Below are 129,448 nucleotides of genomic sequence, written 5' to 3' on the forward strand. Positions count from 1 at the left end.
CTCCTTTGTTCTCATCCACCTAGATCTATCCGCTGCCTTCCACACCATGAACCATCAGATCCTCTCTATGTCACCTGGTAGGAGCGGTCTGCCAGGTAGGATGAAATCCAAGAGTGTGCAGAGCCTGAGACGCCCAGCCCTGAGGGTGGAGAGGAGGATCTGATGGTTCACAGTGTTGAAGGCAGAAGATAGATCAAGGAGGATGAGAAGGTATGTGTGTGCACGTGTGTTGAACCGATGAAGGTTCTTTCCACACTTGAGCTCCACCGATTCTTGTCATTGAATGGCATTTTTATCAGCCTCAAGCTGATAAACCAAATGAAAACCCAAATGAAAAAAAGAACACTTATTAACAATAATAATGTCTACTAATAATAATGATAAAATAAAAATACATACATTATACATTAACAACACACATGTTGTACTACTAATAATAGGACTACAACTAATAAACTAATGTTACAACTATTAAAACTACCTATAATACAAACATCTATATTTACAAATATCTTCACGTGGTGATGTTTCTATTAGTTATTATGTAGTAAAATACATCTGAGTCTGTGCTGCTTTTCCGTCCTGACTGTGTTAGTGTAATTAAAAAAAGAAGCCACACAAAGAGCATTGGACAGATCAAACCAGACTTAGGGATAAACTAAGCACTGTACTGGTTGCTAGGTTCTTCTGTATGTTGTTCTTGGTCTCATGGCAATGAAGTCGGCCATTAAGAGGAAAAGGTATGCAGCTTGGAGATAAGCAGGCTCGTCCTTTGTCAGGTTTAGGTTTTATGCTATTTATTTATAGCTAATCAATGTGGGAGGAAACATATGGCCAGTTAGAGAACCTCATGTAGTTAAATAGATTCGGACGCTTCAGAAACGATGTGTTTGCATCCAGATGGGAAGATTAGCAAGGTACACGACAGACTGGTGTGACCACTTTGTTGTTTGAGTACCGTCGATAAGTCAGTCAACGCTAAAAGCAGAAATATATTACGTAAGTAAATACAGGGTTTTAGAAAGAAAGAAGTGACAAAAGTTCTGTTCAATGAGACTTTACAGATACGGGCTATGATGTCACCCTGCTAATTGTGTGTTGATGATTGAGTGAAGTGAAGGGGTGTATGTTCAGTGTTGTCATCGCCTGCATCCAAAATGGCACCCTATTCTCTATATAGTGCACTACTTTTGACCAGAGCCCTATTGGCCCTGGTCCCTATAGGTCCTAGTCAAAAGTAGCGTACTATACAGAGAATGGGGTATATGTTCTGTGCCATCATATTGCTCACCACCTGTTGAGATAGATGGTCAGTCTCACACTGGGGCCAGCGGTGTGTTTGTTCAGCTCCTCAGTGCTCTGTCTGTTCTCTGGCTGCTCTCTAACAGGGGTTTACGTCCTGCTGTACGAGGCCCACCAGTCTGAATCATGGTCTTCACATCTTTAAGCCTGGAGGTGGTGGTGTTATCAGTTTGTCTTTCTGGGGACACAGACTCTTTCACCGAGTCTTTAGTCTTTCCTCTGAGCAACACAGTCTTATTTTGAAATATCAGCCTGCAAAAACAAACAACAAGCAATGGCATATTTATGAGGACAGCAGTTAGTGGATATCTCAGGATATTTTAAGCGTTATTAGTCGTATGTACGGGATACGCATGGTATTTAACCTTACATCATCCAACCATACGTCATCCAACCAAATGCTTACTTGCAGGTTTCTTCTCGACAATGCAACAACAATAAGAAATAACAAAGACAAGAATACAAACAAAGTAAACAGCTCAGTAGAGGTTTTTTTGTGCATAAGTATAATACAGGTAGGCACAATTTATATATATTTACACCTGTATTGGGGAAGTTTATAAACTGAGTAGTATAATAAGAGTCTGGTAGCAGCAGCTGTGATGTGTGTGGGTAGCATGAATGTATGTGGGTTTATCTGTGTGGGTGTGTGAGTACATGCATTCTAAGCTAGGGCGAATCAGAGCAGGTTGTCAGTCCAGTTCAACTGCTCGGCAGTCTGATGACTTGTACACAGAAACCGGATAGTCATTGGTCAATAATGGTCATCGTCTTCAGCTAAAACTCTCACATACACAAAGAAAATGAATTCAGATGCAATAGAGGCAGAACCAACTAATAGACACCAGTGTTTTTATCCAGCTGGAGGCACTGTCCAACACAGCGTCCCAAATTGTACCTTATTCCCTTAATAGTGCACTACATTTGACCAGGGCACATAGAGCTCTGGTCAAAATAAATGCATTATTTAGGGAATAGAGTGCAATTTGGGAAGCAAAACATGGCTTTAATTGGAACAAATGTGTTCAGATTCAGCAGATTAATTATAGATATTTGGACTTGAGGACCTGAAAGCCTGGGGACATGCAGTTGATCACGTTGCTGCAAAGTCTCCCGTTAAATAAATGGCACAGCCTCTACTTGGTATGAGCATTACTCTTTTTATACCATGATAAAATTGTGAACCTCTCTCTGCTGCAAAGCCCATAAAAAGGGAGGCTGAACTCAGTCCCTCCAGGCTTTTATGGCTGAGATATTTACTATCAAACAGCACAGAGCATCCAAACCAAATTGCATGGAATCTTTAGATCTCTCAGAGGACTGAAAATATGTTAAAATACTTTACTTTAAAAATCTGTTACACTGGATCACATACAACTCTGGCATATTACTAACAGTAATGTCAATAGAATGTAATATCTTATGGGTTGTCGGGTTGTCATAGGACGCTATGATCTAGCATTATTATATTGGACATAAATGTCACATACTATATGCTAATCCAACAGGACAAAACAAAACGGCAGTTGGAACAAACCAACTGAAATGACTCAAGGTGACCTTTTGACCGACTCACCTGGATATCCTTACTCAGGGCGTTGATCCATGCATCCACTGTTTTCTTAATTCTGACTTCCTCTGTGGTTTCCCTGTAACAGAGGAACACATGGAAGCTTTTGCATGCCGGAGCTGCAGCCAACCTCCCTACTTACCAACAGAATGTACACATCTCCCTTCCACACCACATAAAATAAATCACACATACATGCTCTTCCCAGGACACTCAATCACATCAACGTCAACTCATATGACACAGTACTTTAGATCTTCCCATATGAGTTAACAGGAAACAAGACTATTAAGTATGTTTCATTATAACAGTTTACTCAACTAATAGCTATATCCAAGACTAGAGCAGTGTCTGTCTATCCATATGAACACATACTTGGTAAGATAATCTAGTACCATAAGAAACCATAATACAGTGGCAAGAAAAAGTATGTGAACCCTTTAGAATTACCTGGATTTCTGCATAAATTGGTCATGAAATGTGATCTGATCTTCATTTAAGTTACAACAAGAGACAACCACATTCTGCTCAAACTAATAACACAAACAATTATAATTGTTCATGTCTTTATTGAACACACCGTGTAAACATTCACAGTGCAGGTTGGAAAAAGTATGTGAAACCTTGGATTTAATAACAGGTTGACCCTCCTTTGGCAGGGTAGCCTAGTGGTTAGAGCGTTGGACTAGTAACCAAAAGGTTGCAAGTTCATATCCCTGCGCTGACAAGGTACAAATCTGTCGTTCTGCATTTAACCCACTGTTCCTAGGCCGTAATTGAAAATAAGAATTTGTTCTTAACTGACTTGCCTAGTTAAATATAGTTTAAAAATTTAATTAAATAAAAAATAAAAACCAAACATTTTCTGTAGTAGCGTATTAGACCTGCACAACGGTCAGGAGGAATTTTGGACCATTCTTCTCAACAAAATTGTTTCAGTTTAGCAATATTCTTGGGATGTCTGGTGTGAACCACTTTCTTGAGGTCATGCCACAGCATCTCAATCGGGTTGAGGTCAGGACTCTGAATGGGCCACTCCAGAAGGCGTATTTTCGTCTGTTGAAGCCATTCTGTTGTTGATTTACTTCTGTGTTTTGGTTCGTTGTCCTGTTGCATCACCCAACTTTTGCTGAGCTTCAATGGCGGACAGATAGCCTTATATTCTCCTACAAAATGTCTTGATAAACTTGGGAATTCATTTTTCCGTTGATGATAGTAAGCTGTCCAGGCCTTGAGGCAGCAAAGCAGCACCAAACAATGATGCTCCCTCCACCATACTTTATAGTTGGGATGAGGTTTTGATGTCAGTGTGCTGTGCCATTTTTTCTCCACCCATAGTGTTGTGTGTTACTTCCTTCCAAACAACTCAATTTTAGTTTCATATGTCCACAGAATATTTTGCCAGTAGCGCTGTGGAACATCCAGGTGCTCTTTTGCGAACTTCAGACGTGCAGCAATGTTTTTTTTTGCACAGCAGTGACTTCTTCCGTGGTGTTCTCCCATGAACACCATTCTTGTTTTGTCTTTTACATATTGTATACTTGTCAACAGAGATGTTAGCATGTTCCATAGATTTCTGTAAGTCGTTAGCTGACACTAGGATTGATTCTTCATAACCTCATTGAACATTCTGCTCTGTGCTCTTGCAGTCATCTTTGCAGGACGGCCACTCCTAGGGAGAGTAGCAACAGCACTGAACTTTCACCATTTATAGACCATTTGTCTTACCGTGGACTGATGGACATCAAGGCTTTCAGAGATACTTCTGTAACCCTCCCCAGCTTTGTGCAAGTCAACACTTCTTCATCTTAGAGTCTTCTGAGATCTCTTTTGTTCGAGGCATGGTTCAAATCAGGCAATGCTTCTGCTTCTGAATAGCAAACTCGAATTTTGTGAGTTTTTGTCATAGGGCAGGGCAGCTCTAACCAACATCTCCAATCTGGTCTCATTGATTGGACTCCAGGTTAGCTGACTCCTGACTCCAATTAGCTTTTGGAGAAGTCATTAGCCTACTGGTTCACATACTTCTTCCAACCTACACTGTGAATGTTTAAATTATGTACTCAATAGAGTCAAGAAAAATACAATAATGTTTATTAGTTTAAGCACACTGTGTTTGTCTATTGTTGTGACAACTTTTATGCAGAAATCCAGGTAATTACAAAAGGTCCACATCCTTTTTCATGCCACTGTACATCCCTAATAATACTGTCTGTTACAAATCTATCCATAAGTCATCGACACAACCATTTTCTAGACTTTAGCACCTATGGAAATGAAAGCACCAGAGTCATACAATCAGAGGGTATACTACCTTACACAGATCCCTCTACTCTCCTCTCTCCACATTTTGTTGTGTTACAAAGCGGGATTAAAGTGTATTCAATTGTAATTTTTTTGTCAACGATCTACACAAAATACTTTAATATCAAACCAGAAGAAAAATGTGAACATTTGTATAAAAAAGTGAATATCTTGATTAGATAAATATTCAACCCCCTGTGTCAATACATGTTAGATTCACCTTTGGCAGCGATTACAGCTGTGAGTCTTTCTCGGTAAGTCTAAGGGCGTTGCACACCTGGGTTGTACAATATTTGCACATTATTATTCTTTTTTAATTCTTCAAGCTCTGTCAAGTTGGTTGATGATGATCATAGCTAGACAGCCATGTTCAAGTCTGTAACTCGGCCACTCAGGAACATTCAAAGTCGTTTTGGTAAGCAATGCTAGTGTATATTTGGTCTTGTGTTTATAAGGTTATTGTTTTGTCTGTTGGAAAGCAGACAAACAGATTCTCATCTAGGATTTACTTTTAGTGCCTTGTTGCAAACAGGACTCATGTTTTAGAATATTTTGTTATTTTCACTCTGTTAATTAGGTCAGTATTGTGGAGTAACTACAATATGCTTGATCCATTCTCAGTTTTCTCTTATCACAGCCATGAAACTCTGTAACTGTTTTAAAGTCACCATTGGCTTCATGGTGAAATCCCTGAGTGGTTTCCTTCCTCTCCAGTAACTGAGTTAGGTTGACGCCTGTAACTTTGTAGTGACTGTGTGTATTGACACCCCATCCAAAGTATAATCAATAACTTGTGTGGGGTACAGAGATGAGGTAGTCATAACAAAATCATGTTATGCACTCTTATTGGACACAGTGTCCATGGAGCTTATTATGTGACTTTACTCCTGAACTTATTTAGGCTTTTACCATAAAAAAACTCAAGACTCAAGACATTTAAGCTTTTCATGTTTTATTAATTTGTAGAAATATCAAAAAATATAATTCCACTTTGACATTATGGGGTATTGTGTGTAGGCCAGTGACAATTTAAAATTCAGGCTGTAACACAACAAAATGTGAAAAAGGTCAAGGGGTGTGAAGACTTTCTGAACTGAAGCATGTCAAAAGCACAGCCAGCTATCCAGACAGAATAAGAGAAAGTGGCTACTGAGGCTTGACAGATGTGTCCCAGCTCAGTGAGGAAAGTCCACCAGGGCTGCTGTATGTGTGTGTGTGCCAGGTAGCTCCTCATTTGGATACTGAAGGGAGAGTCTCTGTCTCTGGGCAGAGAAATGCCGTCTCCATTTCCCTCTCAGATCCTGTGGAGTGAGAGATCTGGTTTCTGCTGTGAGGTGAGCAGCTGGATGGAGTGGGAGTGTAGAGGAGGGGAGATGAGAAGAGATCAGAGGGAGGGTAGAGGAGAGGAAGGGTAAAGGATAGGGAGGGAGGGAGTGTAAAGGAGAGGAAGGGTAAAGGGGAGGGAGGGTAAAGGATAGGGAGGGAGGGTAAAGAATAGGGAGGAAGGGAGGGAAAAGGAGAGGAACGGAGGGAGGGTAAAGGAGAGGAAGGGTAAAGGGGAGGGAGGGTAAAGGATAGGGAGGGAGGGTAAAGGAGAGGAAGGGTAAAGGGGAGGGAGGGTAAAGGATAGGGAGGGAGGGAGGGTAAAGGATAGGGAGGGAGGGTAAAGGAGAGGAAGGAAGGGAGGGAGGGTAAAGGAGAGGAAGGGAGGGAGGGTAAAGGAGAGGAAGGGAGGGAGGGAGGGTAAAGGAGAGGAAGGGAGGGTAAAGGAGAGGAAGGGAGGGAGGGTAGAGGAGAGGAAGGGAGGGAGGGTAGAGGAGAGGAAGGGAGGGAGGGTAGAGGAGAGGAAGGGAGGGAGGGTAAAGGAGAGGAAGGGAGGGAGGGTAAAGGATAGGAAGGGAGAGAGGGTAAAGGAGAGGAAGGGAGGGTAAAGGAGAGGAAGGGAGGGAGGGTAAAGGAGAGGAAGGGAGGGAGGGTAAAGGAGAGGAAGGAAAGGAGGGAGGGTAAAGGAGAGGAAGGGAGGGAGGGTAAAGGAGAGGAAGGGAGGAAGGGTAAAGGAGAGGAAGGGAGGGAGGGTAGAGGAGAGGAAGGGAGGGATGGTAAAGGAGAGGAAGGGAGGGAGGGTAAAGGAGAGGAAGGGAGGGAGGGTAGAGGAGAGGAAGGGAGGGAGGGTAGAGGAGAGGAAGGGAGGGAGGGTAGAGGATAGGAAGGGAGAGAGGGTAAAGGAGAGGAAGGGAGGGTAAAGGAGAGGAAGGGAGGGAGGGTAAAGGAGAGGAAGGAAAGGAGGGAGGGTAAAGGAGAGGGAGGGAGGGAGGGTAAAGGAGAGGAAGGAAGGGAGGGAGGGTAAAGGAGAGGAAGGGTAAAGGAGAGGAAGGGAGGAAGGGTAAAGGAGAGGAAGGGAGGGAGGGTAGAGGAGAGGAAGGGAGGGAGGGTAAAGGAGAGGAAGGGAGGGAGGGTAAAGGAGAGGAAGGGAGGGAGGGTAAAGGAGAGGAAGGGAGGAAGGGTAAAGGAGAGGGAGGGAGGGAGGGAGGATAGAGGGAGAGGAAGGGAGGGAGGGTAAATGAGAGGAAGGGAGGAAGGGTAAAGGAGAGGGAGGGAGGGAGGATAGAGGAGAGGAAGGGAGGGAGGGTAAAGGAGAGGAAGGGAGGGAGGGTAAAGGAGAGGAAGGGAGGAAGGGTAAATGAGAGGGAGGGAGGGAGGATAGAGGAGAGGAAGGGAGGAAGGGTTAAGGAGAGGAAGGGAGGGAGGGTAGAGGAGAGGAAGGGAGGAAGGGTAAAGGAGAGGAAGGGGGAGGGTAGAGGAGAGGAAGGGAGGGAGGGTAAAGGAGAGGAAGGGAGGGAGGGTAAAGGAGAGGAAGGGAGGGAGGGTAAAGGAGAGGAAGGGAGGAAGGGTAAAGGAGAGGGAGGGAGGGAGGGAGGATAGAGGAGAGGAAGGGAGGGAGGGTAAATGAGAGGAAGGGAGGAAGGGTAAAGGAGAGGAAGGGAGGGAGGGTAGAGGAGAGGAAGGGAGGGAGGGTAAAGGAGAGGAAGGGAGGGAGGGTAAAGGAGAGGAAGGGAGGAAGGGTAAATGAGAGGGAGGGAGGGAGGGAGGATAGAGGAGAGGAAGGGAGGAAGGGTTAAGGAGAGGAAGGGAGGGAGGGTAGAGGAGACGAAGGGAGGAAGGGTAAAGGAGAGGAAGGGGGAGGGTAGAGGAGAGGAAGGGAGGAAGGGTAAATGAGAGGAAGGGAGGAAGGGTAATGGAGAGGGAGGGAGGGAGAATAGAGGAGAGGAAGGGAGGGAGGGTAAAGGAGAGGAAGGGAGGAAGGGTAAAGGAGAGGAAGGGAGGAAGGGTAAAGGAGAGGGAGGGAGGGAGGATAGAGGAGAGGAAGGGAGGGAGTGTAAATGAGAGGAAGGAAGGGAGGGAGGGTAAAGGAGAGGAAGGGAGGGAGGGTAACGGAGAGGAAGGAAGGGAGGGAGGGTAAAGGAGAGGAAGGGAGGGAGGGTATAGGAGAGGAAGGTGGGAGGGTAAAGGATAGGAAGGGAGGGTGGGTAAAGGAGAGGAAGGAAGGGAGGAAGGGTAAAGGAGAGGAAGGGAGGGAGGGTAGAGGAGAGGAAGGGAGGGAGGGTAGAGGAGAGGAAGGGAGGGAGGGTAGAGGATAGGAAGGGAGAGAGGGTAAAGGAGAGGAAGGGAGGGTAAAGGAGAGGAAGGGAGGGAGGGTAAAGGAGAGGAAGGAAAGGAGGGAGGGTAAAGGAGAGGGAGGGAGGGAGGGTAAAGGAGAGGAAGGAAGGGAGGGAGGGTAAAGGAGAGGAAGGGTAAAGGAGAGGAAGGGAGGAAGGGTAAAGGAGAGGAAGGGAGGGAGGGTAGAGGAGAGGAAGGGAGGGAGGGTAAAGGAGAGGAAGGGAGGGAGGGTAAAGGAGAGGAAGGGAGGGAGGGTAAAGGAGAGGAAGGGAGGAAGGGTAAAGGAGAGGGAGGGAGGGAGGGAGGATAGAGGAGAGGAAGGGAGGGAGGGTAAATGAGAGGAAGGGAGGAAGGGTAAAGGAGAGGGAGGGAGGGAGGATAGAGGAGAGGAAGGGAGGGAGGGTAAAGGAGAGGAAGGGAGGGAGGGTAAAGGAGAGGAAGGGAGGAAGGGTAAATGAGAGGGAGGGAGGGAGGGAGGATAGAGGAGAGGAAGGGAGGAAGGGTTAAGGAGAGGAAGGGAGGGAGGGTAGAGGAGAGGAAGGGAGGAAGGGTAAAGGAGAGGAAGGGGGAGGGTAGAGGAGAGGAAGGGAGGGAGGGTAAAGGAGAGGAAGGGAGGGAGGGTAAAGGAGAGGAAGGGAGGGAGGGTAAAGGAGAGGAAGGGAGGAAGGGTAAAGGAGAGGGAGGGAGGGAGGGAGGATAGAGGAGAGGAAGGGAGGGAGGGTAAATGAGAGGAAGGGAGGAAGGGTAAAGGAGAGGAAGGGAGGGAGGGTAGAGGAGAGGAAGGGAGGGAGGGTAAAGGAGAGGAAGGGAGGGAGGGTAAAGGAGAGGAAGGGAGGAAGGGTAAATGAGAGGGAGGGAGGGAGGGAGGATAGAGGAGAGGAAGGGAGGAAGGGTTAAGGAGAGGAAGGGAGGGAGGGTAGAGGAGAGGAAGGGAGGAAGGGTAAAGGAGAGGAAGGGGGGAGGGTAGAGGAGAGGAAGGGAGGAAGGGTAAATGAGAGGAAGGGAGGAAGGGTAATGGAGAGGGAGGGAGGGAGAAGAGAGGAGAGGAAGGGAGGGAGGGTAAAGGAGAGGAAGGGAGGAAGGGTAAAGGAGAGGAAGGGAGGAAGGGTAAAGGAGAGGGAGGGAGGGAGGATAGAGGAGAGGAAGGGAGGGAGTGTAAATGAGAGGAAGGAAGGGAGGGAGGGTAAAGGAGAGGAAGGGAGGGAGGGTAACGGAGAGGAAGGAAGGGAGGGAGGGTAAAGGAGAGGAAGGGAGGGAGGGTATAGGAGAGGAAGGTGGGAGGGTAAAGGATAGGAAGGGAGGGTGGGTAAAGGAGAGGAAGGAAGGGAGGAAGGGTAAAGGAGAGGAAGGGAGGGAGGGTAGAGGAGAGGAAGGGAGGGAGGGTAGAGGAGAGGAAGGTAGGGAGGGTAGAGGATAGGAAGGGAGGGAGGGTAAAGGAGAGGAAGGGAGGGTAAAGGAGAGGAAGGGAGGGTAAAGGAGAGAGAGGGAGGCGAGAGGGAGGGGGAGGAAGGGTAGAGGAAAGGAGAGGAGAGGAAGGGGAGCTTAGCGTCACACACACAGACAGATGAAAACCTCATTGCAGATGAAGCTGCCCTCCATGACTGTGTTAGCTCCAAGCCCTGGTGTCTCTTTGATTCTGTGTCAGTCTGTGATCTGGGATTGATCTGCCTAATCAGGTGCTGCTTCCAGACACTTCAGTGTCATCAGTGCAGCATGTGACCTTCAATAAACTACTTGCTGCAAAAAACAGGTATTATTATTCTAGAATGTTGAAAGCCTCCCATATAGTGGCATAACAACACCTTGAATATAGTTTTGTTGTGATAGGCTTGTCCATGATCGCAAACCTATCTACTGCTGCTATAATAGGCGTCTCCACAATATGAAATGTAAAACAAATGTAAATGATAGCTGAAAGTGAAGGCCTGGGAATCATACAGTCAATATGCAACGATTCCTACAGATCGTAGGAAATTTCAAGAGCTAATGATAGTTATTCTGCAGGCATAATATCCCCATTGGAACAGCGTCAGGAAATTCTCTGCAATATGAAAAACAGAAACCGTGTGTCACTGCCTATGGAGGTCTAACAGGGAGAGCACATACTATTCAACTCAACACAGAAACTAAAACAGACAAGGCTGCCTGAACCCCTGCCTGGACATTATTTCCTTGAAAAATTCAAACAACTGTCTGTGCCAAGTGCCAAGGGTTGTGGACAACTGACTGTCTGCTTCCAATTTACAGACAGGGGCTATCAGGATTAGTCTTTAAGCCAGGACAACATTTGTCCAGCAGCAAAATATTGAAGAAGCCAAACAAAAGAAATCAGAGGAATGTGAAGAGAATAAATCGAATAGAAAATTGTTTTCGAAGAAGAACAAAAGAGCCGTGGAATGGTGAAAGTAGACTGCTAACTGTAGGAACAGAGATACTGCAGACAGACATTTACATTTTAGTCATTTAGTTCTTATCCAGAGTGACTTACATGAGAAATTAGGGTTAAGTGACTTGCTCAAGGGTACAAGGACATTTTTGACTTAGTCGGTTCAGGGATTCAACCGGCGACCTTTTGGGTTACTGGCCCAAAGCTTTTAAGCACTAGGCTAACTGCTGCCCAAGACCCCAGACAGACAAGCCCCAGACTGGTGTGGACCAGGGCCAGGACGCCCATCCAAGTGTGCTCAATGCAGGGATTGAGCACATTTTTGTTTGCAAATGCTTCATTAATATGTTTCAATATTAATATGTAAAAATTTGTCACAACAATAGACAAACACAGTGTGCTTAAAGTAATAAACAAGCCTCTAATTGTTGCCGCTTGCTATAGACCACCCTCTGCCCCCAGCTGTGCCCTCGACACCATATGTGACTTGATTGCCCCCCCATCTATCTTCCGAGCTCGTGCTACTAGGTGACCTAAACTGGGACATGCTTAACATCCCGGCCATCCTACAATCTAAGCTTGATGCCCTCAATCTCACAAAAATGATCAATGAACCTACCAGGTACAACCCCAAATTTGTAAACATGGGGCACCCTCATAGATGTCATCCTAACTAACTCACCCTCCAAATACACCTCTGCTGTTTTCCATCACGATCTCAGCGATCACTGCATCATTGCCTGCATCTGTAATGGGTCGGCGACCAAACAACCACCGCTCATCACTGTCAAACACTCCCTAAAACACTTCAGCGAGCAGGCCTTTCTAATCGACCTGGCCGGGGTATCCTGGAATGACATTGACCTCATCCCGTCAGTAGAGGATGCCTGGTTATTCTTTAAAAGTGTCTTCCTCACCATCTTAAATAAGCATGCCCCATTCAAAAAAATGTAGAACTAGGAATAGATATAGTCCTTGGTTCACTCCAGACCTGTCTGCCATTGACCAGCACAAAAATATCCTGTGGCGTTCTGCATTAGCATCGAATAGCCCCCGTGATATGCATCTTTTCAGCGAAGTTAGGAACAAATATACACAGGCTGTTAGGAAAGCTTTTTCAAACAGAAATTTGCATCCTGTAGTACAAACTCAAAAAAGTTATCGGACACTGTAAAGTCCATGGAGAATAAGAGCACCTCCTCCCAGCTGCCCACTGCTCTGAGGCTAGGAAACACTGTTACCACCGATAAAACCACTATAATTGAGAATTTCAATAAGAATTTCTCTACGGCTGGCCATGCTTCCCACCTGGCTATCCCTACCCCGGTCAACTGCAAGAGATGCAAAATCTGGATCCCTACAAATCAGCTGGGATAGACAATCTGGGCCCTCTCTTTCTAAAATGATCTGCCGAAATTGTTGCAACCCCTATTACTAGCCTGTTCAACCTCTTTCGTATCGTCTGAGATTCCCAAAGATTGGAAGGCATCTTCCGAAGGCATCGGCAGCTTTCCAATCTTTGGGAATCTCAGACGATACAAAAGAGATTAAACAGGCTAGTAATAGGGGGTGACACCCCTTTCAAAGGGGGTGACACTCTAGACCCAAACTGCTCTCCTACCCTGTCTTTCTAAGGTCTTCGAAAGCCAAGTTAACAAAGAGATTACCGACCATTTCGAATCCCACCGTACCTTCTCCGCTATGCAATCTGGTTTCAGAGCTGGTCATGGGTGCACCTCAGCCACGCTCAATGTCCTAGACGACAACATAACCACCATCGATAAGAGACATTACTGTGCAGCCATATTCATCGACCTGGACAAGGCTTTCGACTCTATCAATCACCACATTCTTATTGGCAGACTCGACAGCCTTGGTTTCTCAAATGATTACCTCGCCTTGGTTTACCAACTCCTTCTCAGACAGAGTTCAGTGTGTCAAATTGGATGGCCTGTTGTCCGGACCGCTGGCAGTCTCTATAGGGGTGCCACAGGGTTCAATTCTCGGGCCGACTCTCTTCTCTGTTTAAATCAATGATGTCGCTCTTGCTGCTGGTGATTCTCTGATCCACCTCTACGCAGACAACACCATTTTGGACCCTCTTTGGACACTGTGTTAACTAACCTCCAGACGAGCTTCAATGCCATACAACTCTCCTTCCGTGGCCTCCAACTGCTCTTAAATGCAAGTAAAACTAAATGCATGCTATTCAATCGATCACTGCCCGCCCGTCCATCATCACTACTCTGGATGTCTCTGACTTAGAATACGTGGACAACTACAAATACCTAGGTGTCTGGTTAGACTGTAAACTCTCCTTCCAGACTCACATGAAGCATCTCCAATCCAAAATTAAATCTAGAATCGGCTTCCTATATAGCAACAAAGCATCCTTCACTCATGCTGCCAAACATACCCTTGTAAAACTGACCATCCTACCGATCCTCAACTTTGGCGATGTCATCTATAAAATAGCCTCCAACACTTTACTCAACAAATTGGATGCAGTCTATCACAGTGCCATCCGTTTTGTCACCAAAGAACCATACATTACCCCCCACTGCGACCTGTACGCTGGTCACCCCCAAAGCCAATTCCTCCTTTGGTCGCCTTTCCTTCCAGTTCTCTGCTGCCAATGGCTGGAACGAACTGCAAAAATCACTGAAGCTGGAGACTCACATATCACTGCACCTGTGCATAGCCCATCTGTAAACAGCCCATCTATCTACCTCATCCCCATACTGTATTTATTTATTTATCTTGCTCCTTTGCACCCCAGTTTCTCTATTTGCACATTCCTCTTCTGCACATCTACCATTCCAGTGTTTAATTGCTATATTGTAATTACTTCACCACCATGGCCTATTTATTACCTTAACTCCCTTATCTTACCTCATTTTCACTCACTGTATATAGACTTTTTGTTTTCTTTTTTTCTACTGTATTATTGACTGTATGTTTTGTTAATTCCATGTGTAACTCTGTGTTGTTGTATGTGTCGAATTGCTATGCTTTATCTTGGCCAGGTCACAGTTGGAAATGAGAACTTGTTCTCAACTAGCCTGCCTGGTTAAATAAAGGTGAAATAAATTAAATTAAATTATATGTTGTGTGGAAATGGGCGGCACACATTAAATCACACCCCTGCCTCGTTTTGCATTGTCATGCCATACAAATGACTGAATCCATCAACCAACCAAACATCGGATCCCATTTGAGGGTGATGTCAGCATCAAGCAATCCACTACCGTTCCCTTCTTCTTACCTGAGCATCTGGCAGCCCATCCCCGTCCCATGACCTTTTCAATGAAGGAAAATATCAAAGCTATTATGATGTGGGGGGGTGGAGGCAGCTGCATCAATCAGTGTGTTTGTGTTTTCATGCTCAGAGCTGATTGCGGCCAGCTGCAATTTTGGAGATAATTAGCAAATAAGCTGACATTTGAGGTGAGGGGAGTCGTGTCCCACTGAGTCGACATAAAAACCAGCAAAGCATCATACCGTAGTAAAGTGTGTTGTGTGATTGGAATGTGATGATACTATCTTAATAACCTGTTCACTGTGCTTTGCTTTATGTTGGAATTCTATGGTTGATTTCTTTGCCTGTTCTCTGGACAGACTTATCTTTCACACCATGTATAACCCATAGAATTAGAATACCATGTCAGGTCGTATTGAATGGACCCATGCGGCTCAGTCAAGTCAAATGCTGTGGTCTGAGGAGCTTTGTCCCCTCAAGTAAGGATATTTCTCTGGTGTAATGCAGTTTCTTCAGTACGGGAGGGAATTAAGTCCTATTTTAAAACTCATTATGAGGGGCTCTAAAGAGTTAACCTTTCATCCAAAGAGAGAATTTGTATTGTTATGCTGCAGACTACTCTTCTGAAGCACCCAGAGAGCATGTGAGAGAGAGAGACAGAGAGAGAGAGAGAGCTAGAGAGAGAGAGAGAGAGCACGTGAGAGAGAGAGCTAGATAGAGAGAGAGAGCTAGATAGAGAGAGAGCACGTGAGAGAGAGAGCTAGATAGAGAGAGAGCACGTGAGAGAGAGAGCTAGAGAGAGAGAGAGAACGTGAGAGAGAGAGCTAGAGAGAGAGAGAGAGAGAGATAGATAGAGAGAGAGAGAGCATGTGAGAGAGAGAGAGCTAGAGAGAGAGAGAGAGCTAGATAGAGAGAGAGAGAGAGCTAGAGAGAGAGAGAGCTAGAGAGGGAGAGAGAGAGAGAGAGAGAGCATGTGAGAGAGAGAGCTAGAGAGAGAGAGAGAGTGAGAGAGAGAGAGAGCTAAAGAGAGAGAGAGCTAGAGAGAGAGAGAGAGAGAGCACATGAGAGAGAGAGAGCTAGAGAGAGAGAGAGAGAGAGAGAGGGAGAGAGAGCTAGAGAGAGAGAGAGAGAGAGAGAGAGAGAGCTAGATAGAGAGAGAGAGCACATGAGAGAGAGAGCTAGAGAGAGAGAGAGAGAGTGAGAGAGAGCTAGATAGAAAGAGAGAGAGCATGTGAGAGAGAGAGCTAGAGAGAGAGAGAGAGGGGGAGCTAGAGAGAGAGAGAGAGCACGTGAGAGAGAGAGCTAGAGAGAGAGACAGAGAGAGAGCTAGAGAGAGAGAGAGAGAGAGAGAGCTAGATAGAGAGAGAGAGAGCTAGAGAAAGAGAAAGAGAGAGAGAGCTAGATAGAGAGAGAGAGCATGTGAGAGAGAGAGAGCTAGAGAGAGAGAGAGATAGATAGAGAGAGAGAGCTAGAGAGAGAGAGAGAGAGAGCTAGAGAGAGAGAGCTAGAGACAGAGAGCACGTGAGAGAGAGAGAGCTAGAGAGAGAGCACGTGAGAGAGAGAGAGCTAGAGAGAGAGAGAGAGAGAGCTAGATAGAGAGAGCACGTGAGAGAGAGAGAGCTAGAGAGAGAGAGAGAGCTAGATAGAGAGAGAGAGCATGTGAGAGAGAGAGAGCTAGAGAGAGATACAGAGAGAGAGCTAGAGAGAGAGAGAGAGAGAGAGCACGTGAGAGAGAGAGCTAGAGAGAGAGAGACAGAGAGAGAGCTAGAGAGAGAGAGAGAGAGCTAGATAGAGAGAGAGAGCACGTGAGAGAGAGAGAGCTAGAGAGAGAGAGAGAGCTAGATAGAGAGAGAGAGCTAGAGAGAGAGAGAGAGCTAGATAGAGAGAGAGCTAGAGAGAGAGAGTGAGCTAGAGAGAGAGAGCTAGAGAGAGAGAGCTAGAGAGAGAGAACTAGAGAGAGAGAGAGCTAGAGAGAGAGAGAGCTAGAGAGAGAGAGAGAGCTAGAGAGAGAGTGAGATAGCTAGAGAGGGAGCGAGAGCTAGAGAGAGAGAGAGCTAGAGAGAGAGAGAGCTAGAGAGAGAGAGAGCTAGAGAAAGAGTGAGAGAGCTAGAGAGAGAGCTGGAGAGTGAGAGAGAGTGCAAAAGAAGGAGTGAGAGGAGAATTGGAGAGTGGGAGCAAGCGAGAGCTCAACTCTGGGTGCTGCATCACAAGCCATTAGGCAATCTCACCCAGTTGGAACCTTCTTAATGTCACAATGAATCTCCAGGCGGGAAAAGGCATCGCCCTGCTCCACCGCCACTCCATAAGATGAATGCAACACTTCAGATAGTGAGTATTTACTTTAAAAAAAAACGATTTTATCTGAGGAAGTGATTTTACCATTGTTATGCTTGTTTGAAGGGCAGTAAACAAACACAAACAACCAAGCAGGACATCTCCTGAGTTTTACAATGACAGGATTAATCAACGGTCTCTCCATGCTTTCACATAGAAACAAAGTGTCATGTCGGCCAACTGGATACTAACGTTGACAAGGAAGAAAAATAGTCAATGCAATGCCTCTCTGTAGAGTATCTTCAAAGAGTCAGGGCTGTCTTTCAGATGGGACGTTAAACGGGGGTCCTGACTTATCGTAAGTGTAGGGGTGATAACCCGATGTCCTGGCTAAATTCCCAATCTGGCCCTCATACCATCATGGCCACCTAATCATCCCCAGCATTCATCCCCCCTCCTGTCCCCTGTAACTATTCACCAGGTTGTTGCTGTAAATGAAAAATGTGTTCTCAGGCAACTTACCTGGTAACATTTTAAAAAGAGTGTCTGCTAAATGACTGAAATGTAAATGTAACTGCAGACATACAAGGGACAGAGAAAGAATAACATTGATCTGTGTGCCATTTCCTTCCGGTTAACAACGTACTATTTCTCTGGGTGAAAACCCCAGGGTGCACAGCGTCTCTCAAGTAGACGTCCTGAGAAGAGGGATAGTGGACTGGAAGCCCTGAGCTGTCCCTACAGGTTCCAATCTGCTGCGGTGTAGATGCTCACTGCTGTCCACAACTCTGTGTGTCTATTTATGAAAGGTGCAGTTGAGTTCCAGAGGCTGGGCCACAGAAGAGGCCTCATAGTTCCCAGTCAGTCACTTCAGAACATCTCACATTGAATTTATTGGGTTGTGCTGAGAGGCTGAGAGCTGGCAGGGCAGCAGTCGTCTGAGTCCCAAATGGCACCCTATTCCTTAAAGAGTGCACTATTTTTGATCAGGACCCATGCACTATATAGGGGATGGGGTGTCATTTGGGATGCACCCGTCATCTCCTCCCCACTGACAGCTGCCTGTCACAGTGATTGTTCCATTTGGCTTAGCCCTCTGCTGCCTCCAGTGTGCTCCGAGGCCAGCTGTCAATCAACAGGAGAGACGCAGCTCTCAGCTCTTCACAATGGAGCTCAGCGCAGGCAGTCACTGCCTTCAATTCTCCCAATTTGCCCTCTGCACATTTTCCACTTCACAACAACAACCCAAAATGTTGCAAGGGTATTTATTAAATTGAGCAAGTTTCTCCAGGAATAGATTTGCTGAAATGAACATGCTGTAGTGCTGTAGAATTGTTGATATTCTTTTTGAATTGCTGTCTTCACATGGCGGTGTTACATTCTGGTGCTGGAATGGAGTTACCTCAAACATTTAAACTACTTTGAGTGAGAGAAAGGTGCCATTAATTACAATAGTAATCCTTATTATCGTGACATATGTTGATAGAGTGGAGATATGACCTTAACATAGATTTTTGATCCTGTGCCAACACATAAGTGTGCGTGAGTGAGAGGTACGTTAGATCATGGCTCCAGACAGCGTATGTGTGTGATACCTGTTGCAGGAGAGGGTTAAACATTCTCATGTCATTAGACCTTCCGGAGGACCCTCTGAGCATCCTCAAATATGGAGTGGCATGGCTGGAGCAGGGTGGGGGTCAGCCTGGCTGGAGGGAGGACCATGGCCACTGCTTCCTGAGTTGTGGGGGGAAAAGAAAAGCTTTAGATGATACGTACACTGTTCCACACAAAGACACATATTTACAAATAAATATCTACATTTAAATAAATATCTAGATTACATTTTAAATATACAGACATCCAAATATATGGCTTTGGTTAGTTCCATTTCAACATTTGCCGGCTGGGCTAAGTTATAGTCAAACTCATCAGATTCATAAGAGGTGTAAAATATTGGGTGTCACAAGATCTAGAACTGTTTGCAAGAAACCATTATACTCAAGTTTGATTCTGGCTTTAATAACTGTCGCTATAGAATGACTGACGGCAGCAGGAGAGAATATTCTGTTCTGTTGCATTCTATTCCATAGAATAGAAGATCTCTTCTCTCTCACTCTCCACCCATCAGGACACATGTCTTTCTTCCCTGCCCAGGCAGGCAGGCATAGCTGGTACAGCTGAGAGACCTTGCCTGTTTCTTTCATCCTCCCCTCATTTCCTTCTCATCTCGTATATATATATTATATAAATCTATCAGTGCGCCTGGCTGCCCTGTCTGGCTGCGTGGGGAGGAACAGACAACAGCCTGCCTGCCGTCGTTAGCTAGCCGAGGGTCGTTTGTTTCAGAGTCGTGCAGTCCCTGACGCTTTCTGAAGTTGCTGTCGCAAATAATGACATTTCAAAACAATTTACACTTATCAGACACCAATAAACTCCTTTTGTGTGTGAGGGAGGTATTTGTCTCATTCATTTCTGTGGATATTGCATTTTCACAGCAGCCGTGCACTGCAGTAATGGGATGAGGTTCGTCCTTGCTTTTCACATCTGTGCTGCTGATAGCAACTCAGTCATTCTGTCTTGAACTTCATGTGGCAACTGAAATAGTCTGGCAAGTTACAGTATGGAAGTAGTCATTTCCTTGATGCCAAGTCAATCCCAGAACATTTACAGAACAGGCATTGTGACAATAATATCAAACTCTTAAAGCTAGAATCCTAAATTGAAAAAAGAACAAAGCGACAACCAGACTCTGTTTTGGTAAAAAGCTGAGGGATGGACCTGGAGGAATGTAACCACTCTAAAATGCATAGACAGAGCTATGGATGCAAGGACTGATTAATTCAGCCATGCTATAAACATTATAGTTTTAAGCATGTTTTGAGGCTATAGTATATTAAACAGTGTTTGTTAACATTTACATTTTTTTACAAACATTGTAGTAAAACAAGCTTATATTTTGGGTTCTGATGGGGTACAACAAGCTATATTCTTCAAGAAACCATGGGTATACATCATGCATGTGTAAGTCCGGAAATGGATGGAGCAAGTAAGGATTCTAGCATTAATCAGAATGCATGTCAATGATCTTCATCGAATTGAGTAGAGTATACAGCACCCCAATAGGCTAGCACAGGATGGTCGGATACCAACCAACCAATGTGACAATGGCCATCATTACTCTTTCTCTCTGTAGCCACTGTGCTTTCTCCTCTTTCTCCTTTAGTCCATTTGTAAAAGAGATAACAAAAGCACTGATTTATTGGTTTCTGTCCATAAAGTGGGAGCACAGCTGAAATTGCAGGGATACAATGGTGGCATTGTGTCTGTATGCTGCTTGGCAGTGGCTTGCTATGGATGGATGGATAGCAACACAGACCGTACAACACAGAATCTACCTCGTAAAGCTGGCACTGCAGAGGCAGGCAAGGGTTGCTATGGAAACATACCATGGAGACGCAGGGAGGAAGAGGAGGGGGGGCTTTCTGCTGCTGCTTGTGGTTTTGCTGGTCCTGGCGGATGCCGTCTCTCTGACTGTCTCTCTGACTGTCTCTGTGACTGTCTCTCTGACTGTCTCTGTGACTGTCTCTCTGACTGTCTCTGTGCTCTCTGCAGCAGGAAAGGCAGCGCGATCCTGGACGACAAGGACAGAGGAACACAACACAGGCTCTCCATTTGAGTGCCATGTGGACATGCTTTTCCTACTCAAAATCATATTAGAGGATCTGATCTGGTTGTAAGAGGCCAAATTCGATAATTTGTGGGACACAGAAATGCTGGACTCATACATTTCAATCATCACTAAGCATTTACACATCATACACATCAAGCACATTATTTAGTATGACAATCTGGCCATGTGACAACATAGCATGACGACCATTCAATTATCATGCCTGCCACTAAACCCCACTATTATGAACTGCAGCACTAAAACTGCCCTGGTTTCACAGTGTGATAATGACAGGCATTCAACGTAATCCAGACACACAGTGAGGGGACCTGTGTGTCACTGCCCACTCTGAGGAGAGAGATAGAGAGAAAGAGACGCACACCTTCCTATTCCCGCAAACACACAGACACGACAGCGGCAAATCAGAGCATTCACACCCTGCATCTTCAATTATATGCTAATGTCTTATCTGCCGTGTGCTACATTATTCTAAGCTGATGGAATTTTTCAACGACGGAAAAGGCGTGCTTGGAAACTCAATGCCTGGTTGGCGCGGCAACGGGTCTCAGAGTATTATAGATGGGTACAGGCTTCGGGCGGCCGTGACAAAGTGTTCGTTGGGTAAGGATGAAGAAGTGTTATAATTTATTAAGGGGAGAGGAGAGGAGAGGAGAGGAGAGGAGAGGAGAGGAGAGGAGAGGAGAGGAGAGGAGAGGAGAGGAGAGGAGAGGAGAGGAGAGGAGAGGAGAGGAGAGGAGAGGAGAGGAGAGGAGAGGAGAGGAGAGGAGAGGAGAGGAGAGGAGGTAGAAACAATCTCAAATTGCAGTCTTGGTCATTGAAATACCAGACACACTCGTGTCTTGGCTTGATTTCATCAGTGGTAAAGGCATCAATTAGATTAGCACATTCCCAAAGCTAAACACTGTCGAGAGGATGACATTGGCCCACTTAAGGAAACAGGAAACGTCCTGATGGCTCTCTCTCTCTCTCTCTCTGTGTGTGTGTGTGTGTGTGTGTGTGTGTGTGTGTGTGTGTGTGTGTGTGTGTGTGTGTGTGTGTGTGTGTGTGTGTGTGTGTGTGTGTGTGTGTGTGTGTGTGTGTGTGTGTGTGTGTGTGTGTGTGTGTGTGTGTGTGTGTGTGTGTGTGTGTGTGTGTGTGTGTGTCTCCCGTTGTTCAGAGCAATATGTGGGTAGAGGGATAATCTCATTCTCCAGTCTGAATGTCTCCAATATGCCAATAATAGATTTAGGGGGAACTGAGCAGCGCCAGCAATAGCAGCTTATAGACTTGGGTCATTACAATACAAAAGGAAAGTAAATGGAAAAGGCCACACAGAAGTGGTGTAATGGGAAAGTCATTGTGAGGCCCTACGGCAGTTGACAGTTTTTCTCTTGACCTTAATTATCTTCTAGGGGAAAGGAAAACGGTTAGACAGTAGTTCAGAGTTCCTCAAGGCTCTGTTCTCGGACAACTTCTGTTCTCATTATATTGCTACCAGTGGAGGTTATTCAAGGAGGCTATACAAAGTGGAGGGACAATCACTTTATACAGTATTATTGATATTTGTTGATTGTTCCTCTCAGTGAGTCCATCTCACCTGCAGCAGGGTCTGCATCTCTGTCTTGAGTCGTCCAAGGTCCTAAAGCATATCATTGGTTCATTTCACAGCTGAGCTGGGTCACTCGGTAACCCCAGAGTATAATGGGAGGCCTGACTGGTGACCACCCCCTTTTATACCTTGGTGCTTCGTGTTGCTGTGCTTCGCTAATGCTGCAGTGACCAGCTCTCTAACCCCAGAGGGAACACCAGAGACTTCTTGCTGATGTTGGCCTTACCTGTCTTTTTTTTATGTTAATGGTCGCAATGTTGTTATAATCAGAAAGTACCCGCGGAGCTTGATCAGCTCCTCCAATAGGAGTGGGAGAGGAGAGACAGCTTTCCTCCTTCCTTCCTTCCTTCCGGCCTGGAGAAGTGTTTGGAGAAGAGGGCCAGTGTGGTGGCACAGCACCAATAACATGACTCACACATAGGACAGCATCCAAGCAGCCTACGTAATGTTATTGCCACATAACTATCAAAGACTTCAAATGCATTGACTGGTTGAGGAGAGTGAGTCCTGCTTTGGAAGGAGGGGAAAGCCCATAGGGTTATTCAGAGGTCAATGAGGCTTGCTGTCCTATTATAGGCCATGCATGGCTGAGACTCTGGTATACATGTTACTGTACTCAATAATATTAGGCTGTTAGTGTATAAAAAAATGTAATATTAACTTTCTGATCTTTTTCTGTACAGTGAGTCTCATTGTTTACATTTCAGTTTCGTATGAGCGGTAATGGGGAGAAAATCAAACCTGTCTAGTATTGGAGATGAGAGCTGTATTTACACAGGCATGGATGGAGCCGATAATGAGCGGACTGCGAGGATCTGAGAGAGTCCGTTCATTCTCACTCCGTGTGTGTGTGTTCTAATGAACTGTTTTCATAGTATAGGGATTCCAATCCATCGTGTGTTACCGACTATGAACTCAATGGCTCCGACATTGCTGGACTTGCCCACTTTTGACGTAAATAAACACACACACACACACACAGTTTCCATAGTAACACCATCATAGTAACATATTTTAATATGATACAAAAGTGACTCCTTCCACAGTAGATACACTTATTATTCTTCCCTGTCGGGTGCTACAGGCAGGCAAAGACCCACATACCGTTAATTGACAAAACTGTCACTCAAAAGCACCACCATTGAAAGCACAATGAGCCCCTGTATTGTTTTTATCTTGTCAAGTTGCAAAAATATAATCTCCTTCATCTCTATGGTTTCACAGGGGGCAATGGATATATTCTTACTGCTTCTGGCTTAATACAGACTTAAAGGTGAAGTACCAAATGGCACCCTACTTTTGCTGAGATCAGAGCCTTTTCCTATATAGGGAGTAGGGTGTCATTTGGGACATATCCAAATAGTCCCTTCACTGTGGCTCAGATACAGCCAGGAAGACAGGAAGGTATCAATATTGGCACAGAGGATGAGGATGTTTTTACTGTACATTTACACAATGAATCCCTCTTCATCACTACATCAGAAGGACCAACAGGGAGGAAGACTAGTCTGAACAATCAGAGAACATGGTGCAGAGAGAGATGGAGAGAAAGAGAGGGATAGAGAACACATACACATTTTAATGTAGTGAATCTCACAGAGAGATAGAGAACACATACACATTTGAATGTAGTGAATCTCACAGAGAGATAGAGAACACATACACATTTTAATGTAGTGAATCTCACAGAGAGATAGAGAACACATACACATTTGAATGTAGTGAATCTCACAGAGAGATAGAGAACACACACATTTTAATGTAGTTAATCTCACAGAGAGATAGAGAACACATACACATTTTAATGTAGTGAATCTCACAGAGAGATAGAGAACACATACACATTTTAATGTAGTTAATCTCACAGAGAGATAGAGAACACATACACATTTTAATGTAGTGAATCTCACAGAGAGATAGAGAACACATACACATTTTAATGTAGTGAATCTCACAGAGAGATAGAGAACACATACACATTTTAATGTAGTGAATCTCACAGAGAGATAGAGAACACATACACATTTTAATGTAGTGAATCTCACAGAGAGATAGAGAACACATACACATTTTAATGTAGTGAATCTCACAGAGAGATAGAGAACACATACACATTTTAATGTAGTGAATCTCACAGAGAGATAGAGAACACATACACATTTTAATGTAGTGAATCTCACAGAGAGATAGAGAACACATACACATTTTAATGTAGTGAATCTCACAGAGGGATAGAGAACACATACACATTTTAATGTAGTTAATCTCACAGAGAGATAGAGAACACATACACATTTGAATGTAGTGAATCTCACAGAGAGATAGAGAACACATACACATTTTAATGTAGTGAATCTCACAGAGAGATAGAGAACACACACATTTTAATGTAGTGAATCTCACAGAGAGATAGAGAACACATACACATTTTAATGTAGTGAATCTCACAGAGAGATAGAGAACACATACACATTTTAATGTAGTTAATCTCACAGAGAGATAGAGAACACATACACATTTTAATGTAGTGAATCTCACAGAGAGATAGAGAACACATACACATTTTAATGTAGTGAATCTCACAGAGAGATAGAGAACACATACACATTTTAATGTAGTGAATCTCACAGAGAGATAGAGAACACATACACATTTTAATGTAGTGAATCTCACAGAGAGATAGAGAACACATACACATTTTAATGTAGTGAATCTCACAGAGAGATAGAGAACACATACACATTTTAATGTAGTGAATCTCACAGAGAGATAGAGAACACACACATTTTAATGTAGTTAATCTCACAGAGAGATAGAGAACACATACACATTTTAATGTAGTGAATCTCACAGATAGGAGGAAGCGAGAAAAGAAGAGACGCTAGCTGACCTGTGTGGTTCCCACTGAGCCGTGATCACAAGGCAAAGGTCACACCCACAATGCAGAGGCAGCATCCATCCTCTTGGCAGTGTGTGTGTGTGTGTGTGTGTGTGTGTGTGTGTGTGTGTGTGTGTGTGTGTGTGTGTGTGTGTGTGTGTGTGTGTGTGTGTGTGTGTGTGTGTGCGTGTTGGTGTGTGTGTGTGTGTGTGTGTGTGTGTGTGTGTGTGTGTGTGTGTGTGTGTGTGTGTGTGTGTGTGTGTGTGTGTGTGTGTGTGTGTGTGTGTGTGTGTGTGTGTGTGTGTGTGTGTGTGTGTGTGTGTGTGTGTGTGTGTGTGTGTGTGTGTGTGCTAACAGAGCACAGGGCTGCCGTGGGGGGTGCCAATCATCCGGCCAACTGTCAGAGGAGAAAAAGGCGTTGCACCACGCAACATATAGCAACCATGGACTATTCACTGTTAAGCCCCCCACACATTCACAGTGCTGTCTTATACAATACCTAGGCCACTGCCCCTGCACTCACACTGTCATTCTGTAGGGGGGGAGCTTACTTTGGCGCATCTCAAAGAACCTTAAAGAACAGGAAGGTTCTGACTCAAACTGACAGGGTGTACTGGGGATGCATGGCAGTGGCAGGTATTGTGTACTTGACATTCCACTGGAAGAGAATGTAATTCTAGGGTCCAGGTAAAAACAGAGAGGTACTGCTAGGACGGCAGCATCTCTACGAGTATACCAAGTCCTCTACGGAGGTTGAACCATACAAGTCAGATCATGTGTGTGGGATTTACAATAATGAATCATTTGGCATTCAGATTTTTAGTGTGGGGTGGGAATATGATACACATTGACATTTATGTAAGCAACTGAGGAAGATGTATGCATAAATTATACAGTATAATCTTCAATGAGAACGAGAATGTAAACATTAACCTCAGACCACCATCAGCCTATTCGATCCATGGACCAACATGGAACATGTTCTAAATGTCAATCACACAATAATGTTTGGTCCTCATGTCTGTTCTGCCCTCTGAGGGAGACACAGTTAGGAAGAAGAAGTGTTGGTTCCCCTTTTGGGGGTGTTCTGTTCTGTTCCAATAAATAAACATGAAGGCAGAATGTCATGCTGTGTCTCCGGTAGTGCTGATGTATTCCACACAGTGAGACGTCTTCAATCAGCCTTAAGATGTATCAAATGGAGCTAATCCATTTGAAGAGCGGGAGTGTGCCTTGTTGATGCCAGCCTTTTTGATCTTTCTCAAATTGATTAGGGTGGAGATACAGGGAGGCAGAGACAAAACGTCCTGTTAGAGGTCACCGTATGCAAATGTCTCCTCCCTCCTTCCATAGGAAATGGGTTCAAATAGAACAGATAGTTCAATTCACTCAGGCTGTCTAAAATAGCACCTTATTCCCTATAGCACACTGTTTTTGATGGCTGACTGCATCTGAAGTGGCACCCTATGCCATATATAGGCTAGTGCACTACTTGAATAGGGTGCCATTTGGGAGGACATCTTTTCCTACAAGATGTTGTTGACATGTCTGTATGCAGCCATGCCTGTGTGTAAAACACTGATCATAAAATCATTACGGAGGTAGAGAAATGATGCAACATTGATAAGGTGATGGGAAATCTATATGTTGATAGTGGTTTATTGATGGTCGATGTGGAAACCAGAGCAATATTACATATTGGTCTTATAATAGAACACATCATGGACGGGTTGGAGTTGGTGCCTGAGATCTTCATTAATACTTCATGTTTCAGTGATACTCATACAAACTGATCCACTTGATAACTATTATCAGCAGCTTAGTAAACGTCACCTTATATTCATCTCATTGTTATACACTGTTTTTCTCTCTGGTAAGGAGGTAAGACCTTCCTTGCATTTTACCGAACACAGTCTATTTCTCTAGCTCGTCCTTCTCCCCTGCAGAGGGAAACGCACACACACAAACACATTGCTACGGTGGTATCTGCTGGACGAAAGAGGGGGAAATACCTTCAGCTAAAAGGGATGAAAAAGTAGGGATGATGATGGATGGAGGACGATGCAAGATGTAGAGGAGAGAATTCCAACCAATTCAAACGTCTCTCTCTTTGTGAGTGCAGAACAGAGGTGTCGCGCCAATTCATAGATAGAATTATGACCCATGTTGAAAGTGGGTGAGGTGAGTGGGATGTCCATGACAAAGCAGTGACAGGACTTCAACAAATAATGAACCACAAATGACACTGAACATAATACCCAAGATAGGCTAGCTCTTGAAACATCGGTCTTTGCCGGCTACAAATGTGATCCTACACCGCTCCCCCTGCCCCTCAAACATTGTTATTATTTTGGCCTCTTCTTCATCCTGCCTCCCATTCCTTCAACACGCGGCCATTTCTGCCATCACCACTAGAATAGCTGCTATTATCTAATCAATACCAGAGTCATATTAGGACGCCTGCTGTTGGTGGCCTCACCCTCCATCCTCTCTGCTCTGTTGATTCAAGCTGTACCATCCGTCACCCTGGGCCGTCCCTACCCCAGCCCAAACCTTATCATCCCCTGCTCTGGCTGCCACAGCATTTAAATGTCATCATCAAGCAGCAGATGTTTGAATTCCAGCCCCTCTATGTGCAAATATACCCAGTCTACCAGATGTGACCTCATAGCCATAGTTTACATTGACCACCTGATCCCCCAGCAGTTATAATGGGAGCAGACCTGGGTTCAAAAACTATTTGAAATCGTTCACATACTTTTAGCATTTGCTCTAGTCAGCCTCTAATGCCAGATGGGCGAGGTTTGTAACTATTCTATTGGTTATATTGTGCCAGACAAGGCCAATCAAGCACAGATAAAGTATTTGAAATGATTTGGAATAGCATTTGAACCAAGGTCTGTCTGGGAGTGCCAGACACTCCTCCAGATCAGTGTTGATCCCTGGTCGGGGGCGAGAAAAGCCCATTCACACTCATTGGTGGTGTAGCCTAGGCTAGCTCAGCCTGATGTCACCCTGGCTTTGTAGTCAAAACCATTCAACATTTCTGTTTCATTATGACATTAAAAAAAACCTGGATTTGGTTTCGAAAAATTATTCTGGTTGAGTCTGGAATAAGAAGTACCTTGACCACATTTCCTTCACCCACTAGATCTCAGGGCAAAGTGAAATTGGATACCATGAATGGTTATATTCATTTCTTTCCATGCACTGATAAAAGTAGGGGTTTCTTAGAAGCCCCCTCTCAATGTAATTTAAAAGCAATTTCCCTGGATTTGTCTGTGCTGTGTTGGAGCTTGACGGTCCTGAACAAGGCAGAATTGGCTGAATCCAATAACCACGAAAACACGTCTTTCAATCATCGCCCTCAAACCTAAATCCAACATGTTCACAATAGCACTATGTATAAACCTAGTAAGAACAACCACTAGGGTGGTTGGAAGGTGATTTATTTCCCTCCTTTATACAATGAAAACCAGGAAGTATATATGTTACACACACAGAAGGCTGACTAAAATACCACCACACTTAGTATTGGAAAACTGTCTAGGTGTTTTGAGTAAGTCATATAAAGTCATATGACCATAGTGTTCCATCCTATACACACACACAGTTAGTATTTTTGTGATAACGATGCAAAAGGAAGGAAGTCAAATCAATGTTGTTGTCAAGGTCACTGTATAAATTCATGACGCTCAACATAGCAACAGTATCCCAGGGGAACAACGCAGCATGTGGGATCTCTAGGCTGTTGCCTCATACTGAGGACTCTCTCTCTCTCTCTCACACACACAAACACACACACACACCAATAATAACAACCCACAGAAACCCTGTTCAATCGGTGCATCAATCATAATTCTGCCATTTTTCTCAGTAATTCCTGATAATATCGGTGTTGTACAGTAGTCACTCATCCATTAATCTAGTGCGATGACACATTCAATGCCATAAATATCTACCTTGCCTGGTGGTTTGATATAGAATCAAGCCTGAAACAGGAAGAGGAGAGAGACTGTGGGTCTGAGGAGGCAGGAAGAGAAAACCATAGAAGAAAAAGGTATTTGGGTGCATTAAGATTCTACTCACTAGTGTGTTCTGACCACACACTCCTCCCCTCATCCTAGCCCAGCGCTCAGACGCTCACAGCACCACACACACATTTGTTACTAAAGCTCATCCGTCCATCCGCCCAATGGATGTGTCCTCATTAATATTTATCTGTGTTAATACAAAGCTCATGTATTTTTTGATTAATGTAAAGGTCCTTTTCTAATAACAATGGGGGCTGTGGACGGATGGATGCTGGCTGGCCATACATATTTATGTTTTTCGAGGGCTTATTTATTCTGGTGGATGGCAAGCAGGCAGGCAGCCAGTCAGTCAGTCATTTGGACATGGTGCCTGTCATTTCCCCAGCCTCCCTCCCTCAGCCTGCCTGCCCTCCTGGCATAATGCTACTTATTCATAGAACATTTTGATTTAGTTCATCTCTCCCGAGGCTGAAAGTCCCAACTAAGCATTCTGCTGTGCTGCTGGATAAAGAGGCTTGAATTATGCAGCGGGCCTAATGTGCTCCTTCCTCTTCCTAAATATAAACACACTCACGGAAGGCATCAAAATGAGAATTCTTATCGCATGCCACATCTTTGAATCTGAACCCATTCCATCCGTCCACATTGTGCAGCTAGGTCCTTAGGTGCCTTGTGCAGAAAGTTACAAAAGATAGAAAATGAGAAAATGGCCTCCTGACAGAGTATCAACCCCCATCCCTCTCCAAGTCATATGTTTCCAATTGAATGTTTGAATATTGTAAGTGCATCCTTCTCAATGCCGGATAGCTAATAATACTGATGAGTATCTTTTAGAAGTACAAGTAAATCCATGTGTGTATTACAACAACCAATGATGCTAGTTATTTTTTTGTATTCTTGGCATTTGATTCATGATTGATATTGAGCCGAATTGTTGAGGAAAGTTAACAAGTAAGCATTTCACTGTACCGTTTACACCTGTATTCTGTGAACGTGACGAATAAAACTATGTATTTTGTGTTTTTTCTTTACTTTTTTATGATGTAGTTACAGTCTTGTTCCATCGCTACAACTCCACTACGGGCTCAGGAGAGGTGAGGCATGAGGAGAGGCATCCTCCGACCCTGCCAAGCCGCACTGCTTCTTGACACACTGCTCGCTTAACCCGGAAGCCAGACACACCAATGTGTTGGAGGAAACACCGCCCAGCTGGCGACCGAAGTCAGCTTGGAGTCACTAGAGCGCGATGGGACAAGGATATCCCGGCCGGCCAAACTCTCCCCTAACAACGCTGGGCCAATTGTGTGCCGCCTCATGGGTCTACCGGTCACAGCTGGCTGTGACACAGCCTGGGATCGAAACCAGGTCTGTAGTGACGCCTCAAGCACTGCGATGCAGTGCCTTAGACAGTTGCGCCACTCGGGAGGCCCATGACCAATAAACTTTGATTTGAGTTCTGTGCTCGGCCATGTGTCTAATTTACCTACAATATTATGGTACAGATAGAGTTAGCTAGACAAAATGAGAATTGTCTATTTGCATTTCTAACTGCCTAAAATAGTGAAGGAGAGGCCTGCCTGCTTGTAAAAGGAACTGCAGTATTTAACAGGCTGTCTGGGAATGTGACTGGCCGGGTATGGCAGGCAAAGTTATATCACACATTACAGGGAGTGGAACTGAACACAGACCTGAACGCTGCAGAGCCAGATACGCTCTAAAATACATCATATCTACTGCAAACTGGAAAGCACACTCCTCAATGAATGTCTTCATACCACAGTGAGTCTCTGTCTTTACAGCCCTGTGCCCTGGCCTGCACTACCAGACTGGTAAAAATACACCCATCCATCTATCCAAAGGTGTTCGTCCTATGATCAAGTGCTGTGGATCAGTCGATGGACGTGGGGATATAAAGGTATGTTTAATTCCGTCTGTCTGTCAGTCCTGCCTTGTTTTTCTCCATCTCGACATGTCATCCTCTCTCCTGCATTTCAATTTCCTCTCCTCTCCTCTCAGAGAGACAAACAATATTTTCCATGTAAGAGGCATCTCCTAGTCTTCAACATCACAGAGGGGATTCAGCAGTGGCAGCAACAGCATATTATCATAGCTCGATGGCGAGGCCATGGAGCCATTACCTAGCAACAGAGCTGGCTGTGATTGGCTGAGGAGACATAAACAGCAAAGTGGGTTTGGGGCAGACTGGGACCAAGCGGCTAAATGAGGAAGCGGGGGGCTATTTCTGCCCATGTCATCCCTGCTCGCCACATCAAAATGACATTGGCTGGCTCCTCCTCCCCCACACAGAGAACAGTGCAGACCAGAGGAGACGCGCAAAGCAGACCACTCACATTGACTGACTGAGGCTGGGGGAGCAGCAGCCCAGAACAAGTCGCAGCAGTAGCACCAGCAGCAACCAGACATCCATCTATCCTTTTGTTTGCTCTTTCTCTTCTGATCCAGGCAATAAGGCTACAAATTATTTCTGAGCCATACAGTTGTCATGGAAATGACCACCAGGGACTCAAAGTCAAACTTCAATGTATTATTATAATCAGCAAGCTGGAGAGGTTCCAACAAACTTAATGCCCCAAACGACACCATGTCCTCCACAACCTCACTCATCACCATAACACACCTCATATCTTTAGAAACGTAAGCCAGTCCTCTCTCGACTTGGGTAACCTAAGAGTCTGTTAACCAAACAAACTCAAACAGACCAGTCCTGTTTGGCGCTCTGCTTTGGTCTCTCCTGCAGAACTGGGCCAACATTATCCTGAACCACAGCTCTGTCAACATGACTAGCAGAACGGACAGGGCCGGGTCAGGGATTTGGAATGTACCCGTGTTTATGTCAGTCACAGTGTTCCTCTGTACACCCACCAACACACTGGGGACAGATGATGATGTGTACCACAGGAGGTTGTTGGCACCTTAATTGAGGAGGACGGGCTTGTGGTAATGGCTGGAGCGCAGTGGAATGGTATCAGATACATCCAACACATGGTTTCCATGGTTTCCATGCATTTGATGCCATTCCATTCGCTCCGTTCCAGACATTATTATGAGCTGTACTTCCCTCAGCAGGCTCCCGTGACGTGTACACAGACAGGACAGACTAGACACACCCACAGAGAGTCAGAAATTCCAGGCAGGCAGTCGTGCTTTATGACCAGCCACTATTTACTTTTAAAACTGTCAATCAGTTTTCTACAACGGCATTCAAGACACATGGTTTATGACGTATAACGGACAAAGCTGGATGGAGAGAATACAGCAGGTATATACACAGAAACTTTGAAAGTTCACTGAGGGACATGTCTGTTGCCTTTTAATACCTGAGAGTAAGCATGTGCACCGTCTTCAGGTAAACAGAGTGCATCCTGTGGGGGCTGAGCAGTGGTCCACAGAGGGAAAGGCAGACGGGGAGAATGGAGCTCCGTTAAATCACACTGAGGGGGAGGCAGCACAGACGACAGACAGGCTGAAGGCAGCAGACTCGCTGGATGCGTCAAGTGGCTGGACGCACTACCATAGAATGGCCAGTAAGAGTCCTCGTGGCAGTATACACAGGCTGTGTTGACAGCGTCAGTGAAATGATGAACACTCAATACGCTGGCTGGCAGCATTTTAGACATGAATGAATGAGCCTCATGAATCTGAAACATGACCTCAGATGAGCAATGACTATTTTAATTCAGGAAAGGACTAAATAACACACAAATGGCACACTACCCCTTCTATAGGGAAAACCTAGTCAGTTGTACAACTGAATACCTTCAACTGAAATGTGTCTTCCGCATTAAACCCAACCCCTGCCTTACTCAGGGGTAGAACGACAAATTTTGACCTTGTCAGCTCGAGGATTCGAAACAGCAACCTTTCGGTTAATGGCCCAACGCTCTAACCACTAGGCTACCTGCCAACTCTAGGGTAGGACATCATTGTAAATAAGAATGTATTCTTAACTGACTTTCCTAGTTTAATAAAGGTTACATTTAAAAACTGTACATACATATACTGTATAGTGCACTAGTTTTGAGAAGGGCCCATGAACACTATATTGAGACTATGGTGCCATTTGGGAAACAGCCCTTGTTTCCTGTATAGTGCACTAGTTTTGAGAAGGGCCCATGAACACTATATTGAGACTATGGTGCCATTTGGGAAACAGCCCTTGTTTCCTGTATAGTGCACTAGTTTTGAGAAGGGCCCATGAACACTATATTGAGACTATGGTGCCATTTGGGAAACAGCCCTTGTTTCCTGTATAGTGCACTAGTTTTGAGAAGGGCCCATGAACACTATATTGAGACTATGGTGCCATTTGGGAAACAGCCCTTGTTTCCTGTATAGTGCACTAGTTTTGAGAAGGGCCCATGAACACTATATTGAGACTATGGTGCCATTTGGGAAACAGCCCTTGTTTCCTGTATAGTGCACTAGTTTTGAGAAGGGCCCATGAACACTATATTGAGACTATGGTGCCATATGGGAAACAGCCCTTGTTTCCTGTTGTAAACTAGGGAAGCACCGTGTTCATTTAAAACGTATTTCTATAATGTCTTTACATCTGGGTACAGCTGAAAAACATAGATACTTTCTCAACTGAAGTATCTAGAGAAATGATCAGGTGAGATGTTTATTAAAACAGAGGCTCTAATTGCTGTGGGTTATGACTTGTGCATTCACATAACATAAATAGACCTACCACTAGGCTCCATTGTCATTGCTCTCCTATCAGGCTAGAGCAGCACACTAAACTATTCATGTTTCATATTCAGAATCAATCACAAAACCGCCATTATAATCAGGTGCTGTGGTAATCAGGTTTTTAAATGACTCTGAATGATAGTCTGCACCTGTGAGCCCTGCTATCATTCAACTTGTCAATCAAATACATTCTGGAGGGCAGTAGAAAAATACAATCCTTTGGAGAGTATACAGGCGGGAAGGGGGAAGGAAACACATCCATGCCATCCAATCAGCGTCAACCGATGGCTCCGTCGTCATGGTAACGTGCATCTGGTGGCAGCGGTACAATGGCTTGGTTAGGTTAGCGTGCAACAGTTCATGAAAGAGACGACATTCTGTTTACTGCAGGTAGCTGGGGGTTACTGCAGGAGGAAGGGAGGAGGCTAGATATACCCTTTGTCTTGATTTATAATAGTAAGTGTGTGTGTGCGTGGGTGTGTGTGTGCACATGCATGAGTATAACATTTTTTTAGAAGTAATATGTTAATGCTTTCATTCAGAAAATGGAATTCAATAATGGCATGTTCCTTGAAAAGTAATCCCCATTGCAATCAAAATAACCACATGCTGTATATAGGTGGTAATACTTGGCAGTTAGGTAACTAGTTATGTTCCGGGTATATGACAAGTTACCTAACTGCCAAATACTCTTGGTGATAGACGTCAACTGGCACTTCCTTCAGTCATAAATTATCATTATGATTTTACATAATACAGTTCTGTCCAAATTGGTAGAGTATTCCAACATCATGTCAGAAATACAGAAAATCACCATGCATGAAATTACTATTTACTAAGTACATATTTAATTTGTTAGCAGATCTGTACAGAACCATATCAGCATATAACGGCATGCTGTATGCTGACCTCTAGGGAAAGTTGCAGCTCACTCATACGAAACCAACAACCATCTAATTTCCTTAGTAGCGGAGTAGTGCACCTGTGAAGGGGGAAGGAGAGGGGCTCAGGCACTACTAGACTATACTGCTGACTGCTGCAGAACAGAGCAGGCTACAGTCTTTATTAACTGGACAGGGAAGGTATGGCTTTTTGTCTATCATATAAAAGGCCATATGTTTTTGGCACTGAGGGGGCAGTCCAGGCTGTCCAAGACTATTGCTGCTTGAACACATTGAGACTCTTTGAATACATTATGTTCCACTGTCAGCCCCAATCCTGTTATCCCCATAGTAGCAAGCCCCAAACTACACCATTCTTTAATACACATTTATATGAAATCAAGAAATAATCCAAATAAGGTCTGAATAAAAAAATATTTGTGAAGAGGAGCAACAGCATCTTTCTGAACTAAATTCTTTGTAAAGTAGCTCATTGCTGTACTTATTAGTAGATGACAGTAACCCCACAGGGATCACTGAAATGTTCCTTTTCAAAGACTTTTGTCAGCTGTATGAGGAAGTCTGAGAGGAAGTCTGCCATTGCTGTTTGACAGTAGCGAAACAAGACCGGCAGCTAGCTACAGCACCTCTTAATTAGGATCAGCCATCACAGTCCCATTCACACAACAGACGGGTGGAGGACTAAAAGCTGGGAGAGAGAGTGAACGATCCACACTTTACACAGGTGATGACTGACGAAGGACTCGAGGGAGGTGACTGCAGCTTTGCTACAGTGCACACGTATGCAGCAGAGCAACACACTCTCACAGTGTGGGGGGGTTCCATAGCCTATTGGATCTGAGAAGACAGGAAAGTGTCAAGTGTCAACAGAATCTGGCAACACAGTACACAGGCTCCCATCCCTTACAGTCTGTCAAAATACGTATCACATTAGGCCCAGGCTGGCTGTTATGGGTTGGATGCAGGTATGACCCCATTCCATCTCCAATCCCTTATCTCCATGTAATGTTTTGCAAACACTACATAAACACTTTCTATGATGATATGCTGTTTGTTTGGGCTCGGGAAAGGGGTCTCGCACTGTATTGGTAGCATGGCTCAATACATTCCTAGGACTGTTGCAATATACAAAACCAAAGCACTGAACTAGACAGCGCTGAAGAAAAGGCGGTCAGTGAGTCAGTGTGGATTGTGTTGGGGGTTGTTGTTGCCCTTAGAAGGCTGTTTTCACAGGGAGCCGTCCCCCATTGATAATTCACAGCAAACAGGGAGAGGGAAAGATCAGGAGGGTGCCAGAGGAAACTCCTCAAGAGAGACAATTCTAAATGTCAACAAAAAGCCACTGAGGCCTGGCCTTAGATATGGAAATGCTGCTATGCCAGAGAGGAGGCACAGAGCTGTTAGCTTCCTCTCCTCAGCTGTTGTTGTCAATGCTAAAGATAATTGTGGTGACATTTAGGCCTACAGACCTACTTGATGTAAACACTAGGCCTAGGCTCCATCCTACTTATCCTGCCCCATGTTGCAGATATCCGACTTCAAATACATGACTCACTGTGTCTTTCATTCCCAATAAGAGTAAAGTTATCTTAAACAAGGGGAATACTGTGTTCATCATGTTAACCATTTTCAATCTGTGGTTGTTATGACAATGTTAGATCAGTCAAGGCCAGAGACAAAGGATGCCTTGAAACAGTCGACTGACTCCCCCGGCTTGGAACATGTGCTTTCAGTCACATGCAAGCCTTTCTAAATATGTCTAAACAGAAGACAAAGGGAGAGGCTTATATTCCAAGAAATCTGTGCAGAGAAAAATAATGCAAACAAAAAATGTCATACAAAAGGTTAGAGAGAAAGGGAGCGTGCAGGAAGAAGGGAGGCATAGCGTTGTATCCATGAGCGATGAACGTACAGAGCATTCTCATCTGTGGGAAGAATGTTGTAGGAACAGTGGGCCTCAGTAGAAGCTAATGTTCATGGCAGTCTGCCGTCTGAACTCTGTGCTCTTGGAGGGCTGGGGAGAAACCCGAGCCGCACGTGGCGCAGCGCCCCTTCCCTTGCTTGTGGCAGCAGCCTAAGATGGCTGCCACATCCTGGTGTAAACAAGCCAGGGAATGAAAGAGCTACATTTCTCCAGCCTGCATGCCAGGGACTGCAGGGGCTGTACTAGCCCAGAGTGTTGAGGAGGAAGTTAACCCCTTCCCTACTCCAGTTTCCTCACATTCAACATGACAGAAAAATTACCGACAGCTCTAAAACTATGAGGAGGAAATGTTGCACTGAGCTATAAAGGGTATAATATGACTAAATTCAGCCAGGGTGGAGAGAAACAGATCAAATCTGAAAGGGCTAGCATCTGCTACTACAGAGGAGAAAGCAGCTGACCTTATTGTCAGTGTCGAGCTCTCCAAAAACAACACCTCTCTATTTGTGCCCCACTTAACAGGGGGACCCCTCTATGCTTTGGCGGGAAACTTCATAAAGGCTGCACTAGGCTTCTTCTCCAGGGGGGAGGGCCTTGGAATGCTAATGTTTTGGAATTCTTTCAGAAACCGAAACTTCTTGCACACAAAGTGTATCAGCCCTGGAAACCAGAGGCATTTATTTTTAAGAGTACAAGAAACTATTTCTGCAAACCAATTTAAAACAAGAATTTGATAAGAGCAGCATTTTGACAGACATTTATACCCACACACACACACACATTATATTCAAATAAAATGATGACACTAGTGCAAACAATACATATATTATTGACTGCATAAAATATGTTCCAGATCAGCCTTCAAAAAGATGATAAACACAAAGATAATCTACATTCAACATTGGATTTTTGTCCAGCTAACTATCAAAACAAGTGAGTGAAGAGACAAGACGCCCTAAAACGAGATCACAATAAAACATCCTCAGCCTTTCCTTTCCTGCTCTATTTTCTTTTCTGAGAAATAAAGAGGGAGGACGAAGGGGGAAAAAAGTGGGAATGAAAAAGGGCAAAGGGCAAATCAATTCCTCACCGCGCTGCGGCTTGAGGCTGTGCTTCTGCAGAAAGGACTGGAAGGCAGGAGGGAGGCACACGCCTGCAGCTACCAGCAGCTCATTCGCCAGAGAGGAATGTTTGAGATTGCATACATTATTATCTGTTAAGGGGGCCCAGGGCTGTGGAAGATAGTGCTGACATCACCATCTATAAAGAGCTGGGCTTTGAAAGATACGGAGGGAAAACAAAATGGGAATAACCCTTTCCTCTCACACTCACACACACACACACACACACACACACACACACACGCACACACACACACACACACACACACACCCACCCACACTCCCCTCCCTCCAAAAACAACATGCTCGAGCCTTGACCAGATGAAAGTACTTTGCTTGTTCCTAGGGGAATAAAGGGAGATGGGATTTCAAAGGGGAACTCTGATGTTTGTGCATTTCTAAACAATCTGCAATATGTTACATATACTTTGATCATATGCACCGAATACATACATACATGCATGGCTTGGACATTGTTTTGTTGCTATTCGGGTAATGTAGAATTTCCTCCACTAATGTAAGGTTACAAAAGCATGCAAGATTATATTCGATGCAAAGAAAAAGTACTGAATAGAGGCACAACGCAAATTAACAAAATATAGAGAGAATCTGTAGGGAGAAAACATTGTCAGTCCAGCACACGCAGGGTTAACCTCCAGTCTGCCGTCTCTCTCCCTCCCTCTGTGTCCGTAGCACATTCCTGAATAAATGATGTTTTGAACAAGGCAGGTAACCCATGGCAACAGTAGAGCAGCACGGTGGCACTGCAGAGTCTGAGCAACCTTTGGGAAGGGAGTTTTCTATCCTCTGGAAACTTCTCCTGACGGTAGGAAGGGGAAAGGAGCGAGGGGGCTGCCTTCCCTGGCTGGCCAACAGAAGGAAAACAGACTGCAGTGATTTGGGAGTGTAAACTGAAACAGTCAACTCTAAAAGCCTGGCCTCTCCAGACTGGGTTTGTTTGAGGAGAGGAATGGGGTTTGAATGATATTTCTACAAGGTGATGGAAGGAAATGTCCATTATCAATCGAACCCAGTGAGTTTCCTAAGGCCCATTTAGTGATTTACTGTTATGAGCAGTTATATTTTTGTTCTCTGGAGGTAAATGTGTCACAAGAGGTGCTGGAATGGACTGATTAACTGGTAATGTAGGGTTTTAACACAAACTCCCCATTATCTCATTCAAAAAACCTACATATTTATTTTTTTTGACAAAACTTACATTCTACAATACCTAAAGAAATGTTACAATTCATAAAAGATGGCGCCTAAAACATACCTTGGTCAAGGCATCAGAGATATCAGTCAAGCCCTTAAGCTTAGGCTACATAGACCATTGGGTGAATGTGGAACAATGGGGTTTGTCTGTGGTACTAGCAGGACCGCTCGCTCGGCCTCCCCTCTCGTCTTAGCCTATGTAATCAGGCAAAAACTCCCTGCCATTCCATCCATCCCTCGCACTGCAGACCCCACCGACACCAGCATGCCTGCCAGCCACTCCCCATGACACTGCAATTGCTCTGCTCGCACTAACAGCCACAGACGGACATTTACAACGCTCATATTTTCAATATTGTATTTGAGCTGATTAGATATGTGATCAGTGCAATTCGTATAAGTTACAAGGGAGAGTATATACAAAACACTCATTAAAATGCACAAAGAAAATGTGGTCCGTTTTCCTTTCACATCTTTTCAACAGACAACCTATAGCGTTGGTTGGCAACAGGCAAGTTGTTTTATTTGGCCGCCCTAAAGGTTTTAGGATTTTTGTTCTTGGACAACAAAATACTCTAAAATCATCTAAATTCAATTAAGGTATGAAATTGTTGTTAATTTCAAATACAATATATATTTTTGGGCTTAGTTGTGGACAACTTGCTGTGTATAAACTATTATTTAAAAAATCATCCTGCGACAGATTTCTTGATTTCACGCAACATATCAGCTATTCTATACACAATCTAGCATATTGTTCGTTACCTCAGGTAATTAAGAGGTCTAATAGAGAGAAAAGAAGAGACTTGTTTTACAGCCAGAATGAAGGCAGTGGTGGTGAGACATGCGTGTGAGGCTGCATTTGTTTGTAACGGGTGAGGAGTCTGGTGAATTCTGAACAGGTGAAGAAACAGAGAGGGAGAGCCCTCCCTGCTCTCTTTAGCATGCACACTGCAACCTGAAACCCAAACGACTGTTGAGACAGCCAAGGGCACCTTAACCATGGAAGGGCTGTTCTGTTTTAGCATGACAATAGAGACATGCTCTGTCCCAAACCAGGTGCTTCGTTGCCTCACAGCACTTGGGATAGATAGGCCATCGAAGACTAAAGCACTGCAATGCACCATTAGATGGGTAGCCACGATTAGACGGCTCAACCCTAGCCTACGGTTTCTATACTCCTGTTTCGGGGGTATGAGCATGTTGGTAAATAGAGAGATCATTTTGGATATACTATAGTCAGATAATATAATACAGGAGATAAAAAAGAAAAGATTGAGTGACAAAATGAGTGTGAGATTGTAATATCTGTTTATAAATGACACTTGAAGAAAGGGGCGGGGGAGTGTGGGGTTGTCGCTTACTCAGACAGCTGCTTTTCCTATTGCAGTTAGAACTGGTGAGCCAATTCGTGTGAACGTTTCAGAAACTCAACATTTTACCAACCCCGTCTTTCTCTGGCATTCAACCAATTATTTTGACCATATAGTATTCCCCAGGAGGTAAAAACACGACTTTGAAACAGGGACAGAAACCAGGATACAGAGTATCTATAAATAACTGGCAGTTGGTTGGAGCAGGAGCTATGCTTAGAAGACAGGAGTCTCTGTGGAAAAGTCTTTCTCGCCCCTCTCTACAGAACATAAAATAACCATTTCATAACCCACCTAGGAGCAGCAATGGTCCATGATAATGAACGCCACCTCCAACAATCACAGGCTGGAGGAGAGACACAATCTAAAACATAGCGCCAGTCAAATACTTATCAACGGGCATCTAAAAGCTCCTCTACTCTACTACCAGTAAGCCTTTAATGTACATCTGCTGTTGCTCTTGTGAAAAGAATACTGGTTTGTGTCATGTTTCCAGGACATACATAGCAGGCATTGTCTCGGTCTCTTCCTCAAGCTCACATATGGAAGGCTCCAGTTGGTATTTATGGGTTATCTGAGCCATGTGGGACTGGAGACCACGCTGCCTGCCTGCTGCAGACAGTGTGTCAGTGTGTACATATGACCATTTGTCTCAGTAACCCAGAGCAGAGCTAGACTATTAGGCTTAACTCACAGCTAAATAACAGGCATGCAACTGTGCTCTCTCTCGCATATATATATATATATTTTTTCCCCCCCACTGGCTAATGGGACAGTGAGGAACCGTGTCACATGAACAGCCTGCCGCATTATAAACGAGGAGGTATACTCGGGCTTGTGCAAGCATTATCACACAGACACACACCCACCCACAGCATAAACATGGTGAAATCGTGGAACTGTTTGAGCATGCACCAATACTATAACCATCAGCAAGATGAGGCGTCCTCAGTGAGAAGCATGCCATACGAGCTGACTATTATAAGCACAATGAGGAGAGGAGAGCAACTTGACATTCCAATGCCAACTTGAGGACTCTTTTTGTTGTCTTGCTGAGAAGCACATCTGTTCAAATTGTGGGCCCATCCAATGCAAGTAAACCATGTGCCAATCGGATAGCTGCAACTAAAGCAGCCTAACCAACAGACAGATACAGGAGAAATAAACACTTGTTCACATGTATTTAAAATCGCTTTGGAGTAATGAGCTTGCAGAACTACTAGCATGTAAGGTAATGTTACTTTTACATACTGAAAGAGGTTATGATGAATAAGCATGGCACCATCTGATCTCTATGAGTCCAACCTTAATTTGGCTTTGCAGTAAGGTCTGTGTGTAATAAACACATTTAAATATGAAATAAAGGTCTTTTGAGCCAGATCTTAATGTCAAGGTTGTCATCTCCAATTACAGCATATCTCATGTTAGATAACATTGTAAATTGATATAATGCTATGGTTGAGCTATATATATATGGACACAAAAATAAATAAATCATTTGTTATACCTCAGTGAACCAGCTATTGTAACAGTCTAAACTTGTTAAATAAACTGACATTTCACCAAGGGTTAATATCAATGGAATTTATTACAATTTACTCAGCTCCAAGGCACATTACAAGTCTTCTGTTACTACAGAAATGTATAAACAAACAGTTTACATTAATGTACAGCATTTTGCTCTACCTTTTTAAGCATCCGTGCATCATCAAAGCAAACGGGAAGAGAAATGATTAACACGTAGTAAAATATTTTCGATCACAAGAAGAAAAGAGATACTTGCTGTAAAAAAAACTAAAAAATGAATATGTTAAATAAACGAAAAAAAAGTAATCAGAATGATTTGTACCCAATATAGGAGTTAGGGCAAATTGTCATTACTGTTATTGGATATTTACTATGCGTAATTTCATTTTACAGACATGTATTCATTGGGAGTTTAAACTGGCCTTTTTATAATGAGATAAGTGCATGAGTTGGAGGGGAAAACGGCAGCAGTGATAACAAAGTGAACGTGCTTTGACTCGTCACTGTCATCCAAATACAACACTAGTACCCGTCAAAACACCCCCCATAAAATTAGGTGACATCACATACTGTACTATTCCGTTGCTTCAAAAAACAGAAATATGAGAAGGAGGGGACGTCTCTGTACATCAACTATTTTTTGTACGTTTTGAGTATTCACATGTGTATACTGTATATATTGGACTAAAATGCACGTTTCTATGGGAAGCCATAGGACATATCTATGGGTCCCTCTCCTTTTTTACCTTAACGTCCCCAGCTAATATTGTTGCTATCTCACCTTGCATGAACGCCCAAGGCACATTAGAACCTACCAGGGGGCATTTTTCTCCGCTAGGACAATACACCTCGCCAGTTGCTCCCTGCGCTTTGATGCTCTCTCGGGAACAAGGGAAACAGAATTTATGGTTGGGAACTGACGGACACTGAACGAAATGGGTATCCTCTAAACGTTCGTGGCAAATGGTACAACACAGAGGTCCGTTGTTAGCCATGGGCGAATCTGGAATGTTTTGCGCGTGGACCTGATCCATGCCAGAATGCGCATTGGACTGGGAGGGACCCCCAGATAGATTGAGCTCTCCGTTACGGGAAGCCAAACGCCTCTGCCCCGAAACAGAGGCGGGCGAGACCGGGCTGCTGCTGTTATGCCTGGTGGATGTGGTGGAGTGAACTGAGTTGTTGTCTTTCGGAGAGTGCGCATTGCCCAACGTGTCCGCGACAGACATGAGCGCGGCCATTGGAGACTGTCCATTCTGGGGCGTTGATTCAGGGGGCGTAGCGCGGCTTGAGTGTACAGAATGACCAGGGCCGAGCGGTGGGGGTGCCCCGTGTGAGGTACCGAATGATCCGGATGCCATTGTCAGTTTTAACGCCTCGCTCTGGCTGGCCATCCACTGCTGCCTCTGTTGTTCTTGTTCAGATAGTTTCAGCGCGCTCTCTGCGGAGTCAGGTTCTGGGGAGGCTTTACGCTTACGCACGCCAATCCTCGGGGCACTCGCAGATGGCAAGCCACGAGGGATGTTGACCAAAGCAGTGGGCAGCAATGGACAGCTGGCATCAATGTAGGGCTGTGGCAACATTTCAACCCCCAGCCCCTCTTTAAAGAATCGGACCGACTCGGGCAACAAATCACCCAGGAGTCGCCAGTCCCCAGAACCATGCTTTTTCTCATACTCCAAATATTTAAAACCCGAGGAGAGCCCTCTGCCAAAGTCCTTCATGCAGTCCTGATACATTTGTTTGGCCACCCCCGATGCGCTGGAAAATACATTACCAGATCCACTTGGGTACTCGATAAATATTTTCAATTCATAGTCCATACCAGGCTTTGACACTGCATCGAAAGCAAACACCCTGCCCACGAGTGAATGATCCTTTTTAAATCTCACATCAAACGGGGAGCTGTTTGAAAGAGTAAGCAAAGTGTCCCTTACTATTTTCGGTTTGTTTGCCCAGTCTTCGTTTCTATTTCTTAAACTTTCACTAAGCTCAGCCAAAGCCTCCGCATTACGCTGTTTCTCTTTCAGATCTCTCTCTTGGTCAGTGCTTGACACAGAACCTGGTCGTTTACCTTGTTCTGACATGGACTGAGAGGACGTGGACAAAGAGGGTCCCACAATGGATGGTGGGGGGCGGCTAGACAGGCTATGCGAGGCTATGGCTGTTGCCGAGGAGGGTCCATTCAACATGGTCTGTGGGAGAAGGTTGGGGGGGACATTCATTTGTCCTGGGACCGCAACTAGACCATGGCTCCGACGGGAGTTCGGGCTCTGTCGGTTCAACTCTGGGGGACCATCGTCCGGTTTTGGGAACCCATTTGGACCGCTCATTCCATTCGGAAGTCTGCTGGCATGGGCGCCAATACTGGAGTAGTCAAAGCGAGGTCTCTCTGCGTTCAGAGAGTAGCGGTCCATCCCCGACTGTTGTTGTTGTTGTTGTTTAGATGGTCCGTCCACATGGTTGATTTGCACCGTCTCCTTGGCTGATATTGCAGCCTGGGTTTTGACTGTGGGCGGCGGCGGTGGACCGGGGGATCTCCCCTCTTGGAAACCATGAGCACGTTTGAGGTGGCGTGCAGTTTCGATAACAAACTCGATCCGATCTGCACCTTCATAATTCACACAACCCCTGCACACTGCCTCCGTAAAATCCCAAATCATAGCCCACGGCATACGGGGTAAATCGCACAGGTAACATGACTGTCTCCGAGATGAGGATACGTGTGCAGAAGACATGTTGAATGTCCCTTGCCCTGGTCCTTTTCCCCCCAGATTATGATTGCAATTTTTATTTTCAGTCCGTGAATTTGCCCCAAAAAAGGAGCCCTCTTCTTTCCCTACTCCTCTTCTGATGCTGGTGACGAGCAGTGATCGGTTGTAGGACTGAAATGTGCTTTCCACGCGTCTCACATCCTGACTTGGTTTGTGATTTGAAATTTTGATTGTGCCTCCACGTCTCCTCTCCCCAGTTTGGAATGCCACCTGGCTAGAGCAGTGACGTAAGCACCACGTTCCGCAGTTCATAAAAAAAAAGACATGCCACTTGTTGCTTTCCGAACACGCAAAACTCAAACCACTCCCTTCTAATCTTTTGAATGGACTGAGAGCGAACACGAACGCACAATCCTGACCAAATAACATAAAGCAGAATATGGGTTTCTACAACTCTGACATTTGAATGTATTTTACTATTGCGAAATTATGTGTCAATACTATATTATATTAGATGTCATAAATATACATTAATTATTATTAAATACAAATGTATTATGTTTCAAATAGGTTACTTTTGCTTATGTCAGCAAAACGAAACCTTCAATAGCATAAAGCAATTTACGATTACGAAACAATTCAACTTGTTATGCGTTGTGTTGGTTTTTCGCAGTGCAGGAGCACCAAAAAGCATTATCTTAATCAAACCACTATCGAGCAAAAAACCTGGTTAAAAGGAAAACGCCTGGCTATAGCCTACCATAAGTAATGGAGCGAAAGCATTTAATATACCTTTGTATTTTTTATTTCTGATTAAAATATGTTGATAATCTGATTTAATTTACAACATTCATTGCAATAGTCATGTGTGATTACAATAACGTTTAATATATTCTCCGAAAGAAAATATACGCACAGTGTGATGGCTAAAATAATTAGTGAGTCGATTCCTCTGCAATAAAAATAACACTGGGCTAGATGAACTAGAGATATTTTCCCTACATTTCGATTGTTTACCTACTGCACAGACAAGAGCAGCCTCCTCTGCGCACCCTCCCTTCCCCCTTTCCCCCAGTCTCCCTTCCTGATTAACAACACCCAGTAGGCAGGCAGAGAATCATTTCCCCTGTTATACAACTGGGAGAGAAGGAGAGTGAAGAAAGAAAAACAATGGCAGCAGAGGGAGGGAGGAAAGTCGTTTATTGCAGTCTCCACATACCGCTGGCCTGGCACGGTACTGTATCGTGGTGGTGTGGTCCTCCATCCTTGGCCAAGAAAGAGTCTGCACCATGCCGCTGCTTTTCCAAAACAATGTTGCTTTCACTGCACCAAAAATGTGCCATGCTGTTAGGCTACATGGGTACTGGTTGCACATGTGTGTATTTGTGAATACTGTGTTTTCATACATTACAGACTCGCTTTAAATTACAAGCACTGAGGTGAGGTGACAGTATATGATGTATAATGCAGAGTCTGACCACATGAAATAAATGCACCGAAACAAATAACCAAGAAAACATGATTTAGTTTCATAGACCAGCCCATCAGTGGCAGGGGAAGCTAGAAACACCACAAAAAGAGAAGATGGAGTCTGGTTTTTAATTCAGAGTCTGTGCAATACACAGCAGGCTGAATGACTACCAGCAGCAGGCAGCAGTCAAGGTTGTTATGTGGGCTGTATGTGGACAATTCTCACTCTATTTGTGCACCAGGGATTGTGACAGACAGCCAAATGAAAGAGCAGCCATCATCAGTCAACAGAATAAGGCAGAAAAAAGGTGTGGCATGGGAAGAAAAAGGGTTTGTGCCATTTATTCCAACACTGGGCCTGTGTGCCAGGCGAGGCTCAATACAACTCCAACACCAATAGTTTTGCTTGATTTAAGTGTGGAGCGCAATCTCAGTAAAAAAAAAGAAGGTCTGAATGATCCTAAAAGCAAATGGCAAAACAGTGCCTTCTCTCTTAGGTTTACACATATGGATACAATTCAAACATAAGCTTATTACAAAACTATGCCACATCAACTAGCCAAACAACCCAATAACGTACATCCATCCATGTAAGTGGAAGGTCAGTACTATAAATATCACAGGCAGAACTCAACATCGCAACAATTAAAACGATTTGCAAATTCTGCCTCAGACCTCAGAAGACTTTAAAAACAACCAAATACATAGCTTTACACAAAACAAAGCAGAGGAGGTTAATAGTTCCCGCCTGCCTCCACCCTGAAATGATCCTGTGATATCCCCACGGCCCCTCATACATACACTGAGCCGCTCACATACCAACTGTGCTGATGTCTCTCTCCCCATCTCGCTCTGTGAACATTTTGCAAGCGCAGGGGTTAATTTTTTTAGCTTCAGCTAAGTGTTTGGCACGTTGCCAGACAGATGAATTCTGGGAAAGGCTTGCCAATGACAAACTGCCAACATTAAGCAGGCCTGACAGCTCCTCTCCTCCAAACTGGGCAGCAGTTCAAAGTGCTCTTTTATTTGAGACGCTGGCAGACTGCCAGCAGCATGCAGATTTACGTTAGGGCAATTCCATGCTAACGGAATTACACCGAGACTTACTTTTCACTTTAAAACAAACCATACAGCTCTATGCACAATGACTACTTTGAACAATTTACAAAGTAAAATAAAATGAATAATTTACTGGAAAAACAGTGTAGATGCAAAGTTTGATAACAGAATTGTGGTAAAACCTCCCTCAGTTTTATTCTGTTATCAAACTTTGTATCTGCACAATTCTTCCTGTAAAAAGGTGTTATTGTAAAATGTTCGGTGGAAATTGTTAAAAGTAGTCCTATGGTTTGTTCACCTATGAAATAAATGTTTTTTTGTTTGGTATATGTTTTAAAGTGAAAAACCTGAGTCTCAGCGTAATTGCATTATTGTGGAATTGCCCTTTACCTACTCTCTTCTCACTCTCTGATGAAGCTGACAAATGCTGCTGCTGTTGCCATGGGGATCCTTCTGAGCTAGGAGATAGAGCAAAGCGGTCCTGTGAATTCAAGTGCACAAGTACAGTGAAATACCCTTCTCGCAAGCTCTAAACCCAACAATGTAGTAATCAATAAAAATGTAATACTAAAAACAACATAAGGTAGAGAGAACAAAAACACATGAGAACTAAAAATAAGAAGAGCACGAAAAGTAAGTAAGCATACTACAGTGTATATACATGGTCAGTCAATTCCAGTGCCATATTAACAATGTACAGGAATACTGGCTCAATAGCGATATATATGTATTGGTGTAAGGTGACTAGGCATCAGCATATACAGTGGGGAGAACAAGTATTTGATACACTGCCGATTTTTAAGTAATTAATTTGCATTTTATTGCATGACATAAGTATTTGATCACCTACCAACCAGTAAGAATTCCGGCTCTCACAGACCTGTTAGTTTTTCTTTAAGGAGCCCTCCTGTTCTCCACTCATTACCTGTATTAACTGCACCTGTTCACACACTCAAACAGACTCCAACCTCTCCACAATGGCCAAGACCAATGCTTTTAAACTTTTTCAGTTCTGCCAACAAATGTTTTATAGGTTTGAGGTCAGGGCTTTGTGATGGCCACTCCAATACCTTGACTTTGTTGTCCTTAAGCCATTTTGCCACAACTTTGAAAGTATGCTTGGGGTCATTGTCCATTTGGAAGACCCATTTGCAACCAAGCTTTTAACTTCCTGACTGATGTCTTGAGATGTTGCTTCAATATATCCACATAATTTTCCTGCCTCATGATGCCATCTATTTTGTGAAGTGCACCAGTCCCTCCTGCAGCAAAGCACCCCCACAGCATGATGCTGCCACCGCCATACTTCATGGTTGGGATGGTGTTCTTCAGCTTGCAAGCATTCCCCTTTTTCCTCCAAACATAACAATGGTCATTATGGCCAAACAGTTCTATTTTTGTTTCATCAGACCAGAGGACATTGTTCCAAAAAGTACAATATTTGCCCCCATATGCAATTGCAAACCGTAGTCTGTATTTTTTATGGAGTGAGTGTGTAGGGCCCTGTGAATGTATATTGAGACAGTGCAAATATAACAAAAAAATACAAGGGTCAACTCAGTCCATGTAGCCATTTTAGCAGTCTTATGGCTTGGGGATAGAAGCTGTTCAGGAGCTGTTGGTGTCAGACTGCCATATGGAAGCAGAAAGAACCGTCTATGGCTTGGGTGCTGGAGTATTTAATGATTTTCTGGGCCTTCCTTTCACCTCGCCTGATATAGAGGTCCTGGATGGCAGGGAGCTCAGCCTCAGTAATGTACTGGGCTGTCCACACAACCAGTGTTGTTGTCATACCCAGCAGTGATACAGCCAGTCAAGATGCTCTTTTTGCAGCCAAACCTTTTCAACCTCATGAGGTGGATAGAGGCAATGTCGCGCCTTCTTCACGATAGTGCATGGGTGTGTGGACCATTTGAAGACGTTGGTGAGTTGGACAGAGGAACTTGAAGCTCTCGACCCGCTCCACTGCAGCCCCGTCGATGTGGATGGGAGCATGCTCGCTCACCATTTCCTGTTGTCCACGATTAGTTCCTTGCAGTCATGGATGAACAGGGATTACAGGAGCGCACACACACCTGAGGTGTCCCTGTGTTGAGGGTCAGCCTAAAATAAGAAAACCCTGGCTTACCAATAGTATTATTAAAATCCCTTTAAGAAAATAATACACAAAAAGTATATTTCAAATCCTATTCCATAAAACCAGGTGAGATTCAAAACATAGAAAAACAAAATCAAATTATTAAAACAACCATACATACTATGACAGTAAACTCTCAAAGCACAAGAACAATATGAGAGCACTATTAATGAAATCCTCAATAAAAAGATTAATCCCAAATCCCTCCCCAATGAATTCCTAGTCAAATGATCACTTCTGATCCAAAAAAAGACAGCACACAAGTTAAATCTGTTTTTCACAGAGCCCATTTTGTCAGACAAAATCTCTGTGATTTATGAAAGTCCACTCCCATTTATTAATCTGTCCCAATCTAGCAAGTTTCAATTCACCCCTGTCCTGAGGTGTGACATCTTATTATCTCTGAAAAACACTGCCTCTGGTCACAACAGATTGGATGCTAAGCTAGCTAAAGATGTGGTTGATTTCATTATCACACCTCATCCCCACATTTTAAATACATACATTGTTAAGGGCATTGAGCCTGCTGAACTGAAAATGGCCAAAATTGTTCCAATTTATAAAGCTAAAGATCCAGCATACTTTACATATTACAGACCAATTTCAAATTTTTCCAGCTAGCTCAAACATGTTAGAGAAGCTTGCATATAACACATTCATCAAATAGCTTAACAAGGAAAGGTTGTTATACAAACATCAGTATGGCTTCAGAAAATCTCACTGCCTTACTGGCGGTTACTTACATTTGGCAAATAACCGCAAACATCATACATTAGGTATTTTTTTTGATCTCTCAAAAGCAGTTGATACTGTTGATCCTCATATTTTATTACAAAAACTTGAAACTATGGGTGTGACTGCTTTGGTCTCCAGCTTGCCTCAGGGATCAATTCTTGGACCCCTATTATTTATGATTTACACACAATTAGTTTTTAAGTATCTTATTGATGAACTATGTAATGTCTCAAAAGTGGTTTAAAATTAACAAATTGTCACTGAATAAAAAAATAAATATTTTTTTATTATTTGGTCCAAAGGAAATAAAATACAGATTATATAGTGGTCCATATTGATAATATACCTATTGATCAGGGCTGTACAACACACTTTCTTGGTGTTCTGATTGATGATGAATTGTCATGGAAACCACACAAAGACAATAATCTTTAAGATTGACAAGAATACGGGGATACTTGGCAAAACGAGATATCTCCTAAAGAGAGGCACTGCTCTCAGTCTCTAATACACAATGATCTTCCCATTCACCCGTTACTGTAACATTATACGGGCCTGCACACACACCAAACTACTATCAATCTATCACCTGCAGAAACGCTCTGTAAGAACAATATCATCTGCTGGTGTTAGAGACCATTCAGCACCACTTTTCAATGCGGACGCCTGAAAATTTATCAAATTAATTATTTTCAAGTTCAAAATCAAATCAAATTTATTTATATAGCCCTTCGTACATCAGCTGATATCTCAAAGTGCTGTACAGAAACCCAGCCTAAAACACCAAACAGCAAGCAATGCAGGTGTAGAAGCACGGTGGTTAGGAAAAACTCCCTAGAAAGGCCAAAACCTAGGAAGAAACCTAGAGAGGAACCAGGCTATGTGTGGTGGCCAGTCCTCTTCTGGCTGTGCCGGGTAGAGATTATAACAGAACATGGCCAAGATGTTCAAATGTTCATAAATGACCAGCATGGTCGAATAATAATAAGGCAGAACAGTTGAAACTGGAGCAGCAGCACGGCCAGGTGGACTGGGGACAGCAAGGAGTCATCATGTCAGGTAGTCCTGGGGCATGGTCCTAGGGCTCAGGTCCTCCGAGAGAGAGGAGAGAATTAGAGAACGCACACTTAGATTCACACAGGACACCGAATTGGACAGGAGAAGTACTCCAGATATAACAAACTGACCCCAGCCCCCCGACACAAACTACTGCAGCATAAATACTGGAGGCTGAGACAGGAGGGGTCAGGAGACACTGGCCCCATCCGAGGACACCCCCGGACAGGGCCAAACAGGAAGGATATAACCCCACCCACTTTGCCAAAGCACAGCCCCCACACAACTAGAGGTTGTTGCTTGTTGCTTGTTTACTGCACTTTAAATCACTTATTACCCTCTCTCTTAAAAAAATATTTTACAGCCACATATGAATTCCCTAACTACGCAACAAGAAGCAGACAACAGCTACATCACCCATATTCAAGAACAACTAATTCTCAATATACTATATGCAAAGCTATCACCGTCGTTGTTTAAAACAAAACAAATAAGCGGCACCTACCGAAGCAACACAAACAGACACATGCATACACACACACATATACAGATGGATTTTGTGTTAATGATATGTGGTAGTAGAGTACAGTCGTGTCCAAAAGTTGAGAATGACAAATATTAATTTTCAAAGTCTGCTGCCTCAGTTTGTATGATGGCAATTTGCATATACTCCATAATGTTATGAAGAGTGATCAGATGAATTGCAATTAATTGCAAAGTCCCTCTTTGCCACGCAAATGAACTGAAACCCCCAAAAACATTTCCACTGCATTTCAGCCCTGCCACAAAAGGACCAGCTGACATCATGTGAGTGATTCTCTCATTAACTCAGGTGTGAGTGTTGACGAGGACAAGGCTGGAGATCACTCTGTCATGCTGATTGAGTTCAAATAAGAGATGAAAGCTTCAAAAGGAGGGTGGTGCTTGGAATCATTGTTCTTCCTCTGACAAACATGGTTACCTGCAAGGAAACACGTGCCGTCATCATTGCTTTGCACAAAAAGGGCTTCACAGGCAAGGATATTGCTGCCAGTAAGATTGCACTTAAATCAACCATTTATTGGATCATCAAGAACTTCAAGGAGAGCGGTTCAATTGTTGTGAAGAAGGCTTCAGGGCACCCAAGAAGGTCCTGGCGCTTCCTTGACCTAAAGTTGATTCAGCTGCGGGATCAGGGCACCACCAGTTCAGAGTTTCCTCAGGAATGGCAGCAGGCAGGTGTGAGTGCATCTGCACGCACAGTGAGGCGAAGACTTTGAGGATGGCCTGGTGTCAAGAAGGGCTGAAAAGAAGCCACTTCACTCCAGGAACAACATCAGGGACATACTGATATTCTGCAAAAGGTACAGGGATTGGACTGCTGAGGACTGGGGTAAAGTCATTTTCTCTGAATCCCCTTTCTGATTGTTTGAGGCATCCGGAAAAAAAGCTTGTCCGGAGAAGACAAGGTGAGCGCTACCATCAGTCCTGTGTCATGCCAACAGTAAAGCATCCTGAGACCATTCATGTGTGGGGTTGCTTCTCAGCCAAGGGAGTGGGCTCACTCACAATTTTGCCTAAGAACACAGCCATGAATAAAGAATTGTACCAACACATCCTCCGAGAGCAACTTCTCCCAACCATCCAGGAACAGTTTGGTGACGAACAATGCCTTTTCCAGCATGATGGAGCACCTTTCCATAAGGCATAAGTGATAACTAAGTGGCTCTGGGAACAAAACATCAATATTTTGGGTCCATGGCCAGGAAACTCTCCAGACCTTAATCCCATTGAGAATTTGTGGTCAATCCTCAAGAGGTGGGTGGACAAACAAAACCCCACAAATTCTGACAAACTTCAAGCATTGATTATGCAAGAATGGGCTGCCATCAGTCAGGATGTGGCCCAGAAGTTAATTGAAGTTAGCATGACAGGGTGGATTACAGAGGTCTTAAAAGAAGGTTCAACACTGCAAATATTGACTCTTTGCAGCAACTTCATGTAATTGTCAATAAAAGCCTTTGACACTTATGAAATGCTTGTAATTATACTTCAGTATTCCATAGTAACATCTGACAAAAATATCTAAAGACACTGAAGCAGCAAACTTTGAAAATTAATATTTGTGTCATTCTCAAAACCTTTGGCCACGACTGTAGAGTCCCATGGGCACACACTTGTTAAATCTGTTATGAATGTATTGTTAAACACTTATAACTACCTTAAATTTTGCTGGACCCCAGGAAGAGTATTGGATTTGTCCCAATCATAACACAGTGTATTCAGGACAAAAAGTTTATTGCTTTGCCACATGTGCAGTGTTACTTTAGTGCATTGTTGATAACAGGATGCATGATTTGGAATATTTGTATTCTGTACAGGCTTCCTTCATTTCACTCTGTCAATTAGGTTGGTATTGTGGAGTAACTACAATGTTGATCCATCCTCAGTTTTCTCCTATCACAGCCATTTAACTAACTGATAGTCACCATTGGCCTCATGGTGAAATCTCTGAGCGGTGTCCTTCCTTTAACTGAGTTAGGAAGGACGGCTGTATCTTTGTAGTGACTGGCTGTATTTGATACAACAAACATGTAATTAATAACTTCAACATGCACAAAGGGATATTCAATGTCTGAGTTATTCTTCATCTACCAATAGGTGGCGTACTTTGTGAGACATTTGAAAACCTCCCTGGTCTTTGTGGTTGAATCTGTGTTTGAAATTCACTGTTGAACTGAGAGACCTTACAGATAATTGCATGTGTGGGGTACAGAGATGAGGGGGTCATTAAAAAAATCATGTTAAAACACTATAATTGCACAGAGTCCATGCAACTTTTAGGCTTGCCAGAACAAAGGGCTTCAATACTTATTGACTCAAGACATTTCAGCTTTTCAGTTTTAATTCATTTCAAAATTTGTCAAAAATCTTCATTCCACTTTGACATTATGGAGTATTGTGTGTAGGCCAGTGACAATACATCTCTATTTGATCAATAAAAAAGTCAAGGGATGTGCAAACTTTCTGAAGGCACTGTACACATTACAATGTATAAAATAAGTCAAATATTTACTGGCTAAACATTATGAAGAATAAGTATCATACAGTTCTTTTTAAAGTGCACAATGCCTCGGGTATGGCACAGATGCATGTTTTTGTTTGGGAGGAGGAAATAGTCAAATAGACTAAAGATAGCCAATTATGTCTTCAAATTGTGAAAACATGACAAACAATATTTTTTCCCCCTCTTACCTGGACTGCACTGTTTGCCATCGGTGGGTGTTGCTATGGCAACCCTAAGAAAACTGCTGCTGCACACCTCTGGCTGCCAAGCTGCTGCTGTTGTTAGGGATGGCCTCCAGAAGTTTCCTGCAGAGATAGAAACCAGCAATCAGCCACCTGCCTCAGCTCAGATCAGCACTTTATATCTTCTTCTCTCTCAGTATTCCACACATGGACACAGTCATTCAGATCACACAATGAGCTGATTGCTTCACAGAGCCTCCTGGGTTTCTTATTACATTTTCATCACAATCTCTTCTGTAGAGATTTTGCTATGCTACATTGTGTGGTCATGTTCTAGCTTGAAGATGTGTCACACAGCAAATGTATCAATATTTATTGTTGGATCCAAATGGCTTCTCTCTAAGCCAGCTAGTCAGATGGATGATACTGGTTGTATTTAGTCATCGTCATCAATGTATTGGAATGTTTAGCATCAGCTACTCTTCCTGGGGTCCAAACATAATTAAAACAATTACATCAGAACAAAACAGCCTACATCAAATATAATACAAGACAGTACTCCAATTACACATTTACAATATAAAATGTACAATACAACAAGTGAAAATAGTTAAATAAACAGACGGATGGTGCACTCCAACAACAGTCAATCGGTCAGTCTGCAGGATGTCCAGCATAAACATTTCCTCTGGTCAAAGGGCAAATGGGTCATAGGAGAATGGTCTCTTCCCACTAAAACAATGACTACTATATACTACTGGTATGTTGAATCAACGTTGGACAAGTAGGAAGAAAAGAATACAATACCATTCAATTGGTTAACACGCTCCTGCATCCCAGTTTTTACAGCCCTGTGTAGTCTTTTCCAAGTTCAACGTCTGCTGATATTTCCAAACAAATTCACAAACCACTTTCACAGCTGCTGAGCCCAATGACGTCAGACAGATGCATTGTTTACAGCTGGAAAATATCACATGTATTGTTGCTGTGGAAACAAACTGTATTCACCACCACAATAAATATAATGACCGAGTAGAGTCAAGTGCCTATTACAATGTCATTATGGCGGGATGTTGTGTGACTGGGTTTGCAAAATTACAGGAACTTTCAATAAATGACCTGGTTTTCCAGAAATCCTGGTTGGAGGATCCAGGTTGCCTGCTTATGCCCTCCTAATTCTGGGAATTCTCCAACTGAGATTTTGGGAAAACCAGGGAATTCATTGAAAGTTCATGGTACTTTTCAACCCTATGTGAGCAAATACACAAATAAACAAAGCAACATACTTGCTAAACCTATGGAAGAATTCTGCCAACTCATCTCAAACAAAGCAACACTGAACATAGGTGTATATATTGCTCCCACACAGTGGAATTCCTTTTATTTCAGTTCAAAAGTACCTGGTCATCTGTTCAACAGACAAGTCCTCATAATACAGGGGCCAGACATGACTCTAAATCCTCTCTCTCAGGGGATGTAATGGAGGCTCTGAATCCAATCAATGATAGGTGTTCAAACCTAATGGTGGATTTGGCTGATGGTAACTAACTAAACTATATTTACTAATGGGTCACTGGGAAGAAAGTAGATGTTACCAAATACATTAACAAAATTCCTTTGCTTATCATAAATGTGTTTTCCACTGGTTCAATGAATCTACAAAAGCTATTCAAAATACAGACACCGGTGAAGTCACCGTTAGGCTGTTGTGTTCTTATACAGACAAGAAAAGTAATTACCTGGACTGCGTCCCAATTGGCAGCCTATTCACTACATAGAGCTGTGGTGAAAAGTAGTGCACTATGGGCCCTCGTCAAAAGTAGTGCATTATATAGGGGATGGGGTGCCATTTGGGAGGCAATTACCTCCTTTGATCTGGCGCTGTAACAGGCTTAGAGGAAAGACCCCTCAGAGGAGACGATTAAGCCGTGTAATTCATCTGAATTAGGTCCAGGCTGACAGATGAATGCTCCAACTGTGCGTGTTGTTATGGCTGGGACCAATTCTGTGTGTGTCATGACTGATGATGAAATACTTGATGACATCACATTTTAAAAATAGGAGATTACCGCCCGACTGTTTCTTGAGGACACTTGGAGATGTAATGCAGTGTGTTCCAGTCAGATTCCTTAACGTTAAATCAATAATGAAAATAAGACGATGGCAACTACAACGTGAGACAGGTAATATGAGGCATTCATGAGACAGAGTTCAGCTACATCTAGCTAGTCCCTCTACATTTATGTACAGAAATCAGATACCATGGGTCTCTGGGTACCAAATCAGATTCCATGGTCATCATGATTGACGAAGGAACTGTCCCCACTTGTGTTTGTCGATTTCTATAGTGAGATTGACCAAATATTGAAAATAAATAGATTCTAAAAACAAGGCTTCACACAATTCTGGTCTTCTCAATCTACAATTATCTTCTAGTGTCATTATGCCAAAAGGGTTTACATAATGTAAAAAAAATGGTGTTCTGTTTTGTACAGACAATGTCAGTGACAGCGACCAAGTGACCTGAATCATATAATTAAGTGGCCTGAATCATTCAGGGCATGGGTTGTTTCACATATGATTTGATGATGTGTTGAGAAACAAAGGCAAAGACTAAAAATAGCCAATACCCAAAGTGAGCGCAGTCTGGCAGCTGTAGAGTTAAAACTAAAAAAAGAGAAGGAGAGGTGCAAGGAGGAATAGAAATAGCATGGTTGCCATGACAACTGACTTCGAGGTACTACCAGATACAAAATGGTGCCCCTTCAGACATCTTATAGCATAACGTACTCCTTCTCCTTTAAACATGCACTAATCATTACAATAACCAGAGTCTCACACCACATATGTACAGTATATCACTGTTGTACCCAGCCATTCACAGTTCATAAACATTTAAGTCCATCTTGAACATACTAAATCAACAGTAATTGCAACCAAGTAATGATCAATTGTGATCTTCAAGAAAAGGACTATATGAATATATATTGTGACCTGACCAAGTCCTTAAATAATGTATGGACACATTGGACAGACAGTTATTCGATACAAATGTCAAATCCCTTTTACTGATTCAGTGCATTCCCTTATCAACACTGTTGCGTCCCTCTGGCTGCATTGCTGGCTGTATTGCTTAGGGAGGCTGATCTAGTAACACTGGTCAGTTGGGCAAACAAAGCAAGGGTATCGAGTCAATCTTACAAGACTAATGCATTTCCCAATTCTCTCTTACACACCGACACGCGCGCCCCCCCCACACACACACACACTCAGTGATCCATACACAGACACAAACTGATGCTTTCTGGGCCATAATTAACTCCATTCTCGCCCACACATCCATCACCATGGTCACTAGGCAGCACAGCTCCACTCATGAGAAAGCAATTCCACATTGGTGTGTGTGTGCATGTTTGTGTGAGAGAGATTGGCGAGCAGCACCATTCTAGAGGGAGGCCGATTAGATTCAAGGGGAAGATTGTCCAAGGCTCTCACACGGGTGTAACAGAGAACCAGGCACTGACATTTCCTACCAAACATGTAGCCTGCTGCCTGCACACAAATTACAGTTCAACCGAGGACAAAGGAGGAGGAGGACAAGCCAGTAATAGCCTAGGCCTGTGGTTGAATGACAATGGATAGAATAGTATTACTTCTACAGCCTTTCTGTTGTTGTCAGACATCAACAATAACAGCTCATTTCTTCAAACCTGGTGCTTTTCAAATAGGTTTCTTATAAAAGGATCACCTCCACATCAGTAAAAACATTAATTTCTATCTTTTTAAAAAGCCAACCGTTTTTCAAAGTATTTCAAGAGGGTGGGGTTATCAATAAACTAAACTCCATTGTACTTCTATTGAACACTGAAATCTGTCTATTTGCACAGCTGTGCACCAGCCAGGGACATTTGTTTTCACCTGAATGCTTTCATGCTTAAAGGCCCAGTACAGTAAACAAAATAGATGTTCCTGTGCTTTATATATATTTCCAAACTATTAGGGTGGATTAATAATGGGAAAAATGATGATAATGCCCATTTAGTGTAAGAGCTATTTTAAAGATCGCCTGAAATTTCAACCTGTTTTGGTGGGATGGACTTTGACTGCCTTGTGACATCACCAGGCAGCAAATGAGTTAGACCAATAAGAGAGTTCCAAAACTCTCTGCTAATAACAGCTAATTTTCCATTTTCCCCTCTCCCACTCAGACCACTCCCAGACAGTCCTAGCAAAATTCTTGCTAGAAATTGCTATTTGCTAAGAAGCTATTTTTGTTTATTTTTGACCATTTTAATTGAAACAATCACAGTAAGGTACTTAATTATTACCCAGAAATGATTTGATATTGAGATAAAAACAGCTGCATTTTGGCTTCCCGGGCGGCGCAGTGCAGCGCCAGCTGCGCCATCAGAGACTCTGGGTTCGCGCCCAGGCTCTGTCGTAACTGGCCGCGACCGGGAGGTCCGTGGGGCGACGCAAGGGTAAACAAAGCAAGGGTATCGATGATCAATTGTGATCTAGCGTTGTCCGGGTTAGGGAGGGTTTGGCCGGTAGCGACTCCTGTGGCGGGCCAGGGGCAGTGCGCGCTAACCAAGGTTGCCAGGTGCACGGTGTTTCCTCCGACACATTGGTACGGCTGGCTTCCGGGTTGGATGCGCGCTGCGTTAAGAAGCGTGCTTGGTTGGGTTGTGTATCAGAGGACGCATGACTTTCAAGCTTTGTCTCTCCCAAGCCTGTACGGGAGTTGTAGCGATGAGACAAGATGAGACAAGATAGTAGCTACTAAAACAATTGGATACCACGAAATTGGGGAGAAAAGGGGTAAAATTAAAATATACATATTTTTTTAAACAGCTGCATTTGGACCTTTAATTTAGTTTTACACCAGAAGAAAGGAGCATACCTAATTTTCCCATGTAAACTGGATGGATATTAGCAGCCAGCATAATATCATAGCGGTACAGAGTTGATATATTCATGCCGTGCGTTGTGAGCTTTTAACACGATTTTCGTACTTTACAGTAAATGTGGGCTTTAAAATAGTCCGTGGTGCTTTGTATGGATCTCCAATGTTCAGGAGGAGGCTGCGTTCCGAAGCTTGTGGCTAGTAGGGAGACGAGAGGGAGACCGAGCGAGGCCCGGCAGACATTGTAACAATTCAGAGTAGTCTTGGTGCTCGGCCAACGGAGCCAAACACAGGGACATTATGTATGTTTATGACAAAACCAAAATGGAGAATTGACTGGCCGCCAAAACATGAGCTATATGTATTGCATGAGTTTATCGTTGTATCACACAACATGTTAATAAGCCAGCCATAGGCCTACTTGTAATGAATCCAATTATATATATTGTCAGACTATAATTCCAAACATGCATTTGACTCAGCATGCAATGCAGTCTGGCTCATTGTACAACGCAGCTTTTCAATTTGGTAGGTAACGTTGTTGACGTGTGTAGGTGTGTGTTGACCTGACTGCAATAATGTGGTGAAAATGGCCCAGTGTAAATCTGTCGTGTTTGCAGCAAAAGTGACTAATGATAATGAGAGGTTGCCAAACAGAGGAGTACAGAAGGCAAATGGTTATTAGTTCAAAGAACTGAGGTTGAAAGTAACATGCTTGTCTTGTATTCCATCTCATCAAGAGTGTGACAAATGGAAATAGCAATCACCAAAATCAACAACGACAGGAAAAAAACTGACATTGTAGCCTATTAAACAGTGTTTTCAGATTTTTGTGTGTGTGAATAAACACTTCCTTTTTAGAATCTCCAGCCTTCTGCAAAATCCTGTGCTTCCTACAGAACCAGTAGGTTGGAGTGACACTACTGCCCCCGAGTGGTGAAAATGACTCTTACATCTGTTGGAAATCCATGGCGACATCCGAAATGGCATCATATTCCCTATAGGGCCAATATAGTACACTCCTTCTGACCAAGGCCCATAGGGCTCTGCACAAAAATAGTGCACTATATGGGGAAAAGGGTGCCATTTCAAACCCAGACCATGACAATTTATCAGATGCAAAGACACTTTGATGACTAACCTTGCGCTGTGTGAGATGTATTCTGTGTCCTGGAGCTGTGCAGCTGTGTAGTGTTCTGGGTGTTCCGGAGTTGTGGGTGTTCCAGAGTGTGGGCTTTGGGTTTAACCTGCGAGGAGCTGGGGTCTCATACTCCCTCCATCCCTCCACTGGCTGGAAGGTTCTGGAAAAGCTAACATAGGGGAGACAGACAAATATGCATTTTTAACTTATAAAACTAACTAATTTATAAAAGTAGTTTCCACAAAAATTGAAAATAAAGTATCTTATCGTAACTAATCAATAAGGATAAACTTTTTATTTAATAATGACAGATGTCAAGGCTATTCTCATAATTTGTTTAAATAAAGCAAGTGACTAAGGTAAACTGGGTAGCCTACCTGTTGCTGGAACCACAGTGGGAGAGTCTGCAGCATCAAGGTGGGTAATATGAACGTGACCGTGATACTTGCCTTGCAAGTTGTTAGATAGCTAGATAAACAAACAATGCAGTCGTTCTCTGCAACTTGCTGGTACTAAGACCGTACTCAAAGAGCTGAATAAGGCCAAAATCAAACCAGAAAATGCTCATCCAGACGCGGCGCTCCTAGTGGCCGGGGACTTTAATGTAGGCACATTTACATCCGTTTTACCTCATTTCTACCAGCATGTCATGTGCAACCAGAAGCGAACAAATCTCCAGACCACCTTTACTCCACACAGAGCTCTCCCTCGCTAATCTGACAATAATTCTACCATGATTCCTGTTTACAGGCAAAAACTAAAGCAGGAGGTACCAGTGACTCGCTCAAAACGGAAGTGGTCAGATGATACGCTACAGGACTGGAATTTATTCCGGGATTCATCCAATGGCACTGGGGAATACACCACCATCAACTGCAGAGTGCGTTATCACAGTCATCCAGAACAGCTAGTGCTCCATTTAGCGAGTCTGGTAGGCTCGCGTCTGGGTTCCCCTTTTAGTCCGTAACGGTTGTATTCGGCACGTGACAAATAAAATGTGATTTTATCCTAACTTGTTTTACTTCCCGAAACATAATTGTTGACGTTAGGTTGCTAGCTAGTAGGCACCTCTAAAAGGTTGAAAGAACAGCACAGCAAACCAAGTAAGAAGTTTCTAGACCTGTGCTATTTTAAACAATCGTTGGGAAATGAATACAACTTTTAGTCAGAATCGAGAAATATAACATAGCTTCTACTGTTAGCTAATATGAAAACACAGCAGCTGTTGCTTACAACAGTAACTTCCGGTCAAGGACATGATCTCGTTCGTGAAATATCTCAATCTGCTGTGCATGATAGGGACTCCACGGGTCAGAACTTTAACAAAAACAAATAAGCATTAAACAACAAAATAATAAACAACCACGGGTGAGAAAGTTAATCCAGCGATCAGCGTACTGGGACAATACCTCGTGTCACACCGGAGTTTTTATGCAGTAACACTATATCCACAATTAGGAATGTTATTTTCGACAAATTATTTTTCGATTTTGAATGTCATACATATCCACACGAACGTATAAAATATGTAACATTATTCTAGAAATGTTTTTAAAACAATGTCTAATGATTATGGATTTTTTTTGTAACGTTACATTTCAAGCCTCATCCACTGCAGTCCCCTTTTTTACAACATGTACTTCGGGAACCTGGGTGGGTGAATGACTTCGTTGCTGTGTTGAAGAAAGGGTGATTGTTCATGCATTTTGTGCACACAATTTGATATCTAAATGTATGTCGTGTTTTCAAAGGCTTAACTGGATCTGCTGGGCTATATAGTTAGCCTGTGAACCTTACCAAATCAGCTTGCTTGCTAACACTACAAAAATCCTTCAACTATGCAGCTGCTATGAATGCATGGGCAAGTGTCATATATAGCTAGCTATTTTGGTAATTGAATACTCCCTATGCTAAGATAGTTATAGTGAACGTACATCATATATTACATGGATAGGGCTGTCATTAAATCAGTTACATCATGTGTGTAACTTCAATCCAACAGAAAACTTAAATTTGACCACCATGGCTGCCCAGGTAACAGAGGCAGACCAGATTAAACAGGTATACCGTGAGGATACTTCTCATACACAATTCAATCTGGTTTAATCTGAGTGTTAAATGAACATTCATAAATATTGTTTCTGTTCACAGTTCAAAGAATTTCTTGGCCCCTACAATAAACTCAGAACTGCTTCATGGACTGTGTGAGGGATTTTACCACGAGAGAAGTAAAGCCAGAGGTAGATTGACTTTCCTGATGTTTTCTAGAGTTCCTTCTCAAAACCCATTGAATGAGAAAGTCAAAGTTCACTTCCCTCTGACCTTCTCCAAAGGGCTTTGAGAATGAGGCAAAGTTCATCTCCATTACATTTCCTTTTCCCATACTCATGTCTGAGAAGTAAGTTGTTGTGGCCATCCTTCCAAATCCTGTCTCGTCATTGGAGGCTAGGAAGTGGATAATCTCATCCACCAGAAGCTTCTCTTTCTGTAGCAATCGAGCCTGGGGATGAGGTTAGGTATTGGGTAAAATAGGACACAATGTGGTACCATTCCTCCACAACAAAATGTTATCACTGAATGTTCCTGTATGTTAAAAGTAACATTCTACCAGTTAGCTTCTTTAGTTGGAGTAGAAGCCTTTGCAGTGGACACCAATATTTGAAGAGGTGTAATATGTGATGTCATAGAACTGTCTTGGTTTCCCCCTCAGTCCACCTGCCTACAGAAGTACCTGAATGACCCAGCGCATCCAGGAGTACCACATCCAACAGAACGAAGCCCCGGCACAGAAAGCAGGTTTAATGGGACCACGGTAGAGAACTACCGCCCTTTAAACATGGACATAACGCTAGTAGTCCCCCATCCAGTCTGATCACAACATGATCTACACACCACCATGAAGCTGTTATTTGTGAATCAGCAGATGGCTAACCGACATCATCTACTTCAGGCTGACTGCTTGGACACTTCTAACCAGAGGGCTGTTATGAGCCCTCACAAGGAAAAGCCTGATCATAATGTACAAGATCATGCTGAGTTTTGATCCAGGCAGAATGTGAATGGTTTATAGTGTAAGGTATTCTTTGATGTGAATTAAGAATAACATACTAGCAATAACTTAGGAAAAGGGAACAATTAACACTCCCATAAAAATCCATATTTGTTACTAAATGTCTTGTAACATTGACCAGCTGTCCCCTCTTGTGCAACAGTCATTAAATAAAATGACCTGGGTATACTGGTAATTTTCCCATTGTATAATGTCCTATTTTGTTTGACTGCTAAACTGTACAGAACAAAACTATAAACGCAACATGAAAAGTGTTGGTCCCACGAGCTGAAATGATCCATACGCACAAAGTGGCAGTCCTCAGAGCGCTTGATGGTTTTTGTGACTGCACTTGAAGAAACTTTCCTCATTGACGGACATTGTCTTAAAGTAATGGACTGTCATTTCTCTTTCTGTTCTTCCATATACCACCCCTACCTTGTCACAACACAACTGATCAGCTCAAACACAAGGAAAGACATTCCACAAATTAACTCAACCTGTTAATTGAAATGCATTCCAGTTGACCACATGAAGCTGGTTGAGTGTGCAAAGCTGTCAAGGCAAAGGGTGGCTACTTTGAATCTCAAACTATATTTTGATTTCATAGTTTTGTCTAAACGTAATTCTACAATGTAGAAAAAAAAGAAAAAACCTAGAATGACTAGGTGTTAATTTCGGGGGGAAATAACAATAAGCGTTAGGACAGAGGTGGACGCAGAATGTCCCTCGGAGTGTCCGTCCACATGTCAGCCTCTAAAATGATCAGTAATTCACAAGGGAAATATTAAAAAACTTTATTAGAAATGAAGAGCTCTGCTTATTTTACATTAAGATACAAAGACTTTGCTCAGGTAATCTTAATACCTTCTTTCCTTCATCCAGGAATCTGTAGATAAACTTAGCTTTTAAGGAAGTACTGTGTGTTTTTCACAAGTCTATAAGGCATAAAAAATGTCAATGTTCTGAATGCTTCCATGACTCTTCTGTAGGGTTAGTTTCAGACTAATGCTGAAACCCACTGGGTCAGTATATAGTCAGTCTGTGTGCGTGAATGTTTCTACCAACTTGACATAAAAAAAAGTTAATATACCAGTACAAAGATGAGGTATAAAAAAATAATGTCATTCTTTACAGTTTGTCAAATGTATTTTTCAAATTCATGGTTTTGGAAGATCTATATACAAAAACAATCATAAGAAACCTCTGGGCTTCACATACATATTCCTTAAGCAACTTTTATTTATTGGTCAGAACTCATGTCGAAATAAGAATAGTTGTTTTAAATTATAACAAATACAAGTACCAAGAAACAAAGTGAAGGCCACCAAATTATGGTGTTCCCCAAAAACCATCTAGGGAAAAAAAAATGTTGAGAAAGTTGAGGGCCCTGTTGAAAATAGGGGAAACATGTACTGCACAGTAGCTACCCAATTGAAACATCACAGTCAAAGTCTGCTTTTAGATGAGCACACAACATTCTTTCAATATCAGAATTTCCCATTGTCCAAACTGTGGAAGGTTCGTGTCTCTATATTGTAAAAAATACTAAAATGTGTCCACTGACTGAATAAATATATTTAACAATGCAAGAAACCTTTTTTACACAAAATTTCAGGGCTAGAAATCTTTCATTAAATAACTTCACTGTTGTGATATATACTTTTTGAAATTTTCCATACTAAAATAAAAACTCTGCAATTACATATAAAAAGACAATACATTCGCAAAGGAAATTAGTCCACTGAAAACGTTCTCCTGTGTTCCACTGTAATAAACCTTTTTATAATAATTTTTTAATTCCTTTTCTTAAAAAGAGACCCAAAAATAGTTTTCATAATTAATCTGTGATGACACACTGCAATAAATGGAAGACAACAGCTGCAGTTTTCAGTAAACTACATTCCCTTTCGCAATTGAATTTGTCCCACTTTTCCAAAATAGGGCAATCTGCTGTAACACGTGTACTTTGGCAGTTCTGATGGAGCAAGCGAACATAATTGACCTTTTTGCAAACAATGTCCAAGGTGGTTAAGTGACCATTATTAACATGGTGGTTAAGTGACCATTATTAACATGGGTAGGGACCCTTTACATTGTAGATTACATACATTGTGTATGTCTGGTTCTGCTTATAGACATCATTGATTCATTACTGAATCTAGATTGCTCCCGTTTGAGGAACCAGAGGAGGTTATATCTGTTTCTGACAGAGTAAGAAGAAGAAAAGTGCCATGGACTGTTCAGGGATGGAGAGTGAAGGGGTTTGGCTAGGAGTATCTGGGGTTTGTGGTTTCCTTTACATTCAACTCACGTAGAATCCATTTCCTGACAACACTACAGTAGGTGGACCACAATATCTACAAGGCAGGGAAGTGCAAGAAGCGGGAGTGGCCAAGTGGTGGATGGGATGCGGTAGGAGGGATGGGGGGGGATGGGGGGGTGAAAGGAGACAGAGGGGGCAGTCGAGTGCTTTTGGCCGCTGGCTCTGGTGTGTCAGTACGTGGGTATGTCTGAAATGGCACCTCTATGCCCTATATAGTGGACTACTTTTGACCAGGGCCTCTGGTCATTTAACACTGGCTTCTGGTCAAAAGATTTGCACTTTAAAGGGAATAGGGTGCCATTTCGGACACAACCGTGTCTCCAGGGAGGCAGCGGGATGGTGGGAAAGGGTAGTCGTCATGGGAACCGTGGGGGAGAAGGCGTGTCATCACCTGCACTCAACAGCCACAGTGTTCTGAGTCGGTGAGGCGGAGGAGGGGCTCATCCCAGTGTCTGACGAACCAGACGATGTTGAAGCTGTGGTGTGGGACACTGGGAGCGAGAGGGAGAGAGCAGGTTAGACAGCGGTATCCATCTTTCATACTCTGCACAATATTGTGGTGAGCAAAGAGACTATGGAAACAAAGCATACCATTACAATGGAGGGGGAAGAGAGCAGGTTAGACCGCTGTAAGCACACTAATACTTTGAAGTGCGTGTCAAAATTTGATTAAGGAATCATTCAAAAACAAAAGCATTTCAATACAAAGCTATTCAAGCAGTTTGCTCTGGAACATGACTGAGGACAAGAGTAACATTGAGTCTGAGTTGGGATGGAACAGGAGAAGCCATCCTACCTTCTCTTTCTTTCTTCTTTAACCTCTTCCGCCTCCTGTCTATGGAGGCCACTTCAGACTTGAGTGACATGTAATACTTCCTTATATCCTGTAGTTTGTCTTGTAAGAAGGAAATCCTCTCAGCACTTGTCATGCTGTCCAGTTCATCTGCTCAGAGAGACAAAGGTTCTTATTGGAATCGTCTGAGACCATCTGAACAAATACAGTTGAAGTCGGAAGGTTTACATACACCTTAGCCAAATACATTTAAACTCAGTTTTACACAATTCCTGACATTTAATCCTAGTAAAAATTGAAAAGGTGAAAGTGTCTTTCCACTTTGTTTTATGAATGTGAAATGTCAGAATAATAGGAGAGAGAATTATTTATTTCAGCTTTTATTTCTTTCATCACATTCCCAGTGGGTCAGAAGTTTAAATACACTCAATTAGTATTTGGTAGCATTGCCTTTAAATTGTTTAACTTGGGTCAACAGTTTTGGGTAGCCTTCCACAAGCTTCCCACAATAAGTTGGGTGAATTTTGGACCATTCCTCCTGACAGAGCTGGTGTAACTGAGTCAGGTTTGTAGGCCTCCTTGTTCGCACACACTTTTTCAGTTCTGCCCACAAATCCACACATTTTCTACAGGATTGAAGTCAGGGCTTTGTGATGGCCACTCCAATACCTTGACTTTGTCCTTAAGCCATTTTGCCACAACTTTGGAAGTATGCTTGGGGTCATTGTCCATTTGGAAGACCCATTTGCAACCAAGCTTTAACTTCCTGACTGATATCTTGAGATGTTGCTTCAATATAGCCACAATTTTCCTGCCTGATGTTGCCATCTATTTTGAGAAGTGCACCAGTCCCTCCTGCAGCAAAGCACCCCCACAACATGATACTGCCACCCCCGTGCTTGCAAGCCTCCCCCTTTTCATCAAAACATAACCATGGTTATTATGGCCAAACAGTTCTATTTTTGTTTCATCAGACCAGAGGACATTGCTCCAGAAAGTACGATCTTTGTCTCCATGTGCAGTTACAAACCGTAGTGGCTTTTTATGGCGGCTTTGGAGCAGTGGCTTCGTCCTTGCTGAGCAGCCTTTCAGGTTATGATATAGGACTCGTTATACTGTGGATAGAGTTACTTTTGTACCGGTTTCCTCCAGCAACTTCACAAGGTCCTTTGCTGTTGTTCTGGGATTGATTTGCACTTTTCGCACTAAAGTACATTCACCTCTAGGAGACAGAACGCGTCTCCTTCCTGAGCGGTATGACAGCTGCGTGGTCCCATGGTGTTTATACTTGCATTCTATTGTTTGTACCGATGAACGTGGTACCTTCAGGCATTCGGAAATTGCTCCCAAGGATGAACCAGACTTGTGGAGGTCTACTATTTTTTTTCTGAGGTCTTTTTTCCATGTCAAGCAAAGGGGTAGCGAGTTTGAAGGTAGGCCTTGAAATACATCCACAGGTACACCTCCAATTGACTCAAATTAGGTCAATTGGCTTTAGAAGCTTCTGATAGGCTATGACATCATTTTCTGGAATTTTCCAAGCTGTTTAAAGGCACAGTCAACTTGTGACCCACTGGAATTGTGATAGTGAATTATCAGTGAAATAATCTGCCTGTAAACAATTGTTGGAAAAATTACTTGCGTCATGCACAAAGTAGATGTCCTTACCAACTGCCAGAACTATAGTTGTTAAGAAACGAGTTAATTACTACAACCGAAGTGTATGTAAACTTCAGACTTCAACTGTACATACTTTGACCATTCAGCTATAAAGCTATGCGTGCTCTCGAAGCCATTTAATTTACCACAGTAAATATAATATTACGTTTAAGAATATTCACAGAATGTAAGCTAAAATCCAAACCCCAGGGACGGTTTCCCGGACACAGATTAAGCCTAGTTAAAAAACAATGGAGAATCTATATTGAAGGGGATTTTTTTTCCCAGGACTAAGCTTCGTCTGTCTGGGAAACCGGATGCTATTGCTAATCTTCAACACCTGAGCTCAGTGTGATAAACAGGGATGTAATCATTAACACAAACAATTTCTATTGGATAAATTCAGGTAGGTCCCTCCGTGTTTGGTTGTATAGTGAGTACACCCCTGATTAGTGATAAGTGGTAAGTTCTACTTACTGAGCTGGAAGGTCCACTTGTATGTGCGAGGGGAGGGGAAGGAGGACTGCTTGTGTTTGTGCTTGTCCTTCTCTAACTCCTTACTGTTAGGAGAGACCAACTTCAGGCTTCCTTTAGACATTGAGTGTTTCACTGGAGTCATCTTACAGGAGGGGTCCATAACAGCCAGGTCCTCACTGTCACTGCTGTACTCTGGACACACATTTTAAATAATTTAATTGAACCCATAAATCACCTTACAGTCAAGAATGATTCAACCATTAACGTTTATTTTAGGTGAGTCGAAGTAGGGCAGAATGGATGCCAAACGACGGCCTGTCATTAATGGAATCAAACTAGGGATATATATTGGTGAAAATGTCAGATTCTGACGATATTAGCCAAAAATGTCAACATCGGCTCGATGTCTAGTTAAACACCGATGTGCAACACCGATGTCAAAGCTGACGTGCATACCTACACTATGTAGGTACATAAAGTAATGACACCACGTAATATTTTGTGCAACTCAGCATTCCTAACCTAACCCACAACGTCTGCTGTGTAGATCGAGCAGTCAACAAGTCGAACAGTCATTTGAGAGAGTAAGAACATTTCAGCGAGACAATGCAAAGGTGAAATCAATTAACGCCATGATAATGGGATTCATTGCCCTTGACAATCAACCGTTCTCTGTCGTGGCTGATGTTCGCTTTCACGAATTTTCGAGCACCGGTACACACTAGTGTTACCAAGTGCGCTATTTTTCAGATATTGCCCTACTGGAGTTACACAGTAATAGCGTCACTGCTATTAGCTTCACGACTGACGTTTGGACCAGCGATATCAGCCCCATAAGCATGCAGAGTCTGACAGCACAGTGGGTCGTCGAGGATTTCGTACTGAGGAAAGTCGTATTTCATGCTCATGAATGTGCTGGTTGTCATACCACTGCTGCCATTTCAATGGCGTTTGATACTTGGAAACATTAACACATTCCTAGCTCCATTCGAACAACTGACTGGAGAAATAAGCTCATCAACTTCGTCTGCAGCAGATGTGATACCCTCTGTCATGGCATTGAAACACCTGCTCAACAAAACTGGCAACACAGGCTGTGAACAAGCGATTCGGTGGCACTCTTTACAGTGTCGCCACCATGCTCGATGCTATGTAAAAGGACTGCTATTTCGATGCAGATAAGAAACAGGGTTTACATGAAATGTTACAGTTACAGCTGGACAAGATGGTAACGGACACAGGGACAGTGTGGTGTGTGTGTGTAACCTTTATTTAACTAGACAAGTCAGTTAAGAACAAATTCTTATTTACAATGATGGCCAAACTTGGACAACGCTGGGCCAGTTGTGTGCCGCCCTATGGGACTCCCAATCACGACCGGATGTGATACAGGACGCCGGAGATGCAGTGCCTTAGACCACTGCGTCCATGTGTGTGTGTGTTAACTATATAACTATACTAGAATGCTTAAATTATAAATATTGGTTATTGGTATCATTTTCTTTGGCAAGGAAAATATTGGATATCAGTATTGGCCAAAAATGTAATATCGGTGCATTACTATATCAAACCATGCGACTTACCTGCTCCATTCTTTTCCATTTTGGACGTAGTGCTTGGCCGTTTCTGGTTGCGCTTCTGCTTCTTTGCAGAACAACTCATATTGCAGTCCATCAACCTTTTCTGACCTAATCATAAAAAGAGAGAACATTGAGTATTTTCATTTCAGAGGACAGAGATGTTTCCCCATGAGTGTACAACTAAAACCTTATTTGCAATGAGCAAAATATGTATAAAAACGAACATGTGAGGGAACTGTTCGCAAGACACATTTTTACATTTACACTACCATTCAAAAGTTTCTAAGAGTCACTTAGAAATGTCCTTGTTTTTGAAAGGGAAGCACATTTTTGTCCATTAAAATAAATTGATCAGAAATACAGTGTAAACATTGTTAATGTTGTTAATGACTATTGTAGCTGGAAAAGGCATATAGGCCTTTCTAATCGACCTGGCCGGGGTATCCTGGAAGGATATTGATCTCATCCCGTCAGTAGAGGATGCCTGGATATATTTTTTTAAATGCCTTCCTAACCATCTTAAATAAACATGCCCCATTCAAGAAATTTAGAACCAGGAACAGATATAGCCCTTGGTTCTCCCCAGACCTGACTGCCCTTAACCAACACAAAAACATCCTATGGCGTTCTGCATTAGCATCGAACAGCCCCCGTGATATGCAGCTGTTCAGGGAAGCTAGAAACCATTATACACAGGCAGTTAGAAAAGCCAAGGCTAGCTTTTTCAAGCAGAAGTTTGCTTCCTGCAACACTAACTCAAAAAAGTTCTGGGACACTGTAAAGTCCATGGAGAATAAGAACACCTCCTCCCAGCTGCCCACTGCACTGAAGATAGGAAACACTGTCACCACTGATAAATCCACCATAATTGAGAATTTCAAAAAGCATTTTTCTACAGCTGGCCATGCTTTCCACCTGGCTACTCCTACCCCGGTCAACAGCACTGCACCCCCCACAGCAACTCGCCCAATCCTTCCCCATTTCTCCTTCTCCCAAATCCGTTCAGCTGATGTTCTGAAAGAGCTGCAAAATCTGGACCCCTACAAATCAGCAGGGCTAGACAATCTGGACCCTTTCTTTCTAAAATTATCTGCCGAAATTGTTGCCACCCCTATTACTAGCCTGTTCAACCTCTTTCGTGTCGTCTGAGATTCACAAAGATTGGAAAGCAGCTGTGGTCATCCCCCTCTTCAAAGGGGGGGACACTCTTGACCCAAACTGCTACAGACCTATATCTATCCTACCATGCCTTTCTAAGGTCTTCGAAAGCCAAGTCCACAAAGAGATTACCGACCATTTCGAATCTCACCATACCTTCTCTGCTATGCAATCTGGTTTCAGAGCTGGTCATGGGTGCACCTCAGCCACGCTCAAGGGCCTAAACGATATCTTAACCGCCATCGATAAGAAACATTACTGTGCAGCCGTATTCATTGATCTGGCCAAGGCTTTCGACTCTGTCAATCACCACATCCTCATCGGCAGACTTGACAGCCTTGGTTTCTCAAATGATTGCCTCGCCTGGTTCACCAACTACTTCTCTGATAGAGTTCAGTGTGTCAAATCGGAGGGTCTGCTGTCCGGACCTCTGGCAGTCTCTATGGGGGTGCCACAGGGTTCAATTCTTGGACAGACTCTTCTCTGTATACATCAATGAGGTCGCTCTTGCTGCTGGTGAGTCTCTGATCCACCTCTACGCAGACGACACCATTCTGTATACTTCTGGCCCTTCTTTGGACACTGTTAACAACCCTCCAGGCAAGCTTCAATGCCATACAACTCTCCTTCCGTGGCCTCCAATTGCTCTTAAATACAAGTAAAACTAAATGCATGCTCTTCAACCGATCACTACCTGCCCGCCTGTCCAACATCACTACTCTGGACGGCTCTGACTTAGAATACGTGGACAACTACAAATACTTAGGTGTCTGGTTAGACTGTAAACTCTCCTTCCAGACCCATATCAAACATCTCCAATCCAAAGTTAAATCTAGAATTGGCTTCTTATTTCGCAACAAAGCATCCTTAACTCATGCTGCCAAACATACCCTTGTAAAACTGACCATCCTACCAATCCGACTTCGGCGATGTCAAAATAGCCTCCAATACCTTACTCAACAAATTGGATGCAGTCTATCACAGTGCAATCCGTTTTGTCACCAAAGCCCCATATACTACCCACCATTGCGACCTGTACGCTCTCGTTGGATGGCCCTCGCTTCATACTCGTCGCCAAACCTCCATGTCATCTACATGACCCTGCTAGGTAAAGTCCCCCCTTATCTCAGCTCGCTGGTCACCATAGCATCTTCCACCAGTAGCACACGCTCCAGCAGGTATATCTCTCTCGTCACCCCCAAAACCAATTCTTTCTTTTGCCGCCTCTCCTTCCAGTTCTCTGCTGCCAATGACTGGAACGAACTACAAAAATCTCTGAAACTGGAAACACTTATCTCCTTAACTAGCTTTAAGCACCAACTGTCAGAGCAGCTCACAGATTACTGCACCTGTACATAGCCCACCTATAATTTAGCCCAAACAACTACCTCTTTCCCTACTGTATTTAATTTATTTATTTATTTTGCTCCTTTGCACCCCATTCTTTTTATTTCTACTTTGCACATTTCTTCCATTGCAAATCTACCATTCCAGTGTTTTACTTGCTATATTGTATTTACTTTGCCACCATGGCCTTTTTTTTGCCTTTACCTCCCTTATCTCACCTCATTTGCTCACATCGTATATAGACTTGTTTATACTGTATTATTGACTGTATGTTTGTTTTACTCCATGTGTAACTCTGTGTCGTTGTGTGTGTCGAACTGCTTTGCTTTATCTTGGCCAGGTCGCAATTGTAAATGAGAACTTGTTCTCAACTTGCCTACCTGGTTAAATAAAGGTGAAATAAATAAAAATAAAGAAATTATGGATTATCTACACAGGTGTAGAGAGGCCCATTATAAGCAACCATCACTCCTGTGTTCCAATGGCATGTTGTGTCAACTAATCCAAGTTTATCAGTTTAAAAAGGCTAATTGAGCATTAAAAAACCCTTTTGCAATTATCTGAAAATTGTTGTCTGATTAAAGAAGCAATAAAACTGGCCTTCTTTAGACTAGTTGAGGATCGGGAGAATCAGCATTTGTGGGTTTGATTACAGGCCCACAATGGCCAGAAACAAAGAACTTTATCTGAAACTGGTCAGTCTATTCTTGTTCTGAGAAATTAAGGCTATTCCATGCGAGAAATTGCCAAGAAACTGGAGATCTGATACAAGGCTGTGTACTACTCCCTTCACAGAATTCCTCAACTGGCAGGTTCATTAAATAGTACAGGCAAAACACCAGTCTCAACGTCAACAGTGAAGAGGCGACTCCAGGATGCTGGCCTTCTAGACAGAGTTGCAAAGAAAAAGCCACTTCTCAGACTGACCAATAATAAAAATTTAAAAAAGATTAAGATGGGCGAAAGAACACAGACACTGGACAGAAGAACTCTGCCTAGAAGGCCAGCATCCCGGAATCGCCTCTTCACTGTTGACGTTGAGACTGGTGTTTTGCGGGTACTACATAATGAAGCTGCCAGTTGAGGACTTGTGAGGCGTCTGTTTCTCAAACTACACACTAATGTACTTGTCCTCTTGCTCAGTTGTGCACCGGGGCCTCCCACTCTTTCTATTCTGGTTAGAGCCAGTTTGCACTGTTCTGTAAATTGAGTAGTACACAGCGTTGTACGAGATCTTCAGTTTCTTGGCAATTCCCCACATGGAATAACCTTCATTTCTCAGAACAAGAATAGACTGATGAGTTTCAGAAGAAAGAGCTTTGTTTCTGGCCATTTTGAGCCTGTAATCGAACCCACAAATGCTGATGCTCCAGATACACAACTCATCTAAAGAAGGCCAGTTTTATTGCTTCTTTAAATCAGAACAGTTTTCAGCTGTGCTAAAGGGTTTTCTAATGATCAATTTACCTTTTAAAATTATAAACCTGGATTAGCTAACAATGTGCCACTGGAACACAGGAGTGATGGTTGCTGATAATAGGCCTATATAGATATTCCATTAAAAATCAGCCGTTTCCAGCTACAATAGTCATTTACAACATTAACGATGTCGACACTGTATTTCTGATCAATTCGATGTTATTTTAAATGGACAAAAAAAATGTGCCTTTCTTTCAAAAACAAGGACATTTCTAAGTGACCCCAAACCTTTGAACGGTAGTGTACATGAGTCATTTAGCAGACGTTCTTATCCAGAGCGACTTACAGTTAAATGGTTAAATACCTTGCTCAAGGGTACAGAGATTTTGCCTAGTTGGCTTAGGAATTCGAACCAGCGACCTTTCGGTTACTGGCCCAACGCAAGGCTAAATGGATATAGCCTATTCTATGCCAGTCCGTGTGTGACCCACCTCTGTCCTTGGTGTCTCTCTCCTGTAGTGACATGCTGGAGTTGCTAGAGCTGGTGTTGGCTTCAAAGCAGTTGGAGTTGGCCGACTCATTATCCCCGAGCCCCTCCTGAGACTCCCCAGCTACGCTGTCAACCTCGATGGTGACGTCGCTCTCACTCTTGGTGCTTATAGACTCATCAGGGCTAGGGGCCGAGGTGGGGGAAAAGACGTGTGGAGGAGCTGCTCCACCGGATGATGGAGGAGGGTTGTTGTGGGTCTGGGGGTGGTGGGAGGAGGCATTGGATGGAGGAGGAGCATGGACCTTCCCTTGGCTCATCATCATTAGGAGGTCTTCTGCTGAGGTCTTGTCCTTCTCATCCAGGTCGTCCAAATCCACCTCGTGGCAGACCAGCGCCTCAGGCCCTATCTGGGGCATCAGCTCCTCCTCTGCCCCATAGTCTGGCTGCTCTGACCTGGGCTGACCCCCTGCAACACCTGCCTCTCCTGGACCTCGACACCGCACCTCCGGAGTGAGGGCAGGCATCTCTGTTTTAACCTCCGGCTCGGTTTTACCCTTCGCTGGCTTCAGACACTCTTCTTTCAGTCCCCCCGACTCCAGTCTCCGCTCTGGAGTCGTGGGCCTCGCGCCCGGCGAGACATGGGGCCTCGCGCCCGGCGAGACATGCGGCCTCGCGCCCGGCGAGACATGGGGCATCGCGCCCGGCGAGACATGGGGCATCGCGCCCGGCGAGACATGGGGCATCGCGCCCGGCGAGACATGGGGCATCGCGCCCGGCGAGTCATGGGGCATCGCGCCCGGCGAGTCATGGGGCATCGCGCCCGGCGAGTCATGGGGCATCGCGCCCGGCGAGTCATGGGGCATCGCGCCCGGCGAGTCATGGGGCCTCGCGCCCGGCGAGTCATGGGGCCTCGCGCCCGGCGAGTCATGGGGCCTCGCGCCCGGCGAGTCATGGGTCCTCGCGCCCGGCGAGTCATGGGTCCTCGCGCCCGGCGATGCCATTCTGGCAGTATCCTCCCTCCAGTCTAAACGCACCTTCTTGTCCGGCGTCCTGTGGTCGGTGGCTTTACGCTTGGCCACGCCTCGCTCCTCCCTGCAGATCTCCTCCTCCGGGGCGGAGTCTGTGTCAGAGTCCATGATGGGGAGGTCAGGCATGCTTGGGAGGTGCTCAGCAGGGAGACAGTGAAGGACCACCATGGGCTCATCCTGCCTCTTTAGGGGGCATGGGCTGGGGAACGACTCCGTCTCAGTGTGGTTGGGAGTGGTGGGTATCTCAGAGCCAGTGTTGTTGGTGTTCCTCTCGGGCTCTCTAACATTGCTTCTACGTGATGCTTTAGGCCTGGGGAATTTCAGGTTAGGGGGGTCTTCCTCCTTGGGTCTGTCGGGTTCAGGGGTCATGGGAGGCGTCTGGGGCTGCTCCTCAGCCTCCTCTTTCTCAGGCTCCCTCTCAGGGAGTTTGTCCTCTTGCTGCTGCTCCTTCTCCTTAGGGCTGCTGGGGGGCTGGAGCTGTGCTGCTGCCTGTGCTGCTGCCTGGGCTGCTGCGGCGGCCACTGCCTCTGCTCTTCCTCTCTCCACCCTCAGGTCCTCCTCCTCTTCCTGTTTACGGGCCGTGGCGGGGTCCGTTCTCTCCGCCCATGCAGGCTTCTTCTCCGGCGAATCCTCTGACTCACTGTCTTCGGACGAATTCCCCGACTCATCTAAAAGAAGTAGAAGGGGCACATAAATGGTTAGCTTCCATCCATCAAAAGTCCTGGCTTGAATCGATAAATTAACCATTACTTCCAACACCAAGGCGCAGTTTCCCCAGACACAGATTAAGTGTAGTCCTGGACTCAAAATCAAGCCCAATGCAGAATATCCACTGAAAGGGCTACTTTAGTTCAGGACTAGGTTTAATCTGTGTCTGGTAAAACCCACCTCATTTGGCCAGAAACACCCTCTAATCTTCCTTAAATGTCAACTGTCATAGTTCTCATAATTAAAGTAGTGACTACACTATACTGCCTTTGCATTTAGAGGTATGTACCTACCATTGGAGTTGGCATCCCTGTCCGAGTCATACATCCCAGAGGTTCTTCTTGTGCGTCGGCGAGGGGTTCCTGTTCACAGACAAATTTTATGAATAAAGTTGCAATGATTGATAATAGGTGCAGATTAAGGTGAGGAGAAAAGAAAGCCATGGTTCAGTATCGGGGTGGAGACATGTTACATGCTGGTTTAGGTACAGGTCTCATACCCTCTCCATTGGGCAGGGGTGATGTGTCAGATTTGCTCTTGCTGCTGGAGCGCCCCTCACGGCTGGGGGTCTTGGAGACGCTGCGGTTGGCACTGGGGGGAGTGGTTCTGAGAAGAGGGCGACCTCTCAACCCACCCAGCTTCCCCTGCTTGTCCTTCTCTCCATCCTCTTTGTTCATGACTTTCTTTTTCTGTTTATTTTTTGTTCCGCCCTTGTCGACAGGCCAGATGATCCGATCTGCTTTGACCCACTCATCATACCTATAGAAGGGAAATGAAACCATAAACATTATAGCTAGACTCACTTATACCTATAGAGGGGAAATGAACCCATAAACATTATAGCTAGACTTACTCATACCTATAGAGGGCAAATGAACCCATAAACATTATAGCTAGACTTACTCATACCTATAGAGGGCAAATGAACCCATAAACATTATAGCTAGACTTACTCATACCTATAGAGGGGAAATGAACCCATAAACAGAGCTAGACTTACTCATACCTATAGAGGGCAAATGAACCCATAAACATTAGAGCTAGATTTAAAACCTCTTGGTGTTAGGGGGCAGTATTTTCATTTTTGGGAAAAAATGTTCCGGTTTTAAACAGGATATTTTGTCAGGAAAAGATGCTAGAATATGCATATAATTGACAGCTTTGGATAGAAAACACTAACGTTTCCAAAACTGTACAGATATTGTCTGTGAGTATAACAGAACTGATGTTGCAGGCGAAAGCCTGAGAAAAATCCAATCCGGAAGTGCCCCAGGTTTTGAAAGCGCCGCGTTCCAATGACTCCCTATTCAGCTGTGATTGTACCATCAACAAGCTTACGCTTTCTACGTATTCCAAGGTGTCTACAGCATTGTGACGTAGTTTTACGCATTTCTGTTGGAGAATAGCCATAGGCGGCCAATGCGTAAGTGGTCACATGGTGGCTCCGAGAGAGATTCTTGCGTAAAATACAGAAGTAGCCATTATTCCTATCGGTCCTAGTAAAAAACGAATTGTCCCAACGGATATATTATCGAATAGATATTAGAAAAACACCTTGAGGATGGATTCTAAACAACGTTTGCCATGTTTCTGTCAATATTATGGAGCTCATTTGGAATATTTTTCAGCGTTGTGGTGACTGCAATTTCGGGCGATTTCTCAGCCAAATGTGAAAAACAAACGGAGCTATTTCGCCTACAAAAATAATCTTTTGGGAAAAAAATGAACTTTGGCTGTCTACCTGAGAGTCTCGTGAGTGAAAACATCCGAAATTCAAAGGTAAACGATTTAATTTGATTGCTTTTCTGATTTCCGTGACAAGGTTGCCTGCTGCTAGCAAGGCATAATGCTATGCTAGGCTATGATAAACTTACACAAATGCTTGTCTAGCGTTGGCTGTAAAGCATATTTTGAAAATCTGAGATGACAGGGTGATTAACAAAAGGCTAAGCTGCGTTCCAATATATTTCACTTGTGATTTTCATGAATAGGAAGATTTTCTAGGAAGATTTATGTCCGTTGCGTTATGCTAATTGGTGTCAGATGATGACAACGGTCCCGTTCACGGGATGGGGTGTCACTACAGGTTAAGCGTCACAAAAAAACGCTTAAGCAGCCCGCCCAAGGGTTGCTATGGCAGGAAAATCCTTGCACAACATTGAATGTCAAAGTAAGTTAAAAAACAGATAAATTGAGAAAGGTGGAAAGCTAATACCGAAAATACTGCCATGATCAAGACAACAAATCATAAAAACACAAATCCCCATCATCCTCTTTCAGGTGGGTGAGAACGGAAGTATGTGTCCATGGGTTACCTGACGTTCCAGCCGTAGTAGTGTACCAGGTAGAGGACATCTCCGGCATCATCGTTCTCAGTTTTCTTGATATTGGCCTCGTATATCTTCTGGGTCTTCCCTCGGCCGTACTTTACCTTCACCTTAGTCCCGGTCACAGAGTCTTCTGAGTCCTCATCCTCAGCCCTGTAAAGAGACATAGATCAAAACAGGGCCAAAGAGAAAACCTATGCACAGAAAAGCTTTGCCTGACGACTCATGATCCTGAATCTAGCTCCGCTGCTTTATCGACGATCACGGTCTGTTCCTTGTCTGAAACTGACATCCTAGAATTTGTTTGTGTGACGTCAAAATAAGTGACGAACAAAACAAATTCAACAGGGATTAACCAAACAGAGTATCAACGTTGATGACATCATTTTGTAGGACGGCTCTGGTCCTAGAAACTGATCGGTTTGGCCAATCAAAACGGTCCGAATGTGTTCTCATTCCAGAAGACGTCAGGGAGGGAGGAAAATCCAGGGCCTTGTTAAGTTGACTAACAATCGTGAATGTTGCATATAGAAATGCCATGAGTAGATCCAATGTGATTCCTTATTCTACATGTAAGAGGCATGTTTGATCTAAAATGTTCGGTCCTGCTGAACACTCCCCAGACTCACTGTAGAGAAAGAACATTAGTGGGCCAGGCGTTTGGTCCTGAGCAATGTGGATGGGTAGCCAGGCAACAGAAAAGTTGTCCCAAATACCCTTTTAAATCTTTTAGTAACCCAACCCATGCTTACTTACGGTGCCCATTCACAAAAATAAAGCTAGCTGCTGATCTTTAGCTGCTCACCCTTGCCAAAAATATCCCTAATCATGACTTGAATCAAAAAGGTGATTGTGTAAATTGTGTAAAAAAAAAGCCGTTGTTAGCTAGCCTCCAAAAGCAGGTAAAAAAAGAAGCCGTTGCTTGCTAGCCTCCAAAAGCAGGTTACTATCACCATTAACACTGGTTCAAAGCTTCAGAAAATATTCATACCCCTTGACTGATTCCACAGTGTTACAGCCTGAATCCAACATGTATTAAATGTATTTATCACCCATCGACACACAATACCCCATAAAAGTGAAAACATTGTTTAAATGTTTATTGAAAATAAAATGTCTAATTTACAGAAGTATTCACACCCGAGTCATTACTTAGTAAAAGCACAGCTGTGAGTGTCTGGGTAAGTCTAAGTGCTTCCAACACCTGGATTGTGCAACATTTGCCCATTTTCTTTTCAAAATGCATCAAGCTATTTCAAATTGATTGTTGATCTTTGCTAGACAACCATTTCAGGTCTTGTCATAGATTTTAAGTAGATTTAAATCAAAACTGTTCCTTGGCCACTCAGGAACATTCAGTCTTCTTGGTAAGCAGCTCTAGTATAGATCTGACCTCGTGCTTTAGGTTATTGTTCTGCTGAAAGGGGAATTTATCTACCAGTGTCTAGAAGAAAGCTGACTGAACCAGGTTTTCCTCTAGGATTTGACCTGTGCTTTATATTTTTATCCTGAAAAACTCCCCAGTTGTTAACAATTTCAAGCATACCAAATAACATGATGCAGCCAACACACTGCTTGAAAATATGGGAGAGTGGTACTCAGTAATGTATTGTATTAAATTTGCCCCAAACATAACACTTTGTATTCAGGACAAAAAGTTAATTGGTTTGGAGTATTACTTATTGCAAACAGGATGCATGTTTTGGAACATCTGCACAGGCTTCCTGCTTTTACCTGTCAATTAGGTTCGTATTGTGGAGTACCTACAATGTTGTTGATCCATCCTCAGTTTTTTCATTTTATTATTTTATTTCACTTCACCTTTATTTAACCAGGTAGGCTAGTTGAGAACAACTTCTTATTTATAACTGCGACCTGGCCAAGATAAAGCAAAGCAGTGTGACAGAAACAACAGAGTGACACATGGACTAAACAAGTGTACTGTCAATAACACAATAGAAAAAAAAAGTATATTTACAGTGTGTGCAAATGACATCAGGAGGTATGGCAATAAATAGCCCATAGTAGCAAAGTAATTACAATTTAGCAGATTAAAACACGAGTGATAGATGAGCAGATGGTGTGTAAGTAGTGATACTGGTGTGCAAAAGAGCAGCAAAGTAAATACAAACAATATGGGGATAAGGTAGGTAGATTTGGTGGGCTATTTACAGATCGACTATGTACAACTGCAGCGATCGGTTAGCTGCTCAGATTGTTTTTAAACATCAGCAATCTACAATGAATCCTTTTTTAAATTATGGTTGTAACACCAAATTTGGAAAATGTCAAGGGGTGTGAATACTTTCTGAAGGCACTGTAGTTGGAGCAGCTGACAGCTTGACAGAACTCTGTTCATAAAGACGCAAACGCTAATTTTCATCAAAAATCTAGGCAGGACACATTGGCTTTACCCTGGTAGGCCAGGCTACTCAAAGGTTCTCTACAGACTCCTTTTCTGTGATCAAACAAAAGCATCCTGCAGTAACGTCACAAAAGAACCTTGGGCCCCATGTAGAGCCATCACAACGAGGCTCTCAAACGCAGTGAAGAAGCTTTCAGCCAGTTCTACTGGCACTACTCCAATTTCACATGATAGAAAATGGGACTCATTCATTAGTTCACACCGTAGCAAAATGTTTTGCAACAAAATTGTGAGTTTCTTATTGGTTAAGTTAAGCTAGGTCTTCTCTCCCTGTTTTGGTCAGTTTGCATCTTAGTGAATACAGTGAGCTCTGCACACTACAGCAAAAGAAATGAGCTGTTTCTAAAAATATTAAATTAATGTCTGAGACTATAACAGAATTGATATGGCAGACGAAAATCATAAGGAAAAAAAATAAGTTCTGGTTGGTTTGAGGTCCAAGGCTCTTACAACGGAAAGCAAAAGGTCCCATGTAATTCCGGCTCCCAGATTTCAATTCCTATGGCTTCCACTAGATGTCAACAGTCTTGATTCAAGGTTTCAGGCTTGTTTATTGAAAAACGAGCAAGAATTTTGAGTTTTTGTGAAGAGAGCACCGGAACAATATCAGTCTTTCGGCACGCGAGGAAGAGGGCGTGCGCTTACTAATTTTACTTTTCTATTGAACATACCACTTTCCATATTAAATATTATAGTTCATTTACATTTTAGGGTACCTGAAGATTGTATAAAAACGTTGTTTGACTTGTTTGGACGAAGTTTAGCGGTAGCTTTTTCGACTCCTTTGTCTGCATGTTGAACGAGTGGATTACTGAAATCGATGGTGCCAACTAAACTGACTTTTGGAAGATAAAATCCTTCTTTATCTAACAAAACGACCATTCATGTTGTAGCTGGGACCCTTGGGATTGCAAACAGAGGAAGATCTTCAAAAGTAAGTGATTTATTTAATCGCCATTTGTGATTTTGTGAAGCCTGTGCTGGTTGAAAAATATGTTGATGTGGGGCGCCGTCAGACAATCGCATGGTATGCTTTCCCTGTAAAGCCTATTGTAAATCGGACAATTCAGTTAGATTAACAAGAATGTAAGCTTTTAAATGATATAAGATACTTATGTTCATGAATGTTTAATATTATTTATTTGAATTGCGCGTCCTCCAATTTCACCAGATGTTGTCGACTGGTGTCCCGCTAGCGGGACGCCTATCCCTAAGAAGTTTTTAATATTACACTGTTATATGTTTCATTAACATTTAACTGTACCCTTCTCCAACTCTCCTCTCGCCGTCTTCATCCTCCCCTTCATCCTCAAACTCTTTATCGGACTCCTCCAGACGTCGGCTGCATCCATTCCCCTGGGTGTCCCCTCCGTCTGACCTGCTGCTCTCTTTTTGACCACCCGTCTCCTCTCCGCTGGTCTCGCCCACACCCAGACCACTCAGCTCCTGCTCTTTGATCTTCTCCAGCTTGACAGGCTCCTTCACCTCAGCTTTGACCGGGGTCACAGTGCACCGTCTCCTCCCCTGAGGGAAAGGATAGAGAAGAGATTAGTGTCTGGAACTCAGGGGGGAAAAAACTATATCGTACAGCCCTTTCACACTTTCTCCTTGCATCTTCCTCAAAACGCATTGGATGAAAAGATCAGAGGGGATGAACCCCAGTTCAATTCATTTTGAGAAGGCGAATTGGGAGGAAATCTAAGAGTTCGAAAAAGTAAATCAGCACAAAGGACAAAAGTTGCTTTTGAGAACTCCTAACCCTGGGAGAGGAGATATCTTTGTGGCTCTCTTTGTCGCTCTCACTCCCTGACTCAGCCTCCTCCTGGGAAGGCTTGTCCTCTGTGGCTGCAGCAGACTCATTCTGGACGGGTGATGTTGGGCCCTTGCCAACCTTGTCTTTGTCCTTCACCTTCACCTCAGGGACCTGGGCAGCCTTCTGCTCTGTCTGGGACTGGGAGGACTGGGGCGCTGGACGAGCCTCGTTGTGGTGGATGGTCCTGAACACGATGCAGGCTGAGCGGCAGTACTCCTCAAAGCCATACAGGTACCTACACACACACACAGTAAATGTCACTCACCACACACTTCTAAATAATCTTGGTGCAAAAAACTGAAATATCCATCAATCAAATGTATTTATATAGCCTTATAGTAATCAGTCCTAGAAGACAGTTTCAATTTATCATGCCAAGACGTTGAGTGCATTTCTCAACATCAACGCAAATGACTCAGCTTCAAAAGAAAGAAGTGTCTGGTAAAGAGTGCTTGTCAGTCTGAGTGAAGTGAATCAGCACCTACTTTCTGTAGGCAGTCTTCACATTGTAGGAGGCAGCAGAGTTTAGGATGGGAATGCCCAGGTCCATGTAGATTTGTTTCCACACAGATCCACTTTCAATCTGCAAATAACAACCATCAACGTAACATATGAATAAACATTAATGTAGGCCACGCTATATCAAGAATATCTTCAACAAAACAAACAGGGAGGTAAGTCAGACAAAACGCTACCAACATCACTTGATCGAGAAGCAGTCCAAATTGGGAAGTCATTTCAGGCCTATTGTTTTCTATGCCTTCATAACAGCTGACGTGCAGAACACCAGCCAGACAGCCCCATCCATGACCTTCATAGTCCACTAAAAAGCTACATGCTGCAATTCTGCTTATAGAGGCAGAGGAGAGACAAAGCTTGAGAGAACGGGCTGTTCACATTAGATGATGAGACCAGACAGTCTGCCTGCCTGCCTGCCACTGCAGTGAGGAGAACTCGGATGAAAGAGGCAGGGGGTGTTAGCTGTACAGATGAGATGCACTCACTTTGTCACAGCCCCCCTGCTGGTAGACTAGCCTGAAGAGCTTGAAGAGGTTCAGATCCTTGTAGCCGAGCACAGGAGGCTTGTTAATTGGTGTCCCTGAGGAGGAGATGTGGAGAAGAGCAGTAAGAAGAAAAGTAGCACATTCTAGGGCATTCTAAATCACAGGAACATCGTTCTTATTTCATATGTTGTCGTTGAATGACTGATAAGGATGCATTGTGTGATAAAAAAACTGCAGTGAAATCCAATGATGGATGGATGGGGCATTCAGAGCCAGAGAGGGTAAGGTAGTGTGTGCGCTTGCAGTAAAGTGTTATGCGCTGTAAAAGTCATGAAAGATCACCAATGGGCCCTGGTCAAAAGTAGGGCACTATATAGGAAATAGGGTGCTATTTGAGACAGACAGGGAAAACACAGGAAGATAAATGGGACAGGGCTGAAGGCTCACCTCGATCCTCCATGAACTTATACAACTGCTGCAGGAAGTGATCCCTCTCCTCTGGGTCCGCCTCATCCTCAGGCTGCTGGGAAGGTAAACGTAACACACCTTGGTTAAAATAGGCAAATGAGGCATCCACCGACGATATCTTGTGTTAGTCATTAACTGTCAGCGACTGTGCTGTTATTCTGACAAGGTCTCTCGACAAACATATTTTAGTCCTAAATACAAATAATTTGATAAAATAAAAAGGTAAAGTTTTTAAAGAGACGGAAGACAATGAAAAGCTGTGAGTAGACAAGGCGGCATGGAAGTAAAACCAATCAGTCCTGACATAGCTACATTCCTGTAGAGTTAGCAATGCGATTATTTACATAAGCAGTTGTGTTGAGCTCAAGGTGCACTCTGTTTCCATTGATCATCCTTGAGATGTTTCTATAACTTGATTGGAGTCCACCTGAGGTAAATTCAATTGATTGGACATGATTTGGAAAGGCACACACCTGTCTATATAAGGTCCCTCAGTTGACAGTACATGTCAGAGCAAAAACCAAGCCATGAGGTCGAAGGAATTGTCCGTAGAGCGCCGAAACAGGAATATGCTGGGTACGGATCAAGTGAAGGGTTGCAAAACATTTATGCAGGATTGAAGGTCCAAGAACAGTGGCCTTCATCATTCTTAAATGGAAGAAGTTATGGACCCCCAAGAGTATTCCTTAGAGCTTGCTGCCCGGACAAACTGAGCAATTGAGGGAGAAGACCAAGAATCCGATGGTCACTCTGACAGAGCTCTAGAGTTCCTTTGTGGAGATCTAAAAACCTTCCAGAAGGACAACCATCTCCGCAGCACTCCACCAATCAGGCTTTTATGGTAGAGTGGCCAGATGGAAGCCACACCTCAGTAAAAAAGGCAGATGACAGCTCGCTTGGAGTCTGCCAAAATGTACCTAAAGGATTCAGACCATGAGAAACAAAAGTCTCTGGCCTGATGAAACAAAGATTGAAACAAACTACTTCAAATGAATACCAAGCGTCACGTCTGGAGAACACTGTAGGGATGGTGCCAGGCTAGGCATGGTGGTGCAGCATCATGCTGTGGTGACATTTTTTTTAATCGGCTGGGACTGAAAGACTAGTGAGGATCAAGGCAAAGATGAACGGAGCAAAGTACAGAGATCCTTGATGAAAACATGCACCAGAGCACACAGGAGCTCAGACCGGAGCGAAGGCTAACCTTTCTACAGGACAATGACCCTAAGCAAACAGCCAAGACAACGCAGGAGTGGCTTCGGGACAAGTCTCTGAATGTCCTTGAGTGGCCCAGCCAGAGGTCAGACTTGAACCCGAACGAACATCTCTGGAGAGACCTGAAAATAGCTGTGAAGCGATGCTCCCCATCCAACCTGAGAAGACCTTGAGAGGATCTGCAGAGAAGAATGGGAGAAAAATCACCAAATACAGGTGTGCCAAGCTTGTAGCATCATACCCAAGAAGACTAGAGGATGTAATTGCTGCCAAAAGGTGCTTTAACTTTTTATGGCTGCAGGGTCAGTATTGAGTAGCTTGGATGAAAAGGTGCCCATTGTAAACGGCCAGCTCCTCAGTCGCTAATATATGCATATTATTATTGGATAGAAAACACTGAAGTTTCTAAAACTGTTTGAATTGTGTCTCAGTATAACAGAACTCATATTGCAGGCAAAACCTTGAGAAATTCCATTTCTTGTTTGTATTTTTTCTGGGGGTGGCAGATTTTCAACCAAGATCTTATTGAAATTACAGCGAGATATGGATGAGTTCTCACTTCCACTAGATGTCAACAGTCAATATAACTTTGTCTGATGACTCCAATGTGAAGGGGGGGGGGGGTCGAATGAGACAGGAAAGTCACCACTGCCACGAGTTGATCATGCTTTCACCATGCGCGTTCATAGGGGAAGGACCTGCGTTCCTTTGCTCATCTGAAGTCATTCTAATTTTCCGTTTGGAACGTTATTCAAGATATATGTAAACAACATTCTAAAGATTGATTCAGTACATCGTTTGACATGTTTCTGCTGACTGTTACGGAACTTTTGGACATTGTCACGTTATAGTGGACGCACTTTGTGACTTTGGAATTGTTTACCAAACGCGCTAACCAAAGTAGCTAATTGGACATAAGACATTTTCAAACAAATCAAGCATTTATTGTGGACCTGGGATTCCTAGGACTGCATTCTGATGAAGTTTATCAAAGGTAAGGAAACATTTATCATGTATTTTCTGGTTTCTGTTCACTCCAACATGGAGGCCAATTTTTCTGAGCGCCGTCTCAGATTAATGCATGGGTTTCTTTTTCCGTAAAGATTTTTGAAATCTGACACAGCGGTTTCATTAAGGAGAGGTATATCTATAATTCCATGTGTATAACTTCTATTATCATCTACATTTATGATGAGTATTTCTGTTGAAACAATGTGGCTATGCAAAAATCACTTGATGTTTTTGGAACTAGTGAATGGAATGCTAGATTTTCTGATATATGAACTTTATCAAACAAAACATGCATGTATTGTGAAACATGAAGTCCTATGAGTGTCATCTGATGAAGATAATTCAAGGTTAGTGATTAATTTTCTCTATTTCTGCTTTTTGTGAATGCTATATTTAGCTGGAAAATGGCTGTGCTTATTGTGGTTTGGTGGAGACCTAACATAATGGTTTGTTGTGCTTTTGCTGAAAAGCATATTTGAAAATCGGACACTTTGGTGGGATTAATAACAAGATTAACTTTAAAATTAAAAAAGACATGTATGTTTTAGGAATTGTAATTATGAGATTCCTGTGGTTTCAATTTGGCGCCCTCGATTTTCACTGGTAGTTGTCATATCGATCCCGTTAGCGGGAATGCAGCCATAACAAGTTAATACCTGTTAGAGATCGGGCTACTTTTTCAACATTCTGTTAAAAATCGCGCAACATTTCAACATCCTGCTACTCATGCCAGGAATATAGTATATGCATATGATTAGTATGTGTGCATAGAAAACACTGAAGTTTCTAAAACTGGTTCAATGATGTCTGTGACTATAACAGAACGTGTTCCGTGGTCAAAATTGCAAGGAAACCTGATCAAAATCGATGAAGAAAAAAATCAATCCGCCAGTCTCTGTATTGTCTATTGCAAGGCATAATAGTTAAGGATGGGATTACAGTTCCTACAGCTTCCACACAATGTCGCCAGTGTTGTGATTTCGATGCAACTAAATCCTTGGTCAGATGAGTAATAGGCACATCCGGTCTTCGGGTACACAGCTGGAAAAAAATGGAAGGGGAAAAGCGGACTACGTTTTCCAAACTTGTTGCTATTGAATACAGATCGCTCTGTGATCAATTTGATCGTTTATTAACGTTTACTAATACCTAAAGTTGGATTAAAGTAGTTTGAAGTGTTTTGTCAAAGTTTATAGGCAACTTTTTTTAATTTAAAATAACGTTGCGTTTAAAAACTGTGTTTTTGCTGGATCTGACGGTCTTCATAAATGGACATTTTGGGTATACAAGGACCGATTTAATCGAAAAAAAGACCCAATTGTGATGTTTATGGGACATATAGGAGTGCCAACAAAGAAGCTCGTCAAAGGTAATGAATGTTTTATATTTTATTTCTGCGTTGTGTTGCTACGCTAATTCTTTCGTTTACGTCCCCTTCTGGTATTTCGGGGTGTTGTATGCTATCAGATAATAGCTTCTCATGCTTTCGCCGCAAAGCATTTTAAAAATCTGACTTGTTGTCTAGATTCACAACGAGTGTAGCTTCAATTGAGTACCCTGCATGTGAGTTTTAACGAGTGCTATTAGCATTTGGCGTAGCGCATTTGCATTTATTGTTGGCAAAGTGGGACACTTGCGTGTCGGGTTATTTTGTGTTTACACTCTTCCAAGTTTTATTTATAATAACCCTCCTTTTTCTTGATCTCCTTATTGCTATTATTAATATAATCACCATTATAATAATAAGTTCTGTCATTATCATTACTTAGGCCTATATTTCAATAGCCCACAGTACTTACAGGCTACTGTATAAATTAGTCATTCTATCGTTCATGTCTTCACACAGTAAGAGTAATTCATGACTTGAAATGCAATCAAGCATTTTAGTTCTAAAATAAAACAAAGCGACCCATGAATAATTGGCCTAAACAATAGTTTACGTAAACCGTTTATTTCGGCAATTGCATTCACAAACACATACAACTGTTCTTAATCCTTGCTATAATAAAGGCTTAGGGTTGTAAAGGGTTGGAAACTTTCCGGTAAATTTCCAGAATTTTTCCTAACATATTCCATGGGAAGTTAACCCTGGACATTTGGAGAATTTTGCTTAAATTCATTAAAAATGTTAGCTTATAACACTGAACCTTTTTTGTGGGATACACAAGGCAATTCTAGGTCTTGTGGGATATTTTGGTTAAACTATCCCCAATTCAATGGAATTGCAACCCTCTGCATGAACAGTGCATAACTCCTACACGTGCAGTGCACTCTTCCATCACACGTGCAGCTGATCATCAAGATATTGCACACTAATGAGACGCTATAGAGCCCACACTACTACACTGTCTGAGCCAAGGACTACATGCTTTCTGGTAAGTTTTGATTACAATACTGGGTGGGGTGAATATATTTTATGACATACATTATTTTTTGTTAACTAGTAAATAGTAGGCTACAGCAAAGTGTGTGTAAATCATTTCTAACTTGTTAACAATTTATGCTAGTTAGTTTTTGATTCCGATGTGGGTTTTCGCTTGCTTGAGCCTGCTAATGGAGGAGTGTTAATTCACCTGTTTCCATACATGTTTCATTTTAAAACATTTACCTTACAAAGGAGTTGTTTAATCTAATGACAACTATTTCTGTACATTGAATTGTATTTGGTTTTATTACTCATTTTATTGTAATCTTTACAGGAAAATGCTACAGGCACTATCTGATGTGTGGAGACATTTCACTGCAGCAAATGTAGAAGGAAAAGCTATGTACATTTGCAAATACTGTGCCAAATCACGTGAAGAACGCAACAAAGATGCCAAATCATTCATCCAAGTGCATAAAGTTCCCTCAGTGCCCACAACAAGCAACCTCTGACAAAAGTACCTCTACTTCTATTTTAGGTGAAAATGATGAATCTGACAGCTCATGGTCCTCCTGGAATCAGAATTTTTTTTTGACTCAATGGAGGAACCTATTCAGAGAAATGCCGATGAATGTCTTGCTCGAGCTGTGTATACAACTGGTTCACCTCTGATGCTCACAGGTAATGTGTATTGGAAGAGATTGCTGAATGTTCTTTGCCCAGCATACACCCCTCCACCCCTCCAAATGTACTCATTTGCTGGACACAGAGTTCGAGTGAAGGTCAAGCAAATCAGAGAAAGCAGACTGTATTGCAAACATCTCTGATGGGTGGTCAAATGTTTGTGGGCAAGGAATAATTATCTACATCTCCACCCCTCAACCAGTATTCTACCAGAGCACAGACACAAGGGACAACAGACACCAGTCTCTACATAGCAGATGAGTTGAAAGCAGTCAAATGACATTGGACCACAGAAGGTATTTGCACTGGTGACAGACAATGCTGAGAACATGAAGGCTGCTTGGTCTAAAGTAGAGTCCTACCCTCACATCACACCCATTGATGTGCTGCTCATGCATTGAATCTGCTCCTCAAGGACATCATGGATACGCTCTACAAGAGAGCTAAGGAACTGGTTAGGTATGTGAAGGATCATCAAGTTATACCAGCAATCTACGTCACCAAGCATGAGAAGAATAAGATCACCACATTGAAGCTGCCCAACACCCATTGGGGTGGTGTTGTCATCATGTTTGACATTCTCCTGTAGGGGAAGGAGTCTGAAGAGGATCCTCCTAGATTATGTATTTTGGGAGTGGTACGCAAGCCTGAAACCTATATCAGTAGCCATTACACGGATTGAGGGAAACAATGCCACCCTGTCTGATGTTCAGACTCTGCTTTTGCAGATGTTAGAGAAGAAATCCGTACTGACCTGCCCACTTCACTGTTGCTCCAAGCAGAGGAAACTGCAGTTCTGAAATACATCAAAGCGTGGACTTCTGCCTGAAGCCCATATGCCACAGCGTACATGTTGGACCCCAAGTATGCTGGCAAGAGCATCCTGTCTGTTGCAGGGATCAACAATGCCTATGGTGTCATCACTAACGTGTCTCGCCACCTTGGCCTGGATGAGGGCAAGGTTCTTGGCAGTCTGGCGAAGTACACTTCCAAGCAAGGGCTTTGGGATGGAGATGCAATATGGCAGTCGTGCCAACATATCTCATCAGCCACCTGGTGGAAGGGACTGAGCCGTCCTCAACAAGGTTGGAAAGTGACAGTGAACATAGGGCATCAGAGTCTGGCGCTCAAGATGTGGACATTGAGGAGGTCCAGGGAGAAGACATGGAATCCTGAGAGGAAGACAACCAAAGCTTTCATTTCTAGACTATCATTTTACAGATGTATGTTGAAAACGCTTTTTTGAGAGATGCGATGGATTATTGGGGACCATTCAATATTCTCTTTTGTAATTCAGGGAAATCCCATGTTAAGGGTCAACTCAATTCAAGTTCAATTCGTAACGAATTACTTCATATTTTTTCTATTGGAAGGATTTAGTCATTGGCAATTATGTCTACTTATGATGAGTTAAAGTTTTATGTTCGTCTCCATATGATATGGTAAATAGATAAAATAGATAAAACATCTACATCTAAATTGTATTAATATTAATTTGCATATACAGTTGAAGTCAGAAGTTTACACACACTTTGGAGGAGTAATTAAAACAAGTTTTCCAACCACTCCACAAATGTCTTGTTAACAACATATCGTTTTGGCAAGTCGGTTAGGACATTACTTTGTGAATGGCAAGTCATTTTTACAACAATTGTTTACAGACAGATTATTTCCCTGTATCACAATTCCAGTGGGTCAGAAGTTTACATGCACTAAGTTGACTGTGCATTTAAACAGCTTGGAAAATTCCAGAAAATTATGTCATGGCTTTAGAAGCTTCTGATTGACTCAAATGATGTCAATGAGCCTATTGGAGGTGTACCTGTGGATGTATTTCAAGGCCTACCTTGAAATACATCCACAGGTACACCTCCAATTGAGCCACTGCTCCAAAACCAGTGGCTCAATGCTCGAAAGAACCGCCATAAAAAAAGCAAGACTACGATTTGCAACTGCACATGGGGACAAAGATCGTACTTTTTGGAGAAATGTCCTCTGGTCTGATGAAACAAAAGAACTGTTTGGCCATAATGACCATCGTTATGTTTGGAAGAATAAGGGGGAGGCTTGCAAGCCGAAGAACACCATGTCAACCGTGAAGCACGGGGATGGCAGCAACATGTTGTGGGGGTGCTTTGCTGCAGGAGGGACTAGTGCACTTCACAAAATAGATGGCATCATGAGGAAGAAAATGATGTGGATATATTGAAGCAACATCTCAAGACATCAGTCAGGAAGTTAAAGCTTGGTCGCAAATGGGTCTTCCAAATAGACAATGACCTCAAGCATACTTCCAAAGTTGTGGCAAAATGGCTTAAAGGCAACAAAGTCAAGGTATTGGAGAGGCCATCACAAAGCCCTGACCTCAAACCTATAGAAAATATGTGGGCAGAACTGAAAAAGCGCGTGCGAGCAAGGAGGCCCACAAACCTGACTCAGTTACATCAGCTCTGTCAGGAGGAGTGGGCCAAAATTCACCCAACTTATTGTGGGAAGCTACCTGAAACATTTCACCCAAGTTTAAATTGTTTAAGGCAATGCTACCAAATACTAATTGAGTGTATGAAAACTTCTGACCCACTGGGAATGTGATTAAAGAAATAAAAGCTGAAATAAATCATTCTCCTCACTATTATTCTCACATTCTTAAAATAAAGTGATGATCCTAACTGACCTAAGACAGGGAATTTTTACTATGATTAAATGTCAGGAATTGTGAAAACTGAGTTGAAATGTATTTAGCTAAGGTGTATGTAAACTTCTGACTTCAACTGTATTTCCGTTAATTCCCACGGAAAGTTTTCACCTCTGAAAATTCCCCAAAATGTGCAACCCTGTAAAGGCTTATAATTTAGTGGTTTACACAGTTCCAAATGGTCAGAAAATGATATGCTAATCTAACGGCCCTTCTTGGGACACTGCGCTAACAAACCTCCAAACGAGCTTCAATGCCATACAACACTCATTCGGAGTTCTCTAACTGCTTTTAAGTGCATGCTCTTCAACTGATTGCTGCCCGCACCCTCCCGCCCGACTAGCATCACTACTCTGGACAGGTCTGACCTAGAACACAGTGGGGCAAAAAGTATTTAGTCAGCCACCAATTGTGCAAGTTCTCCCACTTAAAAAGATGAGGCCTGTAATTTATCATAGGTACACTAACTGACAGACAAATTGAGAAGAAAAAAAAAATCCAGAAAATCACATTGTAGGATTTTTAATGAATTTATTTGCAAATTATGGTGGAAAATAAAGTATTTGGTCAATAACAAAAGTTTCTCAATACTTTGTTATATACCCTTTGTTGGCAATGACAGAGGTCAAACGTATTCTCTAAGTCTTCACAAGGTTCTCACACACCTGCTGGTATTTTAGCCCATTCCTCCATGCAGATCTCCTCTAGAGCAGTGATGTTTTGGGGCTGTTGCTGGGCAACACAGACTTTCAACTCCCTCCAAAGATTTTCTATGGGGTTGAGATCTGGAGACTGGCTAGGCCACTCCAGGACCTTGAAATGCTTCTTACGAAGCCACTCCTTTGTTGCCCGGGCGGTGTGTTTGGGATCATTGTCATGCTGAAAGATCCAGCCACGTTTCATCTTCAATGCCCTTGCTGATGGAAGGTTTTCACTCAAAAATCCACGATACATGGCCCCATTCATTCTTTCCTTTACACGGATCAGTCGTCCTGGTCCCTTTGCAGAAAAACAGCCCCAAAGCATGATGTTTCCACCCCCATGCTTCACAGTAGGTATGGTGTTCTTTGGATGCAACTCAGCATTCTTTGTTCTCCAAACACCACGAATTGAGTTTTTACCAAAAAGTTCTATTTTGGTTTCATCTGACCATATGTCATTCTCCCAATCTTCTTCTGGATCATCCAAATACTCTCTAGCAAACTTCAGACGGGCCTGGACATGTACTGGCTTAAGCAGGGGGACACGTCTGGCACTGCAGGTTTTGAGTCCCTGGCTGCGTAGTGTGTTACCGATGGTAGGCTTTGTTACTTTGGTCCCAGCTCTCTGCAGGTCTCACTAGGTCCCCCCGTGTGGTTCTGGGATTTTTGCTCACCGTTCTTCAGATCATTTTGACCCCACGGGGTGAGATCTTGCGTGGAGCCCCAGATCGAGGGAGATTATCAGTGGTCTTGTATGTCTTCCATTTCCTAATAATTGCTCCCACAGTTGATTTCTTCAAACCAAGCTGCTTCCCTATTGCAGATTCAGTCTTCCCAGCCTGGTGCAGGTCTACAATTTTGTTTCTGGTGTCCTTTGACAGCTCTTTGGTCTTGGCCATAGCGGAGTTTGGAGTGTGACTGTTTGAGGTTGTGGACAGTTGTCTTTTATACTGATAACAAGTTCAAACAGGTGCCATTAATACAGGTAACGAGGAGGACAGAGGAGCCTCTTAAAGAAGAAGTTACAGGTCTGTGAGAGCCAGAAATCTTGCTTGTTTGTAGGTGACCAAATACTTATTTTCCACCATAATTTGCAAATAAATTCATTAAAAATCCTACAGTGATTTTCTGGATTTTTTTTTATCTCATTTTGTGTGTCATAGTTGAAGTGTACCTATGATAATTACAGGCCTCTCATCTTTTTAAGTGGGAGAACTTGCACAATTGGTGGCTGACTACCTCATCCCGATATTGTTACTTATCCTCTTGCACCCCAGTATCTCTATTCTCTACTTGCACATCATCAACTGCACATCTATCATTCCAGCATTAATGCTAAATTGTATTTTTTTGACCTCCATGGCCTATTTATTGCCTTACCTCCCGACTCTTCTACATTTTCACACACTGTACATACATTTTTCTATTGTGTTATTGACTGTAACTGTTTTGTCACGCTGCTTTGCTTTATCTTGGCCAGGTCGCAGTTGTGAATGAGAACTTGTTCTCAACTGGTCTACCTGGTTAAATAAAAGGTAATATATATATTTATTTATTTTAAACAGCAACTGTTTGTCATACATAACTCCTTACCTTATTTTTCTTGATATCCATTATTTTTCACAACTAAGTGAAATTTATTGCACACATTCCACTCACCCTTTACCTCCTGAGTAATCAGTAAACGTTCACACAGACAATTGCCGTTATTGTTTTTTTTTAAACAGCACAGCAAGTCTTAGCATGGCCCAGTACAATCAAATCAATTGCAGTTGGACTCTAGAATTTGTGTCTTAATAATTTCATCAAACAGCGCGCTTAAAGCAACAAACTAAATTTGATTTGATTAAAACATGTAGGATGTGTCTATATATGGAAAAATACACGTTTTAATTCTACCAATCGATTAGTCTAAAGACAACTCAGTTGATCAAGATGTTTTATTTATTTATTTTAAAAAATGCTTGTCAGGTACAGCCCTAGTGTTGGTGTGTAACCTATTAACAGTAACCAGGGCCATAGATATGGCTCCCTATGTACATTATTACTAGCGAACAGACACGGTCACAGTACACTGAAGTCAAATGGAGGAACTAGAAAGAAAAATCAACTATGTCCATGCCATTGTAATCAATGTAGGTTGTACTGTGTAAACTATAACATAATCGACAAACTGCTCCAGACAAGTAAATACACAGTGAAGTGAACCTATTTCACTCATGAGATGCAAAGCATTTGTCAACCAGCCGAGGTAGAAAGAAACATTGAGGAGGAAGAGGGCCTTCCCACGAATAGGACAGCCTGGCTGGCACGCCTCCACTGGACCTCAGCCAATCCCCACAGGCCCTCTAAACGATAGGAAGTAGCTGCCGGTTGCTATGGGAACAGTGTAGGAAACCATACAAATGGTCATTTGTCCAAAGCTCTGGGAGCAGGAAGAATGAACCATTGTTGTTTCTGAGGCAGGGGCTATCCCACACACTAGGAGTGTATCCCAGATGGGACCCTATTCACTATGGGCCCTGGTCAAAAGCAGTTATACGAAAAGGGAATATGGTGCAATTTCGGATGTATCCAGGGTCTATTGGGAGTCTGGCTCAATCAAGGTGATTCAGACACAAGATGTCAGGGTGAGAATGCAATGAAGGCATGGTACAAGCCAACTTCATTGACAGACCAGGTAGGTGAGGTCACTACAGTTTGCAATACAACAGCTGGGTTTACACTACTCAATGAGACGGATCTCGTTTTGAACCTTATCACTGCAAAATAAGATACGAACTTCCCTTTTTTCTCTCCATGAAGTAGTACCTATTATAATCTCCAAGCCCAAACGTCACATGCAGGTTATGATGGCCACTGTTAGAACATTACACTTTAGTATACAGTCAAACAGTTGAACTAATGCTTTGTCAAAAGCAATTGAAAATTCTAATTTCTGAATGTGGCAAGGTACTGGTCAAGTTAGCACCTCAAAGGAAAGTGATTTACTTGTAGGAAACAGAAGCATGTTCTTCTTACCTCGTCATCCTCCTTCTCCTCCTCCTCCTCCTCTTCTTCACTATCTTTTCCTTCCTTGTCCTCGTCCTCGTCACTGCTGGAGGATTCTAAGATCTCGCTCATGTCCATCTTCCAACTGTCAGGGACCACCTTGGTTTTGAGGAAATGCACTGCCTCGTCCAACCCTGGAAATAGCCAGAGGAAGTCAAGAGTTACAGGTAAATGTTATGTCAATTCAGTTGACTTGGACAACACATTCCTCCATAGGAATGCCCATTCAGTTCTTGAACTAACTGGAGTTGAGCTCCCTAGATGAGCCATCCTTACCGTTCCTCGATGAGAACTCAGCTTTAGAGATACTGTCCATGTTCACTTCATGGATCTCCTTTCTTGCCACAGTGCGACTGAAAAAAACAACAACATCTAAATGCATGTGCACTCAGCTACAATGTTACCAATTATGAGAATACTACAATAGCAAAAAGACATGCATATTTACATTGCTCTTGGCTAGAAAATGTATGACGGGGCAAATATCAAAACAAGACTGTTTGTAAACTAACCAGAATTTCCTTAACTCTACGACACAAGAGTAGGATGAACAATGCTTACAATTTGGAGTCTGCAAATGATCTCACTAAACATTGGTCTTTCTTGACTGTCAGATCATCATTGCAGCTGGGTGATATCACCTAGACAGAACCAATAAAGGGAAATTCAGGCGCAATTGCAAATAGTGCTGGGCAATATATTGTGAATACCGGTATGGATCCACATACCATCTATGAAGGTATTTTTATACAGTGCTCAATAAATCAAAAGTTCAACAAGTTAGACAACGTCACTGTCAGTTTCTTCGTAGTTTGGATGAGAACAAAACCATCAGAATAGAGAATCATTCAAATCACTTAGAATTCATGTTGCCACCATTCTAGAGTCATGCACTACTCATAAGTCGAATTTAGAACAGAAAACAAAGTCAAATATGAGAAAAATAAAATGTCTTTATCACCCAGTCCTAATATCAAAAGAGGAATTGTGCTAGAAGAACCAAAGGCCAAGGAGGGTTATAATCCATTTCCTTTCAGTTTCACAATGGGTTCCATTTTTCAAGTGGTTGTATAAACCAGTAGTTTCCAAACCTTTTTTGAACCGTGGCACACCTTAATGGGATCAAAAATGAATATTTTTTTAAAGATTACAATTGGGTTCATCGGCACCCCATGATAGTTAATTTGTGTGTACATCTTTAAGAGTGTTCTGCGAATCTGTGCTGGAAATGTAAAAAAGTGTGCGCCGGTAAAATAAGTTGGAGATGAGCAGTTTTCTGCTTTGTAAAGGGACAACCACCACAAAGCCATGTTTGTTTCTTTTGTGGAACAGCATAGCCTAGTCAGACATGCCTGTGGTAATGGTTGTCACAGGCAAAGTAATATTATACAAATTACTCATGACTTGCTCTCCTCAAATGATACAAATGTAACAGTCTGAGCACACCTGACTTGAAACAATGATACAGATGTAACCATGTGCTATTCAATGTATTATCTGAGCGCTGGTGCTCCCAAGTCAAAATTCCATAGTTCACCATATGAGAGACAGAGCGACAGGCAGAGAGAGCGACAGGCAGAGAGAGCCAGAGAGAGCGACAGGCAGAGAGAGCCAGAGAGAGCGACAGGCAGAGAGAGCCAGAGAGAGCGACAGGCAGAGAGAGCGACAGGCAGAGAGAGCGACAGGCAGAGAGAGCGACAGGCAGAGAGAGCGACAGGCAGAGAGAGCGACAGGCAGAGAGAGCGACAGGCAGAGAGAGCGACAGGCAGAGAGAGCGACAGGCAGAGAGAGCGAGAGCCCATATTAATGCTTATTTATGTTCCCTTGTGTACTTTAACCATTTGTACATCGTCACAACACTGTATATATACACACACACCATGACATTTGTAATGTCTTTATTCTTTTGAAACTTTTGTACGTGTAATGTTGACTTCATTTTTATTGTTTCACTTTTGCATATCATCTACCTCACTTGCTTTGGCAATGTTAACACGTTTCCCATGCCGATAAAGCCCCTTGAATTGAAAGCGCTCAAAATGCTCTGCTCTCACCTACTGTGATGGTCTGGGCCTAAAAAATAAAGACACCAGACACTTTGGAACACAAGGCTTTTACCATCACATCCTGGAATATGGGGTCATCTGCCCTCGGGCTAAAGAGCAGGAACCCAGGCTTCAAAGAAATTGGAAGTACAGACATCGTCATCCTACAAGGTATAAAGGAGATGGACTCACTGGTTTCCCTCTAGGTTACAGAGAGCTGGTAGTCCCATCCACCAAACTACCAGGTGAGAAACGGGTTCACATATACATGCTAATATGGTATAGAGCAGACCTAAGTCACTCTACTAAATTAGTCAAAACAGGAATATTTTACATCTGGCTAGAAATGAATACTGTCCTCATACGTGCTTCCTATATCCCCCCAATAGAATCCCCATACTTTAACGATGACAGCTTCTCCATCCTAGAGGGGGAGATCACCCATTTCCAGGCCCAAGGACATGTACTAGTCTGTGCCAACCTAAATACCAGAACTGGACAAGTACCTGACACCCTCAGCACACAAGGGGACAAACACCTACCTGGAGTTGACAACATTCCCTCTCCCACATGCTCCCCTAGACACAACTACAATAACCAACAAAAATAGGTCACAACTCCTGTTGCTTTGTCGGATGCTGAGCATGGACATCGTCGATGGTAGGCGTCGAGGTGACTCCTATGGTAGGTACACCTATAGCTCATCTCTTGGCAGTAGTACGGTAGACTACGTTATCACTGATCTCAAAAGGACCGGAATAATATTAATAAATGTTATAGATGGAAGGAAAGTGGTGTGGAAAAGTCCCAAAAAACAATTTGGCAACAAACTCAATCACTTCCAGACAAAATGTTTCACTGTGAAACTTTTGACCACTCAGCTTGCCTGTCAAATCTAAAAATCACAAGCAGACAACCGAAGTGAACAACAGCAGCAAATGGTTTGATGAAGACTGCAAAACCTAGGAACAAAACAGAAACCTATCCAACCAAAAACAGAGACCCTGAGCCTCGCCTTCACTATGGTGAATCACTAAAACAATACACACACTACGGAAAAAGGAACAGCACATCAGAAACGTAATTGAAGAATCCATGGAATCTAACCACTAATAGGAAAACTCTAAACAAACACGAAGAGTTATCTATCCAAAACGGAGATGGATAAACCACCGATATTTTTGGCTCTATAAAAACAGCAAAAACATATGATCATATACAAATCTTAGAATCAACTATTAAAAGACTACTAGAACTCACTGGATTCTCCAATTACATTGAATGAACTACAGGACAAAATACAAACCCTCCAACCCAAAAAGGCCTGTGGTGTTGATGGTATCCTAAATGAAATGATAAAATATACAGACCACAAATTGCAATTGGCTATACATTAACAAACATCATCCTTGGCTCTGGCACCTTCCCCAATATTTGAAACCAAGGACTTATCACCCCAATCTACAAAAGTGGAGACAAATTTGACCCCAACAATTACCGTGGGATCTGCATCAACAGCAACCTTGGGAAAATCCTTTGCATTACCATTAACAGCAGACTCGTACATTTCCTCAGCGAGGAACGAATGTGAAATGTACTTCTTACCAAGTTATCGTACGACAGACAACATATTCACCATACGAGAGAGCGAGAGAGAGATCCCGACAGGCAGAGAGCGAGAGAGAGATCCCGACAGGCAGAGAGCGAGAGAGAGATCCCGACAGGCAGAGAGCGAGAGAGACTCCAACAGAGTGTGTGTGGGGCTGGGGTCTGTGCATGTGACTTACCAGGGCCAGGTACCAGGATGTCCGGTCTGTCCCGGTCTGAATACTGGCCACTTTACCCAGCAGGTCATCATTTAGCCTCCTCCTATCCTCACTGTCGTCATCACTGGACGACGACTCCTTGTCATCGTTCGCACTGAGGGATTGAACAAGAGGACTAAGTCGGAACAGAATCTTTCATCTCAGTCAGAAGCTTCTACAAAGCTCTATAGAAGCTCAACACTATTAAACACAAAGGCCTATATTGGAGCCAGTTACAAATGTCATTTAACAGTCACATTTTGTTAAACTTGATCATAATTGGTAATGGGAACATGCCCGGGTATCGAACTATGTCGTTGTATATCGTGCGTGAGAAAAGGATTCAGAGACCTTTTCCACATTGTTACGTTACAGCCTCATTCTAAAATTGATTTAAAAACATTCTCAATCTACACACAATATCCCATAATAACAAAGCAAAGACAGGTTTTTAGAAATTTTGCAAGTTCATTCAAAATAAACTGAAATATCACATTAACATAAGTATTTAGACCCTTTACCTTTGTTAAAGCACCTTTGGCAGCAATTATAGCCTCGAGTCTTCTTGGGTATGACACTACAAGCTTGACACCTTACTTGGGGAGTCACAACTATTCTTCTATGCAGAACGTCTCAATCTCTGTCAAGTTGGATGGGGAGCATCACTGCACAGCTATTTTCAGGTCTCTCAAGAGATGTTCAATAGGGTTCAAGTCCGGGCTCTGGCTAGACCACTCAATAACATTCATAGACTTGTCCCGAAGTCACTCCTGTGTGGGTCATTAGGGTCATTGTCGTGTTGTAAAGTGAACCTTTACCCCAGTCTGAGGTCCTGATCACTCTGGAGCAGGTTTTCATCAAAGATCTGTACTTTGCGCCGTTCGTCTTTACCTAAATGCTGACTAGTCTCCCAGTCTATGCCACTGAAAAACACCACCATAGCATGCTGCTGCCACCACTATGCTTCACCATAGAGACGGTGCCAGGTTTCTACCAGGCATTCAGGCCAAAGAGTTTGATCTTGGTTTCATCAGACCAGATAATCTTGTTTCTCATGGTCTGAGAGTCCTTTAGGTACCTTTTGGCAAACTCCAAGTGGGACTGCCATGAGCCTTTTCCTGAGGAGTGGCTTCCGCCTGGCCACTCTACCATAGAGGCCTGATTGGTGGAGTGCTGCAGAGATGGTTGTCCTTCTGGAAGGTTCTCCCATCTCCACAGAGGAACTCTGGAGCTCAGTCAGAGTGACCATCCGGTTCTTGGTCACCCCGAGGGGCCCGTGTCCCCCAATTGCTCAGTTTTGTCGAGCGGCAAGCTCTTGGAAGAGTCGGGGGGCTTTGTGTCTCGGGGGGCTAGGGTCAGTTTGTTATATCTGGAGTACTTCTCCTGTCCTATTCGGTGTCCTGTGTGAATTTAAGTGGGCTCTCTCTAATTCTTTCTTTCTCTCTCTCTGAGGACCTGAGCCCTAGGACCATGCCTCAGGACTACCTGACATGATGACTCCTTGCTGTCCCCGGTCCACCTGGCCGTGCTGCTGCTCCAGTTTCAACTGTTCTGCCTTATTATTATTCGACCATGCTGGTCATTTATGAACATTTGAACATCTTGGCCATGTTCTGTTATAATCTCCACCCGGCACAGCCAGAAGAGGACTGGCCACCCCACATAGCCTGGTTCCTCTAGGTTTCATCCTGGGTTTTTGCCTTTCTAGGGAGTTTTTCCTAGCCACCGTGTTTCTACACCTGCATTGCTTGCTGTTTGGTGTTTTAGGCTGGGTTTCTGTACAGCACTTTGAGATATCAGCTGATGTACGAAGGGCTATACAAATAAACTTGATTTGTGTAAATAAGGTATGGCAGTATATTTTGTCATTGTAGGGTATTGTGTGCAGATTGCTGAGATTTTTATTTTAATCAATCCCAGAAAAAGTCTGTAATGTAACAAAATGTGGATAAAGGGAAGGGGTCTGAAAATGTGTATAATGACCATTTTTGAATGGACACAGCAGAGCATCTACAGAAGCATGTTTGCAGATTAAAATCTTACTGGGAAATGTAAGCGGTAGTGCAGGTTAGGTCATCAAACCGTATCAAAGAAAGAACACAGTGGTACCATATGGCCCACTGCAGGGCAGCACTTAAAAAAAACTCAACTCAAACTTTTGGGGTCATTTTCCCATTAGTCCACTGTTGACACAGTTCTAAAATGTTTTGCATGTCAGCAGTCAAGTTTAAGATATTGGATGTGCAAGAAGCAAAACGCATCACATGATGTGGAAAACGACATGTTGCTTCTTGAAAGTCAAATAACTTGAAAACTTGACATAAAATAATCCAAAAGGTGTTTTTTGAGTGGAGTTTTGCTTTAAAAGGTTAACTTAGAAGGGTGGGATTGGGGTAAAGGTGAGGATTAAAATAAGAGGTCAAGTGAAAGAAGGGTCAATTTACTGAGCCTGAGATGACCTCCTTCCTCCGCGGTTTCCCTTCTTCCCGATGACGGGGGTGCCAAAGTGCTCCGGGTTGGTCAGGGGCAGTTGGTCCAACGTCTAGATAACAACAGAGAGAGATAGAGGAGTAAGAAGAGGGAGCGAGAGGAGGAATTTTAATCAACGTATCAAAGAGCAACATAACGGAGAGACCACCAAATCAAATGTCCAAGAAGACAGTCAGGTCAGAAGACCAGTCCTCTTACCTCGCTCTCAGCAAAATGTCTCTCGCCCTTAAGACACAGAGACGTCCTGCGGAGTGTCTTCTCATCTCCATCATCAAACACTGGAATACAGTGGGAAGCAGTTCCTTTGTAATGTTTACATTTGATATTTATCCAGAACAACTTACAGGAGCAATTAGGGTTAAGTGCCATGTTCAAGGGGACTTTGAAAGGGTTTTCACCTACTTGGCCCGGGGATTTGAACCGGCAACCTTTCGGTTACTGGCCCAACACTCTTAACCGGTAGGCTACCTGCCACCAAGATGGCCTTTTTTTTTTTAAACACTAACACCAAAGTACACTGCTCCCAAGGATCATAGACAAATAAACTCAGTGAAAGAAACGTCCTCTTTCAGGACACTGTCTTTCAAAGAGAACTCGTAAAAATCCAAATATCCAAACAGATCTTCACTGCTTAATGAACCATAAACTACTAATGAACATGCACCTGTGGAACAGTGGTTAAGACTAACAGCTTACAGACAGTAGGCAATTAAGGTCAGAGTTATTCAAACTTAGGACACTAAGAGAGTCCAGTCTTCTGACTCTGAAAAACACCAAAAGAAAGATGCCCAGGGTCCCTGCTCATCTGTGTGAACATGGCATGCAGCAAGGAGGCATGAGGACCGCAGGCAATAAATTGCAATGTCCGTACTGTGAGACGTCTTAAGACAGCACGACAGAACAGAGAGCTGATCGTCCTCGTAGTGGCAGACCACGTGTAACACCTGCACAGGATCGGTACATCCGAACATCACACGTGAGTGACAGGTACCGGATGGCAACAACAACTGTCCGAGTTACACCAGGAACGCACAATCCCTCCATCAGTGCTCAGACTGTCCGCAATAGGCTGAGAGAAGCTGGACTGAGGGCTTGTAGGCCTGTCGTAAGGCAGGTCCTCACCAGACATCACCGGCAACAATGTCGCCTATGGGCACACACCCACTGTTGCTGGACAAGACAGGACTGGCAAAAAGTGCTCTTCACTGACGAGTTGCGGTTTTGTCTCACATGGGGTGATGGTCGGATTCGCGTTTATCGTCAAAGGAATGAGCGTTACACTGAGGCCTGTACTCTGGAGTGGGATCGATTTGGAGGTGGAGGGTCCGTCATGGTCTGGGGCGGTGTGTCACAACCTCATCGGACTGAGCTTGTTGGCATTGCAGGCAATCTCAAAGCTGTGCGTTACAGGGAAGACATCCTCCCCCCTCATGTGGTACCATTCCTGCAGGCTCATCCTAACATGACCCCAGCATGACAATGCCACCAGCCATACTGCTCGTTCTGTGCGTGATTTCCTGCAAGAAAGGAATGTCAGTGTTCTGCCTTGGCCAGCAAAGAGCCAGGATCTCAATCCCATTGAGCACGTCTGGGATCTGTTAGATCGCAGGGTGAGGGCTAGGGACATTCCCCCCCAGAAAAGTCAGGGCACTTGCAGGTGCCTTGGTAGAAGAGTGGGGTAACATCTCACAGCAAGAACGGGTAAATCTGGTACAGTCCGTGAGGAGATGCACTGCAGTACTTAACACAGCTGGTGGCCACACCAGATACCGACTGTTACTTGTGATTTTGAGAATAGTCAAAACGCAACCAAATGACAAAGACCTATGTAGTCTACCATTATCAGGTGAGAACAGGAGCAGGACTTTTTGTAAACTAGTTTACGTGTTGTTAAATGAACCTACCCACTGTGTACCAACTGGCGTCTGTAAGTTTGTTGATGGTTGCCTCACTGCAGATCCCCTCTGCACTCTTCACCTCCACTGTGGAGCCCACCTGCAAAAAGATGCCAGGGAGATGAGACAGACCCCTCATGTGAGCTGCTCTTACACTCCCATTTAAAAAAATAACTCAAAATGGCAACAGTAAAATCTGCAATATGTAACTTTTTGGGCGACCCGACCAAATTCACATAGAAATTAGAGTTTGGAACTAACTGATCGGTTATTGTCATTGAAAGCAAGTCTAAGAAGCGGTAGATCTGTTCTATGTGCGGTATTTATATGCTTCCCGTTCTTAAGTTAGTTTTTTTGTGTCTTTTACTTTCAGTTTTATACACCAGCTCAAAACACAATATTTTTGGTTATGGAAAATATATTTCACAGTGGTTTAATTAAGATGATCAAATTATATACGTCACATGCCCTGAATACAACCTTAGCGTGAAATGCTTGCTTAGAAGCTCTTAACCAACAATGCGGTTCAAGAAATAATTTCCCAAATAAACTCAAGTTAAAAAAAATAAAAAACAAGAAAATTACAGGGGGAACCGGTACAGAGTCTGTGTGTGGGTTACAGGTTAGTAGAAGTCATTTGTAAAGTGACTATGCACAGATATTAAACAGCGGGTAGCAGCAGCATAAAAACAGGGGAGGGGTCAATGTAAATAGTCCAGGTGGCCATTTGATTAATTGTTCAGCACTCTTATGGCTTGTGGTAGAAGCTGTTAAGCCTGGTCCTAGACTTGGCGTTCCGGTACCGCTTGCCGTGCGATAGCAGAGAGAAGTCCATGACGGGTGATTGGAGTCTGACAGTTTTATGGGCTTTCCTTCTGACACCGCTTCGTATATTAGGTCCTCTATGGCAGGAAGCTTGGCCCCAGTGAAGTACTGGTTGAGTGTACAGGCCCACTCCACTACAGTCCGTCAAGTTTAATGGGGCCCTGTTCAGCCCTCCATTTCCTATAGTCCATGATCAGCTCCTTTGTCTTTATTACACTGAGGGATAAGTTGTTGTCCTAGCACCGCACTGCCAGGCCTCTGACTTCCTCCCTATAAGCCGTCTCATCGTTGTCGGTGATCAGGCTTACTACTGTTGTGTCTACAGCAAACTTGATGGTATTGCAGTCGTGCTTGGCGACAGTCGTGGAAGTACAGAACTAGACTAAGCACACACCCCGAGGGGCCCGTGTTAAGGATCAGCATGTCAGATGTGTTGTTGCCTACCCTTACCACCTGGGGGTGGCCCATCAGAAAGTCCAGGATCCAGTTGCAGAGGTAGGTGTTTAGTTCCAGGGTCCTTAGCTTAGAGATGAGCTTTGTGGGCACTATGGTGTTGAACGCTGAGCTTATGGTCAATGAACAGTATTCTCACAGGTGGGAAAGGGCAGTGTGGAGTGTGATTGGAGTGGGTCTAGTGTTTACAGCATGATGATGTTGATGTGAGCCATGACTATTCTTTCAAAGCACTTCATGGCTACCGACGTGAGTGCTACGGGCGGCAATCATTCAGGCAGGTTACCTTTGCTTTCTTGGGTACAGGTTACTATGGTTGTCTGTTTGTAACATGTAGGCATTTCAGATTCGGTCAGGAAAAAGTTGAAAATGGCAGTGAAGACTCTTGCCAGTTGGTCCACGCATGCTTTGAGTACACGTCCTGGTAATCAGTCTGGCTCCGCGTGTGGCTTTGTGAATGTAGACCTTTTAAAAAAAAGGTCATGCTCACATCGGCTATAGAGTGCTTGATCACACAGTCAAGCGGAACAGCCGGTGCTCTCATGCATGCTTCAGTGTTTGCCTCAAAGCAAGCATTAAAGGCATTTCGCTCGCGTCACTGAGCAACTCGCGGCTGGGTTTCCCTTTGTTGTGGGTAATAGTTTAAGCCCTGCCACATCTGGCGAGTGTCAGAGCCGGTGTAGTAAGATTCAATCTTAGTCCTGTATTGGCGCTTTGCCTGTTTGATGGTTCATCTGAAGGAATAGCAGGATTTCTTATAACCGTCCAGATTAGTCTCCCGCTGCTTGAAAGCGGCAGCTCTAGCCCGTAGCTCGTTGGGGATGTCTGTCATCCATGGATTCTGGTTGGGATATACATGTACAGTCCCTGTTAGGACAACATCGTTGATGCACTTATGCACTGAGGTGGTGTACTCAATGCCATTGGATGAATCCCGGAACATATTCCAGTCTGTGCTAGTAAGACAGTCCTGTAGCGTAGCATCAACATCATCTGACCACTTCCGTATTGAGCGAGTCACTGATACGTCCTGCTTCAGTTTTTGCTTGTAAGCAGGAATCAGGAGGATAGAATTATGGTCAGATTTCCCAAATGGAGGGCAAGGGAGAGCTCTGTAAGCGTCTCTGATTGTGGAGTAAAGGTGGTCTAGAGTTGTTTTTTTGTGCCTCTGGTTGCACATGTGATATGCTGATAGAAATGAGGTAGAACAGATTTAAGTTTGCCTGAATTCAAGTCACTAAGAGCGCTAATGCTGGATGAGCATTTTATTGTTTGCTTATGGCATAGACCGCAATCAATGAGCTGTATTAGTGCCAGCATCGCTTTGTGGCGGTTAAGACTGCTACGAATAATATAGATGAGAACTCTTGGTGCGATCTACAGCTTATGAGGTATTCTACATCAGGCGAGCAAAACGTCCAAACTTAATATTAGACATTGCGCACCAGCAGTTATTGACAAATAAACAAACACACCCCTCGCTTTACCAGACGAAGCTACACTTTCATGCCAGCCAGCTCTATATTATCCTTGTCGTCGTTTAACTACGTCTCAGTTAAACAAGATATTACAATTAATGGTTGTATAGTCTTAGATCGTCCAGTTTGTTTTCCAATGATTGCATGTTGGTCAATACTACAGAGGGTAGCGGTGGTTTACCTATTCGTCTGAAAATTCTTACAAGGCACCCCACCCTCCTAACCCTTTTTCTCCATCTTATCTTCACGAGGATGATTGAGATGTGGTCCTTGTCTCGACAAAGCGGTACATCCTTCTCTTCAGACATTTAAAAAAATTCTTTGTCCAGTTCGAGTTGAGCAAATCGCTGTTCTGATGTCCAGAAGCTCTTTTCGGTCATAAGAGACGGTAGCAGCAACATTATGTAGAGAATGAGTGACAGACGATGCTTAATGTATTATTTTATTTTAAATAGCACAGTTGGTTAGGAGCACAGTTGGTTAGGAGCACATAAAACGGCAGCCATCCCCCTCCGGCACCTATTGGCACAATGATTCTCGACATTAGGCAAATTATTTGAATTTTAGCAACCAGGAAATGGTGGAGCAATTTCTGAATATTGCATCTCAAATCAATTCTTCTCTAAAGAAAGAAACGTGCCTGGGTAAAGTGAAAGCCCATGACACGTGTTCGAACAGTAAAAAAGGGAACCACCCACAGTGTACAATAGATCATGACAGAAAAACTGAGGCCATTTTAAATCTTAAGGCAACTTTGAATGTTAAACACTCTGGCATTAAAAATCAGCACGCACACACACACAAAAAAAATTGCACTACCATTGATGCTTACAGTTGTTGGAAAAACAGGTGATCAGTGTAAATTGCCAGGGCATTGGTCACATGAACATTGCAGTTCGGCAATATATATGAACTTCACGTTGACAATACCTTGTCTGTACCGGTTCTACATGCCTGTACCCTGTAGGACATTTCGCTGTCATAAGTACAGAACCATTGTTATATCCAAAAGATCAGAATCTCAGAATCATGTGACAAACAGATGATTCTGAGAATCAAAAGAACAATGAGGGCCTAATTAATTTATTGCATATCATGCTGTGGAGAGTTCGGTGATGCAATGCCAGTTAGTTCCAAACTTACCCTCAACTGTCCTTTCACTTGGTCATCTTGAACAACTTGTGAGGTAGTGTCTCCTTTGAGCATCACCTAGGGAGAGAGGAGGGAAACAAAAGGAATTAAGTCTAGGTGGAATAATCTAGTTGAGTAACAGAAAACTTTCCTCTTCCTGACTAGCCACGAAATATATGACAAATGACATTATATTTGACGAGTCAGTTTACCAAGGAGCCTATAGACGAACCTCACATGCCAACGCTGGAAGGCACAGTTGTACAAACAGGCGGTTCCAGCTACAGATTTAAGATCTGATACAATAGTAGGCATGTGCTTCTGGTACTACCAGGGAATGGTGCATAATAGCCTTTACCCATCTTTCTATGTGGAGAAAGTTCAAATGGGGCTTCCTACCTCATCCCATGAACACCAGACCAATGAAATAATCAATCAAGGGTACTCCGACCTTGTTGTGACAATCATAATGGAAGAGCAGAAGCAAAGGAGAACAGCGGAGAATACAGGTGGTCAGGTCACAATGCTGCTACCTGGTGATTGGTGGGGGATCACTTGACCTTAAAACAATAACCATCATCAGCCCTGACCTATGGGCAGGTTCACCAGTTCAGTGGCACCCACATTTTCAAAATGGTGTTTTAAGGAATAATTTAAAAAAAGCACATATGACCCAAAATTCCGAGGCCTATCGGTTGTTGGAAAAAATACAAAACCCGATTCATTAGGCCCTAGAGTCTATGGATTTAACATGATTGGGCAGGGGTGTAGCCATGGGTGGGCCTTGGATGGCATAGGCCCATCCAATCAGAATGAGTTTCCCCCCACAAAAGGGCTATATTAAAGACAAATACTCCTCAGCATCCCTCCTAAGATGATCCCGCAGGTGAAGAAGCTGGATGTGGAGGTACTGCGCTGGCATGGTTACACATGGTCTGCGGTTGTGAGACCGGTTGGTCTTACTACAAAATTATCTAAAATGACTTTGGGGGCAGCTTATGGTAGAGAAATGAACATTCAATTCTCTGGCAACAGCTCTGGTGGATATACCTGCAGTCAGGATGCCGATTGCACGCTCCCGCAAAACTTCACATCTGAAGCATTGTGTTGAAACAACTGCTAATTTTAAAGTGGCCTTTTATTGTCCCCAGCACAGATTTCAGGGATTTTTAATTGCAGCTCAAGAAACAAGGGACCAACACTGTTCAGTGTATTTAATGTGAAACATGTGTTTTACCCAACGTTAAAGCCAACACGCTGTAACCAATGCAGTCATGATGACAGACTATCACCAGCGTTTGTTCTATGACATGACTAAATTAACTAATTTTCATAGTGTCTAGTTGGGACTGCATAGGTCACAGATTAGCCTAGGGGTCTCCATCCAACATGTAGATCGCAAACTACCAGTAGCTCGCAGCCCAACTATGAGTAGCTCGCGAATCAATTCTGTAAGTACATGCATTGGTAACACTGTATATGGATAGTCCATCTGTAGATGCTTTACCTACTGTCTGTAACATTTCAACTAATCTACTAACCCTAAACTTAGCAAGCAGTTGATTAGCAACAGATAGTATGAACATCTCTAGAGCACCTACAGATGGAAAATCCGGACTATCCAAATAAAGGGTGATGCATGCATTCTTTTTTTCATGTGTTCCATCACAAACAGTCAACCATAAAGCTCCCGGCCACTGTCCAATCAAAGACACATCGACATTATCCCACCCCTGGTTAGCCAATGTTGGTTTAAAAAGCCAAACGTAACACAATATATGCCAATTAATTCCCAGCAAAATTGCCGTCCGTCTGTTTGGTGGGCGCATTTGTCTATCACCCTGTATGTATAGCCAGTTAGCGATGCTAATGATAAGTCTTGTGGTAGACCCAGACTTTCCCATAAAAAAACTCTCAAATGCAAATTAGGCTTACCTGACATTACTAGATCATGATTATTTGTATAAATTGAGTGGCAATTGTGTTGCAAACTCTGCCATGACATATGGTGCAGCAGTAGGCTAAACCGACACATTCCTTTCTTGCCCGATGCACAGATGAAGGGGAATTACACTCAAATCACAAATGCGTTGTCTTTTTTCCATACCTAAAAAATAATCATTTTAAAATGTTATTTCCATGTGATTTAAGCATTGACATGACTCAGAACATAATTTGTTGTTGTTGCTCTATGAATAATTATAATATCTTTTCGAAAAGAATTGAGTAAAAAAAATAGGATTCAGGAAAATACTAAATATGATTTTATGGGGCCCCCTTACTTGTTTACTAACCATTATTTTACCAGTTATATTGACAGAGAAAACATCTCTTGTACACCAAGGATCCGGGGAAGAGTCACAGGGTAGAGGAGAAGGACATACCTATTTGAAAGCTATATATAAAAAATATTTTTAAAAGTATGCTAGAAAAGGTTGAAGACCCCTGGATTAGCATAATGCTTTCTGAAACAAACTAAGCAACTGTTCATAGAACAAGGTCTATGTGAAAGATGTCACTGGCATACACTAAAATTTAGATGGGGGGGGGGGGGGGTCCTTTTGCAGCAAAAATGTGACTGAAACTGGACAATCAGCTTGTCTACACACACACATATATACACACACACACAACAAATCCTTGTCAGATTTGGACATCAACATTTGCACCCTTTCACATTACTCCCTTGTTTGATTAGAATGTTGTCTGTATCACAAATGGCACCCTCTTCCCTATATAGTGCAATACTTTTGACCCCAGCCCCATTCCGTTTATAGTAGTGCACTATTAGGAGAATGGGGTATCATTTGAGAAGGAGCCATTGTTGTGCCGTGCTCTTACCTTAACCTTCACCGTCCGTTTAACAGTCTTGATTTTTGCCTCACAGAAGGCACCTCTGTATTTCGCGCTGACCTCTGTCCCCACGGTCAGATAGGCAGGCTCGTCCGCTGCCTATGAGAAAAACAGACACCCCGGTAACATTTATCATTGTACTTTCTTAGAAAGTAAACAGAGACCATGTTTGGCCACTATTGAAAGAGATGTCCAGGAAGCATGATGCCACAAACATTGCATTAGAGGTTTTTCAACTCAATAACATTTGTTGTCTTGCTCAGGAAGAGGTGGGCAATGCAGTCTGAAAATTGTAATATACAGTGAAGCCTACATGAAAACTTTAACATTGAAATTAAATATACAGTACCAGTCAAAAGTTGACACACCTACTAATTCAAGGGTTTTTTACTATGTTCAACACTGTAGAATAATAGATAAGACAAACTATTAACACATATGGAATCCTGTTGTAACCAAAAAAGTGTTAGTCAAAATGTATTTTATATTTGAGATTCTTCAAAGTAGCCATGCTTTGCAATCTTGGCACTCTCAACCAGCTTCGTGAGGAAGTCACCTGGAATGCATTTCAATGAACAGGTGTGCCTTGTTAAAAGTTCATTTGTGGAATTTCTTTCTTCAATGTGTTTGAGCCAGTTGTGGTGTGACATGGTAGGGGTGGTATACAGAAGATATATGGATTTGGGCTTTTACTACACAGGGCTTATGGCAAGAACAGCTCAAATAAGCAAAAATAAATGGATAGTCCATCATTTAGGTCAGTCAATCCAGAATATTTCCAAAACTTTTAAAGTTTCTTCAAGGGCAGTTGCAAAAACCATCAAGCGCTATGATGAAACTGCCTCTCATGAGGACCGCTGCACCACAGATTGCAGCCCAAATAAATGCTTCACATAATGAATTCAAATAACAGACATCTCAACATCAACTGTTCAGAGGAGACTGCGTGAATCAGGCCTTCATGGTCAAATTGCTGAAAAGAAACCACTACTAAAGGTCACCTATAAGAAGACTCGCTTGGGCCAAGAAACACAAGCAATGGACATTAGACCGGTGGAAATCTGTCCTTTGGTCTGATGAGTCCAAATTTGAGATTTTTGGTTCCAAACACCGTGTCTTTGTGAGATGCAGAGTAGGTTAACGGATGATCTCTGCATGTGTGGTTCCCACCGTGAAGTATGGAGGAGGTGGTGTGATGGTGCTTTGCTGGTGACACTGTGATTTATTTAGAATTCAAGGCACATTTAACCAGCACGGCTACCACAGCATTCTGCAGCGATACGCCATCCCATCTGGTTTGCACTTAGTGGGACTATCATTTGTTTTTCAACAGGACAATGACCCAACACACATCCAGGCAGTGTAAGAGGTATTTGATCAAGATAGAGAGTGATGGAGTGCTGCTTCAGATGACCTGGCCTCAACCCAATTGAGATGGTTTGGGATGAGTTGGACTGCAGAGTGAAGGAAAAGCAGGCAACGAGTGCACAGCTTGTGGGAGCTCCTTCAAGACTGATGGAAAAGCATTCCAGGTGAAGCTTTGAGCAAATGCCGAGTGTGCACAAAGCTGTCATCAAGGCAAAGGGTGGCTACTTTGAAGATCTAAAATATAACATAGATTTTGATTTGTTTAACACCTTATTGGTTACTACATGATACCATGTGTTATTTCATAGTTTTGATGTCTTCACTATTATTCTACAACGTAGAAAATAGTTTAAAAAATTAAGAAAAACCCTTGAATGAGTTGGTGTGTCCAAACTTTTCACTGGTACTGTATGTGACATTGACACCTTCACACTGTCATATATTGTTGCCAACCATATAGACAGTTGTCCCCAAGACTCTTTGCAAGCCAAGTGAAAGAGGCGTCGGCTTCACTGCTGTTTTCAACTGAGGTTAGCCAAGTGACTTACCTTCATCGTAGAGGCTATTTGAGGGAGTCCAGCTCGATTTGTTTTGATCGCTGTAAAACAAGATAAGAATTGCAGATGAATAACGGTGTCAAAACAGCCGTGATTCGGACTAAATCAATTTTATTCGAAAAAGAGTAAATATGCTAACCGGCTAACGACGAACTAGCCTGCTACTTCTAACGCATTCTTTTCAAGCTCGATGCAGCCCCCTCCCTCCAGACTCACAAAAATGTGTGGCTACTGGCTATCTAGTTTAACTGTATGCTCATGCTGATTGTTAACAGACAAAAAAAAACGTCAAAAGCATTTAAAAAGAATATTATCAACAGCTTAGCGTTGGCATACTACAAGGACGTTGCACATAGACAACAGACAGAATAGTGCGTGTTCCTTCCCGCTTTGCTCGCAATCTGACTGTGTCACGTCGCCATCATAGCTCGCCGTGCTGCACCATGTCAGACTGGGAGCTCATTCCTAACTGCTTGTGAAATACAGAGGAGCTGGCTACAAAATGTGTACCAGTCTCTTAGACAATATGTTTTAGTAGAAAGAGATTATACATATTGTGGTTAAAGTTAGTAACGACAGAAGATTTCCCTCAACTCGAGAGCTAAATTTAGCTAGTTAGCTAACTTAAACATGCTAGCTAGCCAACGTTAACAGTTTCTCGATATGGCGATTTAAAGCGCCTTGCTCGTCATTGAGTTGGCTAGCTAGTTCAGGCAGAACATTTCAAACGGTGGTTCTCATTTGGATAAACGAGAGGCAGTCAGGTAGGTTTGTTCGACGATAAAACAGAAAAGTATCAGAACAATCATTATTTATTATCCAGTTTCACAAAAGGCGCATACATTTCTTCACTGCAAAAACAAGCCGACTGGTCACTGGCATTCAATTCTTTACCAGTCTAATCTTACAGGAAAAAATACGAAATTTAGCGAAGTCTCGTCCGATAACTAACGAAACGGTTGTCATGTTGATCTAAATAGCGTGAACTGTTAAACGTTTGTAATTCATTAGAGAGGGATATTATATTTTTTTATACTTACATGCAACGACACGACTTGCTAGCCAGATTTGCAAAGCAATACACGAATAACAAGCTGTTGAGCTGAAGCTGGGTCTCTCGAAATCCGATTGGCTGGCCTGACAGCGGTGGTCGAATCGTAGAAATGTGATTGGTCAACACTTTCTTCAAATTCTATAGGACATACCTTCTCTGTATTTATGGTTGGTAGAGATGGAAATCGGCGCTTTGAGAGAAAATGTGCTATTGGCCCTCTCATACTTGGCTTCTTTTACTAGAATAACACCCCAACATGGAAATATGATTGGCTTTTATTATCTCAATCCAAGCCTTTCACTGGTTAGAAATATTTCACAATGGACCGCCTATTTTCGACACTGGCTTCCTTGTCACTCCAAGGTGGGAAATATACTATATGTGAACTGAAAACAACTAATTTCGACTCACTCTTTAGATGGTGTTAGCGGTAACTCGTATTTGAATTTGAGTTACTAGCAATGTAGTCATTTGCTGGGGAGAGGATGCGAGTTAAATATAAAGTATCGGTTTGCTTTAAGTTGAGGCCAATTGCGCCTTGTTCGTGTTTGTAGGACGTCAGAGCAGGCAAATTGGTTACGTAAGCGGAAGGAAGCATGTGCAGGTAAAAGCCAGTGAAATGATTGCTGTCAAATCTTGCTTACCGAAGGCCAGACAATGAACGTATATAGCCGTGTTGAGGGGTGTAACTGAACACTGGCGACTCTTCTGGCTGAGTATCCTGACATGTGAATTTCCCAAGCTTAAATCTACTAGGTTGACATCAGCGCTACAACAAAATAATCTGTCCCAGGCAGACAGAAGGACGTCTTTATCAAATGTACAGCTGAGGAGCTAATCAATCCCTCAGATTCAAGTGAAAGGCTCAATCTACTATTGATATTTCTTAATTGCATTCTTTTACATTTAGATGTGTATTGTTAGATACTACTGCATAAGTATTTAGTTACACATATTTAGCAGATGTTATTGTGGGTTTATGTGATGAATAAAATTGGATTTAAATTGTATCCAAGCAGGGAGAGAACCAGATGAGGCTGGCACAGAGTGGCAATGTGAGGAGGAAAGGCACGGGGTTGGACGTCCATCTGTAAGGTCAATGTGGAGACTTTTGCCCTTCGGGTCACTGACTCATGTCATACCTGAAACATATCACACGGTGCACTGAAATAGAGTCCAAGTCTTCTTCCACAACTGGCACCACCAGAAGGATCAAGTGACCGTCCTTGAGATATGTGCTAAATACACACAATTCCAAAATCAAATGACAGAGGCAAACCCTTTACAGCATTTAGAGTCTCACAAAAAAAAGGCCAAAGATGCTTTTAGTATAAACAGTGCTTATCTTCAACTTTATTTTAAGGCTGAAATCCATCAAACCCTAAATGGAAAGAAATGACATGAATGGTCCATTAATTACAAAACAATTTGTGTCTCTTGGAGAGCCGTCCTGTCAGTAGGTGTGTGACGGTTGGAGAAACCACAGAAATTAGTTTACATGTTGTCTTCATCAGAGTCATCTTCCTCCTCCAAAGAATCCTATGGTGGAAGCATAAGGCATTGCAAATCAGACACCAGCAAGACAGATATAATGGAAGTGGTTCAGTGAACCATTCTCACGTGATGGGTAACCTTGCCTGGGACCTGAAGACTTGAGTTGGCTCCCTGGGCTAAAGCTTGGGCTTTAGCTCAGCAAGCTAACTCAGTCGTGTGGCGCACAGAAGACTCGAGTTCAAACCACAGATGTATTTTTGGTTAGAATACAGACGGTCACAGAAATGCCATGGAAAATAAAAATGAATGACTGGTAGTCGTGGTACATACCTTAGCGTACTTCTCTGCCTCCTCCCTGACGTCTTTTGGAACCAGCTCATGTTTTCCATTTGTCACTGGTGAAGGGACATGAAGGTCATAAGTTTCACTGCGATCAATTTGACTAGACAGGGTGATAATTAGTCAAAACTGGTGAGGGTTGAGTATCTAACAGAATCATAACCCCTTATTGCACATGCTTGCCATACATCACTTTGTTATTTTATTTAACTAGGCAAGTCGGTTAAGAACAATTTCTTATTTACAATGAAGGCCTACCCTAACAACGCCCTATGGGCCTCCCAATCACGGACAGTTGTGATACAGCCTGGAACCGAACCAGGGTCTGTAGTGATGCCTCTAGCACGGAGAGGGTGGCACACAATTGGCCCAGCATCATTAGGGTTTGACCGGGGTAGACCGCCATTGTAAATAAGAATTTGTTCTTAACGGACTTGCCTTGTTATGAGCTGGGTTAAATGTCAGATTTAAAATGTGTGACACTGCTCACAACCAGACAAGTTTGTTACAAAAACGCTATGGCTGCTAACCCGGTACACTAGTGGTGGCTTAGACCAGGGTACAAAACTCTGCCTTTGTTACATTTGTCATATACCGATGTACAAAGGGAGACAATACCACACTTAAAAATACATGTGTATAAGGGAAAGTGGCATTACCTTCTCCAACCCAGCTTAGTTCCAACTCGAACGATTTGTCTTTCACTTCATCATGTACAATGTAGATTCTACAAAACATCCAACAGTACATGTTAGTAGCAACTTAATATGCAGTGCCTTGATTAGAGGCTATTCATGAGCGTGAACAACAGTGTGGGTTTGTGTTCCTTTAATACAACAAACAAAAACACTTACATTTTGGCCACCTCTTTTACCAACTCCCTGCAGGTCATGTCTTTCATCTGTTGATAGCAATAGCATACAAAATCAAACAATTAAGCAAGATCTTCCCCTGTCTTAAACTTGGCTCAAGTAATATTCTTACCTGAAGCTTTTCAATTTCTGTCTTGGCGGCTTGCTTGGCTTTTCCAATAGCACATCCCCAGTAACCCTTGATAAAACAAAACAAAATAATGAATAAGTGGTCAACTAATATTTTAACAGCATCGCCTAATGTTACAAATTTCAGGTCATAATTTAAGGTTGAATGACAAGATATACAACATCTATGTTGACAAACAATCAACATTCCCAATCAAACATTGCACAGGTTCAAACACCTTGAAAAAAAAAGGGCCATTTTCCATGACCCAGATTAAAACTAGTCCAGGACTAAACCACATGCTCAAGGTAAAATCCCCACAGAGAATGCCTCATTACTGGATGAGTCTTAATCTGTGTCTGAGAAACCGTCCCTAAACGTGTAGTGTGAAATCAGTAAATGAATGACAGACGGCACCTGTTTGGGGATAAACCCCCCAAAGATAACTCACATATGAGATTCCAGAGGGGTCAACCATGTACAGCTGAGGACCATCATCTTGATCGTAAGAGCCCAAAATGAAGCTACATCCAAACGGCCGCACCGCACTGTATAGCGTGTAGGCATGGACGTACATGGCCACTCTCTCTGAAAGATGCTGTAAAGAGAGATTATACAGTTGAAGTTAAAAGTTAACCTCCCGGGTGGCGCAGTGGTTAAGGGCGCTGTACTGCAGTGCCAACTGTGCCACCAGAGACCCTGGATTCGCGCCCAGGCTCTGTCGTAACCGGCCGCGACCGGGAGATCTGTGGGGCGACGCACAATTGGCCTAGCGTCGTCCGGGTTAGGGATATCATTGCCTCAACGCGCACCAGCGACTCCTGTGGCGGGCCGGGAGCAGTGCACGCTAACCAAGGTTGCCAGGTGCACGGTGTTTCCTCCGACACATTGGTACGGCTGGCTTCCGGGTTGTGTTAAGAAGCAGTGAGGCTTGGTTGGGTATCGGAGGACGCATGACTTTCAACCTTCGTCTCTCCCGTGCCCGTAAGGGAGTTGTAGCGATGAGACAAGATAGAAGCTACTACAACAATTGGATACCACAAAATTGGGGAGAAAAAGGGGTAAAAATACAATTAAAATAAATAAAAAGATAACATACACCTTTGCCAAATACATTTATACTCAGTTTTTCACAATTCCTGACATTTAATCCTAGTAAAAGTTCCCTGTTAATATCAGCACTTTATTATAAGAATGTGCAATGTCAGAATAATAAATACTAATACTCAATTAGTATTTGGTAACATTGCCTTTAAATTGTTTAACTTGGGTTGAACGTTTCAGGTAGCCTTCCACAAGCTTCCCACAATAAGTTAAGTGAATTTTGGCCCATTCCTCCTGACAGAGCTGGTGTAACTGAGTCAGGTTTGTCGGTCTCCTTTTGCCACAACTTTGGAAGTATACTTGGGGTCACTGTCCACTTGGAAGACCTGGCCTTTCAGGTTATGTCAACATAGGACTTGTTTCACTCACAAGGTCGTTTGCTGTTGTTCTCGGATTGATTTGCACTTTTCGCACCAAAGTACGTTCATCTCTAGGAGACAGAACGCATCTCCTTCCTGAGCGGTATGATGGCTGCGTGGTCCCACGGTGCTTATACTTGTGTACTATTGTTTGTTCAGATGAACGTGGTACCTTCAGGCATTTGGAAATTGCTCCCAAGGATGAACCAGACTTGGAGGTCTACAAAAACTAATCTGAGTTCTTCGCTGATTTCTTTTGATTTTCCATGATGTCAAGCAAAGAGGCTCTGAGTTTGAAGGTAGGCCTTGAAATACATCCACAGGTACACCGCCAATTGACTCAAATAAGGTTAATTAGCCTATCAGAAGCTTCTAAAGCCATGACATAATTTTCTGAAATTTTCCAAGCTGTTTAAATGCACAGTCAACTTAGTGTATGTAAACTTCTGACCCACTGGAATTGTGATACAGTGAATTATAAAAGTGAAATAATCTGTCTAAACAATTGTTGGAAAAATGACTTGTGTCACGCACAAAGTAGATGTCCTAACCGACTGGCCAAAACTATAGTTTGTTAACAAGAAATTTGTGGAGTGGTTGAAAAACGTGTTTTAATGACTTCAACGTAAGTGTATGTTAACTTCTGACTTATCCTGTATGTATCTTTTCTCAAACCAAGGAATATGTCAATTGTCCATAGGACTTGGGGAAAAGGCAAAGCAACCAGTTGAACCAGGTGTGGTAGTACTGTAACGGAACAGACCAAATATGTGGAACTGACAAGGTACACAAGGAGGAGTTTGAGAGAAAAAAAAAAACTGATCAAGAGCATCAGAGTTCTTTTTACCTTCAGTGGGATGTTGTGTCCATAGTTGGATCTGAAGTTGGAGGCCTCCTCTCTGGCCACCTCAGACAGGGATCGAGCATCAGCCAGTAGTCCAGCAACTGCCTATCGGCAAAAAAAGTTAAGGTAGATTCAGCTATGCACAAAGTAAACAGCATTGAAGGGGCGACATTGCAAATACCCTGAGTGTTACGGCCAAGATCCACTAACTAGCGATGATTTGTCCAGCCACGCTAGCTTCGTCCAGAGTGGCTCGCCATGTTGGTGCTAGCAAGCCGACAGCATGCTAGGTATCAACAGCCAATCCAATAGGGTCTGGAAGCTATAGTGAGCTAGCTAACTAACCAGCAACTGTAACTATGCATTTGAAATAAACAGCATATAAAGGACAATGGGTAAATCTCTTGATGTTTAATAAACATTTGCAGACAAAAATAGCTTACATTTTAATCCTTTGATTGTAAGATTTGGGTTTTCTCCACGTGGTTGCGTGCACATCAGTTTTGTTGGTAAACACAACACATGTATATACTGGGCATGTGGTCTGTGGATGAATACATACCATCCCTACGTGACGGTCGACATTGAAGATACGCTTGTTAGAGCCTTGTTCGTAAAGTTTGGAGAGAACCAATTTCTCGACACCGAACACAACCCCATCCTTGCACCGGATCCCAATTGCTGTGCTGTAAGGAGAAAGAACAAAAACCAACAAATTGATTCACTTGTGTACAAAAAAAAAAAAAAACCTGTCACTTTCCATCATGTGGGTAGTACTGCATTCAAAAACACATTAAAAGATGGAAAGATCACATACCTGCTGTTTTCTACTGCCTTCATGGCATATTCCACCTGGAACACCCTTCCATCAGGGGAAAAGGTGGAGGCAGACAAGTCATACTAGAGAGGGAGATTTGGGTGTTATACTTTGATGACCACTGCTGTTGATATAACATACATGTTTCATTGACAGGAACTGCCAGTCTTCAAACTTTTACATCAATCTCACCAATACTCATTGGTGCCACTTTTCATAGTAATGGCTAGCAAAATCATGGAAGTAACTGTTAGATTCACAATAGAGGAGTCCCCTTTGAAAGGCTCCGTGCAATCTAGGCTCCTTGGGACATCCATACATTGAAATGTAAAAAGATTAAGGTTAGGGACGTCCCAAAGATACCGGATATCACCGAGCCATTTGAAAGTGCAGGTGTGAGTGTCAACCTAGCTAATTAAACGATTCCAACATTGTCTAACTTGTAAATATAATGTGATATCAAACATTTGTTGATAGATTGGATATCGGTAGCTCTCCTACACCAAATCAGTTGAACTGGTTTCAATTTCGATTTAGCTTAGCCAGCATTGCTACTGTAGCTAACTAGCCTGTAGTGCAAGTGACTCAGCACAGCAGGCATGACAACATGGCTTAGTATCAAACTAACAGTAGTACTGCAAGGCAAGAACAGCTAGGTAACAGTACCTAGTGTATAATGTACTTCACCGCGATATACGATTATAGATCTTACACGAATGACGTGATTAAATGTATTATTAGCTAGTTATCTACTGAAACCTACAACTAGCACAGAGCAGTCACAGCTAGCAAGTTGGCTAACTTTGTTGCTAGCCTGGCTAAGATGAGCCGAGGCTAACAAGTTACCAAACATTTTATTTGTTAGCATTAAAAAAAAACGAAGGAAAAGAATCTTATCAAACTTACCCCAGTTCCAATTGAACTCATTGTGGTAAAAACTCTTAAAAAAATCCTTTATAACAACTGTCTGATGTGTTTCAGCACATCCCAGTCACTCTCCAAATGGCTTTATGTTCAACACAACAGCAGCCGCATTGAACATGCTTCAATATCGCCACCTACTGTGGTGGAGTGTAATATCATAACGGTAAACATTTAAATAAAGTGCACTACACACTCGTCAGAAACTGAATCTTAAATATTTAATATCTACAGGAAGAATGTATACATCAGGCGTACTAATAAAAAAATATATATGCTGGTAAACACAGTTCAGCAATTTACTATCAATCCTGGCTACATTTCCACCTGCAAATTGCCGTAATTAATAACATCAGCACTAGAAAGTTCTCCCCTACCATTTGTGACTTTGCTTAAATATTTATGTATTTAATTATTAAAGTCCTCTTTTCTCAGAAGTATCTGGATTGAGGTTTGTGAACGATTTAGTTTAGCTAATCATCGACTGCTCCCTGGTGGACTAAAGGTGATCAACGCCATAATCCCAAATGGAATCAGAACTTCCTCAATTTCACAGAAAGGACTGTATTATAGGGGTGTGCTTAAGAGTTGCTTGAAGAATTCATGAGATAACCTTGTCTCTGGTTACATTTATGATTCTGTGGTAAGTGCTTCAAAAAGGTAACACTATATTGTCATGTGAAAATAAACGGTATATGGTTAAATGGCTACGCTACTTTAGCTTTGCTCGCTAACATTATATACCTAACGTTAGCAAGGTTGACACTCAGCTGAGAAAGCAGCGGATTCATTTTACGATATTTGTGCACATGGGAGAATGTTTTTGGATTCGAAAGCCATACTACCTACATGTTAGGGTTTAGCTATAGCTTCCACGTTAACGGTTTGACATACTTTTGGTCATGTAGTGTGTGTGGACACCTGCTCATCAAATCTCATTCCACAACCAGGGGCAGTAATATCTAGTTGGTCCCCCCTTTGCTCCTATAACAGCCCCCACTCTTCTGTGAAGGCTTTCCACTAGATGTTGGAACATTGCTGCAAGGACTTGCTTCCATCCAGTCACAAAAGCATTGGTGAGTTCGGGCACTGATTTTGGGCAATTAGGCCTGGCTCGCAGTCGACATTCAAATTTAGCTCAAAGGTGTTCGATGGGGTTGAGGTCAGGGCTTTGAGCAGGCCAGTCAAGTGCTTCCACACCGATCTCGACAAACCCTTTCTATATAGACCTCACTTTGTGCAGAGGCATTGTCATGATGAAACAGGAGAGGGACTTCCCCAAACTGTTGCCACAAAGTTAGAGGCACATAATCATCTAGAATGCCAGTGTATGCTATAGCGTTAAGATTTCCCTTCACTGGAACTAAAGGGCCTAGCCCGAACCATGGAAAATAGCCCAGACCATTATTCCTCCTCCACCAAACTTTACATTTGGCACTATGCATTGGGGTAGGTAGTATTCTCCTGCCATTCGCCAAAGATTCATCACTCCAGAGAACGTGTTTCCACTGCTCCAATGGCGGCGAGTTTTGCACCACTTCAGCCGATGCTTGGTATTGTGCATCTTAGGCATGTGTCCGGTTTCTCAGCCATGGAAACCCATTTCACGAAGTTCCCGACAAACAGTTCTTGTGCTGAAGTTGCTCAACTAACATCATGGCGGTGGCCCGTTCCTGTAGGTTCATGCTCTACAACATCCGCAGAGTACGACCCTGCCTCACACAGGAAGCGGCGCAGGTCCTAATCCAGGCACTTGTCATCTCCCGTCTGGATTACTGCAACTCGCTGTTGGCTGGGCTCCCTGCCTGTGCCATTAAACCCCTACAACTCATCCAGAACGCCGCAGCCCGTCTGGTGTTCAACCTTCCCAAGTTCTCTCACGTCACCCCGCTCCTCCGCTCTCTCCACTGGCTTCCAGTTGAAGCTCGCATCCGCTACAAGACCATGGTGCTTGCCTACGGAGCTGTGAGGGGAACGGCACCGCAGTACCTCCAGGCTCTGATCAGGCCCTACACCCAAACAAGGGCACTGCGTTCATCCACCTCTGGCCTGCTCACCTCCCTACCACTGAGGAAGTACAGTTCCCGCTCAGCCCAGTCAAAACTGTTCGCTGCTCTGGCCCCCAATGGTGGAACAAACTCCCTCACGACGCCAGGACAGCGGAGTCAATCACCACCTTCCGGAGACACCTGAAACCCCACCTCTTCAAGGAATACCTAGGATAGGATAAAGTAATCCTTCTCACCCCCCCCCTTAAATGATTTAGATGCACTATTGTAAAGTGGCTGTTCCACTGGATGTCAGAAGGTGAATTCACCAATTTGTAAGTCGCTCTGGATAAGAGCGTCTGCTAAATGACTTAAATGTAAATGTAATGTAAATGCTTCCAGAGGCAGTTTGGAACTTGGTAGTGAGTGTTGCAACTGAATCCACTAGGGGTGTCCACATACTTTTGTTTATATATAGTGTATTTTAGGTATGCCAGTAACATGCCATAACAATATTATGTCTATATACAGTTCATTCGCAAATTATTGAGACCCCTTTACCTTTTCCACATTTTGTTACATTACAGCCTTATTCTAAAATGGACTTTTAAAAAATTGAATCAATCCAAACACAATACCCCATAATGACAAAGCAAAAACAGGTTTAGAAATGTTTTCAAATGTATTAAAAGTTAAAAACATACCTTATTTAAGTATTCAGACCATTTGGTATGAGACTCGAAAATTGAGCTCAGGTGCATCCTGTTTCCATGGATCATCCTCGAGATGTATCTACAACTTTATTTATTTAATTTATTTCACCTTTATTTAACCAGGTAGGCCAGTTGAGAACAAGTTCTCATTTACAACTGCGACCTGGCCCAAGATAAAGCAGTGTGACAAAAACAACACCACGGAGTTACACATAAACAAATGTACAGTCAATAACACAAAATATAAGAAAAATAGAAAAATCTATATACAGTGTGTGCAAATGTAGGGAGGTAGGCAATAAATAGGCCCTAGAGGTGAAAAAATTACAATTTAGCATTAATACTGGAGTGATAGATGTGCAAGTAGAGATACTTGCAAAAGAGTAAGAAGTTAAGTAATAATATAAGGATGGGGTAATCGGGTATGCGATTTACAGATTGGCTGTGTACAGGTACAGTGATCGATAAGCTGCTCTGACAGCTGATGCTTAAAGTTAGAGAGGGAGATATGTCTCCAGTTTCGGTGACTTTTGCAATTCGTTCCAGCCGTTGGCAGCAGAAACTAGAAGGAAAGGCGGCTAAAGGAAGTGTTGGCTAAAGGGATGACCAATGCAATATACCTGCTGGAGCGTGTGCTACGGGTGGGTGTTGCTATGGTGACCAGTGAGCTGAGATAAGGCGGAGCTTTATCGAGCAAAGACTTATAGATGACCTGGAGCCAGTGGATTTGGTCACTAATATGTAAATGTAAATGTAGTGAGGGCCAGCTAACGAGAGCATACAGGTCACAGTGGTGGGTAGTATATGGGGCTTTCGTGACAAAACGGATGGTACTGTGATAGACTACATCCAATTTGCTGAGTAGAGTGTTGGGGGCAATTTTGTAAATGACATGGCCGAAGCCAAGGATCGGAAGTATAGTAGTTTTACGAGGTTATGTTTGGCGGCATAAGTAAAGGATGCTTTGTTGTGAAATAGGAAGCCGATTCTAGATTTAATTTTGGATTGGAGATGCTTAACGTGAGTCTGGAAGGAGAGTTTACAGTCTAACCAGACACCTAGGTATTTGTAGTCGTCCACATATTTTTGGTCAGAACCATCCAGAGTAGTGATGCTAGTCGGGCGGGCAGCAATCGGTTGAAGAGCATGCACTTAGTTTTACTAGCATTTAAAAGCAGTTGGAGGCCACGGGAAGGAGTGTTGTATGGCGTTGAAGCACATTTGTAGGTTTGTTAGCACAGTGTCCAAAGAAGGGCCAGATGTATACAGAATGGTGTCAAGAATTGAACCCTGTGGCACCCCCATGGAGACTGCTAGAGATCCGGACAACAGGCCCTCCGATTTGACACACTGAACTCTTATCTGAGAAGTAGTTGGTGAACCAGGTGAGGCAGTCATTTGAGAAGCCAATACTGTTGTGTCTGCCGATAACAATGCGGTGATTGACAGAGTCGAAGGCCTTGGCCAGGTCGATGAAGACGACTGCACAGTACTGTCTTTTATCAATGGCGGTTATGATATCGTTTAGGACCTTGAGCATGGCTGAGGTGCACTCCATGACCAGCTCGGAAACCAGATTGCATAGTGGAGAAGGTGCGGTGGGATTTGAAATGGTCGGTGATCTGTTTATTAACTTGGCTTTCAAATATTTTAGAAAGGCATGACAGGATGGATATAGGTCTACAGTTTGGGTCTAGAGTGTCTCCCCCTTTGAAGAGGGGGATGACCGCGGCAGCTTTCTAATCTTTGAGGATCTCAGACGATACGAAAGAGGTTAAACAGGCTAGTAATGGGGGTTGAAACCATTTCAGCTGTTAATCTTAGAGGGTCCAGATTGTCTAGCCCAGCTGATTTGTAAGGATGCAGATTTTACAGTTCTTTCAGAACATCAGATATCTAGATTTGGGTGAAGGAGAAGCGGGGGGTTGGGGAAGTTCCTGCAGGGGGTGCTGAGATGTTAGCCGGGGTAGGGGTAGCCAGGTGGAAAGCATGGACAGCCATGGAAAAATGCATATTGAAATGATCGATTATCGTTGATTTAATCGGTGTTGACAGTTTTTCCGGGGTCTATTCGGTGCTAAAGCATGTTTTTGTGCTGGTCAAGAGCAGTCAAGTCTGGGGTGAACTAAGGGCTATATCTGTTCTTGGTTCTACATTTTCTTTTGAATGGGGCATGCTTATTTAAGATGGTGAGGAAAGCATTTTTGAAGAACAAACAGACATCCTCTACTGACGGGATAAGGTCAATATCCTTCCAGGATACCTGGGCCAGGTCAATTAGAAAGGCCTGCTCGCTGAAGTGTTTTAGCGAGCATATGACAGTGATGAGGGGTGGTCGTTTGACCGCGGACGCATTACGCACGCAAGCAATGATCACTGAGATCCTGGTTGAAGATAGCAGAGGTATATTTAGTGGGCAAGTTGGTCAGGATGATATCTAAGAGAGTGCCCATGGTTACGGATTTAGGGTTATACCTGGTAGATTCCTTGGTAATTTGTGTGAGATTGAGGGCATTTAGTTTAGCTTGTAGAATGGCCGGGGTGTTAAGCATGTCCCAGTTTAGGTCACCTAACAGTACGAACTCTGAAGATAGATGGTGGGGGGTGATCAATTCACTTATGGTGTCCAGGTCACAGCTGGGGGCTGAGGGGGGTCTATATCAAGCGGCAACGGTGAGAGACTTGTTTCTGGAAAGGTGGATTTTTAAAAGTAGAAGCTAGGCACAGACCACAGTATATTCTGCAGGCTCTCTCTGCAGTGGATTTCAACTCCGCCCCCTTTGGCAGTTCTATCTTGTCGGAATATGTTATAGAAATTTCATGGACATTTCAGGATTTTTGGTGGCCTTCCTAAACCAGGATTCAGACACAGCTCGGACATCCGGGTTGGGGGAGTGTGCTAAAGCAGTGGATAAAACAAAACAAACTTAGAAGGGAGGCTTCTAATGTTAACATAAATGAAACCAAGGTTTTTACGGTTCAGAAGTCAACAAATGAGAGCACCTGGGGAATGGGAGTGATCCTGGGGGCTGCAGGGCCTGGGTTAACCTCTACATCATCAGAGGAACAGAGGAGGAGTAGGATAAGAGTATGGCTAAAGGAACTGGTCGTCTAGTGCATTTGGAATAGAGAGTAAAAGGAGCAGGTTTCTGGGCACGGAAGATTAGATTCAAGGCATAATGTACAGACAAGGGTATGGTAGGATGTGAGTACAGTGGAGGTAAGCTTAGGCATTGAGAGAGGTTTTATCTCTAGAGGCACCATTTAAGCCAGGTGCGGTCACCGCATGTGTGGTGGGTGGAACATAAGGGCTAGCTAAGGCATATTGACCAGGGCTGGAGGCTCTACAGTGCAATAAGACAAAAATCACTAACCAAAACCGCAATAGACAAGGCATATTGACATTAGGGAGAGGCATGTGTAGCCGAGTGATCATAGGGTCCAGTGATTAGCTAGGCGAGCTGGAGGCATGATTCAGACAGCTAGCAGGCCGGGACTAGTAGCAGGCTAGCAGATGGGCCTCAGGGGGACGTTGCGATGGGAGAGCCTGTTGAAACCCCCTCGGACGGTTACGTCAGCAGACCAGTCGTGATGGATCGGCGGGACTCCGCGTCGGCAGGCCAATTGGCAGAAGAGAGAATTGAAGCCCTGGATTTGCTTGATGGATCTCTTCGGCTTGCCGGGAGATGGGCCTGTTCGAGGCTAGCTCCAGGCTAACTGGTGCTTGACCACTAGCAGTGGCTAACTGACGAGTAGCTAGTTAGCTGTCTAGCTTCTGAAGGGGGTTCCCGGTTCTAAAGTGTAAAAAAAAATAGCAGATCCATACCACATTGGGTGAGGCGGGTTGCAGGAGAGTATGTTCAGTCTGTTGATGGGAAATAAAAAAAGAAATAAAAAAATATATATGAAGAAAAATGATATATACAAGGGACAAGACAATCAAAACAGACATCCCACTGCTATGCCATCTTGGTTTGAGGGATTGGAGTCCACTTGTGGTAAATTGATTGGACATGATTTGGAAAGGCACACACCTGTCTATATGAAGTCCTACAGTTGACAGTGCATGTCAGAGCAAACACCAAGCCATGAGGTTGAAGGAATTGTCAGTAGAGCTCAGAGACAGGATTGTGTCGGCACAGATCTGGGAAAGGGTTCCAAAAAATGTCTGCAACATTGAAGGTCCTCAAGAATACAGTGGCATCAATCATTCTTAAATGGAATTAATTTGGAACCACCAAGACTCTTTCTCGAGCTGGCCGCCCTTCCAAACTGAGCCATCGGAGGAGTAGGGCCTTGGTCAGGGAGGTGACCATGAACCAGATGGTCACTCTGACAGAGCTCCAGAGTTCCTTTGTGGAGATAGGAGAACCTTCCAGAAGGACAACCCCTGCTCTAGCCTAGTCTGCTTGACGCCTCGATCATACCAATATTGCATTTTGGTACACCAGAAGTACGTTAATTTCCTATGGAACGCTGCGATTGCCTTGCAGCATTGTGTTGCAGAGGCAGTCACAGTACGTTATCTGGTGCATACGTTGGATTTATTGAACATATGCATCAAATTGTATGGCTTGACAGTAATGGTAGCAGAAGCTAAAACCGTGGGATGTTCCAATGCTGGAAGTTTGGGAACCCCTGCATTAAAACACAGAAATGCTGGTTTGCAGTTCAAAAAGGTTGTTCATAAATGCATCCAAAATACGCAAAGGAAAGGGTTACAAGAGAAAAGATGTTTGACCCAAGTTAAACAATCTAAAAGCAATGCTACCAAATACTAATTGAGTGTATGTAAACTTCTGAGCCACTGGGAATGTGATGAAAGAAATAAAAGCTGAAATAACTTGTTCTCTACTATTCTGACATTTCGCATTCTTAAAATAAAGTGGTGATCCTAACTGACCTAAGACAGGGCATTTTTACTAGGATTAAATGTCAGGAATTGTGAAAAACGGAGTTCGAATCTATTTGGCTAAGGTGTATTTAAACTTCCGACTACAACTGTACATATGAGATGGGTAATACTAGATATGGAACATTATTAAAGTGGCTAGTGATCCATTTCTAAAAGTTGCCAGTGATTCCTAATCTATGTTTAGCAGTCCGATGGCCTTGATAGAAACTGTTTTTCAGTCTCAGTCTCAGCTTTGATGCACCTGTACTGACCTCGCCTTCTGGATGAGAGTGGGGTGAACAGGCAGTGGCTTGGGTGGTTAATGTCCTTAATGATCTTTTTGTCCTTCCTATGGCATCGGGTGCTGTAGGTGTCCAGGAGGGTGGGAAGTGTGCCCCCGGTATTTCTCTTCTAACAATTGCCATTTCCATCCTCTTTCTCTGTGGCTGGTGTAGGCGGAGATGGGAGGAAGGTGGGGATATGGGTTTGGCTTTCCATTCCCTGCACTTGAGGCAGGAATGTTGGTGTTGACGCACAGCTTGACATCCCTAGTCGAGTCTGACCACCGAACTGTCCTGTCCACAGGTAAGGGCATATAAGTCTGTAACAGCTTGGCAACTGTAAGGGCAGCGACTGCCAGAGAATGGAGAGAGGACATTTAAGAGATAGTCTTGAGTTTGCCATGACAAAGGAGACGTGGACTTGTGCTTACTGGGTTTCAATCCTGTGGTATGCCACATACCCATAAGCCTGCTCTGAAGCATCACCGAACACATGCAACTCTTGAAAGTAACTGGGATGTTCACTGGGGCTATAGCGTCTGGGAATCTGGATCTTGATCAATTCAGGGAGCTCACCTTCCCTCTCAGTCCAGGCCTGATGGATAGTGCTCTCTGGGGGTCGGAATTGGGTTATACCACACTCTGTTATTAACCCACAGTTGCTGTAGCAGGACTTTACCTCGTGTGGTGAAGAGTGACATGAAACCCAGCGGGTCGTACTGACTTGCCAAGACTTTGTACAAGTTTCTCAGGTTAAGGCTCTTGTACTCAACTGGTCGGTGCTTGTAGCCCAGTGTATCCG

The 129,448-nt window shown here is 43.3% G+C and overlaps 3 protein-coding genes, 1 long non-coding RNA gene and 1 pseudogene across 10 annotated transcripts; 1 reads left to right on the forward strand and 4 right to left on the reverse strand.

The window, feature by feature from the left end:
• Positions 1–41,764: 41,764 nt before the first annotated feature.
• On the reverse strand, positions 41,765–44,790 carry LOC135525641 (interferon regulatory factor 2-binding protein-like B). Its single transcript, XM_064953386.1, has one exon. The coding sequence runs from the start codon at positions 44,742–44,744 to the stop codon at positions 42,441–42,443; it is 2,304 nt and encodes a 767-aa protein (XP_064809458.1). The 5' UTR covers positions 44,745–44,790; the 3' UTR covers positions 41,765–42,440.
• Positions 44,791–50,098: 5,308 nt separating this feature from the next.
• LOC135525645 (uncharacterized) lies at positions 50,099–60,632 on the reverse strand. Of its 2 annotated transcripts, none has more exons than XR_010453201.1 (4): positions 60,542–60,632; positions 60,165–60,333; positions 54,124–54,240; positions 50,099–50,917 (listed from the first exon to the last, which is right to left on the reverse strand). It is a non-coding gene; the product is annotated as an uncharacterized LOC135525645 (long non-coding RNA). The 2 variants fall into 2 exon arrangements; XR_010453200.1 differs by having other exon boundaries at positions 50,099–50,925.
• Positions 60,633–61,596: 964 nt separating this feature from the next.
• Positions 61,597–63,415, forward strand: LOC135525644 (mitochondrial import inner membrane translocase subunit Tim9-like; annotated as a pseudogene).
• Positions 63,416–63,993: 578 nt separating this feature from the next.
• LOC135525643 (AT-rich interactive domain-containing protein 4A-like) lies at positions 63,994–113,925 on the reverse strand. Of its 6 annotated transcripts, none has more exons than XM_064953389.1 (24): positions 113,898–113,925; positions 112,849–112,898; positions 110,921–111,031; positions 108,092–108,157; positions 104,202–104,292; positions 102,496–102,575; positions 102,267–102,349; positions 99,790–99,922; positions 96,519–96,598; positions 96,234–96,310; positions 95,928–96,091; positions 84,215–84,290; positions 83,768–83,862; positions 83,249–83,346; positions 82,710–82,998; positions 82,215–82,474; positions 78,514–78,678; positions 76,698–76,957; positions 76,492–76,560; positions 74,464–76,158; positions 70,052–70,156; positions 68,469–68,660; positions 66,336–66,482; positions 63,994–66,030 (listed from the first exon to the last, which is right to left on the reverse strand). In XM_064953389.1, the coding sequence occupies exons 2-24, from the start codon at positions 112,852–112,854 to the stop codon at positions 65,927–65,929; spliced, it is 4,446 nt and encodes a 1,481-aa protein (XP_064809461.1). In that variant the 5' UTR covers positions 112,855–112,898; positions 113,898–113,925; the 3' UTR covers positions 63,994–65,926. The 6 variants fall into 6 exon arrangements, with proteins under 6 accessions (XP_064809461.1, XP_064809460.1, XP_064809462.1 ...); XM_064953388.1 differs by having other exon boundaries at positions 84,215–84,287; positions 102,252–102,349; XM_064953390.1 differs by having other exon boundaries at positions 82,842–82,998; positions 102,252–102,349.
• Positions 113,926–115,234: 1,309 nt separating this feature from the next.
• Positions 115,235–120,893, reverse strand: LOC135525646 (proteasome subunit alpha type-3). The gene is made up of 10 exons (XM_064953394.1): positions 120,756–120,893; positions 119,850–119,932; positions 119,595–119,718; positions 119,036–119,137; positions 117,177–117,323; positions 116,729–116,794; positions 116,599–116,645; positions 116,404–116,471; positions 115,736–115,800; positions 115,235–115,450 (listed from the first exon to the last, which is right to left on the reverse strand). Exons 1-10 carry the CDS (start codon positions 120,774–120,776, stop codon positions 115,406–115,408), a joined length of 768 nt encoding a protein of 255 aa, XP_064809466.1. The 5' UTR covers positions 120,777–120,893; the 3' UTR covers positions 115,235–115,405.
• Between the last annotated feature and the right edge of the window lie 8,555 nt (positions 120,894–129,448).

The sequence above is a fragment of the Oncorhynchus masou genome, chromosome 32, assembly GCF_036934945.1.
Source record: "Oncorhynchus masou masou isolate Uvic2021 chromosome 32, UVic_Omas_1.1, whole genome shotgun sequence".
NCBI classification, from domain to species: Eukaryota; Metazoa; Chordata; class Actinopteri; order Salmoniformes; family Salmonidae; genus Oncorhynchus; species Oncorhynchus masou.

What these genes read in the sequence shown, in the direction of transcription:
- LOC135525641 (XM_064953386.1), bottom strand. Translation starts at nt 44,744, where the DNA reads ATGAACTGCGGAACGTGGTGCTTACGTCACTGCTCTAGCCAGGTGGCA.
- LOC135525643 (XM_064953387.1), bottom strand. An exon ending in AACGGACGGTGAAGGTTAAG is followed by an intron (nt 108,158 to 110,920) that starts GTAAGAGCACGG and finishes CTCTCTCCCTAG; the next exon opens with GTGATGCTCAAAGGAGACAC. An exon ending in AAAGAAGAAAGAAAGAGAAG is followed by an intron (nt 66,031 to 66,335) that starts GTAGGATGGCTT and finishes TCTCGCTCCCAG; the next exon opens with TGTCCCACACCACAGCTTCA.
- LOC135525646 (XM_064953394.1), bottom strand. Translation starts at nt 120,776, where the DNA reads ATGAGTTCAATTGGAACTGGG. An exon ending in AAGGCAGTAGAAAACAGCAG is followed by an intron (nt 119,719 to 119,849) that starts GTATGTGATCTT and finishes TTCTCCTTACAG; the next exon opens with CACAGCAATTGGGATCCGGT. An exon ending in ACCCCTCTGGAATCTCATAT is followed by an intron (nt 116,795 to 117,176) that starts GTGAGTTATCTT and finishes TGTTTTATCAAG; the next exon opens with GGTTACTGGGGATGTGCTAT.